This window comes from Falco punctatus (assembly GCF_963210335.1).
Source record: "Falco punctatus genome assembly, chromosome: 4".
Lineage (NCBI taxonomy): Eukaryota > Metazoa > Chordata > Aves > Falconiformes > Falconidae > Falco > Falco punctatus.
In genome coordinates this window covers 53,124,823-53,269,001 of record NC_137583.1, presented here as the reverse complement: position 1 = coordinate 53,269,001, position 144,179 = coordinate 53,124,823, and positions in this window count along the sequence as shown.

Sequence of the window (144,179 nt, the reverse complement as noted above, 5' to 3'; positions counted from 1 at the left end):
TGTGTGCCAAAATCATGCAAGGGAACATTTTAGCAATTTAGCAGCATCACAACTAAACCCTAGTGCTATTAAACTACCGGTGGAGATGCCCATCTGAGCTAAGGGCCAACGTACTCTTCTAAATATTTAAATTCAAAGTGATTGCCAGCTGGAAGGGTAAATTTAATCACATATAAAGCTGTCTGGCTGAAAGCTGGAGATCCAGTGTGAGCAAACAAGTTCCTTCCAGCCCTGTCTCTGGCTCTGGGGAGGGACCGAGCCCTTCAAAGGACAGACGCTGTCTGGGGAGTGTTGTCCAGCATGGGTGGGATGAATCACTCCATAGAGTTGTCTGTGTCTCTTCAATGGTCTAGAGATGAGTCTCGCTTCCCAGCTGAGATTTAGCATCAACATCTGAGAGTGAAGCTGAGTGGGACTGTCCACATCTTCCTTCCATAAACACATCCTTAAATGTATCAACATGGCTCAGTTCAGGAGGGAATCTCATGATTTCCCTTATACCTTCACATCACCTGTAAAAGGACCACTAACAAAATGAAACATCTAGTTTTCATCTCTAACCCCAACACTTGCCCTAAGTAATGCATTTCACCAAAGTGATGCTCAAAGCAAAAAAAAAAAAAACATTAGAGTGGCATTGAAAGCTTTTCTAGAAATTAGACCAACTCATCTGATTCACAGCTGCTCTTTGCTGAGAAGAATTACTGTTCCATTGTACATTGTAAGGGCGATTTTACTCTTGAAGTGTATTAGATATATTTTAAAAGTAAGGAAACTGAAAAATTAAAGAAATTTTCAGGAAATCAAGTTCTTTTTCATAATTCATTGTTTAGAAGAGCCTTTTTTCCCCCCTTTAAGCTGCATAGCAGTAATTTAAAGTACCAAACATTGCCATCATTCAGTTATTTTGTTATTAGAATGTACACATATAAATGGGGAAGGCTTTGTAGGTGAGACATCAAGGTGAGATCTTGTACTACAGATTTGAGTAGAGTTATGAACTCTGAGGAAAACAGGCTCTTTTTTTAATTAAGGCCAGGAGAGATTTCAGAAAGTATTTCCAAGTACTTGTTCTTAGCAAATTTTAAGTTGAAAAAAAATCCCCTTGAAATAAGTCCTTTCAAGTCTCTCACTCTGATTTTGTAATTTCATTATTACTAATTTTACATCCAGTGTCATATCCATGTAATAGTACCATTATGCTATAATGTGTCAGAGAATGTAGACATAAAATATTTTTCTTGATTGAAACAAGGTGTTTTTGTTTTAAAAAAAATATTTAGTGCTGGCAGTGTCAAAATGTGACAATTCTGCATTAATGAAATGAAATATTTATATGGTTCTGAACAGCATTTCTCCTAAATTAATATTGTTTTCATATGACACCTTGAATTTTTATGTTCATCACTGGTTTAAAACAGCTCCTGGGACTTAGGTGACACTTGTCTCCCCTGATGAGGACATCTGCTTTCTGGAGACTTGGTCTGTGTAGTCAATAAATTCCCCAGCTGAATTCAGCTAATCTTAAAGAAAATCATTCTAACATGTCAAGCAAATCTATTCTAAAACTACCTGTTACTATCCATTGGTAATTTTTATTATTGATAGATAAATATTGAAATCAGATGCATCCAGAACAATCTACTGCAGGTAAACGTACATTCATTTTTATTTTTACCTGTCTTGCTTTTGTCATTGTGTCTTTAAAGATGCCTTGCCTTTGTCATATCTTCTGGAGTATTAGATGCTACTGAGTTGAAACTCAGTGATCACTATTTACTCACTGAGTATAAGCTTTTCTTAAACCATATCCCACCAAGCCAATTTTGATGAACTCACCAGCAAAGAAACACGTTCATAGACATGATATTTCTCTCTAGGATAGAAGCAATCTTGTTTTCCCTTCACAGAGGTTTAAGCAAACTCATTTTGCCGTGATCGGAGCAGACTAAAAGCATGTAAGGGGACAATTAAAGAGCAACTGTTGACCGGCTGTAAAGCCAGGAGCTGCCAGAATTTAACTGCATTTGATTTTGTGCCCATAGCACAATTTTTCTACGTAGACAGGCCTACGCTCATCTTGTGGAAGACTCATTTTCTTCCTTGACTTCCCCACTGCGCACAGCATAACATAGTCATGACGGGTCTGATTCACATGCACTGAAATCTTCCTATGGATTTCAACAGGCTGTTGACCCAGCCTGAAATGGCTCCCATATGTGATGGGAACCAGAGCTGAACACAGCTCTCCTCCGTTGCAGCTCTGTACCTTGCCCAAGACCTCCCTTCCTTTCCTATTGTCTGAAGAAGGGTTTCAAACAATCATTTGAAGAGTCTCCTCAGACCACTGGAAACAATAAATAATAATAATATAAAAAGCTCCTTGTGAAACAGGCCTCCCAGCTGAACTCTGAGAGATGGCCTGAAATGCAGGAGTTTCCTACGCGATACAGGAGATTTGGCAGCAGGAGTGGAATTATATCTCATTCCAGACAGTGAAAATAACCAAAACCATGAGGTTTTTCATGGAACAAATGGAAACCATGTGACCCGTCACAATGGAAAAAGTGTAGCAGCTTTCAGCTCCCTAAGCCCTGACACTTCTTTTTGATTTAACCACAATAATCTAAGTGGAAAATGAATAAATGTCAAGGGTTGGTTTTTTGGGTTTTTTTTTTTTTTTTTTTTTTTTCAATAAATCTGTGCACGAGTGAGAATAGGAACCAGAATAAAAGCTTTTAATGGCATAAAGTTTGTATGTTTGGATCCCTGACAACATTTTCTTTCACTTATTTTTTGTTATTATTGTTAGGCCTAGTTGTACAATTTCAAAAAACAAAATGTTGTAAGACAGGAAACCTGCTAGCAGTTGCTAAGCCTAGAGTGAAAGCTCAATTCATAACAAGACGACCTGAATCAATATACGTCTATCTATTTTAATGAGTTGAAAAAATATTTTATGAGATTTGCCCAGTGCTGGCTTGTGCAAGATTTTTGCATGTTGAAATGAAGTTGGTTGAGCACAAAATCTCAAACATATGCTAGCACCAGAAATTAAATGGGCAAAGTCTGTATGTCATACCTGTCTTTTGGGGGGAAATTAATGTCATACTGTCCAGAGTCAGCAGTAATGTGTGCAGCGTTATATACAGCTAACAGTCTAAGTGTGCAAGCAGGGGCTCAAGTACCCAGCTGTAACAGATTGCCTTCACTGTCCTTTATGTTTCCACTTGAAACGTAAAGAAAAAAAACCAAAACAACCTTATCATGAGTATTCACACCTGAGATGATCTCAGCCTGAAGCAATGAGGTAGTTGCTGACTGGGTGAATGTACTCCCCAGGGCTCAGAATGAGACCAACTTACCTAGCATCACATAACTGGAGAAAAAGACGACAGCATTGGATTCTTCATCTGATGCCACGACAAAGTTCATGTGATTAGTCCACAAATAAATCTGTCATGTTATGTACCTGACTGAATCAAAGCCTCAAGGAGGAATTAGATCACTTCACCTGATAATGATGCTGAAGGAATGATATCTTTTAGATAACCTCTCCTTAGACAAGAAAAAGTAATTTTTGCAACAGTGACACAGCAAGCATTAATGAAAATTTGTGACTTTGTAATTATATGGGAAAGAGACCTTTCTCTGAGGGTCTGTTCCTAGAGAGAAGGTACTGTCTGACATATATTTCTAGGGAAGGATAATACTCAGATAATGTAATAAAACTTATTTATCACTACATATCTTGCCTTGCTTATGACATGAACCTATCAAAGCTATAAAAACACTATGGTTATATTTATTTTACCTGCCAATGCTAGCTTATTAATTAAATCTGTTTGGCTTTGCTGAGCTGTGAATAGCCCTCCAAAGACTTATATTTGCTTTCTTCTGATGGCATATGCAAGATAACCCCACATGGACAAGTTTAAAGCCACATAAATTAAAAAGCTGTAACAGACACAGCCTCCTTGAGGTGGAGGAGAAAGCTCTGAAGTTCACCATACTCCAGCCTCTGTTCCCTGCCAAACAGTAAGCTGCCTTTACTGGAAAGGATCCCTGCCAGGTTCCTGCTGGCAGGGTTGCTGCTAAAAATGCTGCAGCCCAGGGTCTCTGTCACACGGATTGTATCCAGTATTTTCAGTCAGTATCTCATAGTACAAAGCCATGCTGGTGCCACCTGTCCTGACCTTTCTGGTGTCTTCTACAGGTGGATAGTCAATTCAAGGCAACCCATTGCTGATGGGGGAAACGTGAAGCTCAGAGGGTCCAGGTGAAACTGATGCATAGAAGCAACAGTGACCAGAAACAGGAAGGCAGATGATCAGCTGAAGCCTGATAAATGTAGGATCTAATGCTTTGCTGGTCATTTTTATAATTATTCAGTCACCTCATTTGACTAGCTACTGACTCATACCACTGTCCCTTCTCCATTGCTGTTTTACATGGTCGTTCTTTGATTTTTTTTTGAGCTTTTCATTCCTGGACTATCAACTTTTTCCCTTGCTTCATCTGCTACAGTCTTGTAATATTACCTGCTGACTAGTGAATTAAGGATGTCTGGTCCAGCATTTTTCAGGAAGACTGCTATGGTGTCCTGCCCTCCTAAGAATAGTCCAAACGGTTTTGCTGAGTACCTGTAACTAGAAAAGAAACAGGCCCTTGCGGTAAAATTATTTCACTGAAAGCAGAGCAGTGTAGTACTTTGATAATAACCTCTTGGTCAATATATGACCAAACATTAGCACCCAACTATGGCACCACATCATGTCATGAGTCTTTCAGGAACTGTAATGATGTGATTAACTTTAGCAGAGAGAAATCCTGCTTTCTTTAACCATCAACCTGCCATGAAGGGAGTTTTAGGTGCTAGATGAGGATGAACTTAAGGGAAAAACTTTAGGTTTGCATAAAGAAGAGGTGCTGGTGGGGTTCTTCCTTTACTCAGACTGGGAAAAGCTGGGAAGACAAAGAATCCTCCACAAGAGAAAGGAATTTTAGACAAAATATTTTCCCTATCACCTGGAGGACAATAAAACATCTGGAAAGAGTTACCAGCCAATTTGTGCAGGAACCCAACACAGGAATGAGATTTGGAGACCAGTCAAGGGCTCTGGGAAGTGATGGAGGAGTGATGAATAGGTAAATCAAGGTGAGATAAGTGACAAGGAGAAGCATACGAGGCAGAAAGCACATTGCCTCATTCTCCTCCCTATATGTCAGTGGTGGATTGGAATGACTTTTTCCCTCATCTTCCTTTGCCAGGTCCTGAGGATATGTTCAGTGTTAAAGGCCAACAGCATTCCCTTCAGGGGATGTTGCTGTAGGGTATAAAAGCAATTTATAGCCTTTATCAGTTTGCAGACACTCTAACATTTTGCTGTGGAGGTGAGGATCCCTGCATAGCACATTTACACCAAATGACAGCAGGCTTGGTCTCCTCTTCTGGCTATGTGCCACAGGTTCCTCAGCAGCACTCCGTAGACCTTCCTCAACCTTCCAGGAGTCTGAAGGTCAGAGGCTGGAAAAACGGTATACACACACTAGAGAGAGTAGAGCTGGGAAACACCTTTTACATACATACTTGCATGTTCTAAGATCTTAGCCAACAGAAATAAAATTGATGTAAACCAGGAGAGCTTCCTTGGCTTTGCAGACTGGGGTGAGGTGGGGGGTTGCAGTCTACGGCACCTGAGATCCACGTTCTGAAATGTCAGTGGAATAATTCTCACTTAACAAGCAGAAGATTTCTCTTAGATGATTTCCATAAAATACTCCCTTTTACATAAATTGGAGACAGACTTAGACAATTTAGAGGGGGGCTAGAGAGGAACTAGCTTCTCATCACTGCCTGTCAATGCAACCTATTCTCTAACAACCATGATCAGTCTAATTATCAGCCCTGGGATTTGCTCTTCAAATGCTTTACTATTGAAACTGATGGTTCTTGGAAGAAGGAAGACTTTGCCTTAACAAAGAGATATCGAGATTTTGTTCCAGATGCCAAGGTTTGTCATAACTCCTAACAGTTAGTAGCGGAGCAAAAAAGCTTTGACTCCTGGCCCTCATTTATGTCCTGAGCCATGATTTTTGACCCTGATGGGTGTTCTTAAAGAAATGAGTGCATTTCCTATGGTCACAGCCACTACCTTTTTGGAACTTTTGTTGTGCAGTCCAAATCCCAGTTGTAAATTCAAGAGAGTTCTTGCAAATCTATGGCATGTACCAGCCACTACAGTGCATATAGTTGGGGCTGGGTCACTTCATGGAGCTCCAAAGCAGCAAAAGTAGCTTTTTTGTTTGATTGCTCATCTTACTTCAAAGGCAACCAAATGGCTCGTAAGTACTTATGTCAGAGGTGAAGTCTGGTTGTTGAGTATTGGGCAAACCAAGATTTTCTCTGTCCCTCAAACAGCACTTTCAAAACATGTAACATCTGGATAGTCCAATAGGTAGAGGGGAAGCTCCAGCTCCTTGTAAGTTAAGACAGAGCTGTATATCCTAACTTCGCTCATTGTGAAACGTTAGGAGAGAAAGCAAGTAGCAAGCTGCTCTCCCTGAAGAGAGACACGCAGCAGCCAAATAAAAGATCAACCTTTAAAGTGTCACAAATAAATACAATGTATTCAATAGCCTGTCTTCTGCTTATACCAGGTCCAGCTTTCTGCCACATTTTCACGGAAGTCAATGGGAAAGAAAACATCCATTGACTGGACTAGCAAGACCAAATGTCACCTTCATTTCTAAATGCTTAATTATTGCCATTGTGTCAAGTGAAGCTTTATCTCTGCCATGCTACTCTCCATATAAATTGCACTTCATTCACATTCAGATTAGGAAGAATTCAGCATGAACTTCTAATATAGATCCAGTGCTTGAGTGGGGGACAAAGATTTATGTAGAATTCACTGGCCTAAATTGCTTCCTAAGTGTCCTCAGGATTGTCCGACTGGATCAGACCCAGACCATTTGGCCAATACTTGTACCCAACCTGGGTGCTACTGGATTTAGAGGAAAGCTCAAGCCTAAATTTTTTGGTAGGTATATGTGATAACTCTCCCTCTGTGACTATTTTATGAAAAACACTTATTTGTCAGAACACTTGTTAGAAATTTTCCTCATTTTAACTCAGGTTGTAACAATTCATTCTTTCTAATTTAAGGAAGTTCTTAGATGAATATATGTGGAATTCATCAAGACGACAGTCATCGGGTGGACAGGCAAAAGTGACCTAAACCACTGTCCATGAAAATCTTATCCTTATGACTAATAGAAGCTGGCTTTATGTTCTCAAATGTCTTCACCAGGCTTGGATCAGAAGCTTTCTCCTGGAGAGCATATTGCAGCCTGCTCCCAGAAATCGTGACTCAGGAAAAATGTCCCTCTTTCTATCCAGTACCTGTTTGTGGCCACAGCCACCACAGGCGCAGAGGCTCACGTGGCCCTGATGCAGAATGGGTGCGTTTCCCAGGGCCATTAACATGCTGCTGGCTTGTGGAGAAGTGACACAAAGTGTAAACAGCAGCCTCCATCACGGCAAAATGAAAAACGAATGTGTTGCCCAGCGCACCCTTCACTTCAAAGAGCCAAGACCTGAAGAATACCAGACTCCAGGACAGCCTGCTTTCAACTCCAGCATAAAAACATAATTAGCACGTTAAACTGTTACATAAACATGTTTGCATTGTTATTTACTGAGTATCACAGGAATGCTTTGTAACACTTAATCAACTCAAGAGAGTGAGGAGAGGGAGGAAATGGCTTTGCAGGGAATAATGAAAGACAAAGATTCCAGATCAAACTTCTTGGAGCTTGGGGGGGGGGGGGGGGGGGGGCACGGAACACACACAGATGGACACGGGACACAGGGATGGGACACGGGGGACAAGGGATGGGACATGGGACACAACAACCAAAAAAACCCCAGAGACAACAATCAAAAATATCCCTCCAAAAACCCATAGAAAAAAAAATGCAACCCCCAAAACAAGTGTCTAGAAATGAAATTTGACAACCTTCTAATTCATGTATATCATTTGTTTGGAATTACTTCTACATTTTAGTTATTATATTTTAATTATTATTTGAAGGAAGGGATTACCAAGCTCTTGTTTTCAGGTCATAAATGTGAATCATGAAGGGGTCTGGCTTTTCAGGCAGAAAGCGTATCATATGGATGTCTGAAAAGAAATTTCTTTGTCAGGACTATTTGTTGGAAGGCTGTAAAATTCCTGACAGTAAAGACCATATAAAATCATGGTTTATCTCAGTGAGAAAGAGTATTTGGGCATGATCCTGAAAGCAAGGCAAAAAAAAAGGAGTATTATTTTGCAAAAGGAGATTTGTTTACAAAATTATGGGCAGATGACAGGCAAGAGCCTTGAATAACATGTCAACCAAAGCCTACAAGGGCTGTTTTCATTTAGAGGAAGAAAATTACTAAACCAAGGCTTTTTTTCAATCAAATTTAATGAAAACTATTTTAAACACCCATTTTAGATCAAGGTGAAATTTTAAAGATGGTTGCCTCCACAATACCCTATTGCCGAGAACTAAGGTGAGGCGAGATTATTCCCAACTGTGACATCTCCAAGATCTTCCTATCATCTCCCCAAGGCCATTCCACAATTTCTGTCCTCAGCAGTTGTTCCTGGAAGCACAAAGGGACACTCTAGAGCTTGAAGGAAATGATCTTAGAAATTATCTTTTTTTCTGGTTCACTTGTGGAAGACAGTGGTGGCAATATGTCTCCACTTCCTGTCAGGACCACTTCTCCCCCATTGCAGTACAGCACAAAGCATTCAAAGGGTCAGGGAGGTGAGACGATTTGAGCAAAGGAGATCATTTTGGTAGGTAGATCTTTTTGTGAGAAGCACTTTACCCTTGTCAACCTGCCTCGGATCTCTCTCTTAACCTACTTGGTGTCTTTCAACACATCGTGGAGCAGATTTGCCTTACCATGGCATTATATTGGTAGGGTGGCTGATCTCCTGGTGAGATACTAAACTGCAGTACAAGAAATACAGAAACTCAAACCTGAGATTAGTGTGGGCCTTTCATATTGTTTCTGCCACTGGAAACACCAGAGAGATTCACTTAGGAATTCTGCACCAGCCTAGAAAGGAGGTGGAGAAAAATTTCTACCTCTGGTTTGACTTGAAGACCTGGGACTGTGTCAGAGGTGGGCTGGCTCAGCATATAGCCCTGCAGGTAGGATCTAGCCATCCACCCTCATGCAGGATTATGGAAGGTTGTCTTTGCTGCAATTTCCCATGTGTTTCAGAGACACTGACAGTGCAGACTGCACTGCATCATGAAGACTACAGTAAACCTGTCCTAAAAACTATCTTTTGCCTAAGAAGAGAGTCAACTTGGCCACAGTAAGGTCAGAGACCACCCTTTGGAACTTACGAGAATCACATGCCCAAACAGAGAAGGTACGTTGACGTATCCTGTCTGAGAGTCATTGGGAAGGAGGATTCCCAAGTTCTGCTTCTAGTACGCCTAATGGACCATCTGAATATGAGGAAGAGCTTTACTTTGAGGGTGATGGAGCCCTGACACAGGCTTCCCAGAAAGGCTGCAGGGTCTACTTCTCTGGAGACATCAAAATTCTACCAGGATGCAGCTCTGTGCAGCCTGCTCAAGGAGACCTGCTTTAGCAGGGGGTTGGACTAGGTGATCCCCAGAAGTACCTTCCAACCCCTGCCATGCTCTGATTCTATGATTCTGTGAATTGTGGTGAAAAAATAACTTGATCGTTCAAATCTGTGTATGGTCGGTCTTCTATTCCAGGCACAGAGATTAATTTTTCTATGAAAGGTACACAAATCAAAAGTTGAAAATAGATTCCTATGTGACTAGAAAGAAAATTCACATGCTCTTTTCAGAGCACACATGGCAAGAACATACCAAAGTCCTGTCATACAATGAGCGTGTACAAGCTACTTCCAACTGAACATATCCCAAGATCTTAAGAAGCTGACAAAGTCTATGAACAGATTCTTACCTGGGCTTTTTGGACTGACACCTCTGGCGGAAATACACTTAGCTCTCACAGCTTGACTGATGTGTATTCCACAGATAGCTCAGGTCTGGGGGGTTGCCTGTTGCCGTGGGCAGAGCTGAGCTTTTAAGCTCGGAGTCTGGTCACCCCATTCCCCTCTGTGGGAACTGTCCTGCTCTGCCTTTGCTCTCACCCTCAGATTAAGAGCCAGTAGGTATGAAGACTTGTTCTCCTTCCACCCATTTGCTGCTGGTCACCCAGGTGACCATTCATCCTTCTGTCCACACACCTGATAGTGATCTAATTTTGCAGCGGTTACAATAACACAACATCCTCCAAATACACACATATGTACATGCACGCATGCACGGATGCCTTTGAAGTCCTCTAGGCTTGACACAGAGCATGAGGCTGATTTCTTCTGTGTGTTTTGGTTTGGGTTTGCTGCTACTATTTTGTTTAAACATACCTTTTCTGGGGACTATGTTCTTTGTTAGTCCCGTGGGGAGGGGCATTTGTTTTTTTATTCCTTCCCCAGCATTTTTTTTTCTCCAGACACTCCCCTGATATGACATTTGCACATGACCAAAGCAGAAATAAATGATTAACATTTTTTTTCCCTCCCCCCCTCCCCTTTCTTGGAGCTGGATGAAGGCAAGGCTGTAAGAACACAGCATGCTTTCCTACAGCAATCATGCAAAAGCCATTACAGAGTTGCCCTTAACTTGTACCATATTCCCAGTCAGCCCTAATAAAGAAGACATACGAAATACGTACGTGCCACCAGATTCCTGTATGGAATCAATCCCTTCTGTGTTGCTAAAACAGTAAAGGAGATTTGTTGTTGAAGGAATGTGCATTTTGAAAAAAAGGCCCCTAGATACACCAGGGGCCTAATACCTGCAAAGAGACAAACTTAGACTAGTCAAAAGCTTGGCTTTTCAGAAGCGCTGCCCTGATTTTATAGAGTTGTTGGTCATTACAGTAGTATATGAAGATCTCAGCAAACTACAAGCTTGAAAATGGTATGTGCTTTAAATAAATATTCATGAAAGATATTCTTGACATGGAAACCTTGTAGCCTGGGTGGACAAGCTGCCCAAAGGAGGAAGTAAACTCAGGTTCAAGGTGAGGAGCGGGGGTACTGTGAAATGAAAGGTAGAACTAATTTCAACTCACTTTATCTGCACAAAAGTTATATGCCAAATTTATCTGTGTAGCTGCCCCTTAAAATCATTGTAGAATAATAAATACATCTCAGGATAGGCAATAACCCCCCTCTCTCTTTGCTTTCAAAGTCAAGCAGGATAATTGAAGTTCAAATAGCTGAAATCCGGTGAAAACAATTGCATACTTATAGATATCTCTGATGTTCTATAGGCCATGCAACAGAGCCAAGGTCTATTCCTAGGCTTTTTGAGATCCTGCTCAATATCATAATCACAATGTCATCTTCTCTCAGTATCTCTGGAAATCTTCATGTTAATATTCAACAAAAATCAATACTATTATGTTAAATCCTAAACCTCTATCTATAGTCAAATTAAGAAGTTTGTCCTTGCTGACTTACCAAGGATTTAATTTACCTGTATAATTTGTATCTTGTCAGAATATATTTCCATGAAATTTATGAGGGTTTTCTCAGAACTACAGCGGTCTTCCCTCAGGTTTGCTTTTCCTTGTTTGGTTTTTATTTTTCTTTTTTTTTCATTTAGGGAATGACTTTCTGATATTTAGTGGTGGTATATCATAGAATTATAGAATGGTTTGGGTTGGAAGGGACCTTTAAAGGCCATCCAGTCCAACCCTCTTGCAGTGAGCAAGGACATCTTCAGCTAGATCAGGTTGCTCAGAGCCCCATCCAACCTGACCTTGAATACTTCCAGGGATGGGGCATCTACCACCACTCTGGGCAACCTCTTCCTATGTCTTACTACCCTGATTGTAAAAAAACTTCTTCCTTATAGCTCATCTGAATGTACCCTTTTTTAGTTTAAAACCATTTCCCCTTGTCTTATTGCTACAGGTCTTGGTAAAGTCCATCTTCTTTATAAGCCCTCTTTAATTATTGAAAGTTCACAATAAAAAAACCCAACTCTCTCAGTCTCTCCTCACAGGAGAGGTGCTCCAGCCCTGTGATCACCTATGTAGCCCTCCTCTGCCCCCACTCCAACAGCTCCGTGTCCTTCTGATGCTGACACAGAGCTGGATGATCTGTGGGGAGGGTCTCATGAGAGCAGAGCAGAGGGGGACAATCCCCTCCTATGGCCTGCTGGCCATGCTTCTTGTGATGCAGCCCAAGATGTGGATGACTTTCTGGGCTGCAAGTGCACACTGCTGGCTCATGTGCAGCTTCTCATCCAGCAGCACCCTGAAGTCCTTCCCATAGTCCACAGTATAAACTGAGAAAAGTCAAACTATTTGACTCTCAGCAGTGGCTATTTACATCACCTGAAAGCATACTACAAAAGTCACAGACAGCTATAACTGACTAACTTAATGGGATGTTTCTGTGGAAGGAGCTACTGGCAGGGAAGGAGAAGTCATGGGATGTCACAGCACTCTCCAAACTATCAAACTGCAACAAGGTCATTTACCATCTCATACCAACACACTTTTCATACAGTCCCTCTGCTGCCTTCTCCTCATCCCAGGCATGTGTTCTCTCTTGCTTCTTCCTCAGCTGCTCTCTTCATTGGCTCTCAACCCCTTAACTTAACCAGCCACACTTGCACCTTATCTACATCGGCCAACCAGCCACCCCTGAAGCCAACCCATAGTTGTATATTATCAATGTTAATTAACCCAGCTTCATTCCTCTACAACGGGATGCCTCAGAATTACAAGTGGTTGTGTGACTCTACAAGAAACGTTTTAGGAAGAACATCCCAGATATGCACCACAGGATGCATCTGACACATTAGATCATGTGGGAAAGTGAGTCGTTAGTTGTGACATTTAGATTTGGAAAAGTAAGAAAGATCCAGCATTGACTAACTGTCAACAGAATACTTAGTAACCATTGCTATTAAGTCAACCCTGCTCCCCCATCCCAGAGTAAGAGGCTATCTGAAATAGGTACAGGGGGGAAAAAAAAAGGCTGCAATGAGGTATGGGACCGTAAGGTTATTTTCATTTTCCTTTCTAAGCTAACTGGCAAAACGTTTTCCTAAGTTCTGTCAATCACATCTTTCTGGTTAGCTACATATCCGGTGGTCTCTGAGATGAGCAGTAACGGAAATTCCCAGTTGGATTTAAGAGTTTCCAATTGGAACTTTGAGTTGGAATGGACCGTTTCTTTTGCATTTTTGGGGAGGTAAAGACAGGTGTTTTATATAAACTTTTGTTTTCCAGAAACATTAGTAGTATCATTGACATGTTGGTTGAAGATTGTTGAAAAAACTGAAGAGCATAGGCCATGGTGGACAGCACAGACCTCAATTCTTATATAACCTGCATTTGGTTATACAGCCACATACATTTGTAAATTCTTGTCGGTTAGAATTCTCATCTTCCCAAAACTACAGAAAGAAGGATATACACAAAATTCCTTCATGAAGAAACCTTCTTTGGTCTGGAGCTCCTTTTTTTTTTAGGGTAAACAACTGTCTTTGCCAGTCTGGCTCTCCTGATTAGTCTGGTTCAGCTGTAAACAATTCCAGCCATGTGATGGAGAGACTAAATGCACAAAGCATAAAGTCACTTGTGGACTAAAACTGAGTGACATTCCCTTCCAATTAGTGGCCTAGGAGAATGATGCTCCTAGTTAATAATGATACAAAGGATTTTCAGTTCCATTCTCACACACTGTAGTGATGAGGAACAAAGAAAAGTGGATGGCACATCTTATATGAGAACAGTATTTTTCTGAAGTAAAATGGGTTTCAGATTTTCTCTGGAAAGTGTCACAGAATATCTATCTATCTATGTAGATATAGATATAAATATAAATGGTTGAAATTAAAGCTTTAAAATCCTGAAGGCAGATACGGTGAGATTTTCTTATTCACTGTGCTATGCTTCTGCCTTTCTGTTCTGCAGAGCTTCATTCTCATCAACATCTGGTAACAACATTGTTCCTGGAAGCCAGGCTTGTGCATATTCTTCCTTCTAGTTCAAACATTCTGGCTTTTGATATTAAAATTAACCCCAAATTTGTTCATATGTTCCTAAAGGGAAAATATCTCTTAATCAGCCGGGCAAATTGCTTTCATGTAATCACAATTAATTGTTCTTGGAATGTTTTTCAAATAAATAGTTTATTCAAAAGAAAAGGCAAATAGAATCAGGAAGAGGGGGAAAGCTAGAGGACAGGGATGGAAAATGGCTCTTTGTAGAAGTGAGTTATTTTTGTCAAGACCTGAAGCCACAAAAGCATGGCTAACGCGTGAGTTTTGATAGCTAGGGTAAAGAACAAAGTCACTGAAGACGATATGGGAGCAGACTCAGCGGTAGATTTTAGCCCATTGCTGGGGAGCATGAGGGACTGTGCATGTATGGATGATGCTAGGAAAGCTCAGCTGAGCTAGATTTGAGACTTTCAATGGGTGTCGGGGCTGGGTAGAGCACTTCATCCCACATTAATAATGAAAGGATGAACAAGGAAAAATTTTGCCTGTTTCTGTGTGGAATGGGTGATTTAGTGGCAGCTAACTTTAGACACAGATAAAGCTGTTATACTCATCTTCCTTGCCTTATTCTTCCAACAGGTCTCCCAGGTCTCTATGACTAGTGGTGGGATTCAGGGAGGAGAGCTACCCAGCAGTGGATCAAGCTAAAGTCAAGGATTACTTGGAGGAACTTCCTATACAAGTCCATAGGCTGTGTCATAGGGTACTGAGAGAACTTCCGTCCTTGAATGCATGTTAATATCTCTGAAAGGTTATGGAGAACCCCTTGGAGGTGAGGTCCCTGACACCTGGAGAAAGACAAATGTTGCACCTATCTTCCAACCAGGGCAAAAGGATGATCTGAGGAACTCCAGGCCACTTAGTCTCACTTTGGTCCCAGGAAAAATCATGGAGCAAGTCTTCTTGTAAGATCTCTGGGCTCATTGGGAACAGTCAGAATAGATTTACCAGAGGTAAATCATGACCAGCCTCATTGCCTTCTAAGATTAAATGACTGGATTTCTGGATAAGAGGAGTGCAAGCGGTGACATTTATTTCAGCTTTAGCAAGGCTTTCAATATGGTACCCCACAAGAAAGAAGCTAGATCCATGTTCTCCAGAGTGGTGCATGACTGGAGGATGAGAAGCAACAGGGTAAGCTGAAAGAAGAGCTGTTCAGACTGGAGCAACCTCTACAGATAAGGAGAAACTTCTTCCCAATGACAGCAGCCAAGTAGGAGTGGGTTGCCCAGACAGTGTCCATCCTTAGAGGTTTTTAAGACCTGTATAGAGGAAAATAAAGCCCTGAGCAACTTGGTCTGACAGCATTGCAGACCCAGTTGGGCAGGAGGTAGGACTAGATACCTCCTGAGGTCCATTCCAACCTGTACCATCCTATGATACTATGTGGCCATGAATTGGAATTATTCTGGTAGAACTATGTTTCATTGGAAAATATCAGTCCGTTAAATCTGCAAGCAAAGCAAGCATGAAGCAAGCAAATAAGAAAAGGTCTCTGGTGAACAGAAACCTGCTTTTTCCTACCCGTAGCAAATTCTTGTTGTAGGAAAAAGTAGCAGGTTTGCATTCGTTATTACTTTGGAGATTCATTATGAACTTGGTAAGTCCCTCAGAAATGCAAGTCCTGTTGTGTTAGGTTTTGTACCACTGTAAATTTTATGTCTGACAGTTCTTGTTTTCTAATTCTACAGGAACAACAGAAGATGATGCAGAAGAGACAGATTTTTCCCGAGGCCGTGCAGTCAAGCAATATTAAAGATACTATCCCAAATGAGTTCATCCCACATCATTTTCAAAAAAAGCCTGTGATTAAATTTGTTGAAAGCATTATCCAGCCTACTCCCGACAAACACCTAAAGAGGTGGCCCCTTTAGGTTTGAAGTTGATGGAAACCTGTGGAAAGAGTAGGTTAGCCTTAGGACCTCAGTAGGATGGAGTTAAAGAACCCTTCCTCTGAAGGAACCTAACTGGCCTGCTTGAGCAAGGGTGGTTGTCCAGATGACCTCCAGAGGTCCCTTCCAACCTCAACCATTCTGTGATCCCATGATAACATGAAAGAGTTTAGCCCCTTGATTGCTTTTGTTACACAAAGTTGGTTTTGATTGTTCAGTAAATACAATCCAAACAGCTGTTTCTTGCTCTAGTAATGGTCACTGCACTTTGATCCTGGAACAAACCAGAAACCACAGAGAAGGGAAGAAAAACATTAAGTGTTCTGATTAAGATTTGGGACAAGGAAAGATTATTTTTTTTAATTGTTGTGGGTTTTGGTTTTGGGTTTTTTTTGTGTCCCCCCCCCCCCAAAGCATACATATTTTCTTAGTTCATGAGTCGTGGAACCTAGGCCTGAGATGCTCAGTTTGAGTATCTGTCATAGTGGGCAGCTCCTCCAGGGAGATATGGAGTTGTTTCTCCTGTGTGTGATCTAGATTTGCACAGGGGTGTATGGCATCTTGTCTGCAGAATGTTAAAGTACTGTTAACAGTCATATTCAGCCCCATCAGATCTCTTAGTGTTCGTACACATCATTGCAAATTTAAGTGTAGAGGAACATTTCCTTGGTTTGCAACCAATGCTCAGTAAACAAAGATAACTATGCACTGCACATATAAGCCACACACCTCCACAAACCACTGGGGATGCTGTCCATACCCTCACACCAGGCTCATGTTGCCCCTGCTAGCGGCAGCGTGCATCTTTCTCATCAGCTGCTAACCCATTGCAATCCAAATGTTCTTAAATATTTGACATAATGTGGATCATTGTGAATGGCGAGGATTTGAAGGTACTCACAGCTTTAGCTTGCTGGTCAGGAGGTGTCAGTTGCCTTTAGCAGGGGAAGGTGATACTAATGGTGACATTTGCTCCCAGGGCAGATGGATCTGGAAGGTGTGTGAACACGGTCCCAGTCTTTTGGTCTGACTGAGGTGTTCAGGACCACCAGCAGTTTGTTGGGAGAACAAAATTTTCTGCTGTACAGCAGAGTGAAAGAAGTTACTTGCACCATCTGAAAAAGGTCTTCAGCTGGACTGGAAGTCATAATCTGGGTTGGTGCTACAATCTGCTGAGTTTCACCCTGCATGATCTCACTGTATAAGCTGTGATTTATCTTCCAAAATTCATAGCTCCTCTACTGCCACATCATATTGCAGACATACCTAATTAGTTTGCTGCTGCTATTCAACTTTCAAGATTTCTTTTTTGGCATTGCAGAAGTGTGTTTTGGATGGGAACTGAGTGACATTTTTGATGAGCAATAAATCTGTTAAAATTCAGCATCTGAGACGCGTAGGAGGGGACAAAATGTATTTGTGAAATTAATTTCAAATTTGGCAAAATGTTTCAGACAAGAAAAGGAGAGACATTTCAAAACTGTTCACTTCCATATTTTGGGTAGAAAACATTTAGAGTTTTCATAGTGCCTGGCATCCAGTCTATAAAATGTCTTTAATCTTAGATGGGTAAAAATACTTAAAACTGCCTGTGTAAGCCACAAACAAATCTGAGTGTTTAGTTTTAAATGCTCCTACTTGAAAACCTGTAATAATTCTGCCTTGATTTTACCAAAACCCCCATGTTTTAACTTTTTGGGTACCCTATTTAGCTTCAGTTCTGATATTTTCTCCTTTGCAAGGACTGGTGGTCTAAAATAAATTCAATATTCTGTTTGTTTATTTGCATTCTTTCTTTTTTCTCTTTATTTATTTTTTTTTTTAATTTTCTTCCCCATCAGCTCTGTGGGGTGTTTCCCTCAACCTATGCCCTGTCCTGTAAGAGACCTCTATATTGATCCAGGCTTCCTTCTTTAGCTCACAGCTGTGCAGAACCCCCAGAACCCCCAGCCTGGCCCAGGTAGCAGCAGAGCTGTGTCAGCACAGGGATCTTTAGTCTCCTGAAAGGAGTAAGGTGTCATTTCTCGAGGTCACTCACTGCACCCTCACTACTCGCTGCAGCTTTGTCAGGCCTGCTGGGACCTATTTTTTTTTCTGTACAGCTTGGATCAACTTTTAAGAGTCAACCATGTCTATATTTAGGATGTTGTTAAATGAAATGGCTGGGAAAATCTAACAGCTCACCACCACTTCTCTCTTCTCTTCTTTTCCCACACACACCTTTTTCCTTCTCAGCCGTAAACTCTTCCTTCCTTTTTTTTCATGGGCTTAGACATTCAACTGACCCCTCCGCAAGCTAATACAGTTCACTGAAATATTTGAAAATCATCCTTCTTCTTCCTTCCTTTCCTTCCTTCCTTTCCTTCCTTTCCTTCCTTCCTTTCCTTCCTTCCTTTCCTTCCTTCCTTCCCTTCCTTCCTTTCCTTCCTTCCTTCCTTTCCTTCCTTCCTTCCTTTCCTTCCTTCCTTCCTTCCTTTCCTTCCTTCCTTCCCTTCCTTCCTTTCCTTCCTTCCTTCCTTTCCTTCCTTCCTTTCCTTCCTTCCTTTCCTTCCTTCCTTTCCTTCCTTCCTTTCCTTCCTTCCTTTCCTTCCTTCCTTCCTTTCTTTCCTTCCTTCCTTCCTTTCCTTCCTTCCTTCCTTTCCTTCCTTCCTTTCCTTCCTTCCTTTCCTTCCTTCCTTCCTTTCCTTCCTTCCTTCCTTCCTTTCCTTCCTTCCTTCCTTTCCTTCCTTTCCTTCCTTCCTTCCCGCCTGCCTCCCTTTCCCTTTTCCCTTTTCCCCTTTTTCCCTTTTTCCTTGTTGAGTCAGATGTTGGCCCCCTCTTAATCTGCTTGCTGAGGGTTTAAATCAGTGACAAAGTTAGCATAAAGGAGGCATGAGTCCAAATGGCCAGGGTGGCGAAGTTGTAGGAGGAATGAGGGAGACAGGAATGGCAGGAAGGGTTGGGTCACAATGAGCTGTTAGGAAATATCAATAGCTGTGTCTAACTCATTCTTAACTGTCATTAGGGTTCAGAGTTAGCATCTCATTAACAAATCTATATATATCATCTCATCAAGGGGCCCACTACACTATGTCTGTTGTGTTTTCAGCCTTACATTACACATTTTTATCTCCACCCCACTCTACTAATGGCTTTCTCTTGGAGCTAAAAAGACAAGAGGTTAGTGTTCTACTTTACTAGTTGAAGAACTTAGAAATGAATAGAGTCAATAAACTTTTTTACATCTTTCTAAAACATGTCTTAAATAGTATTTTTTGAGGTGAAAATGTGCGGTACACCACTTAGTGCCACTGTAAGAAGGCATAAAGAGTTTACTGGCATGTCTTCATGAATGACTAATGCCACCAGACAGAATTCATCCACATAATGATGAAATTATCTGTATCACCCTGTCTTGTTGCTGTTGCATCAGCATTCGTTAAAAGAATGAGTCATAGGATTTAGGATCCACAAGCCAGCTCTTCTTTATTCTGTGAAGTCGTCTCTATTGCTGTTAATGTCCTATGTGCCTCCATACATGCTGAGCTCCAGGCTGATCAAGGAATGTAAGAGTCCCTGTGTCTCCTTACAGCATTATATACCAGTTTAGACCCATAGGGGTTAATGCTGCATTTTTTGCAGACTGTAGTACCCAGACAGGCTGCTGATAGAAGGAGATTTGTTTAAAATGAACAGTTGGAGAATTCAAGACCTGATGCCCTAAGTCTACAGTCTGGACAATGACCACTTTATGTACTTTGCAGGTCTCCTACAACCAGCTTCCATGTCCTGTTCCTTACCATCTCCTGTCTCTTCACTTGGGTATGTACCATCACTATTTATAAATTAATGTCTCAGCTTAATGAATATTCATTCAGTTCTGGGTCCCATGTGCTGGACATGGCTCAATATCCTATTTTGGGTTTTGCTGCAGCTGAGATTACAGAGGGAAGAAGGGTCATGCTGCCTTATGGCTTCTCCTGTTGAAAGGAAAGCCAGTGTCTCCAATTTGGCTTAGTGCTGTGACCTCCCTCTACCTGCTAATTGATCTATCAGGGCTGCAACACCCTCATCCTATGGCATCTCCACCCACTGGGAGAACAAGAAATGGAGTGGTTCACCAAGAGCCTCCCTGAGGGGAACATGGTTTCACACAAGCCTTAGTGCTGGGGCTGAGCAAATGCTCAGGACCACCCAGGCCAACAAGAGGGAGAGATCAAGGCAGCCAAAGAGAACAACCATAGCAGAAGCGGTGCTTAGTGGCTCTGTGGTAGGACTATCTCACTGAGGGCTGCAGATCAAGCCTATCATTGAAGTATTTGCACAATTTATACATGAGAAATAAAGCCCTCAGGCCTTGCATGTAAAATTATTCACACAAATCTCAATGGCCAGCCAGGTTGCTGCATTGGGATGCTGACTTCTGGTAGATAACAATCCTGGCTGGTGTACAGCCCTTGAGAGACACTAGAAGACCTGGCATGTACAACTGAAAAGGGAGACTACAATATATGGGCTGGATGTCTTACAGAATGGTCAGGGAGGGTCCCTCATCCCAATTACTCCTGCCCCTGTACAACACACACATCTTCTTGTCCTCTTTTGCAGTCTGTTTTACTACAGGTATTGTTAGTGTTACTTGAGCCAACCCATGAACAAGAGAACACCCCCCCCAGATATTGTCCAGAATATCCAGCGTCTCAGGCTGCCATTGTGTGGCATGAGCACTAAGGAAAGATTCTGAAAGCGAATGGGAAGAAAAAGGGATGAAGGGGCTATAATTTTTTCATTGAAAATTCCCACCCAGTATTCCCAAGATCAGATTGCCACTTTGATGATTGAAGAAGAGGACGCATCCAAAACCTCAGCTATCACCAGAGTCTTTAGCCTACCCACCCTCAAGATGTATTTTCTAGGGCAACATAGAAATGCTCAGCATGAAAAGGATGTGCTGGGGATTATGGCAAGAGGAGGCACTTCACAGAATCTAAGAATCTAAGACAGGGTCATAGACTGTCACTTAACTCCATTGCCTCAGTTTCCCCATTGGTGAAGTGGAGGCCATCATCCTTCAAAGCTCACTTTCCCAAAAGGGACTGGAAAGACTTAGGGCTGGTCTCTTCTGGGCCTAGAAAGGAGAAAGAGCTTTTAATATTCAGAGTGGGCAGCACCCAGGCAGCATCCTAGTGTGATGGACAGTGTGCATTTCCAGTCTCCCCCTCCACCTGGCCTAAGGAAGAGACACATCTCCTGTAGTTCCACCTGGGAAGACACAGCTCAGATTTCACTTGTGCCTGTAGATCAAGACACAGAATCATTGACTCACAGAATCATTTAGGTTGGAAAAGACCTTTAAGATCATCGAGTCCAACCATAAAGCCAGCACTGCCCAGTCCACCAAGTTTCTTCTTTGGTTAGTCTGTAGGATGGCTGATTACACAGAAAACACAAGCTTCTAGGAAGAAGACAACTAAAAAGGGTTTGAGACAGTTGAGATGAGATGAGCTACCTGCTGTGGCAGCTGAGAGAGTGTCTGTTATCTGCTGGAAAGCCAGCAGCAGGTGGGTTGAGAAGCGTCTGTTGAAGCCAGACAGCTCTCTGATTTAAAAATTAGATGAGGTATCCTGTAGGAATTTTGGTTCCTAAATATATTTGAAGCCAGTGCCTTTCTTCTAATAAACAAAAGTGATAAAGTTAAATCCTACGATACTGGGTAATCAATGATGAGACATCCCACAACAAGGTATTGAAAGCAACAGAGCACAGAGACAGTGAGATGGGCAGAGCTGAGGTTCATCACTTACTAAAGATTTCAGTTCACAGCTGCTGTGTAACTGCAGCTTTAGACACGTTTATTCCCTGCTTTCCACACAAAGTGGCAAAGATGAAGAAGCTGAGGAAGGGCCTAAAGGTGCCATGAAAGCTTAAGACAGAAAAGCCCTTAAAATCATTGCTTAATTAAGCTGCATGAAAGCTGCAAGAACCTAGTGAATCAGAATGAATGAATACTTGACTGCTTAACTTAGGTATGGGGTGACACAGGTACCTGAGGATTCTTCAGCTGAGACAGAAACCAAATCCACAGCACCCCAGAGACAGAGGAAATCTTTAACCTACTTTGCTTATCTTAATTGCTAGCACTTCTCTGATAGGAGGACTCAAGTCTCCCAAACTGCTTCTGAACTATTAAACCACGTTTTATTTTTTTTACTTTACCACCCCCAAACAGCCCCCTGCAAAAGATAGACAACAAAACCCCAAGGGAATGCTGAAAGCTAGACCTAGGGAGATAGGTGGAGATAGGTGGGGACAAGTGGGAAGTCACAACCTTTTCCAGTATCAGTAATTCCCACCCCACATGAGCAAGCCACCTGGAGGGAGTGTGGATATTTGGTGCTCTCTAGTGACTGCTCTACAAAGACGTTTGCCACCTATACAGATGCTAGTCATAACGGTTAAAGCCTTTGGTTTCATCAGGTTTATTTCAGCTGAAAGCCATGAGAAGCCCTCTGCTCAGTGCTTGTGACCAGCACACCCGTAGCTGATCAAGCAGGTCCTGATGATGTCAGTAAATTGAGCTTTCAATTTATTTATTGAGCTTTCAATTTATTTTGATTTTCTCCTCTCAAATATAGGTTCCAAGCTGCTCTTGCATAGCAAATAGGTTGTCTTGAGATCCAGCCATCTTATGGAGATCTCTCCTATTCTCTCACAAGGGTAGCATGACAATCTGCCATAAGCAGGCAAGAATCCATAACAAGCCACCATGGTTTTGTTTGGGGTGCGGGATTTTGGTTGGTTTTATTTTTTTACCACTTAGCTTTACTCTTTTGCAGTTCAAAAGCAGTCAGGAACATTTGTGTGAGATTTTGTAGCATGAGGAGACCATGATCAAGCAAAGAATATTTGAGCCTAAGGGCTTGCCCCATGGGAAAGTGATCTAAACTGCTCCAGGAGCTGAAGGTACTCTGCTGTGAGTATTGGTGGTGAGTCATTCCCTAGAGAGTTTTATGGTTTTCTGGAATATACGAGGTGTCTATTGCAGTCGATGGAAATGTCTAGTTCAGAGCAGGACTGGTAGGCAATGTAGCCAAAACAATGATGGAAGATGGTTTTAGTGAAAGAAAAGAGGCTGAGAGTAGGAAAAAACCCCCACAAATCCAACAAAACCAACCAGTAAATGCAGTTGGGGTTTCCCAGGGCCAAAGAGTGGATGAGCTCACCTTGTCTGTCTTCACTTATTCTCTTCTATCCCTCCCAGCTTTTTAGTTCTGCAGTAATTTCATCCAAACCTGACAGATGGGTAGAGGTCAGAAAGACACATTTCATAAGCAGAGGCCAAGACTGCAATCCCGTGAGGCAAGCGAGAGGCCAGACAGGAGCGCTGCTGCTGTGGAAGCCCTAACCTGCAGGGAGGGACCCGTGCTCGGAGGATGGCATCTGACTCAAACTCGCAAGAAACGAGGACTCATAATTTCTACCAGTCATGGAATAGTACATAGGAAGACCATTGCCTCCCCACGGTGAGTACACTAACAACCTACATGACTACCTTGATTTTTTTCTGCCCTGCCATTTCTCCTCTCGATTTACCTGCACTCCTAGTGACACACCGGTCTGATCCTGGGGGATGAGAGGAGTGCTCTGGTTCCAGTTGTGTTCTCTCAGTGGAGCTGACCTTGACTCAAGAAAAGTATTTCATCTTTGCCTGTGACAAAAGCACATGATTTTTTGCAGCTCTTCCCTGAAGAAAGGCATTTTTGTGGATTAAAAAGAGGCCTAAATGTAGGCACACTGCTTGATTGCATAAGCTTCATTTCCTTAGGGAAGCAGAGCAGAAGCCTCTCTCCTGACATGCTTTCTGTAAAATCTGGAGGGGAAAGGAAAGGGAGACCCACCTCCCACTTGGGTCAGATAGTGAGTCTCATTCATATTGGCACTTGCATTTAAATGCAGTCTTTCTCTTTTTTTCTCTTCCCCCCCCCACCTCTTTTATTTATTTATTTATTTTTTTTTTTTTTTTTTTTTTGCCAGATGTTAATTGCTTTAATGCAAGGGAAGAAACAAAACTTCAACAGTGAAGATCTGGCCTGAGTCCTCAGCTTGGAAGATTTATGGGAGATGTAGGTTTCAAATGTCTGAGCCTGGAAATATTCCTTCCTTTTTGGCCCCCTCCCTCTTTCCCATCACCCCCTCGCCCCTGGGTTGCATATGCTTGTGTGTGCATAAAAGAGCTTCTCACACATCTGTCTTTATTATTGATAGACATGCTGGCATCTGATAGCGTTTAGATTTATTGCTGTGCGAGCCATGGGCTTTTTAAAGTGCTAATATTTTACCATCTTTCATGCTGAAAGAATGCCAACTGCTAAGAGGCCCAGTAGCCTTCAGGATAAACCTCTGGCTACTCACCTCTGCAGCCTGAGACGGCAGCTCCTTGGAGACCATCCTTCTTGCCTGAGCTGCCAAGAAATGAATCTGGGGTCTCTCAATCTTTAAGCATCAGCAGTCTTCAGAGTACACTGGAACTTTGCTGAGCTTGTGTACTTTTTTTTTTTTTTTTTCCCCTCCCTTCCTCTTTCTTTCTCTTTTCCCCTGTGATCCACATGGTTCTTTGTTTTGTTTTGTTTTCTTTCTTTCTTTTTTTTTTTTAATTTACAAGTTTAAAATGGGCTAGGTTCCCCCTCCACCCAGATATTTTATCCTCCTCCTTTCCATGTCCACAATGGCAAGTTATTGTTGCTGGCTTAGAGCTGAATTTTCTCCCTGTATCACTGAAAAAAACCCCTCCAAATACTAATAAAATTAGGAAACCACACATGACTCCAGACCAAACTTTCCACTGGTGTAAATCAGCATCGTGCCATTGAAATCAATGTCAGTAAAGGCACTTGGCCCTGTAACCAGGAGAAAAAAGGGGCAGTTGCAACAAAAATGTTAACTTGCAGCCCTGGGATCTCTCTCGATCAGCTGTTTGTTAGCTTGGGAAGCACCATCAGAGGTTAGTTTCTAGCTTTTTCATCAGGGTGCAAAAGACATGTGTTTGCTTGCCTCTTATTTCCAGCCACCCCCAAGCAGCAGTTTCTCTGCTTTGGAAAACACCAGCGAGCGAACATATTCCCCTGTGAAAGCAGGATACCAATTATGCTGGCGTCAGGCAGAGAAAGCATGAGACAAGTTTTATTTGCAAACCATCACAGAGTACAAACTCACCTATTGTAGCAAAATAAAAAAGGTTTCTGATAACAGGGATAGTCAGAGCAGTCTTTTTTTAAGTGCATATATAAAAACATATGTGTGTGTGTATATATATATATTTATATAAACATAATGATTGTCTTAGGAACCCAGTTTCCTAGTTACAAACCTGCACATCCACATCCGAAACAAATAGTAGATTAATCTCCTATTACTTGCCAAGCAAGCCTTGCCCAGAAGAATTGTGCTATATATTGCATCTTTGGAAAACATATCAACCTGTAGAAAGAGCAAAGGCTATTTGTCAGAGCTCCTGAGCCGCCTGGTTTCTAAGCACAGCCTTATGGAGCGGGGCAGCATCAGGTCTAGCAGAATGCTGATATTCAAAAGGTTTTGGGGTGGCTTGGAACATTTCCATGTGCTCAATTCCTCATCCCAGAAGGTCTCCAAATACAGCCAGACCTCTCTGGTCTGGAGGAGCTGAGGCAGGAAACCTCAGAAGATCAGGCTCCCTCAGCTTCTTGCACTTCCTATGCATGGCATATAAATACCATATGGACAGGGTCTTTTGATATTTCTTGCCTTCATTGCAATATCAGGAAGAGATGTTACTGCTCTGCATGGAGATGGGGTCTCATGGTCTGTTCTGTTAAGGCTTTTACTGTTGTCATGTGACAAAGTTCAGCAGTCTGCACTGGGGAAAGTCACTTGTAGTTTATGTGTGTCTGTGGGCAGGAAAAGCAATCATTTCAACTAGTTGTATGAGTGATGTGATTGATATTGCAATGCTTCATGTGTTCTACAGACCTTTAAGCATTTCACACCTTCCTTATGTCACACCTCTTGAGAGGTGACCCCATGTCATAACTTTGGGGGAGGCAGAGGGATGCTTCACTTTCCACTTTCTACACATAATTTGGCAGATCTTGTTGGGACAGCAGAGCCACAGTCTTCTGCTGTTCCCAGTGTGATGAGGGCTGTGTTTTAATATATAGCCTTGACGATATATGTAGGTATATACACATGGAGGGTAGAGAAAGGCAGCACGATGTTCAGACCCCTGTCTTTACTCTGGATGCAGCTGGGAAGATGCATGTCTTCTCCCTTGTGAGTGGTTGACCTTTCCTGTTCTGCTAAAGGTTCACTGCATCTTCTGTGCATGCAACACAGGGACCACGAGTTCAAACAGGCACTGTGCAGGGATCCAAAGTCACAAGCCAAGGACCTGTGTTTCCAGAGTGAGTGCCCTGAGACTTCAGCCACCCTGCTGAAGGTAAGTGCTGGTGCTCATACATCCTGTGTGACCAGTTTGATGCTTTTGCAGTTATCTTCTCCTCTCAGTCTGCTCTGGCACAATGCCTGCTTCTGCTAGCACCCCAGAGGTGTCCATGCAGAGGTGAGAATGGGTAAGACAGCAGCTTCTTCAGGTACCACTTCAGCCACTCTTAAAAGAAGGAGAACCTACTTTATGCAACACTGGTGGCTTCCGGCAGGAGACAGGAGGAGTCTGTGAGCTCAGTTCAGCCAATATGGTTCTTCACATAATAGCTCAAACAGTGCTTTTCTGGGGATGGAGGAGTAAGGATGTCTGACAGGAACCAACAACTCTGAGCCTGAGCAGGGGTGGGGTGGGTCTGTTGAGAAGCTCAGCTCTGGGCTGTGGTGGCAGCTGGGAGGCCATGCCCCATTTCAGTGCACTGAAGACTTGCTGGGAGTATGAGACTGCAAGACATTAGCTAACCTTCTTCAAATGCAAAGGCAGAAGGCGGCACACACAGATCTAACCACAACACCATTACACTACATGGGTCCCCGTAAGCATCCTTTCTGGTTATCTCGCTCTCAGGAATCCAGAGTAACGAAGCCCAGATCATGCTCTGAGGTTTCTGCGCTCTGTGGTCATTGCTGGTTCTCTGGATGTATACAGGGTTCAGGGTGTGGATGCTGGCCACTTTACTTCATGCTATATTTACTAATAAGATAAACAATAAATACCCACCCAGCAAATCCTGAATAAAGTATTTCAAATAAGTGGATGGCAGAGACTGTGAATTAAGCCAGACAATATAAATTAAATTCTTGAGCTTGGAAGAGCTGATTTAAAGTCTTCTACTGGTTACAATTTTTGCTCTGTCAGCTTCTCTGGCCCTGAATTTTGTCACGGAATGACTCTATTGCTTTAGGCTCCAAAACAAGGCAAACAATTGTGAAGGAAAGGAAAGCTCAGCTGCCTTCCTGACCCACAGTCACTTCTGCTCAGCAAATACAGGCAATTTCAAGTTTGCAGCTTCAGCTGTGTGAGAAAGAGTGTCCCTGACTTAACTCATTGCTCTTTCTGGGTCACATCCAAAGCACACGGAAATTGAAAGGTCTTTTCCTGCTGACTTCAATGGCCCTTGGAACATACCTAGCGTGTCCCCATACTAAAAGTCATTGCACTTGAAGGGTGATTGGGCTGCTGCTGGGCTGCTCTTAATGTACAGGCAGTCTCTGCTCGCTCACAGGCCCTGAAGTTGCTGATGTTGTCATTGTTCACGGAGTCAGAGCCCTCCTCATGCCTTCTCCAGTGCCCCAGCAGACATTGGTTTCAGCAGTGGCTGAGGAGGTTTGAGGGAAGACGCTGTCCAGGGAGGGGTGGCAGGGTTTTGGGCAGCTGCAGGAGGCAGGGAAGTGAGGCTTTCAGGGATGCTGGGGACTGGCAGTGGTCCAGGGGTAAATGACACCTGGGTCCTGGGTAGGGATAAAAGTTAGAAAAGACCAAGCCACCATCCTTTCTCAGTAGCAACAATAGAGACCTATGCTGGAAAGAGGTGTGAGAGGATGTCTCAGCTAAAATTCACCATCTTTTCCCCTTTGGCATAAGCAAAGGAGGCAGTTTGTCACCCCTCAGACACTGATCCTTTCCCTGTGCCTTCAGATAGTTCTTTATTTGTTGAAGGCTGTGACACTCTCCTTTTATTTATAATTCTGTGGAGTCCAAATGGGACTTCAGCTGCCCCCGAGTCTTGCCCTTGCACACAGACTTTGCGTCAACATCATTTTCTGCTCTTCACCAGCCACAGCTCTCGGTTCACACTGTCAGTTAGATCCACCTTGAGGTGTTTTGAATCACCACACAGAACAGAGGAGATCCGTGAGTGATAGAACTAATCAAAAGGGAGATGCTGATGGGGCAAGTTGGTGGCACAAACTGATCCTTAATGTGTATTTCTGATAATTTGAAGTAACAAAGGCAACACTCTCTTGTGTTCAGTAATGAAAAACATTTGTACCACCTTTTAGAGTTGAGTGCAAAGCCCAAGAAAGTGTAGGAGAGCCACCTGGACAGTGTTCCCACATCCTTAGGGCTGCAAACCTAATCTGTTGCTTTAAGGAGCTGACCTCCACCTTCTTTCACCCTTTCACAAGGGCACTAGCCAACCGCTGGGAAATAAAATTTCTACGGACTTGTGTGAAGAATTCTGGAATAAGCCTTTCCTCACTTTTTATCTTTTTAGGTTTCAACAAATGTTTCACCTTTGTGTTTGGAAACATGCTTTGGTGAATAAGGGGTCTGTTTCTGGAATCAGGGTTGGTTATGTCCCTGGCAAACTTTCTTTCATGGCACTTTTTTGGGGCCACCAAAGATGAGTAGCTTTTGTGGAAGCAAACACATAATTTATGGCTATAATTAATGAAAAACAATTTTCACAATCTCAAGCACATTTCTCCAAGACTGGGTGATGTTTTCCATGAGGAGCCAAGCTGCTTCATCTACAGAGGAGATCAGCTGTATGGATTTTGTACATATGAATAGTATGCTGACCCCAGCAGCAATCTTTAGAAAAAACCCAAACAACCAAAAACCAACCAACCAAACAAAAAAACCCCAAAAAAACAACGCACCAAAAAACCAAACAAACAGAATTTGGATTAGAGAGGAACTGTAAGGTAGGAATACAGTGAGTTTCCTACTGACCACCTAGGAAAAACAGTCAGATCGTTTGAAGAAATCATTCCTTGTGTGAGGTTATTTAGAAAAACCAGCGGGTATTTTAGCCACTTTAACTCAATGGACTGATTTTTCTTAGGGAGATCACTGAGTCTCATTTCTTCCTTGCCTGCTGCTTCATCCCACACAGGGATGAGAGGCTTATGGTCCTGGCAAAGAAGAATTTATCAGCTAGATTTGAACCAAATTGAAAATAAGTAGTTTGAAGATAGTATGACAACACTGTTGCTTTGGGAAGCAATGCAGTTAATGCCTCTGCTCTGCCAACAGGGTTTCAGTGGCACTGCATGATTTGGTAACTCCGACAAGGACAAAGAAGCTGTCAAGGGGCACTTGCTGCTAGCAGTTATGTAGAAATAGCTTTGATGACAGCTCTTGTAAGTTTATTCAAACTTCTGGGACCATGGAGGGCACACAAATGGGATAAAACCACACATCTTACAAGGCCTGGACTCACAAAGGCATGTTGGGGTCTGAACTGTGCTGGATTCAACGGCAAGAATAGGTGGGACAAAGCTTGCCTATTTCTAGTTGTATGAAAGGAAGATCATAAAATGCAAGACTGCATTTACAACCAGTGAGGAAAATTAATTTGAGCTTTTTTAGATGCCAACCTTGGAGTGTAATGAATTATTGTATTGATGTCCCTGCCCGTGGTGGGGGGTTGGAACCAGATGACCTTTCAGGTCCTTCCAACCCAAACCATTCTATGACTGAGTTTTGAAGTGATTAGAGGACAGTCTAGGGTGTTACCCAAGCTTTAAGATCGCACTTTAAAATTACTTGAAATCTATTATTCCTGAGACATCTAAATGTCTTTTTTGTAACAGTCATCTAGTCCTCATAATTCACACATCAATCACTACCTCCTCATCATCTGGAATCTACTGTCCCGAGTGCATTTTTGACAGTCATTAATTATTATTTTGTTCTAGGGTCTGAATTAATACATTGTGGGTAAAAAAGCAATTTTATCTCACAGTATTTCCGAGGGCTGCATTGTGCACGTAGCCTGAGGAGCAGTACATCTATCTGTTCCAGCTGAGATAGGGTGGTGGGAGGGATGGGCTCTTTTCTTCTTCCAAGGCAGCACCTCTTTTGCCTCTACAGTAAGGGAAGCTGGCTCCAATCCTAGTGACGCCAGTGAATTATCACCCATCAGGAAACAGGTATCTGTGCTCCAGTCAAAGTTCCTTCAAAAAAGATTAGACTCAGCAGTGTGAGGCTGTGGAAGGCGGAGCAGGACGGAGAGCTGTCAGACCATCTGAAGCAGGATCCATCCACTGATGCTCAGCAAAGCGAAGGAACCATGAATCCCTCTAAACCGTAAGTTTGCTCTGAGTCTGGGATCCTGACCATGCTCGTAAACACAGACCTGCCACTTAGTGACATGTAACTACCACGCTGACTCAAATGGCATGTTTATGAGAGCAAACCCAGCAAGTACAGGAAACAATAAAACCTTTTGCCAGCATTGTATTCTGGCTCTGACTCCGTAAATGACCACAGTGCCTGACAAGATCAACCTTGGCGGCATTTTAATGACCCAGCATGTATTGTTCTGCAAGCTATGGATCTCTCCCTCAGCTGAAAAAAAAAAAAAATAATCATGTACCTGTATTTTATTTCTGTTTCCCTCCCCCTTACTGCTTCCTTCTCCCTCCCTTCCCATATAGGCAAATTCCCACAAGCGCAGAGCCAAGTCCAACAGCTGTTGTGGCTAACGCTGCCGAGAGCCCTGTGGTTATGGGGCTGGGCTAGCAGTGACCAGACTTGTTCAAATTCCAGCTGCGCCACAGCTTTCCTGGGCAACCTGGAACAAGGCCCCTAACCTGTCTTTGTGAGCGTAAGGCTATTTCCAGGTTTCTCCAAAAAGCTGAGAAGATTCAGTCCTGAATGAACGTGAGGACACTTACGAAGACAGATGAAATCATGTTTCTATTTAAAAATAATCTTGAGGGTTTTTTTTAACTGCGTTGCTCCTGACCAGCTTTCAGGAGCACGGTACTCTTTTTCTTACAAGTTAAGGTTTTTGGACAATAGTTCCTTTTGTAGATCACACCAATTTTCAATAGTTTAAATGTTCAGCTAAGTTTGTAACCCAGTCATGAAGAGAGAAGAACACAGTTTTAGAAAGGAAGTTTCACATAGGGATGAGGAGGTACTTTCCTAACCCATCTGCCATCACTAGGTCTCTCCGGCAGTGTGTGATTCCTGCTGATGCTGGGGACGATCCCACTGTGCTGGTTGCTGTATGAAACAGAGTAAACGAAATCCTCCATCGCAGAACATTTCAGAAAGAAAATCAAGCATGGGATCTTCTCATTCTGTCCCTTCTGGTTTAAACAGAAGTATTTATATTTAGGGCAAGAGTAAGCTTTAACTTCAGCTGTGCTAAACTACTCCGACTCTGGTTACAAGCAAAACAACATTACTCATTTACACCAGATGAGGGGCTGGCCCAGATGTCCACAAGGAACCACTGGAAGCCAAAACAGCCATGCAGCTCCCCAAATCAAATACATAGTTAAGTGGTTACTTATTAAATCTGATTGCAAACTATTCGGCTGGTGTGAAATTTATCTGATGTTACTTCTGCTTGTAAACGTGGGAGCTGAACAGTGCAGCTACCATACATAGGTGGGATTTGCTTTGCAGATTAAGATGCCAAGACTTATATGCATATATCCCTGCTTCCATGTGAGCAGGCATCCAGGCTCCCGGGATAATTAGTGGCATTGATGAGGTCTGTTTGGTGGAGTTGAAAATCAGCACAGCGGAGCAAAGGTAGGTGCCTGCAGCAGGGTGAGATGAACCCCTCTGTGCAATTTGGTAGGGGTGAGAGGCATTTTATTCCACATTTAATACAATTTGAGGCACAACAGGATATCTGACATCCATGGGCGGAGGGCAAGTATGACACAGGGTGGAGAGGAGACCTGTCTGTCGTGGCACGAGACAGGATCCCCTCAGCCACCTTGAGTGGCAGCAGGCACCTTAGTCTGAGAAATTGAATCACAACCTTAAATTTCTGAGAAAGGGAGCAAGGCTGTCCTCTGATCAGGGCTATCTTAAATTTCAGCAGCCGGACGTGCATGAAGCACAAAATATAAAGTGCTAACTCCTTTCTTTACAAGCAACTTTTTTGATGCTTTATACTGGCCTGAAAAAGAAATTTCTATCTAGTGTGAATTTCAGAGACGATGCCAACTAACTCCTTCACATGGCAGAGTTTATTTCATTTATGCTTTTAATTTTGTGCGGAAAAAAAAGTACAAATACATCCTCAAAATAATGGGAAATTGTATGAAAACAGACCACAGATCCTCAAGAGACAGCTTACAATTATATGGGACATGACAGAATTTAAAAAACAACACACAGAGCATGTAGAACAAACAAGAAAAAAACTGTCCCTCAGGTCTTACAGATTCAGAGGGGCCATAAATAAAAAGATAATGATATTTAGGTAAGGGGCGGGGGGAGGTAACACATAGGCTGCCACTACTACTAATTTTCAGGCTTAATGTTTTGTGACTGGTATAACATTGTATTTGGATGCCTTTACCTGTAAAGAAGAAAAATCAAAGGACAACAAAACCACCCTTTGCCATATAGTAGTGTGTGTGTGAAACTGAACTTCAGTGATCTTTAAAGTGCAGCATTTTACCTTTGTTCCCCAGGTGCTAAAAACCCCCAGTGAAACACAGATCTACTAGGAAATAAACTGGCTTTTGAGAAGTAGAGGATCCTCTTGTTTCTGACCTGATAGCAGGAAAAAGCTCTGTTTTGAAACCACAGCAATGAGATCCATCTGTGAACATTGGCTTTCCTTTAGCTACAGTGGGAAGAGTCTGGGTTATTAAACTTAATTCCTGCCTACGTAGGAGTAAATGGTTGCAATTTATACTTCCCTATCCTCAATAATTTTGGGGGTGTTAGTCTCCTTCCCCTATCAGGAAAATATCAGGATCCCATTTTTGTCTTGTCCATGAAACATCCCAAACACACATTAACTTTGATACCCTGCCATTGCAAAATATCCTTAAATTTTCTGTATTAGCTCATAAACTGAACATGCCTTCAGTTTGAGTGCAACTTTCTTTGTAAGGAAAGCAAGAAGATAAACCAGTGGATGGGTAAAACTGATGCTCTGATGGACACCACATGAAAGTCACAAGGGTGCCCAGAGCTGTGGGTGAGTGCAAACAGGGGTGCAGAGAGGGTGGAGTGGGAAGTATGGAGTTGCAGTATGGTCTAAACCCTCCCATTCTTGGTGGGCTAGGCACACCGTATACTTGGCTGCATTTAGTGAATCCTCCAGAAAGTGGAACCGTATGCAAAAATCCACAGGGGAGACCCAAGTCAGAGGCTAGCATCACTCAATCAGTGGAGATACTTAAACCAGAGTAACAGAATCCTTACAGCCCAAGCTAAAGCAAAACCTTCTGGCAACGGCAGTTGTAGGAGACCTTTGTCTTCTGTACGTCCACAGAATTTTGCAATTTCGGAACTAATACTGCCTCCCTTTAGTGTGTTGGACATACTGATTGCACTGAAGAATGAAATTCAGCATTCAAAGCCTCTGAAATCAGCCATGTGTTGACAGGAGTTGTGAGTATGTTGGAGGAGAGGATAAAATTCAATAGGATCTTAAAAAACTGGAGAAACTCTGGGGGAAAGCTTGGACGCAATTCAATGACAAATGGAGTTCTATACTGTTCAGGACATTTTCATTGCATCTAACTTCAGGCATCTGAAAATTAGGTGTCCGGTTTAGCCATCAGCTAGGACTGTCTGGACATGGGGTGGACGCTTTCACTTGATGATACATCCCACTTATTTTTGGATGACAGGAAACTGGAGATTCTGATCTTTTTTCCATTATCCACTGAACCATTCTAGCTGATAAGTTTAAACAGAAAACTTTCTGATGGTTAAGATTACAGGGATAATTATGAGGCAGGGATAATTAACTGCCTAGGTTGAGACGCTGAGCGAAGATTAGATGATACGTGTTCTTCAGAGACAGAGCCGAGTAGATCGTATGTTGCTCATTTGCTGGTTATGATGCCCTGTTACAACATTTAACAACATGCTGTCACTGGCAGCCAGGAACCAGCCTTTTTAAGGCCTCATCTGGAGGTAAGTATTCCAACTGAGATATCGCACTGCAGGAGCAACGTGGACCCAATCCTTCCTTTGCCTGGAAAGGACCATCGTCCTCTTTGCTGTATTTAACCAAAGCAGACCAGGTCCCTTCCTATATACCATGGGGCAAAAGGCACAAAAAGGTCTGTATACATGCAGCTGAAGTCTCTCTTCCCTGGACGTGATGGGTTATCCTGCCTATAGGGAATTACAGTATGGATGGCACCATGCAAGCTTGAACCAGTGCTCTGGTCGTCTTAGTTCACTTAGCCTAAAGTGCTCTAACCACCAAAATACAGGCTGTAGCAAATTGTGAAAAGCCATGTCAATCCTTCTGGTTTTAACCAGAAGGTCAGGTCAAACTGACATTCAAGGATGGGTCAGGATGCAGGGGCAGCTGAATGGAAAGCATAACTCAGCAGCACAGCCTTTTCAGGTCTCCTTCAAAAAAGGGAGGTCTTAGTTTCAGATCTTATTCCATGGGCTTCTTACACCTCTTTTGTGAAGGTTCCTCAGCAGGTCTGGTCCAAACTGACCTGCCCAGCAGCCCCAAAAACATATCTAGAAAATCACGGGCTTAAATATGAATGAAATGCCCTCCTGCTTCTTCATGAACTCCTGAAGGAAACACAAAAAATTACATAGCAAGATACTTAATGTGTAGACATCTCAAAGAAGAGGTGACTCCTTCTGTGAAGCGTTAGAGACAGGGAACATTTCTAATTAAGCATACTTTTAACACCAAAGACAGCGTGGTTACTGCCTTGATGGGTTTCCCACGAGCTACTGTATTGCACATAATAATGAAAAAAGCAGCTCAGAAAAGAAACCTGATAGCAGCAACCTCAGTTAAAATCAATAAAGGTTTTTAAGAGCGCTCACTGCCTGTGTATCTGGTGCAGGACACATTTGTTTTTAGCCATCCGAAAAGTATTAACTTCTTCTCCCCTGTAAAATATTTAATTCCACTTCATAATGACAGGCAAACCATTATGTAGCAGAAGTGAAAATCCATAAGGTTTGTGTTTAATAAAAAGCCATTTATTCTCTCCAGCTGACCTTTTTAAAAGCATGGCACTTCCCAGAGAAGGGGAAGCAGGGGTTTGGGAACAGGTAATATTAATAAAAAGTGTAATGCAAAATGCAGTCTCTAAGAGGCTAAACCTTTCTATCAGGTTTGGTGCCTTTAGTAACCTGGCAGCTTCTAATTAAATTTTTCTCAGGCAGATAATACAATTGAAAAATGACATAGTAAAGTGGCTATCATTATCATTATCATTGTTATTTGAACATTTTCAAGTGATACTCTAAAACAGTTTACAGAGCGGAGTGTCAAAACACTATGCTCCAGCAAATGATTTGCTGGACCAGAACCTTTATTTCTTCCAGCAAAGATTTTACTGGTTGGATTTTAATACCCAAACATTTGGAAAAATGTCTTTAGAGGATTAGGTGGCTGGAGCTGCTTAAAAGCTGTTATGCAAGCTGGGAAAGCCATTGCTTAAAGGGCAAAATTCAACAACACACTGTGTCATTTGGGCAGATTATTTCCAGGCAAAAAGTGATAACTTGAGCTGGCATTTATGATAGTGGATTCTGTGATATTGTCCCTCAGGGCTTTATCCAATATTAAAAGCCAAAGGGAAGAGATTTCCCACCCTTTCCCTTGGGAAATTCCCAGTCATCTGGTAGCTGTGATTTTCAGGAAATACATCCTAATCATCAGCCTTACTTTTCCTTCTGTCATTTTTCATCTCCCCACACCTAGTTCTGCTTCAAACAGTATTTCTTTTTCTGTGTCTATCTAGTATGTGTGTATACTGTATTTTCCAAGTTTAATCTGCAATTAACTCTCATAAACTTATGAAAACACAAATGATATTAATATTTTTCATTAAATTTTAGTTCCTGGATTCATGTGATTTTGTAAAAAATATGTTTGGGATTCATTTGTTGCAAGAAAGGCTTGAAAATGCTTCCTGTGAAATATTGCAAATCAGAAGGAAAATAAAATAATCCCAATAATATTGCTAAACTAATTAGAAGCCAGAAATTTCTGGGATACTGCATCAAGACTTGTGACAACGTGAGGGCAGTGACCTTGTACTCGCTGCCTACTTTGAGCTGGCACACATCATGTAAAGTTAAATCTCTTCCTTGAGCTGCTCCTGGCTGGAGGTGATCACTGAAGTCAATAGGGTTGTATCTACAATGCACTCTTCACAGATGTCTTAGGTAAAACAGATGATCCCTAAAGACCTTTTTCAGCCTTTCTGCCCATTACTTTATCAGTCCATAAATACAAATAAACTGTGGAAAACCTTCTTTACAGTAGTATCTACACTTCACATGACTAATGTTGATGGTCTTGATGAATTGGGTTCTTCAGTGCTGGAGTCACCTGAGATACCCTTCTTCCTCTACCCCTTCTTGCATATATCAAGTTAATTTAAATGTTCATTTGAGCCCATTTGTTCACTATTTTGTCTCCTCCAGAATTTCAAGTCTTTCTCTATGTATGAAATGCCTGCAAGTACTGCTGTGGTATGGGATCATTTACCCACAGAAGGTATATCTTTGCAGCATGACACAGCACTGGATAGAAATATCAAAGCTAAAATGGTAGCAAATCAACTACCTGTGTCCCAAAAGTTTTATAATTGGACAAAAATGAGACTATTCAGAGCTAGCTAAAATACTTTCCTACTGCTGTGACCTCTGGTACAAGCACAAGGAGAAAGCAAGGTCTAGATGACCTCGAGGAGATTTCCCCCTCTATCTTTGCCAGCTCCAGTTTCAAAAGACATGGTGAGATGTGGAGTTACCATAATCCCCTGGGAGTCCCACATGATAGAGACATTTCACGGTTTTGTGGGAATGGGAAAAAAATGAAAATGTCCAGGACTATACAGCCCTTTTGGAAAGATACAAAATTCCCTGGCTCACAGTCAGAGCCTGAGATAAGCCATAAGGCTTTATTTAGCTCTGGCTGTGCCTGTATTAGCAACAGCCGCACTTGCCAAGACGCAAGTAGTCTATGTTGAAGCACCTCAAAGCATGGCCAAGGCATGCAGCAGAGAGCAGATACGAGTACAGACCTCTTGCTTTGTGTCTTGGGTTTGGCTGGGAAGGAGTAAATTTTCTTGCTATTCCGGCATGCGGAATTTGCACAGTTCTGTGTTTTGGATTTTGGATGAGAATAATGTGGATAGCACACTGATGGTTTAGCTGCTGCTGAGCAGCGCTTACACTAAGTCAAGGACTTTTCAGCTTCTCACGGCCTGCCAGCGAGCAGGCTGGGGGGCACAAGGAGCTGGGATGGGACGCAGCTGGGACAGCTGACCCCAGTTGGCCAAAGGGATGTTCCATAACATATGATGCCCCATGCTGAACTATAAAACTGGGGGGAGCTGGCCAGGGAGAGCCCACTGCTGGGGGGCTGGCCAGGCATTGGTCAGCAGGTGGTCAGAAATTGCATTGTGCATCCCTTGGTTTGCATGCTCTGTTACCATTGTTAGCATTTTCCCTTCCTTTTCTAGTCCTATCAAACTGTTTTTTTACCTCAACCCATGAGTTTTACCTTTCTTCTAATTCTCCCCATCCCACTGAGGGGGGAGTGAGTGAATGCTGTGGTGTTTAGCTGCCTGCCAGCTTAAACCATGGCATTTATTTTTTTTTGTTTTGTTTTGTTTTTTTTTTACAAACAAATATAGAAAACCATCTTCCTATCACAAACATGTTAGCCCAGTTTCATCTCCCTTAATTAACACACTGAAGCCAATGGTCTGATGGAACTCATGTCCATCAACATGTTTGATTGACAGGAGGACACGACTTATTTTGACACACCTCAGGAGAGGACGAAGCACACTTTGGAAGGGCTGATTTCTCCACTGTTTGCACAGGGACCACGAGTGACTAACCCGTGACCTTACTGGCCATCTGCTAGAGGATTTGCACCGTTGGCGTGTGGGGGTCCCCTGCCTTCCCAGGCTGTGTGGGAGGGTATGTACCTGTGGCATAGGGGTAACAAACATCAGCCTGGCCCAGCTCCCGGCTCAGTGTGAGCCACGGTCACTTCACGCCTGCCCCTGCTCAGTCACACCAGTCCTGGCCTCAGACCACTTCCCACGCTCCCCAGGTGGCATCTTCCCCTGCTCCCACCTTCTGCCTGCTGCCTTTTTGCCCACATCAGGCCCAGCTCTGCCATTTTCAGCTGCCTCATATTATGCCCCAGCATCCTCTTGAAGATTGCCCTTCCCATTTTTTCTTTTTCTTATTATTGCAGACTTTTTCTTTTTTCCCTTCACCTCCTGTTATTCTATGGATCTCTCTAGTTTGAGAGGATATGATGTCATCGTAGGTATTTATATTTGTTCTCTGAGTTGAAATTCATAAGCAGATATCCTGAAGTAATGCTGTCTGTGGTTACAGCAGGACAGGAGCAAGAGAGGTGCTTTGCTGAAGATGTTAAGTTGTATACCAAAAAAAAAAATATCCTAAAAAAAATATTTAAGGACAGAAGACTGTAACTGCCTCCTCCTGTCTGTTGCTATACATTCTGCCATTAACTATGTCCACCTCCTCAGTTAAGTGGTAGATTTCTTTTTAGTTTATTTTCACACCCCCTCTGAAAGCTCTCTAAGCTCACCAGCTTGTGAAAGTCCCTCCAGAACTTCAGTTGCAAAGATCTTTATTTGGTGAGGGCTTCTCCTTGACAGCTGCTTTTTGAAATGTGTCCTCCAGCAAGTTATGTGCTTTATACAGAGTTCACTCTTCTGATATTCCTGTGGGTTAAAATGCAAGTAAAAATACACTAGAAAATGGGTCTCAAGGGACTCTCAAGAAGCCATTTACTTTGTCTCCTGAGAAGGGAACAGTTAAGTTAGCACTTGTCATCAATAAATTTCTGCAAACCTACTACTGACTATCTGCTCTACTGTTTCATTATTTTTATGATTTAAAAAATTCCATTAGCAAAATCAAACCCCACCCCCAATCTCTAAATTTACTTTCTCTGACTGAAGTTGAAGACCAAGGTCTCTTATCCTGTCCTTACTGGGGAGGGAGCTTCATTTGTTTTCTTTATGTGCTACTGTCTCCAGATTAGAAAAGAGGTATCATGTTTCCCTTCTGTTTATTTTTCCCTGGACTTAGAAAAAAAATAAATACAAAATCTGGTCACTGGAAAGGAAAGGTATCAATCCCAGGGGGAAAAACACTTGTACTTTCCCTCTTATTGAAAAACCATTTCTCAAATAATAAACAGACTGTGAAGCACTAAGTCAAAGGTCTCTGTCATCAAACTTGAAATTTCCTCATTGAATGAAACTGATTTTTGTTGATCTGAGGCTGTGTCCCTAAAAACATATTCACCAACATCAGGCACACTCTTACCCTCCGTTTCTTCTGGTTGAGTTTTACCAGTTGTTCCTTTCTTTTCCTGGAGCTGATATTACAGGGGTTCCCCACAGGCTGCTCACGTTCCTGCCCCCACTGCTGCTCAACATGCCCCCCCAAAAAGCAGCAACCTTCGAGGTTTCCCAGGGCTGAACATCAGCCTGCTTTCAGCACTGCTGGTGCACGCGTCGGCACAGTGCTTGTTGAGAAAATACTCAACACGCTGCTTTTGCAAAGTGAACACTGAAAAACTATTTCAAAGTAACGGCATGCGGAATTTATGGTTTTGGCATGAAAAGGAAAAGTAACAAATAATCTTGAAAATGTTTGACGTTTTAAGCTGTGTTACAATAAATTTATCAGAAGTGCATAAAAAGATCATATTGAGATGAAGCAGAGTTAGAATTCATGTGCATGTTAGATTTTTTGTAATAATTTATTCCTGTGTAAGAGAACCTGATTGCACCAAACCCTGTCTGTTGGTTGGGTTTTTTTAACAAAAAACATTCTGATGCAAGGACTCTGAAAAATCATTTTTTACTCTCATAAGTCCCCAGCATTACTTGACCCTTATATAATTCCCTTTTTCTTTCTGCTCTCCCTTGTTCAAAATTAGCAGCTTTTAAAGTCTTTCACCCACATTCACATGCTTATGCTTGGCTGTCAGGAAACTGATCTTTTTATACGCCAGTGGTATGTTGTCCACGTACCAGGTATCCTATCCTCACTTGTCCAAATGGCTGTCTCCTCATTGCCCTTCTGTCCTTGGACCTTTGCTTGACATTCCCATGCAAAGGGATTTGGCCTCCTTCCACTTGTTTTCACATGCTTTATTGGGTCACTACACTTTCTTATCCTATTTTCTCCTTCCTCCTCTTATAATATTAGGAATGTGCCTACTCTGAAATATATATTTATCAAGTCTAGATTAAAGGTGACCTTTGAAAATTGAAAGATTCATTCCATCGAATTTGTTCTACTCATGGATCATATAGATCATCAGCATAGCCAGCTGAAGTGTATTAAACCTGAATAAGAACATACCAGTTTGCACAAAGGCCAGGCTAAGAATAGATCCTGAGTCTGACCCCATCAAGAATAGTTAAAAGGATTTAATTTTTTATGCTTCACATGGGGTAAGATTAGTTTCATCTAAACCCAGAGGTTAGCTCATAGGTAAAAAAGGCTGAATTTGGGGATTTGCATGTAGGTACCCTGAGGGATTTCATCTGGCCTTCAGCTGCGGCTCCAGCTGTCAGAGTTCTCCCAAAAGTCTTTTGGGCATCTCTGATACGCTCAGGCTTTTCAACTGGCACTACAGACCTATAACCACCCATCTGAGTCCAGCCTTAGCTTATATTTAAGCTCCAAGGAAGTCATGGCTTTGACTTAACAGCCCAAACGTAGGTGACTAGTGCCATCACAAGTGTGAAAGGTGTCCTGTCAGGTCTTTAGGTATGGCTCCAGAAAGGCACACATTTCAGCCTGAAATAAAATTCTGTATTTCAGCTAGAAAGTATATTTTCTGGCTTGCTCTGACTGAGCTCCCCTGCGATGTGTGTGGCAAGCTGGTGGTGTTTAGTTCTCTTGCGATGAAGTGATGTGCCCCTTAAGGCTGCAGTCAATCTTGCTGATATAAATGTGTCTTAAGTTTGATAAAGCATCCTGTATGGGTGCTTGTCCCAAAGCTTCAAACAGTGTATTAGACAGATCTCTCAGGCCAAAGCTTCTCAGAAACATTTTCTACTATAGGCACCATGTAAAAAGCAGATGATGAAGGGAGGCAAAGATCAGTGTTAATGGTGCAATCATTGGTGAACTGACCTCAAAAAGATACAGGCTTGACACTGATGATAAAATAGAGCCCTAAACTATGGAGAAAAATTATGGCCACAAACTTAAACTCTCTTTTTATTTTTTTAACTTTCAATAAACTGACCATTTTTGTGAAATTATATGGTTTTATTTTTAAATGCTGAGACAAATAAAGGTAGGCTAGATTTCTGTTCCTGGTATCTCAGCAACAGAATGCCTGGGAAATGCAATTCATTTACACCATTCCCATGCCTTGAGAGGTAATGTGAGGAAAAGAAAGGTTATTATTATAGTTAGACAGGATTATCTAAGATGACACAAAAAGGACCCTTAATTATGGGTCACTTTAGTCAAATCATCATTTCCAGTCATTAAAAAATTGAAGGAGAGGACAAAGTACAAAACTTAGTCCCAAGGATTCAGATATCAGCAATTTCTTCATACTGGAGGGAGCAGGAGCAGCTAAGGTGCTGAAACATCATCCTTACAGTCATAGGAAAAGCAGATGATTTTGTGAAGATTTGCATCAGATGAGCTCGACAGATTTCCCAACACGGAAGTTTACCTAAGAAATAACATGCCATCTATCTTTCTTAATTATAAATGTGCAGGAAGGAGCCCACAAATACCACCCTTCTCTTTTGGCGGAGCCCTGTGGCTCTCTTGCCGAGTGTGGCTACTGTGCTCTGGCATGGAGACTAAAAGGTGAGGAATTGCTGGGGAAATGGGTGTTTCTGGCAGCTGTGAGGAGGTGGCTGAAGGAATTTGTTTTTACAGGGACTCACAAGGAACTTTAATGTGTGAGCTACTTCTCCCAGGGATGTAATGGGAATTTGTGGCAATAAAATGTGGCCTCAGGAGGGCTATTCAGATTTTATTAGCTTTTGTGGAAAGATTAAAAATTCATCTAAAGACCATCCCACTATTGCTTTTTAATCATCCTACCCCCCGGGCTGCTTGGCCAGCATTCCTGAGAAGAATGCTGTAGTGCGGGCAGGTGATGCTTTCAGACTTTCCATGGGTCACAATGATTCTGTCTCTCCTCCTCCTTCCCTCCCCTCTATCCCAATCACCTTTCCTCCCTCCTAACACACAAACACATGCACACACAGAGCTCTTGGTTGTGCACAGGACTTTCTGTGCTAATAAGACTGCTCACCTGTCTTTTAAAGGTCCTGAACCAGAAGCAGGCAATGTCAGGGTTAAAATACAACCAAGAACACATCTAAAACCCCCTATTTACTCTAGGAAGAAATTAGTTGCTTAAACACATTTTACTCCACTCAGACTCCATCTGTCACTGATGACAGACCTTCTCTTTTTCCAAACCAGCCCCTTCTATCAAAGTCTTACAGAAAAAAGTCAGAGGTTCTTTGGCTGTCTGCTTAGCCTTAGTGAAAGGCACATTAGCAATGCGGAGGCTTCTTCCCATGTCACGTCAGTATGTTTTCTGCTTCAGTGCATGGCAGACAGCTACTAATTCAAGCATTTCATGTCTGTGTGGGTACGCGCTACTTTCTTGCTTGGCAGAAGCCAAATGGACCCCTGTGATGTGGGAATAGGATGCCAACTCCTTGGCTCATGTTACTGGCACCAGTACTTGCCTATGGCACAGAGAGGGAGAGCTGCTGTTGTGTTTCTGCAAAATGAGGATGTTTTGGCTAAAACCAAAAGGGTAAGTGATGCTTAACTGCACAGGCTCAACAGCCTTCTAAAGACACCTGCTCACCAGTGCATTCCATCAAAGAGCAGCTCGTTTTGATAGAAGGCTGCTGTTGTGTCTTCCTACAGGCTGGAGTTTCATCAGTTCTCATAAGGTTAGTAATTTGTTTTGTCAAGGCTGGGAAGCCTCCAAAGAAAATGAGTGACATGCAGGATGCAGTCGTGGCAGCTCTGGGATTTTAGTTTTCTGCCCGAGTCTATAGGAAAGCAATATTCTAGAAAAACTTCTCTGCTGAGGCATAAAGCCAAATCGCCATGTGGCTGTGCATGTAGAAGGTTCATTGGATCTTTTCCTCTTGACCGTTAAGTGATCTGATGGTAGGAACAGCATTCAGCCTCTGACATCTGTGTTCATACCAGACAAGGGACCCTGAGTGATTTGTTGGACTGGGAGCTCAGAAAGGAGAGCAGAGAAAGATCTCAGTGTTTGTACGGGGCCTACAGAAATAAACTCCTTTTGACTAGGGTTATACAGCAAAACAAAATGAAGAAAATTAAATAAGGCATTTTATTTAGAGGTCTGATGTGACTTATGAGAACCTAAACTGGTGTTGCCTAGCTTGAAGCATTTCACAGTTTGAAAATAAACATAAAATTCTACAAATCCCCCTGCTAAATGGCAAGTGGAATACATCTCTGGCTTGCTTTCAGCAGCATTAAGGGGCGGGGGGTGGTTGGGGTGGGAGGGGGGAGCGGGGGAGCATAAACTTTGTCTTTATTTGCTTTGGCAAGTCGCCTGTAATGTTACTGACGTGCTGTTGCAGAATGGATTTGTTCCAGCTCACGTTTCAGGTGTGGAGGAGCCAGTTCCCTTGGTAAGTTCCCCAAATGACAAGCTCCGGTCACTCCATCCATGGCTCTGGGGAAACAGCTAGGTTGACATGACCTCAGCAAGGTCTCAAGGTGGCCACTTCCACAGTCTCCCAGCTAGAAAGTTTTTCAAGGCCTCCACACCAGATCACCATGTGGGGTCCTTTTGATGTCTGCTATGCCCAAGTGTCCATCTGAACTCCTTCAGCCCTTGTCAGCGAAGGAGGAGAATGAACCGTTTCTCAGACCGTACCAGAGTTGCTACCTGAAACAGGCCAGTTCTGATGTATCTGTAAGTATCTGACAACAGCAGCCATCAGACCTTTCTTTCTCCAACCCAGACATTTTAGGTACCGCTGCTCTCACCACCCTGTAGCAAACGGCAGGGTAGGAGCCCAAGGCAGTTACCTAACGGTGTTACGTTTAGGCACCATAGGGTACCCAAATAAACCTCCTGCCATCATTCCAAAAGGCAACAGGTTTCCCTGTGTCACATTTAGCCTCATGTGGGTGTCTTGGGGTTGAGTCTGCTCCAGCCTGGACACTGAAGCCTGGGCACTAGAGCTCCATGGACTCTAGCTGACAGTCAGTGGGCAAGGAGATGCCTACGTGTTGAAGCTGAATTTAGGAGACTCAGTCTGTGAGCTGAACACTGTCCCTAAAGTTGCATGAGATAAATGCTCTCTCCTTGGACAAAAGGGCTGAGCCATATCTCATCTAACAGTAGACATGTTCATTTTAGACACCCACATCTCAAGCTGTTAGCCCAGGCTTTGAGCTAATGGAAGATTACACTTTTTCAAAGGATTTTAAGAGCTCAATTTAGTTGCACACCTACGGGCATCTTGAGTCAACTGAGATGCTTGAGGGCATCTGATACATCTACACAAGTCTGCCAGATGCAACATAACAACTGCAAGAGACTTGTGTCTTGCTGGAGCTGCAGCTGGAGATAAAGTAAAATTATTTCAGACATCTCAAATTCCATTAGACACTTAGACAGCTGAACTAGCCCCTCGATGCCTTTGAGGGAGGAAGATGAACTGCTCTCTAAAGGCACGATTCACCTGCATAAATGTTGGCATCTAGTCCTATTGGAGACCACCTGGGGTTTTAAGGCATCTGCGCAGGTAGGACACAGGACACACAGGAGAGCTGGTCCTTCTCTGGAACAAGCGGCCAGTGGCTGAGGCTGGGGGTAGCCAAAGCGCAGCAGACAGCTGTGTTTGCCCAACTGCAGCCCACCAGAAGTGCCTGTTTGTAAGGAGAGCCTTGGGTGACCAGCACCAGTGCTGATTCACGTTTGCTCAAGTGAATCACAGCCCTGATTTTTCCAGGTTCCAGGAGGTGAGCTCTCCCTGCCCTTCCATGAAATTCAGCAGCTCTCACCCATCTTTTCCCCACCCCTGTGACCCACATGCTTCCCAGAACAGACACCAGCCCCCCACCATCCCTGAGCTAGTCCTTCATGAAGCTTAGGGCCATACCTCTGACACCTGGGGAACCACTGCTTGAAAGGAACATTAAACCTTTGCAGACAAAGCAATGCACTGACTGATGTCTCCTCTGGATAGCCCAGGAAAGGTGAAGACTTCATTCCTGTGCAGTGCATGGTGGAGACCAACCAGGCTGATGTCTCCACTTGCCTCCTGCTGAAGGAGCTGCCTGCTTCTTCCCTCTGGCTGGGCTGGGACTGATTCAGAGCAGTCATACTAGCTGGCAGAGGTTTTGCTGACCGCAGAAGCTGTCTCACTTTCATTCCGGAAAGCTTGTTATTCTTTGCCCAGTCCTGTCTGGGATGGATTCCCTCACTTTCACTTGTCTGTCTCTTCTAAGGTGCATTTGCAGCTCAGGAATAAGGTGAGGGCAAAGGGAGGGAGCAGAGGCACAAGCATATTAAATTAGGTAAGATACAGATAACTCCCAAAGGGCTGATGGGTCAGTGAAAAAAGACTTCAGCTTTGGGAGTAGGATTTTATTTTTCCCCTTGTGGTTTTGGCTGCGAAGCGAAGTGGAGTTGGAGATGGAAGTTGGCTTTTAGCATTGGTATGCTTTGTAATTCACTACCAGATGGCAGAAGGGGACATTTTTTTTCTTTTTTCCCCCTCCTTCTTCTTTTTGATTTTTTTTTTCCCTACAGGGGCAAATGGTATTGGTTTAAGCCTCCTGCAAAGCCCTGGGATCTCCCTCCCTGTTTTGATTAGTGTGTCCCCCCTCCCCCACCCCCCACCTATCTTGCTCTGCATAATTATGTAGAACCACATCCATTTTTAGCTGTGCTGCACATTCCCTTTGCTTCCAGTTATGCATTTTGGTGGCATCTATGACAACCCAAATATGTAACATTGATAAGACTTTTTTGCATTTGAAAACCTGGATCTCCTGGTACACTGCGCTTTAGTTGTCATCATACTTTATTTGATCTTCAGAATTTGCTTCTGCAGATACTTTTAAATGGAGCTGGTCAAAGGTCCACAATTACGATACCTTGAAGTTCTGGGTCTTCATTGGGTGGGTTTGTAAATATTTCTAATAATCAGTTGAACCTGGAAATGTATTTGCATGAAGAATCATGTAAGAAATTACTAATGGAGATTTGTAATTTGCTATCTGAAGAACCTGTAATTATTTCTATTTCCTTCTTGGGAAAAAATAAAGATTAGTCATAGATACACAGGGAGAGGGATCAACCACCAGAACAGGCTGTTACCAGAAGTGTATGTTTTCCCTCTCTTTGTGGCTTTTGTTGAAAATATATGATTTGTTTAAGTTATTAGGCTTAAAGCAAGGTAACAAGTGAAATCCCAAAGACTCTATTACACAAGGTGTAAGGTTGTACACAGTAAGAATTACTTCTTGGCCTGAAAATCTTTAAAAACATTTAAATACTGTTTTGACCTAAATGAAATTTGTTTCTTTATATAACGACCTTCCATCCAGGACACAAAATGCATGTCTTCTGTAAATTCTTGATCAGAAAAGTCCTGAAGCCTGCTGTGTTGACCTTAGCAGACACCTCATCTGCGAATTGTTTTTCCAGCAGACAGAAGAAACTTTTTTCCTGTTTGTCTTCATCAGGAACAGAAACCTTCAGAGGCCTATGAGTTAGTTACATAATCCTAGCTATTTTTCTAGCTATAGCAAAACAGAATGAAGATTTCAAAATGTGGCTCATGACTCCAGCCTTCCCTCAGGAAGGCCTGGCACATGCAGGTATCCATATATGCCTGTTTCTTACACAGGATGACAAATAACTGCCTTAAACTAGAGGGTGGACTTCCACAAGCTATGATTTAGAGAAACTAACCCAACACTCGGTACCCAGTAGGCCCAGTTCTAGGAGGGGTATCAAGGTAGTTACCTGCCAGCATGGCAGCTCCCATAGCCAGGAGTGAACCAGAAAGTGATGCAGCTACTATTTCCATCTGCTGGCACCTGAGCTGACAGACAGAATGACCTCTAGAGCATCATTTACCTGTCAGGTACAGCCTTCGGGACACACTCAAACCAAGGCTCAAAGTCCTGATTTGGAATCCATAGTGGGAGGCTGTATATCTTATAGGACCTTCCTACTGAGGCCACCAGATGACTGGGTTTATAGATCCCTCCATGCCAGTCTGCCACATCCTGACCTATTCTAGCCTACCATTATGAAGTGTAGCACAAGTCACGGTGGTCCCTATTATGAAATATGGAAGTGCTCTGCTGAACTGCAATTTTGTTAGCAAGTCATTGAACACATGGTCGTGAAGGTGCAGCTGTTCCTGGTATAGAAATAAACCCAGAATCTGGATAGAGCCCATCAGTATATGTGACTGCAGGAAAATAAGACAGGAAGAATACCGAGAACTGCAAATTCTCAAGTCAAATGGGGATGGCATTTGACTTGAAAATGATGTACTTAAATTTAGACATCTAAATGTAGGAGTGTAAATGTACCACTGGTGTTTAACCTCCTACCAACAGTCAAAGAAGAAGCAGTCCGTCTTATCAACAGGAGACTCAATTCAGCTGCCCACAGGTAAGCACCTAGTGTTACACGAGACACCCAAGTGTATTCAAGACATCCATCTGTGGGTAGCAGATGGGAAATAGGATTTATGGGAAGCCCTCCGCCTCTTGGAGTAGCAGCTATAGGCTAAGTGGGGCAACCGTGACCCTTGTTAATAGCATGAGGCTCCAATATCAGGGCAACTGAATTGTTTCCAGAGTCCAAAAGGTAATTCAGTTCACCTTGAAGTAAACACCTGAGGTACAGTGCAAGTTCCTGAGTACAGGTTTCTAGTGCATTTGAGACATCCTAGGGCAGCAGAGGCATCTTTCTGGCCAGGCAGCCATTACCACAGAACTTGTAGAAAATGTGTTTCTCTCCAAAATGATAAATAGAAACCAAGCAAGATACTCAAACTCATGGATGGGTGTATAGCACTGAAAACCTATACTGAAGGAAATTAATGACGTCCAAAAGACTGTTCCTAAAGCAGACATGGGTCTGCTTTAATTTTAATGACCATTCAGGCATGTAACTTGGTGACTGACTTGATTTTCTCACTATTTTCAGATGTTAATCTTGGGGAATAAACTCTCATGGGCTAAGAAGAGGGGAGAGCCAGCAGACCTAAGAGCACCTCTCCACCTTGGAACCATCTTAGCTGGATCTGCAGGTGCCACCACCTGATGTCACTCTGTGGACATGTCACAGGCCAGGGGGCGTAGGAAACCCATCTGCAAAGCAGAAGTCAGAGGGTGCATGCATCATTTAGTTGGCTGACGGCAGCTGGAGCTGCATGGATGTACATTGGCCTCTGGTAGAGTTGTTCTCCATCAGCAAGGGTGTGCAGCTGACTTTGTACAAGTGCCTGGCTTTGTACACAGGGAGAACGTGAGAGATTACGTCTTCCCCCTACCCCTCTCACGGCTATTGAATATGCCATTTCAGAACTCCTTTGGCCTTTTGTTGTCTTGATTGAAGGTACGAGAGCGGTGAAAGAGGATTGTTCGGGGTTGCACAGTGGAACAGATTCATTGTGCCTTGCTCACAGATATGCAGTGCTGCCCAGAGATGGAATGATAAGGCATGGACCACACAGAAGAACTTGCATTTTCTGTTTTGTTTGTATTATTACAGTATATTCCAATTAATAGGTCCCCTAGTAAATGTCACCCTCCCTCACCTGGCAAGATTTCCTGGGAACAGACTCAGTATGAGTCATTTCATTGCCTTGAAACAATGAATAAAGAATAAACAGCACATCTAATCCACAGAAAGGGCATGTTAAAGGGGATGGCTTAACAGGCTAAGCAACAGATTTAAGATGTGTAGACTCACTGGAACCATAGCACTGAATTCATGTAGTGTCATTAGTTCTGTTCAACGTTTCCCCACCACCACCTTTTTTTTTTCCCCTTCTCTTTTCTTTCTTCTAAGGGTTAAACCAAAGGAATATCAGCATGCTGTAATACACTGAAGTATTTTGGCCTGCTTTACAATCCTAATTCCTGATTGCTCCGGATGAATCTTGAAAAGCACCAAACATATTTCATATAAGAGGGAATTTACCCTGTTGTCCTTGGACATACTTTTCTTCCTTCCTATTGTTATGGTCAGGACAGCCTGGATTTCAACACCAGTTGATATGACCTTTGGGTGTGTAATTTGCCGAGTGCTTTGGGATCACAAGGGATGAAGGGCTCCTTTTAAACGCAAACTTTTTATTATTAGCTCCTGTGAATAGACTGCAGGCAACAGGTGTGAATTGATGCATGCTTAGCTAAGACTTCCTGCTGTGCTTGCCTTGGCCATCCCTGCCTGGCCTCCAAGCATTGTCACTGCTTCCAAAGCTCAGGCTTACCTCCACAAATACTTCCATCCTTCCTACAATGGCTATTTTTAAAGGCATTACTAAAATGGAATGACACCCTAAGGATTCCCCGTAGCCCCTAGGGATCAGCAGATACAAAGAGGAAATCATACTTCAGGGCTTTTCAACCTGGCGTTTGTGGATTCCTGATGTCCCACTGACGACCCAGAAGGGATCTATGCAGTATAACTCAAGCCCACAGTCAATAAGCAGGTGTCTTCATCTGCAGCAGAAAATGTTTAAGCATCCAAAATAATGCAAAAAAACCCACCTCACAAACAGTAAAGACAAAACTGAAAACTACTGTCTGGGTGAGGACTTTAAGCAATAAAAACAAATCCAAAGGGTACCAGCCATCCACTGTAAATTCAGTCTTCCACCTTGCTGCAAATGTCCTGTGACCTTAAGCAACATTCCTATTCTTTGCCTATTAATAACATTTTACCTGTTCTTTGTCCATGGGGATGAGAGTTCAGTTCTTACTCTGTATGTAGTATGGTGCCATTATTAATTGATTGATTAATAGTGGGTGATAAGACCTACTTATTAGTAGGTCTGGGGAAGTTCTATTCTAGTTTGGTATTGGGTTTGTTTTTTTTTTTGTTGTTTTTTTTTTTTTTTCTTTTAAGTAGTTGGAAACCTCCTTTGAAACTCCATTGCTACCTCCTGCCCTCTGCTGCTGGTAATTACAGTGTGATAGCATCAGAGTTAAATGGCATAGGTGGGCAGGCACGGAGAAACAATCCCAGGACCAGTGACTGTGGAGAGCTGACCTGGGAGAGGTGGCAAGTCATTCCCAGTCATTACTCCATGGGAGCCAAGGGATGAGAAAAAAATGGAGTCTTGCAGGCTGAGCCAAGTAGGAGCTGAAACCGTTTGGTGGAGGCAGGTATTTCCCTTGGGGCAAAGCCACTTGTTCTGGAAGAATGGGCAAAGTGCTGTTTCTGGCTACCTAAAGGCATCACTAGGTGCCAGAGCTTGTCTTTGCTAGTAACTACAAGTTATTTTCCACTTATCCAAAAATCCTCTCTTAGCTTTTCTGAGAGATATATGATTAGCCTTGCTCAGGATCTCTCCTGCTTCCCCCATCACATCCCACACCTGGGTTTCTGTAGTTCTTAGTCCTTGTTATTTAATGCGGGCGCATGAGAAAAAAATAGAGGATATTTCTGACCAGAATTAAAGCTGACGTAAATAACCAGTGATAGGGCATATATACTAGTGTTTGCTGAGGATTTACATACCCTTCAGAATGAGGATGGGTGAACATGACAAGCATCAGCAGTCAAATCTTTTTTTCTTTTTTCTTTTTTTTTTTTTTTTTTTTTTTTTCGTGCCTAAACACATCCTGGAGTAACATGGGATTGGTCAAAATCAGTGTCCTAGTGCTGGTAAATCAAGGATGGAATAATTCTTCTGATCAGATGATAATTCATTCTCCTGCCAACACTTTCAGAAAAAAACTTGAATTTTTCTCTAAAAGGTTTGCTATGACTGCATCCCATTATTCCCAGCTTTGCCACCACACCACCACAGAGAACTGTACCCTGGGTATCCCATCCACAGGTACAAAATTGCCCCTTCATACCAGGTTAGCAGTCTAAAAAAAAAAATAATTCTAGTTATTAATACATCCACTACTTGATCCTTACTTATAGCTAGGTTGCAATAAAACCCTTCACATGATCAATGAGAGAGGAAAAAATAATTAACTATTTTAGATCAAGTCACTGCCAGAGAAACAGGGGGAGTAAAGAGCCAGAAAGCAAACGGAACAGAAAGAGGTACAGAAAATTATCAGTTTGGGCAGAAGAGTAAGGAACAAATAATATATGAAGGAACTGGGGAAATTACAAGGAAAAAAGCTACTTGAACTCAGAAGTACATCAGTGAAGACTCAGGTTTATTATTGTTATAAAATCCCAATAATGACAGCACAAAAAAAGAATAAGAGAATAATGCAAGTCCATGATGATGGAACATGTTAAATTTTAATAAGACACATTAAATAAAAAAGTTTAATGGGCAAGGCTACAATTACAGTGAACACGCGACTGTTCTACAACAAGACCTAAAGCCCATTGAAATGAGTGGAAAGACTCCCACTGTTTTCAGATGACTGTGGAACAAGCTTGTGCTTCTTTAAATAATAAACACAAGAGCAATTAGCCAGGGCCTTAAATGGAGGTCCTTTAGTGCTGAGGTCCTGCTTTCCAGCTGACAAATAGCCACCTTTTCAGTGGTTTACTGGATTTCAGGTTAAGTGCTACTGGGTGTTTACTTCTTGATTTGAAAGGTTATTAACCACCAGTGCTACTTAACACTCATTCGTTCTGAGGAAATTGCAAGAAAAAAGCCTAGAAACTGAAATGAGATAGCTAGAGAGGTGAAACTTCAGGGACTGGCTCACAGATGCAGCAAGCAAAGGTCTTCTCCTGCCTGCAACATATCCAGACATGACCTTTCCCTCAGAGAGAAAATGTGCTGACTGTGGTCGTCATGCACAGGAAAAATAAACTACTCTTGTTTCCATAAATATAAAAAATAATAGGCAGGATGCAACCAAATGTTCCAGCCTTCAAAGATGTGCATGATAGGCTGAAATTTATAGATGCAATTTTTTCTTAAGATCAAGTTTTGCCCTGGATACTTAGCTGGAGGTTGGTTTTAGGATGTGTTTGTGTTTGCTCCTCTGAAATTGCAAAAGCACGATGAGTAATAGCAGACGGTCAGCACAGGTTGCTTTCTTCAAAGGCTCCAGTGGGTAATGGAAGCAGTTGATGTGGGAAGAGCTGTATGTGTTCTCTGATATGACTGGGTTTGCACTCCTACAGAAGCCATCAGGATTTGGACTTGTGTGATATTTCCAGGTACAGTGGAGAAATGGGAAATTACATCTTCCCTTTATGGGACCGTTCTCTTTTGCTATGAAAAATTCTGAAGTGATGGGGACTTGCTGGGATAAATTAACAGTTCGGAAACTGTTGAGGTAACAGGGCAAAGGTTAGATTTCACAATGATGAAGATATAGCTCTGTTTTACCCAGATGCATCTTGGAGTGCTTTGTTGATATAATCTGTGACTGAGAAAAAGAGATGAGGGGTTCTGAAGGTTTCAACCTGATTAATTTGGGCTAGTTGGACCGTAGGCAAGGAGCGAAACCAAGAACAGCTCACAGATACAAGCTGAAATTTATGCTGAGTCCCCGACTTATTTGGTACAATCACGCATCTTGTCCTCCAGATGTCATGTTGTACGGATACAGTGTTAGAAGTGCTGAAGACAGGCTTTCCTTGGGGATACGGCTTTGTGTGCCTCCGTTGAAATGGCCAGGCATCTCAGACCCTGGTTTAGCAATTCATCTGCAGATGTCTCCGTGTTCCTTTGACTCCAAAGGGACTGAAACAAATATTCACAGAGTTTTCCTAGACCTAAGTGTATCCCAAATGATAAACTAAACCCATCCATTGGGAGAAGTAGCGTTACCAGGAAACAGGTGGACTCATCCAGGTCTATATTTCTTTTTTTTTTTTTTTTTTTTTTTTTTTTTTTTTTTTAATGTTGAATATTGTCACCAAGGAGACAGGATTTGCTATCTGTTTAACTACAGCTTTCCTTACAGCACTGCTCAGGGTAATGAAGCACACAGTATAAGGATTACCCAAGAGCATCGTATGAGACTAATTCAGAAAGAAGCAAAAAACCTCGTTCAGTCAAAAGCACCACGTCCTCTGGAGAACTTAAGTGAAGACCTAGCCTCAAAACTGATTTGTTTGACATAATGCAGTGGCTGGAAAGGATGTAAAGATAATCACCGCTCATTTATTCAGTGGTGTCCTGAGAGACTCAGTTACAGCGCAGGGCAGGGCAGGAGCCACACTGAAGCCCCAGTGAGAAGGGAAGAGCTGGTTTCTGTACATTCACAAGTCCTTTGCGTCCATGAACTGCCAGATTCCAGGGACAGGGGCTTGATCCTGCCAGATACTCACCCATGTACTGGCTCTGAGATACAGAGTGTCACTTTGGTGAGTGCTGATTTCACAGGTCTTTTTGAGATAACGCTTTTGGGGAGCGACAGAAGTTTTACATGAGGTCTCAGTTTTTCCCTCCATGTGTTTCCACTTTACAGAGCTACATTATCTGATGGGAAAAAAGAGAAATCTTAATGCGATTTTATTTATCTCTCACAGTTAATGGCTTCTCTGGTGGTTTAAACATCTGATTTTTTAAGAATTTGCTTCTTATTTGTAGTGCTAGTTTAGAAAAAAGATGCTAATTTTATTTTCCATTTAAATTTTGAAAATTGTCCTGATTTCTAACAATATCAGGATCACCCGTATACTCAGTCTTAACTTAGGAAACAGCCTTATTTGTAAGTTAAACAGCAGTGACTACGTTCTGGGCTTTGCCAGCTTTGCTGGCAGCTGAGTGGGCTGTTTTTGCATTCTGGCCATTTTATTAGCTACAGCTGAAGTCATACAATGTCTTCATGGATCAGCCTTTCTGACTGAGGGCCACTGGATTGCAGCCATCTCATCAAGTGGTAATCATTCAAAAAAATAAACATGTAAACATGAGTTAGTCACCAAAGGTTTGTGCTGTAGCCAGTGGAAAAAATAGGCATTTCCAGACAGCAATTCCTTTGACAAATTTTAGCTACTTATTTTAGTATGAGGTGAAATAGACCCTTTAGTTGAACATGTCTGGGCATCCAACACCCTAAGAAGAGCAGCAGCAATAATGTTGATACTTGGGAGTTCCTGAAAAAAATATTTTCTCATGCACAGAAAACTTCACATTTGCTCTGTTTTTAGTCGGTGCACAGCGAGAAGCAGAAATCACCTGGAGCTACTGGAAGGCAGATGGTTGGAGGTACAGTACATCCAGCTTACAACCTGTTGGTGGCGCCTGTGTCTGAGCCCCTTGCATGACATCAGCACTGCTCATTAACCTGGGGAGGGGATTTTGTGAGGACTTTACTTGTAAGCAAGTTTAGGAAAACTGGTAATGTTTTTAGAAGTGCTCAGACCTGCCCAAATTTGAGTCCTACTGAAAAGGTTTCCTCTTAGATTGATGTGGATAGGAAAAATCTAACAGTAATGCCTGGATTTACTTGTGGACACATAGGTTGGCTGGTTTTGCACTTTGCCTGGCTGCTAGATGCCATTTTGGAAAGATGAATATCACAGATGACGGGTGTTTTTTTATAGTTTGTCTAAACTGAAATAAAAATGACCCACTCACACCCAGACGGTGAGCTTTGGGTACAGATCTGTAAATTTACATGTCTACTGTGTAGATGTCTATAGGTGAGCTAGGGTACATTCCTTTGACTGATTTAATGAATTCATTCCACCTGATGTGCTATAAAGCATCTTGGTTGGCCCCCATATACCCTTTGAGAAAGACACAGTCTCTTTTAGATCCTGTCTCATATCTGCCAGCCCCATGCAGATGTTGTGGATGTCTTAGGTCATCTCAGCTGGCAGTAGATGCCCCTGGTTAAATCAGTGAATCACATTCCTGTATTTGGTCAGTTGAACAGCTCTTTGGATCATACTGGCTTTACTGACTGGTCTCCACTGATTTATAGTGAGAGCTTAGATACCTCCATTTACATAGCTGTGAGCTGGATCTTACCATGGATCCATCTGAAACCCCCATTCTGCTCCATGCTCACTAATCATCTACTTACGTTTTACTCCTGACTATATTTCAAGCTGAGCACGCTGTGTAGGTGGACGTGTGTTCCCAACTGAAGCTCAAAATATAACTGCAAGTCATGACATCACATGTAGGAAACAGCTAACAGATGTCATAAGTGTAACCAAACAATCTATGATACTAACATTAGATTTCCCAGAAAACTTTAAGGATTCATATATTTTAGTCAAGACTGGCCCTGGATTCTCTATTCTTACGTTACACATAGCACAGGTTGGGGAAAAAAGATATAAATCTCCTTCTTCATTCCAAATAGGAGTTCAAGAACTTGTTTGCTTAAGAAATTTTTTTCAAGAAAAGGATACAATCTTGAGATGAAAGCACCAGAAAAATAATACTTACTCTTCTCCTGGAAGTTTATTATTATAGCAAAGGACCCTAACGTAAACAAAGCAAAGAAAACCCAAACAAACAAGAAAACCTCAGAGAATCCAAAATATTTTTGTTGAAAGTGACTAGACGGAAGTCATCTACTTCAACCACCTGCTCAAAGCAGGTCCAGTTGAGCTGAAGGTGTTTGGGGGTGATTTTTAATTTAAATTGTATGGTTGCAACATTGTTCTTCTTTTGGCAGGGGGAGGATCCTGGAAATGAAGAGGGGTTTAGCACTCAGTATTTTCTTTCCATGAAAGCCATCCTATATTTTTATGAAGTCCTATATTTTTATACAGGAAAGATACCTATATAAGGCTGTTGGATAATCTGTAGAGGTACAAAGCCTGAAAATATAAATGGAAATAATATATTTTGTCCAATATCACAAACTGAATTGTTATTTTATTCATAATAATCATAACATTAATAACAAATCATAAATACCTTAGTCATGCATATAAGTCTTTCATCTTTGAGAACTGAAAAAGGAAAAATGTTATTTGGAATAAAGTCATAATAAAATATATTATTAATAGGAAATGTTATATGGATTTACAGTATCATTGACATTTACTACTGTTAATATGAGGAAAATGTCAGCTGTGTATGGTTTATCATGCATGTGTGTACCTCAGAGGCTTGGCCTCAAATCTTCCTCTGTAGAAGTGACATTTGCATATGTAACTTTTACAGCATTCCTCTTTGGTAGAACTATTGAATTTCTGACACATGCACAGCATCTGGAGTCCCGTAGGAGATCAATCTCCACCTAGTAAGACAGAAATTATAGTTTAAGACTAGAGGTTTGAAAAGAAGGCAACGCTGCAGATGCTGACCCAAGGAACGGAGAAGGTTTCGGAGGCTTGGATCGCTTTGCTAAGCATAGATGCTTAATGACATTTCAGGTTTCCTAGGCTATTCAAGGCATACACACAGGGTTGGAGACAATGCACAGGATATGTAGGAGAACCATGCTCTTCCGAACAAGTGGACCAGCAGGAGCATCCTGTGACTTCTCAAATATCACAAGACACCTATGTTTAGGAAATCAAGCTGAGTCCTTTGTGGTTTGCTCATGGTGAGGCAGGAAATTGGTGTCAAAATCAAGCTAGGACTCTGATTTCCTGAGCCTGCACCTGTTCATCCTCACCATAAAAGCATCCTTTTCTTTTAAAGAGCAAATAACTTGTGAAGGGTATGATTACACTGAGACCAAAAGAGGCAATGGAAAAGCCTTGCAAAATTAAAAATAAAGAAGGAATAGAAATGGATTTGTCAGACCTTAAGATACATAGTCAGAGCGATCTTTAAGAATCAATACTTTAAAATGCAGGCAGGTCACCCTGATGCACCCGGTCAGCTTTAGAGATATTGCTGAAAATTCAGATAAAAGTGCCTGCACAAACTGTGTCTAAAATTAGATGAAGGTCAATTTGAGGCACAAGCTTCCTATGGATATCGTAAGAGTGAGCAGGGCAAAGACAATGAACATGCTGGTCTGGTCTTCAGACCACTCCTAGACCCCCAGGCAGATACAGACAAACTGATTCAGGTCTCTAATGACTACAGCTGACACAACTACAACACATATAGATGTCTGGATTTAAATATTTAGAGGCATCTTCAATCTCAAAATGATTTTTTCTCTTGCAGTCAGATTTCCTTTGCCTTTATTGTCATGTTTTATTCATACTGTAAAGTTTGAAATCTAATGAAGATAACAAAAAATTATGCTGCGTGCTTTAGGTACTATCCTTTGCCCTCTCTGTGTGTTGTACTGTTAGCACGGGAATCCAAGGGCAGAGTCCTCTTGGCTTCACAAGCAACAGGAGTCAGGCTGGCTGGCTCCAAACCTACCAAGCTTGTAAGCCATCCAATTTAATATTTTTTTTTTTAAATAAAAAGAAGAGAGGATCTCTGAAACATCGATAGACATCAATGCATTCCCAGTATGTGAAATATACTTAGAATGAAATTTAATTTATTGCACCTCTATTTCAATACAGTAGTTTTACACATTGACTTCTTTTAATTTTAGATACTCTAAAATAAAATGCATGCATTCAGAAACAGCTAACAAACAGAACAAGAGACAAATGTTGCAGCCAAACTCAATACCTTTCCTTTTTTTCCCAGCAAAACAAAACGGTGTACAGCAGAATTACAAATTAACCTTGGGCTGGGGTATAAGCATCAGGAAGATGATGTTACGTTTGAGAGTTTTTATATGAGAGAAGAAGGGAGAAAACTCACTAAAATATATTAGTGAAATACACATAAAATAGAGTTTATTTCTTGCTTCCATAATGAACAGATTCATATTTGGTGGTTGAAATCCTGCCAAACAGTGATAAAGGAAGTCATTATGTTGTTGTTGAAAATCACCCCAAGATTTCACTCCTTTAGAATTAAGACTTGATTTTGAGTAAAAGTCAGGTTCAAATAGTTTTGAATATTTTTTTCTGTCTTTGAAAAAAGTTTGATTATTTTTTAAACACATCGGTTTCCATTGATTGAAATCTAGAGTTTTGAATTTGAATCAATTATCAAAATATATTTTCAAAATTAAATTTAATTATTGCCAAAAAGGACACAATTGAAACAAATTCTATCCAGATTGTTGGGGGGGGGGGGGGAAGTTTCACCTACTTACCTGACTTTTCTCCCCTACATTTTTGCTTTTGGAGTATGTCTTTATTCTAGATTCTTTACATCAATGAAGGATAGAAAAAGCAATCCCAGATCTGTAGACTCTGAAGAGGTGGTTAAGCCATTTCCACTCAAACCTAATTGCTTTGCTTAAGCTGTGAAAACTAAAAAAAGGTCTGAGCACATAGATAGCTTCTTTATGAAAATTTGCTGCTTCTACGCGTCTCTCATATCAGTTCTTTAAAATCTTACAGCATTTTGGATAATTTTGATCTATGCCTATTAGAACAAAGGGTTCATGCAGTTTGTGATGAGGGTAGTATGACTGACAAGGAAACAGTTATTACTCGTGGCTTAACCTCTGCATTTGGAGGTACAAACCCATGAGTGACCTAGGACAGCCGATGGATGGTAACTCCTCAAACCGTGGCACCCCAGCCCTCCCCGCCGGCGAGAGTGGCAGCCGTGGGCTTTAGGGGTAACGCTACATCTGATATCCACAAAGTGGCCTTTTAAAGAGTGGAGGAAGCAAAGGTCACCAGGAAAGGACAAGGAAGGATTTCAGTTCAGCAGGAGATGGGTGATCCTCTGTATTAGAAGGCAAGACTGTGGGTTACATGGAGAGATGAGCTTACAGTTGTGGATTTTGACCAAGCTCTGGATTTTGATGTGTCGGAGTTACACAACAGGCTTTAAATAACAATAATGTAGGAGTTAGATAGAGCTCTTGTTGCTTGGGTAGAACAAAGAATACAGTACCGAGAGCTGCAGAGCTTTGCTGGTGCCTTTTTGTTTTGGGGTGGAGGGCAGAGATTTACCATAGGTAATTTAGGCTAGGTCATGCTGCTTTTGGATAGAAGGGAGTTTAAATTTCTGGACACGAGACAGACTATTCCATCCGGGTTTAGAAACCTGTCTCTTGCCTGACTTGTTTATCACTATCAGTGATATTTGTATCTGAGCTTCAGGTGGTGTAGGGACAGGTGCAGGCAGTGCAGGAGGACAGGTCCCAGCTGCGGGCACTCGGTACTGGATTCACCCAGTGGTCAGTGGTCGGGCCATAGCTGTGCCATTTGCTTATACATGACCTGGGGGTTTAGCACAAGCCAAAGGGGTTGGCTCTTTCTCAGTTTTGTAGGTTTTTCATTTCTGCTGAGCACTTCAGTTTGGTCTACTAAACTTCTGGGGTAATCATTTGAAAGGCTTGAAACCTACCCAGCAGCAGCTGTAAACTCTTTCCAAGGAAATTCAAGTCCAGTCTCCCTACAGATTCCAATCTCTCACAGCTGGAGTGCTTTACTTTTCCTTTATCCCTAGCAGAGAAGCAAATTAGATGCTTTTTTGTTTCCTCCTTCCTCTGTGAACTACCCTCCTCAGGCTAGATGATGCCTGAGGGGGAGAGGATGAGGACAGAGGTACCACTCCCTAAGGAGTCCTGGGAGATATTACAATGCAGAAACATCTTCCTGAGATTCCATTCCCTGCTTGCTTCCTCTTATTTTGAAGAGTATGGGGATTTCTAAGTAATTTGACACATTTCTGTGCTAGCTGTACTTCTCAACAACCTGCACTAAGTAGTGAACTGCTGGGTAACTCCGAGGCTAAGGCTGGCCTGCGCCGTATGCACAGCCTGCAAATGGCAGGGACTTCTGCTCTCTGAAAACCTGCACTTCAAGAAGAAAAGACAAGATGCTAGAGAAAAAAGAATATTTTTTCAGCATTAAGTAAACATTCGCCTCTGCCTTGCGAATGGTCTCTTCATTCTGAGTAGGACTTTTCACGCCATGAGTCCCTGCTTTCTTTTTTCCCTACCAAAGACATAGCTTCCACACCACAGTCTGCCTTCGTTATATCACCTGAAACAGGAATGTGGTGGATCATTTTTTCCTTCCATTGTTAGGGCTGTCCTTACAGTAACCTGCCTGCGCACAGAAATTATCAATCTGTGTCTAGATTCAGTGGACATCGTAGAAGTTCCTGAAGGATGCATTTCAAACCTGGCTCATGAACAACAGGTAGACCATGAAGCCGAGGAACTGTTTGTTCATCATCAGAGAAACACCAAGGTATAATATATATATATTTTCATTTCCACAATACATTTAGAATATTAATAACATTGCAATGCTTCAGAAAAATTGAATGATAGAGCAGGAAAGCACATTAATTGCTCCCCAGTGAATGTAATTTAGAATCCCATGTTCTGTCCCAGGCCCACAAACCTTTGCAGATATCTTCCTCACGGACATCTGCTACATCTGCTTTGTCTCTAGGCTGACCCAGGCAGAAATTAATTGACAGAACCAGACTAGAAACAGGCATAAATTGGTATGGTATTTTCATCTCAGAGGACCTGCAAAGGTTAGTGTTGCCTGAGGATCCAGTTCAAAACATCCATTTCACCTCCTGTCTTTTAAACTGGAATTAGCAAGTGTGAAAATGAATCGGAAAGCCCCACACCCCAAAAGTGCATTTGGCTTTGCCTGAAATACTTATTGTGAGTTACGAGTTGGTTTGCTCCCTCCCTCCCCATGTTTGCAAAAGAAACTCAATACCTGTCATGGCAAGACATTTTGGGCTTGTGTTTTTCCATGTCAAGTCCCCTTCAGCCAAGCAAATACAATAATAATACAAGTGTCACGCATCATGAATTCACACTTCTCGGGCCAATAGGTGAGGACTTAGCACTGCAGTCTTGAAGCAAAGGAGAGGGGATACAACTGTAGTTCAAGATCCTTTCAAGACATGTCTTTTCTCAGCTGTAGCTGAACTTTTTCATATTGCTTTAACAGAATTTGTGTCACTTTCTGGCAGGGCAGCGCTGTTAAGAAGAACCCAAAACCAAAAAGACAAAAAAACCCAACAACAAAAAACCACTTCATAGCTTAAAAATAGGCAAAATGTTTGTTTTGCCTCTATTGACCACCCAATGTAAACGTAACAAATCAAGTGATTAAATCATTCTTAAAGTATTTCCCTAAAATAGATTTGCGTGAACATGTTGAAAGCTGGGGACCATGTTAATCACAGTAATCTATAACACTTCATGCTTGTGTAGCGTGAGGATGCCAAAATGCTTTCCGAGCATTAATTAATTGAGTTTCACATTACACTGTGTGAGCATGAGGATTATCCTTGCTGGATAGCTGGAGGGACATGGCTGAATGGTTGGCTCAAGGCAACCTCACCCAGCCAGTCAATGCCAAAACGGGGAGCTGAATCCAGATAAGCCAAGTGCAGGAATCTGGAGGTCTTTTGCTGAAGGCAAGAAGGCTCTTGGGTATTTCTCAGTGGGTGAGCCCAGTTTCAGAGGTTACATTGGTCAGGAATAATTCCTTTGACACCAGTGTGGTTGCTGCACGGTGATACCTTTGTGTAGGATCAGGATATACTTAGGCAGCAATACTTTGAAGGCAGCTACATGCCAAGCAACAGCCAAGGAAATAAGGCCTGTTGGCATGGGATAAACTGAAACAAGTCACTTGAAGCATGGCAGTGAAAGCTGCCCAACCCTAACCTCCTAACTATATGTCTCTGCCTTGCTTTCCAGAAATGTGATAAAAGGTAACTCCTATATATTCAGCAACTAAGTTCTCTATCAGGGAGTCATCAGGTGGAGGAATGGTGCTTGCAGAGAGTTTCACTTTTGCAGAAATTTTACAGAAACCCTCAATTTTGTGGCTGAGAGGTGGCAATGATATCTGCATGTGTAAAATAAAAGATTCCCAAAGAATCTGTGAATTTTAAAGAAGATTTGTACATACAGTTAGGGGACCATGTGTGTTAAAGGAATGTTCAGCTGATCTTTTTTTTCCCCTGTATGCCTTTTTCCAATCAGACCTGCTGTATTTTGGTGTTGTATCAGTTGCCTTAGATAGTGGGGGACTGAGCTCAACATGTACTTTCTACCCCAGAGCTTTAAGTATGACACATATCCCTGTCACTTCCTAGACCCCTATCCAGACACAATGGCAACCATCCTCCTTGGTCTATTTTTCTGACACAATCACAATCCTCATCTTTTCCTTCCCTCTGACCTCATTCCTTACCATGTCACCATTTGATTGCCCCACACACATACCTTTTGACGGTGGGAGGACAGATGTCTTTTTTTTTTTTTTCCGCCCCTTTTTCTCCACCAAGGCCAGCTCTAGGATTGTGTCAACTAATACCTGGCATTTGCCTCCTTCTTCCCTTTCTGAACTCCTAACCCTGGCCGTGATGCCAGGCAGGAAAGGTTTCTGTGGGCAACTTGGATAACTCTGTACACGTGCAATCTGTTTTTCAGGAAGTCACTTCCCCTCCTGCCAGCACTGAGTCATCGGCAATGAGCAATCATGCAGCCGTGCCAGGAAGAAATGCCCGAGCCCTGGAGGGGGAGAGGTTTCTAGTTCAGTGAACCCAGTGACCATATCTGGGAAAATCATCAGGGCAGCTAAATGTAACAGGAGGACCCATCAATACCCACAGACAGCGTGACCGCTGCCAGCCAGGAAGGTTTAGCTGGTTTCATGTATTTCCAAACCTAGTTATCACACAAGGGTTCATAGCCTAACGATGAGTCTGACCTGTCTTTGGACAGCAAATCTTTCCTCACCATTCTTGAGTCCTTGTCATACAGATATATCTTATCATTGGATTAAAAAAAGCATTTACACCTGTTTGCTGACAGCAACTAATCCTGCAAATAATTACTAATGCGTGTCCTCTCTAGGAAGGGAAAAAGAACATTTTCACTCTGCACACAGAAAGAAACCCCATCACCTATTTTTTGTGTCTTCTGAGATTGTTCCCTTGAATACATTTGCCTCATCGTTATGCAGACCTGGCTCTGTTGATCTTGTTAGTATGGCTGTGGCACAAAAGAAAAATAATGCGGTGGTGAATGATCCCTGTAAATACCTCATTTTACTCAATTTAGGACAGCATTGCCACACTGTCCACAAACAGTGCTACTTTCTCCCTCATATCTCTCCCATCACAGTCCTGCTTTATTTATTTATTGAGATCACTGCACGGACAGTGAGTCAGAGTGGGGAGCTAGTCCAAATGAAAGCTAACTCTGTCAAGAAAGAAGAAATTAATTTTCAGATAGATAGATGTCCTGCTTCCTCATGGCAGATCTGCACAAGAGGTAATGTGAGGAGCAGGTACATTGCTGGAATGAGCAGCCAGGATCTTGGAAGGAGTGGTGGGAACAAGTCATTTCAAAGAAGGTTGGATTTCAGTTGGTGTAAATAAATGAAAATGTAAAATGCTGGGCAGTTAGAGCAATACTCGGCTAGATCCTGTGTCTCCTCCACAGTCAGGTCTGTACCTCACACGTATGCAATAGCTCTTCCTGCTCCTCCACACTACTTGCCACATGCAGTCATCACATTTTAGACTCCTTTTCCTACGCTTTTAAGTGCTCAGTGCAGGAAGAGAGCTGTCCCCAGGACTGCGGGGCTGCTCACCACAGAATATCCATGTACTGCAGTGGGCCTGTGGGGTGTATTGGTATGGTTATAGAGGGAGAAAATTCACCAGAGCAAGTTTTCTTTAGCAACTAGACATGGACAGCAGGAATGTTTGAAAGACACCTTAGAAGCAACCTCAAAAGGTGCCATGTCAAATAGAAACATCTGGTAGAAAATGTAGTTCAAGCCTCATGCAAGTGCTTGATTTAATAAGTGGCAAAGATTTGGCATCAGGTGGATTATCAAGCCAACAGACATAAAGAGCTTTGAATCATGGCTGCGTATGTTGCAGATACCATTTTGGGATTATTGCTTACTGTTGAATTGCCAGTGCTTACTCCAAAGGAGTGTGAACACCTCCTGACAGCCAGACTGCCACTGCTATCCTTGGAAGACAATGTGAGGAGACAGTGAGACCAAGAGAGGCTAGATTTCCCTTTGACAATTAACCTGGTAGTTTCTTCTACCTGCTTCCTATTTTCTATCCATGGTACGTCTCTGGCCACATCCATCCTGCCACAAGGGCATCTCCTTTGTCCTTACACCATTCCTCTGGATGATACTGTTAACACTTGGGTTGTTCAGCCTGGTTAAGAGAAGGCTCTGGGGAGACTTTACTGTAGCCTTTCAATGTATAAAGGGGGTTTATAATAAAGGTGGAGAAATACTTTTTACCAAGGTCTGTAGTAACAAGACAAGGGGCAATATTTGCAAACTGAGAGAAAGTAGGTTTACATTGGAAATAAGGGAGGATTTTTTTACGGTGAGGGTGGTGAGACACTAGGAAAGGTTGAGCAGAGGAGCTGTGGATGCCCCATCACAAGTGTTCAAGGTCAAGCGTCAGCCAAGAGGACAGGACTTCGAGCATCCTCAACTAGTGAAAGATGTCCCTGCCCATGGCAGGGGGGTTGGACTAGATGAGCTCCCCTTCAATCCAAACCATCCTATCATCCTATGAAATACATCTTCATACCAGCCAGGGACATGGCAATGGGCTGTGTAACCAGAGAGGGTGAGGCGGGCTTTGTTGAGGGAGGGGGGGAGAGGTTAGTTGCATTTCTGTGTCAGATGATGGCGTAGTTTGATACATGATTTAAAGCATATTTCATGAGAAGTCTGTGGATGGTCAGGAAGGAGAAATCAGCCTTTTCCTGGCTGCTCTTCTGCAGAACCTTATGGGAGAAGGATGAAATTATTTCTTTCCTGAAAATACCTGAGCTGGCTCAGTTGGGAAAAGCTTCTGGAGAGCAGGGAGCAAACAGAGAGGGAGAGAGGCATCTGGCTAGGAGCCCAGGGCACGACGATAGGCTGGGACGTTTCCTGAGGCGAGCTGGAGGCTTGCCTTTGGCAGAGAGCAAACCCACAATGAAGCCTCAGAAGTGATGGAAAAAAGGGACTTTCTTTGGGATTCAGAGAGGATGGAGTTCATGCAGGAAGTGACAGGAGGTGGTGGGAAAGCAGGGCAGCGGCAAAAGGACCTCCCACAAATCTCTGAAAGGCACAGTGGGGAGGACTCGTTTGCAAATCTTTTCATTTAATGTCTCATGCCAGTCTGAATTTCACTGTTTAATGAGTTACATTGATGACATGTATTAGGAACCTAGCTGTTGAGATTGGAACTCTTGTCTTTTGACATGCTTTATTCAAAAAAGGCATGGTCTGATCTGTCTCCAGACTGACTAACCTGGGAGTCCACCACAGCACTCATAACCCAAAGCACCAGGCACTTGCCAGGAATTGCGAAATCTGCCCTCTGCTTGCCCCCCACCTCCCCTTCTCTTGGTTTTGTGAAAGGACATGAAGATAATGTTTCTACAGTCTGTGGGAAGAGGATGATATGAAACCTTACGGCCTTCCAGGGCATCACCCTAAAGCTGCACTATTGGAGAAAAGACAGGCAGAGAAGAATGAATTGGACAAGGTCTAGAAGTATGCTCACTTGTTGCTGCTTTCTAATTTTTTAATTTTTAGAAATGGGAGAGCTAAAGTCAGCCCATAGTGTCATCTCTTGGATCCCAATCTGAAGCATTTAATTTGCACCTAGCACACAAAAAGTATCTGGGCACTTCAGTCTGGCCAGCAGCTAAACTCCTGGAGAGGTGCACATGTTCTTCTGGGAAGGATAAGGATAGAAGGGGAGGACCATCAGCTTCTCCGTGAGTTCCTTGGTGCTCTTAAAGATCAAACTTAATAGGTCCCACGAATCCAGTTTAGAGATGGATATAATTATTTCACGCCAATCAGCTAGCTACCTCAACTATCAGCATTGAGGCAGACTCTTTTTGTAGATCTAGTGCTAAAAGCACCGAACCTACGGCCTTCCTAAGGGTCTCATTAGGAATTTTGTTTACTGGTTCATCTTCTTTTGACTTCCAATTGCTTCCAGTTATGTTTTCACACCACCAAAAGAGCCCCCAGACTTGTTCAGTCTTTTCAACAAAGGCCTTGAAGAAGATAGGGGCCTGGGGTTTTTTTTGCAGCAGGAGCTAACGCCCGTGCTGCACACTAAACCACATGTGTGTCCAGGAGCCCTCTGCAGCCATACATGACCAGAAGAAAACTGATTTCTTGCTGAGCACCACCCTTCCTGTTGACACCAGAGACATCACTCCCAGTGGATGTTCACAGCTTACATTCCAAGCAGCCGTGTCTCCCCTCTGGACAGGTCAGATCCCATCCTTTCCTCAGGTGACAGCCCAAAAGAGCGCTGCTGCTTGGCTGAAGTGGTGGGAATCCTCTGTGTGGTCTCTGTAGATCCCCTTCCCCACGCAGAGGTGTTCAGTTGTACTTCGGGCCTAGGTCGGCCACACAAATTGGGGCAGGGCTCCCTCCTCCTCAGCCACTAAACGGATCCATAAAATGGCCTGTTGACTCTGGTTTTCTGGGCGCCCTAAGTCAGGAAAAGGACCACCAACAATTTGCAGCAAATGATGTAGAGTGTACGTTCAAGGAATGGACTATTTTGCAGCAGCATGTAAGCTCTTAATGTCCTTGGGAAAAGCCAACGTAAAGCATTTTTATTGCAATAATAAAACTTGAAACTTGCATGTGGTGGAAGAAGGAAGCAGAAAAAGGAGTCTGTGGCAAGTGCTCCTGTGATACTGCTACCACAGGCTACGTAGGGGAGAAATATCAGAGGTGAGAGACATATGTCCCAAAAGTGCCTGCTTGGGAATAACCTTCTAGGAGTTCTTGGGAATCTAGGAAATTCATCGAAACTCATATCATTCTTTTCTTGGAAAACGCCATCTTCTCAAAAATCCTTTTCTTCATCCTTAATCAGGGGATAAAAGTAAACATTTGCAAAAAAACCCCAAAAAACTTATGAGGCAAAAAGTTCAGCAACTTGTTTTGGAAAATCATTTTCTCATCTTGAAACGTCTTCTTTATTCTGTCTGTTTAACCTTTTTATATTGATTTACATTGGTTCATGTTGCCTCGGGTGTCATGCACAAATGCCTTGCTACTACAAATGGACGTCATAACATGGCCATCTAGTTTTTAGAATAGCCATATAATTTGGTTTACATTTAGAGTAATTAAGGACAGCTGCTTCTTAGTACTAATGCAAACATCCTTTCTGCTCCCACCCCCGGGTAAATTTCCTCTGTTCATCTTATTCTGACAATTGTCAGAATAATATTTTGACAATTCACTTTTTTACCTATGTAAGTTCCCTAAAAAATCTAAAAAGAGAACTGAATATCATTCCTCAACTTGACTTCAGGCTATGGGGATGGGAGCGTGGTGTAAGGAAGAGTGGCTGCTTCTGGGCTGGTGTTGAGACTTTATTCATGCAGTGAAGTCACCATAACAAAAGAGAACAATAGAAGGAGGCAGGAGGGGAAAATATTAATCTTACACAGGACATTAAGCATATTATGGGAGTTCTCCTGGCTAAGAGGTGATGTGTATTAGTGCAGGCAACGCTAGGTGCTAAAGCAGCTACGCTCCCTCTGCTGGACTTGGAACTAATTCACTGAGAAGTCTTTTGGGACTCTATGCAAAGCCTTGAAAAGTGCCATAAAAATATACTGTGCTTGGGGTGTGCAGTAGTGTTTGTACCACAGGGAATGTGGTTGGGAACTCTCCATGGACCCCAGTGTTGGTGTTTGATGGGGGCAGAGACAGGTGACTGAGCGTACCACATCCACCCAGATTTCCTGCATCCTTTTGCCAGAACATTTTAGCGTTCAAACACCAGACCCACAAATTTGCCAACTCATGCAAAGGCAAGTCTTCTGTTACCACCTTCTCCCACTCATGACTCATCACCCCATTTTTCAGACACGCGCATTGCAGCCAAGCTGGACTGCAATACTTTTCCTTGGTGTTGGGGTCCTTAATATGGGGCTGACCTGTAGACATCTATTTCCATCATATGTTGACAGAAACTCTGCCATAGCCTGACACACTGCAAGGGTTGCAAGAAAAGGCATGAGCCTGTTTCAGGTTTGTCTGGGGGGTGGGGTGAGTAGGGATGTTTTTGGTCTTTTTTTGGTTCAGCTTCTTTTTTTCTAGAGTTGAACTTCATAAGCTGGCAAGAGCTCACATAGACACACACATTCATACAATTCTTCCTGTCTTGATGGGGACTTTTGGGATGGCAGAACTCACGAGCTATTTCAGCTGAGGATAATGTAGCTTGCTCTTAAAGCCCCATTGTTAAAAATAAGCTGCCTTCCATGTGGTTCTCCTACATAGGGAAACCAAATCCTTTTGTTGGTCAGCTGGAAATCTGCTCAGCCGCCTGAGATCCATTGTGGATGGGAGTGTTTACAATGCTTGGTGTAAGTATCTCCACTCAAATGTCAGCCAGGGGCCCTGTTAAGTCGACAGGAGCTTTTCCCATTGACTCCAGTGTCCTCTGAATGAGCCTGAAGGTGGTGGATGTTTCAATACTTCATTGTGTGGAAGCCTGATTTTGTAGTTAAGGCACTGGTGTGGATACAGGAGAACTGTGCTGGGTCCCTAACTTGTGCAATTAAGGCAGAGACATGGTAAGGAAAACATCTGATTTTCATAATTTTAACAATTCATTGGCGAGTCCAAAAAAATACTAGATTAAAAAAATAAATAATTATTAGTTATTTTGATGACTCAGAAAATAAAAATATATGTTTTGCTTAATTCAGAGTAATTCATCATTTTTATATTGAAGAATTCTGTTCTGCCTTCTCAAGGGAGCAAAGCTTCTGTGGGTACCCTGTGTCTATGTGTCCTTCCATCTTAAAATTCAATCTCAGACAATCTAAGAGAAGGCAAAAACGGTGCTGAGAGCTACAGCAGATTAGCATTTTAACATTAAGAACTGTTTTATTCATGAACAACACCTCCCCCCCCCTCCCATATTTTGGGACACTGAAGTACACTGTAGGATTCTTTTCAATTCCCTGAGTTTTGAAAGACCCAGGTGTTTAGTGCCAGGGTTTCTCCTAAGTGACACATTTCCATTTCTTGAAATGTAAAATGCTTTCTCCTGATGGCATTTCCAGTATTTTTTTAAATGCTTGTACATCATTTCATACAACCCAGGGTGATTTTCCTAGCAGTGGAAGTACAGAAAGGCTGTATGTCTGCTTGGTATGTGACTTTGGTGTGTCAGACGATGTAAGCTTTGGCTGGAGCTTTTCCTGTGGTTGGGACATTTTCAGTGACTCTCCATGTGTAATCCTTTTGTATAATGTTTAAAGCCATTTCTTACTGAGTATTCATGCTGAGCCTCATACAGTGGGCTCCCAACGCCTCTTCAGCCCTATGGATGTTATCCTAACACACAGAAGGGTCATCACAGCTCATGATGTCCTTTGTGTTTTTTTCCCCTCTATTTTATTTTTCTTTAACCTGTCTGTAAAGCAGGGGCTCTGCAAATCTAAACTTAGAAAGAAAAACATACATGCTCTGGCAAAATAGAACAAATGTAATCGTGATGGGAGGACCCCAGCGGCTCAGACCATAAAACATTTCAGAGTTCAGGAGTTTAGTCCTACAAATGAACACACGCTTTACTGAGCAATAAAAGTGAAACAAAACTAACAAACAAGCAAAACTTCCACTTTAGCATCTGGGGTGGTAACAGATCCCTTGAATCAGCTGCGCAGTCCTTGTATCTGAACCTTTCTTGGTTCAAGGCAGGGAACAACCTGCCCGTAGCTTCTTCTGGGCTTGGGTGGACCTAGGAATCTTCTCCAGACCCTCCAGGTCTCGTTCTTCATCTCCATCCCCTGGTGCAATTCAGGGAACGACACTCTGGAGGACCCAGGGATTTAATTGCACCAGATCCAGGCTACATCAACACAGAGGCAATACACTTTGTGATTCCCACACAAAGGACTGTACATGAAATTAAGTGTCTCTGAAGCATTGTTTTCTCCAATGTAATCTTTGGGGAAGGGCTGGACTTCCCAAACCAACACAGTACAGCTGGAGCAATTATATCATTTTAATTCAGTAAAGCAATGTTTATGGAGTTCATACAGACTCAAAGACATCCTCTGCCTAAAAAACCCAACCCACCAGAAACAAACATCTTCAGAATTCCCACTTAAATGTGTGTTTAGAATATAAGATTTGCATTTCAAATAAGCTTAAGTTACACTATATTTGGTGTTTCCAAAGTTTATATGAATAAAAATATAAAATCTAATGAAGTATATGTTTTTCTTCAACTCAGCACCTCTATAAAATGTGATTTTTACTTAATATTTTAATGTGAGTTCAAAATAAACCATTTTTTTACATAATGCAAAATGAAAAGTATTTCAGTTTTTCCTAAAGAAAAAGTTTTTCCTCACAAGAAAGTAAATCTTCTTTGAACTTTATTTTTCCTAGGCATATACACAAATAAATCATCCCAGCTGCAATTAGATGGGCTGTTGTATGACTTTAAAGTCTCAATTTCCATTCACATGACATACCATTTTAACTATTCTTGTCAGATAGCAGCAGAAATGGCATGTAGTACTTGTCATACTCACACTCAGGGTGCATTAAGAGCTTTGAAAAAGAAAAGTATTTTTTTTTCACCTGCTATCTCTGGTTTAAGTAATACACTGTCTGGAGGACCTAGGCTGACCTCCAGCTGCTGCTCCAGGAGGGCACGAGTCTCCCATAGGTTCTGTGCCCCATCTGCCATCTCCACATCTCTCTCCTGAACACCCCTGGTAGCTCATGTGTCACTAGGTACCACATCTGAGGTATCTCAATGCCTTTCCATTGCACTACTGTTACAGGAACAGGGCTCCCAAGCACTTTCTTTCTTACTTTAAATGACCTTAAATATTTGCTTTAGTTAGGAATTGGAGCATAATTTCCCCACAAAACCTCATTAAATTGTCAATGATATTTCCCATTCTCCCTCTCTCAAATCTGATTTCCTGTATCTTATAGTATATAAAACAATAGAGTATAACACATATATATAGTATATAACATAATAGAAAAAAAAAAATATGGGTTTTTTTCAGCTAGGAAAATGCGCTGGTCTGCGTAAAAATGCACATCCCATGCAAACGTCTACAGCAGCAGAATCCCACTAAAAACAAAACAGGAAAGAACCAAAACAAAACAGACAAGGGAATTACATCCTACAATAATCCTACAACACCCTAGTTTGACTGTGACTTCAGTTTGGGAATTAATTACTTTGCATAGCCCCAAGTACCTGTATATCATACCACCACCCAAATGGAATAGCAGACTCAGAAACTGCAGCATAACTAGAGTCACTGCTGATGAAAAAGGATTGTAACACAGACAGGGCTGGAGCATTTGAGTGCCTGGTAGAAGCCAGGGACTGACCCAATTCTGTGAACATACATGTGTTTCTGTACGTGTGTTTGCGAGCAGGTATCCAACCTTTCCACCTGAGCGGGGCTTTTGTGACCAAAACAGCATTCCAGTAGCAAACACCCAGTACTCTCACTGGAACCACATCCTTACCGCGCTCAGTGGTGGCCAGAGGCATGCTGTCTGCCAGCCAGAAGTGTTTCTGTGGTGCACCTTATGGAACAATCAGCTGTTCCCTCCTGGGGAAACTCAGGACAGGGGAAGCCACCAAAACACCTGTCCTGGCAGAGAGCTGAATGAAATCCTTTCCCCTGCAGCCAGAGGAAGGAGGAAGAGTGGACTGAAAGGTCTCCTTACTCTGGAGGTGAGCAGATTCCCAGTGCAAGGTATTTCACCTGGAGTGCTCAGCCTAAGTTGGGAGTGATTGAAAGCTGATGTCATTGGTGAGGTTCTGGGGGGCTTTTCCAAACGGCCTGAAGGATGCAATCCTAAGTCCCACTGGAAAACAGTAACAGCAGGACTACAATAAAGTTGTTCAGTCCAGATGTTGAATTAAAAAAAAAAAAAACCACCAAAAAGTCCCCCCAAAAAGTCACATTGAAAATTTTTTTTTTTTTGTCCCAGATATGAAAAATCAAAGCATTTTTATACCAGCACCACCTTTTATTATTATTATTATTATTATTATTATTATTATTGCTGTTGTTATTACTATTATTATTGTTGTTGTTGTTGTTATAATGAATTATTATTATTTATATTGTTGTTGTTGTTGTTGCTTTCTGAGGAACTACTTCATGTTTCGTGGGAGCACTGCTATAGAATCAAATCATCAGCCATGTACCTTCTGCACAAACAGCAAGGAGGGGCAGAGCTTCCCTTTCCTAAGGATTACAATGCTCACTGCAGCCATGGGAGACCCCAGCTTAGTCATCATTTCTGCCAAATTAGGTTAGGTCCTTCCTGCTCTAAATGATAACAGAGTACCATCACTCCTGCGACAGAAGAATGCCACAGCACCATGTCCAGTAAGCTCCAACCTCTTCCCACTGCAAGCTCATATCTAGGTTATGACTCCACTTTCAGGTCACAGCCCAAGTAGGGTCATGGACCCAGCTTTGGAAGCCGTGGGTCAAGCCGATTCCAGAAGTCTGGGCACTTAATCTTTTTGGAACCATTTGGGTTTGCATAATATGCTTAAAATCCTTTGAAGTGGGCAGAGGGTGACTGGTTTTCCCACAGGTGAGGTTTTACTAAGGATTACCCAAATCAAGTCAAAGCCAGGGACAGGCTGAAGAGGTTCTACTCTCAAAGGAGCCTCCTAACTATAGTGTGCTAAAGGGTTTTTTTTTAAGAGTTGTATCACAAGCTCTGTTTTCCACTGTGTCTCTATCCCTAAAATCTGAAGAAATAAGGGAGGAAGAGAAATATAAAGAGTTAAGGACAGTACTTACCCTAGAAAGAGGTGGGTGACTGGTAGTTTTTCACTTCACACACTTTCAAATAATTTATATAAAGTGCCAGAGGGACAGGGGCATTGAGCTATGGAGATGTAGGAGTATGGGACTATGGATCCATCTGGACACCACTGTCTGTCTTTGCATCAAGGGTGTGGTGACACAGGAAGTTTCCACGAAGTGAATAATTGATGAAACATATGTAAATCACACCTTCATCAGGTCAAAGAATTCAAGGATATCTGCACCACAGCCTGCAGAAATTAGTTGACATGTTTATACATAAGGAGTAGCTAAATTAGTGAACTGTCTTCCTTGATTCCCTGTAAGTCATTAACCTGGGCTGCATGAAGGAAATCAACCTTTCAGTCATTTTTCTCAGTAGTTTAGAGTTCTCATAAATTGTTTCACATACAGTTCCTATGCTGGAAGAACTTTCTTACGCAATTATTTTTTTCCTCTAAAAAACAATATCCTTCTCCTTTTCTCAGCATATATTAGGCAGGCTTGTAATACTACTGGCAAGTTTCCAAGTGTTTAATTTGGAACATGATACCTTTCATTAAAAAAAAGAAAAAGAAAAAAAAAGTCTAGCTGAAAGATCAGAAGCATTTACGTTGGAGCTGCAGTGAGTTGCTCAAGGGAGAGTTGAACTCTGGTGAACAAGGCCCGGAGGGCTGGCTGGGAAAAGGTTTAATTCATTCTTGTTCGCCTTTTAGTTTTGGGGTAAAATTGCAAGGCTGAAGTGGAGAAGCCATTGAACAGCTGTTTGCTGGAGGATGTCTGCAGTTCATGCCACCCCAGGACCTATGGATAATGATGCTGTGACTGTTTTCTATGGGCCACCATATGGGAAGGGGGCATGAAGGCTGAGACAGCAACCAAAAAAGAGTAAAGAGACTTCAGACCACAGATTTGGGCATCTGTTGGCTCTTGGGAGTAACTCCTACCCTCTGAAGAGTTGCCATCATAGCATAATTACCAGCTGAGCAAATGGATCTGCTGTGTGGGGCAAACCGGATACATAAATAAGTTTGTGTAATTCCATCTATTTTCTATGATAGTGAAAGGAACTTTTTTTATTAAACATTTCCCCTCAATTTCTTGTTTCCCTGAAAGGAAAATCCTTAGGTCTGCATTTTTATTTACAGATTTCCCTCTTTCTCACCAACCTTCCGAGTTCTGTTTCACTGGAAATCCTTGTTTCAGGAATTCTTACTCCTCTTGGGTTCATGCGATTCATTGTGCCTGTGCAGTCAGAGTTTGTACACAGAAATACGACGTCTCTGTCATAACAAGTAATGTGTTGGGGGTGAATAATAGGACAACGACCTAGGAGTTCTTGCTCTTCCTTTCATAGTTGGTGATGGGAAAGCCATGGTGTCAGACCAACCTGCAGCCTTCCCAATAGGTTTTCTTGGAAGCCCTGGGTGAACTCTGGCTTGTGATATTCCCCCTTGTATGTGCTATCAACTCTCCACTTTCATAAATTGCTTTTTATGATTTTTTTTGTTTGTTTTTTGGCCAGGCAAACAGCTTGTTGGGGGGAAGGCTGATCCCAAAACTGAGTCCTCAGTGAAGGAGAGAGTGGAGTAGAACTGATGAACAGGAAGACCTTGCATGAATATTAGATTACAGTGAGGAGCTCTTGCTAACTACACATGTATTAACACAAATTAGACAATGCGAAAAACATTTTTCATTTGCAACCTTCACCCCCCCTATTCAGGGAGATAAAGCATTTTGCAGTAAATGCTAATTGTACTTTAAAACAGTTTGCTGATCCTGCAGACATTATCAAAACCCGTTTACTTAGTTAAGCACCTGTACAGAAAAAAAAAATTGTACACCCACACTGCAGTCTGGGTAAAGGAAGCCAGAGTCTTTCCTTCCTGTCATGACCGATGGACTTAAGTATGAGATTTTTCAGCATCTGGAGTTCAGCACTAGGTACAATGGTATTAAATAAAAAACAACAATTAAAAATAATGGGCTGAGGTTCCTGTTCCTGAAATGAGTTTGCCTTATGGTCAGTGGAGATCTAGTTAGTGGAGTGGGGGGGCAATTAATTGCATGGTAAACTGGATATCTAAAATATATCTGAGTTACTTCCTACAGGTGCCCCTTTCTCTGCAGCAATCCTAAGTGGAAGTCTCAGGACATTTGTTCAGTTGAAAAACTCTGCAACGTCAACACCTGAGGTTAGGTGAGATAAAATCCATCCCCAGTGACTTCTCTGAGCTTTCAGACAGGCCATCACCCCGGTGCACACAGTAATGTCTTGTCCATGTTTTGCCAAATTAAGGAATCAAATAGAGTCACTCATGGGATTTAGTTTTTATTTTAGACCCAGGAATAGTGATTTATTCTCCTTAGCGGGCCTTGTTCATTAACTTCTTAGATTTCCTATATGCCTGGACCTTTCCTGGTAATATGGTCATGTGAAATTCCTGGCAATCACTACCATTACGACACATCTTGCTCTGTCCCAGGGGACCAAAACATCCTGTTTAGCTGTTGAGCTGTTACTGCAACACCTCTGAAGGAACTTTAGACCAGGGTGAAGTGATTTCAATACAGCCTAAGAAATTTATCCTGCTCTCTCTGTTTAAGCTGATCTATTCTATAGATGAACAAGATGCAGCTCCTACAAATATTTTGTCCCCAAGTATCTTTGTGTTTCATGAGGTCCCAGAAGTGTTCCATAATGCACCAACCTCTCTTCATTCAGCAGAAGTCTCTGGTCACTCATCTAGGTCTCTGGTCACTCATCCCCTGGATACATGTGTTATGAGACAGTTTCTGGTATAGGCACACAGTGTTCGGGTTTTTTTAAGAGCTCAGCTTCTTTCATTATGTGAAGACAAAGAGGTTGAGATCCATCTCACCTCATTTATAGACACCTGCAATACAGAACTCACCAGCTGACCTAGTGACCACAGGCTCTCTTGAGAAGTAATAAGACAAATGGTCATCTTGGGGTCTGTTTAATGGGAGATACCTACGTCAGGAGGACATAATATGAGCATGACTTTCATTTCATTAGGGGCATGATTCAATTGCCTACACATGGCCTTTTGCCCTGCCCTTGAACATCCTTCCTTCTAGTTGCCATTCTAGGAACCTGAAGGTCTCCTCTGTCCTACCCACCAGCTTCTTTTTCATGTCTTGGACAACCTAGAGCATCTCAAATAGGCATAGAGATTCCTGGGTGTGAGCAGCTGCTTTTTTAACCCACATTTCTACTCAGATACAGATGTCTTCAATTACCCAAATGTATATGTGCCTGACTGAATGGGGAAGAATGTTTCAAAAAGTTGTTCATTTTTTACAGTAAAGAAATGGGAAGAAACAGGTACATTGGTTGGCATCAGCACAGAGCTCCTATCTAATGGTAGTTTGGTCTATCATGATGCTCATATGACAAGTGACCAGATAACAAGTTCCTATGCCTAACCTAATTTCAGAATTACTCCTCTTTCTAGTCCCTGATATTGCTGTCTTAATTTTCTTTTATCAATGTGTTCTACAGGGATCCAGTCTGTGCTCTCAGGTGTTGAAAAAAATAGTCACAGAAAGTCACATTTCTAAGGTATTGTGTCTTTCCCACCCCTCCAGCATGACCATACCCTGATCTCTCTTTAGCTTGCCCAGAAGCGCTCCTTTTTACCAAATATTCTTATTGACCATGCCTGTAAAGCTGTTCAACACAGGAGGAAACAATTTTAAGGCAATGGATTTTCAGTTATTGATAATTGTTATCTGTGCCCTCTAATGTAATTATGAAACTGCAAGAGCGTTGGATGTATTAGAAGAAAAATGACATTGCTTTTCCACTTATGAATGAAACTTTGGGTAAAATTTACCTCACTGATTAACACATTTATTATTCAGTGTTTAGTTTTCTGTGCCTGAATGAGAGCTGAAGGATCTAAGGTCAGTGGAGATCTAGCCAATAAAATAAGGTACCTATACTTGGTCGGTTGAATGACTCTTTAGAGTCTAGGACTTGATACAGCTGCTTTAAAATAAGCATTTCATGCCTTTATAGCTATGGCTTCCTCACAATACGGATATCCTAATCCGGATGGGAATGGGTCTCCTTTACACCCTATTTCTTATTTCAGGTGAAATGCCTTTAGATGCCTATGTTAAGGCAACGAAATTAGGTCCTAGATCTCCTAAATCTCTCAGATAAAAAACTGGATCTAGACACTAAATATAGGTGTCTAGGTCTGTGAGATGGAAACTACCCTGAGCATTGAACACAAACTATCTGAGATCAGTACTTAGACTTTCCATGCTTTAGGAGTGGCTCTAGGAGAGCTTTTCTTTATTGGTGTGCTCTGACTATCTCTTGCTCTCCACATCGGTGCATTTCTTCAGGCTTTTGCAGCCAGTGTCTATGCTTGCTTCATATTTCTTAGATAAGCTATGGCATTTTCCATCTTTTGCAGCACATTTTCCATTTCATCTTTCTTGTTAGACAATAACATCTAATAAAAAAAAAAAAACTTTTAAAAAGCTCACTGTTGTGATTTATTCCTATGTTAAAATGCTATGAAGGTCAAGTCCTAGCAAACTCAAGTCTGATAGCCATGGCTCGCACCAGGCACTGGACCTGCAGCTGATCTACTCTGCAGTCCTTAGAGCTTCAGCCTCCAGCTGACCTTCCCATTGCCTGAGGGGTCTCGGGCTCTTTAGCATCAACAGATTCCATTGCTGGGATTGAGCACTTTCACTGCTTATGTCAAATCATCACTCCTTTCCTAGGTCTTGCAGTATATTTCCCTCCCACCCACCCCACCCTTCACCCCCCCCCCAAAAAAAAACCCAACCAAAAAAACAACCCACCCACCCCCAAACTTTGGACCCTAAGGCAATTAAGTCTCTCAATATATGTATTTGTTTCCCTGTCCCCTCCCAAAATATGAAATTAATTTTCCCAACAAGCCAGAAACACTTATGGACCTTCTGTATACCACTATTATTATTATTTTTTTAGATCTGTATAAAGCACCCATTGTAAAAACATCTGTGTCACTATACACAGATGAACAATAATTAGAATAATCATAGCTTGGTCATATGGAGGTTTAAGCCATTATTACACACACAAGAACCAGAGGGAAAAATACCCAGGCCAAAATAAACAAATAAATAAAAATGCAGAGTTAATGAGGCAGGGAAAGCTGACACTGTGAAGGAGAGAAAAAGCTGCCTGGGAAGATTTCCACCACGTACCTGTAAGGGTCACATATTACCATAGGATCTCACAGTCAAATCTGTCATAAATTTACCTTACCATAGAGTGCAGGTCAAAGAAGCTGTCATCAGTCACCATTTTTGAAGGCAAGAATTGGTTTGGTGGGGTGTAGGGGCTACATTTGAACTACAGGCATATGGTTCATTTGTAAAGATGGTAGCATTGTTTGAAGTCCAAAAGCAATGCACAATTCAGAACACATGCTATTCAGGGGTGGCAGACTCTATCTATTCCTCCTTTAAAGGTAATAGAGACAAGTAGCCATGGAGCTGATGAAGAGGTAGGAGTCTCTCCTTTTTCCTGAAATATCCTACCCTGCACGCCTTCCACTAGCTGTATCCATTTCGGAACAAGGCTGCAGTCCATGGGACCCTTCTGCTCTGACTGTGCTGAAGCTACCCTGTAGGGGACCTGGCCAGAACTGTTTATGGTGGTATCAGATTGCCCTACTACAGTAAAAAATGTGTGAGATGCCTTATTATTGCCTCCCAGTGGGATGCAGACAATAAGTTGTGAGGGAGAGGGTGATGTAAAGGAATAGCAGCCACTTATGCCTGCGCTCACCCATCCCCAGGTAGCCATAGGATGTCTTACTGAGAAAGGAATGGCCTCCAATCTGATGTTAAATCCACTAATATCTTGGTAGGATAGAAATAATAAAAATAAAAATTTAAACGTTCATCTTTATTGTTTGATTGAAATGATATGGGAAGTATATGTGAGATACACGCCTACATCTATACCTGTGTCTACACCCATATGTGTATCTGTGTCCTTATGCTGTGGGTCAAGGGCTGGGGGGAAGTGCATAGGGATGTCTGGGGTGAGAATTTGAAATGTAAACCCACCTTTGCATAGATTCTGGAGTATGGATGGAAGCAGGGAACCAGGGGAAGGAAAGCCCTGGAGCCACCGGGCCCCCTTTTGTACTGCAGAGTGGTCACACAAGGGCAGTGGGTTGGCTGAGATGGAAATGCTGTGCTGTGGGAAATCACGTAAACGTATTTATGTAACACATGGTTACTCACCACGTCCAGGAACAGGAGCCACTTACTGTTCATATTTCAGGTACAATTTGTGCTGGCTGTCCTGGCTCTTGATAACCTGGGATGGCAAAGGGAACTGATTTACTCACCATCTGGGGCAACAAAGTGCCCGACCTCAGCTAGAAAATGAAAAGCACAAGAAGTCTGTTGGTGCTGTGAAGGTCCATGTGAGTGTTTCTGCCTGTGCTGATATGTGTGCATGTGTACAGGTAGATTTTGCATGTTTGCTCACTGAAAATACATACTCAGGTTTGCCACTGTGCAAAGCAGGGGCCACAGAGCTCATCTCTGCTGGGCTACCAGCTTTGAAAATCTCTTAACAATCAAGAAATCTTGTACTGAAACATTTTTGCCCTTTTTTTAAATTAAAGATTTCTTTTTTAAAAATTAAAAATAGTTTATTTTTATTTCTCTGGTGAAAAATCCTTGTCTTCAGTGGAAGACTTACACATATCTGTGGATAGTATGAAAGGAAGCTTTTCTCTGAGTATTCTTTGCTCCTTCACACCAAGAACCTGTCTATTCTAGTTATCCCTCTCTGAATCCCATCTTTCTTCCTCTGTTTCAGGGTTCCCAGAGGGTGTGGATTAAATGAGATCTTGTTTGCAGGTATGGGCAGAAAAAGGTAGTTAAGCACCGTGGTTAAATACATTTTCCTTTTTAGTAGAGGAGGTCTGTGAGGCTTCATCAGCAAAGCGGATGCGTTATGCTATGGTTTGGATGGAGAAACATAATCACGTATGCCATGATTAACAATGTGGAAGTCCTAAGACCAGAAAATTGCAATGTTCAGGACAGGCGACACAACCCCAATATGTGCAAGTCAGATCTTGTGAAAAACTCTTAGAAGAAGTTGTCAGATTTGTCCTTTTATCTGCAGTTTCAAGCTATTCAGGTCTTTAATTCCCACTGATGTCAGTATTTGTGTGAATCAACACTACAACGGAGTAATACCTAAAAAAAAAAATGCATAAAGACATCTGAACATAATTATACTTATGTTAAAGTAATAATGTCTACCTATTTATAGAATCTGACTGCTGCTGTTTACAATAAATGGTCACAAAGCTCTCAATTTAGTCACAGCTAGAAATCCATTTCTCTATGCCTCAGAAGAAAGAACCGTTGAGTTTTTCCTACAGCTGAGGTTCCTCTACCTGAGTAAGAGGCTTCTCAGTACTAGAAAAAGACAAGAAAAACCTTACAGGTGCTACCACCAGTCCTTGCTAAAAGGAAATAAAACTGGGGATTTCTAGGGAGTGGGAATGTAGGCAAAGCTAACCAGCAGCAGTTCCATGCAGCCTCCCGTTTGGAAGATGTCTAGCAGCAGCAAACAGAAGGTGGTGGGAGGTGGAAGAGATGAGAACATAATTTCCCCATGTACTTCATCCTGTCTTCTTTCATCTAAGTTAAAGAGACATCAAATGTACAGAGGCAAGACACTTCTTATAATCTGGAACTGTCTCCACCGAGGAACATGATTTTTCTGTACTTTTTTACATTGCAGTGCTATTTATAATCAAGCAAAATGGGTTCCAAGCGCTGTTATCTGAACATATCTACCCTAGAGTAAACAAGGTGTGATCCCACATGGCATCCTCTGCTTCAAAGTAATTGGTACAGTTTTGCCATGAGATAAATGTGGCCAGCACAATGCAGGCTATTGCTGAGTTGTGAGCCACTGCACGTTGTAGGGGGTTAAGCCTGCACAGAGAAATAGACCATGGAGCAGCCAAACTCACGTTCACGGTTAGCTTGCTCAGTAACTTCATTGCGTATCTTTCACCTAAGACACATCAAATTCACACGGATTTAATGAGGCAATCAGGCCCATGAGATTCACTTCACAGACATGTTATAACATTTTCCAAAGCGGGAGGGGAAACATGTAATTACTTCAATAGAACTATTTCAGATTCAATAAGCAAAATGCTGACAATTACTTAACCACAGAATCTGGAGAAGTTAACAAAAAAGACACTAGCAATTATTTAATCATAATGTCTGGAGGAGCTACTTATTAGGATATCAACAATTATTTAACCACATCATCTGGAGAAGCCAGTAAATTTGAGCTCTTTTGAGTATAGAAATGCAGTTTCTAGAGATTTGGTGAAAAAAAGGACAGGAACAGTTATTTAGCCACAGTGTCTGGAACACAACTAGCAAATTAGGTGCAGGATTTGGAGAAGCAAGCAAGAAATACCATCCCCCACATCCCCCTGGAGCATGTGTGCCCTTTAAAGCAGAACCAAACCTGAGCAGAGAACTCTGTTCCCCACAAAGTTACTGGCAGAATTTTTCCCTGTCTGCAAAAAGTGGGGATTTTGGTTGAGGCACATGTAAGATAACCAAATGAACACGGGGTTTAGGATATTTCAAGTATCATAAGGTCCTAGGTAAGTCTCTGGAAATTATTTTTTCTGTTGTCATATCTGTCCTTTGGGTACAAAAGTACAGGAAGGTTACTGTGGTTGCTTTAACGATGTAGTTGCTAACCTGGGACTTCAAAGACACAAGGTCAATACCCTGCTCTGTGAGGTTGTTTTGGGGTCATCGTGGCAAAATCACACAGTCTTCGTTCTACTTCGTTCTGCTGAAGAATGATGACAGCACTGTCCTGCCTTGCAGATCAAGATAATAAAGGGCACGAGAGATGTGAAGTGCACTGCAATGGAAATCTGAGAGAGATCCAAGACAGTTTGATTGGAAGATGGCAGCTGACCAAGATAAAATGGCTCCCAAAACAGAATTAAAATTGCATCAGCAATACTCTGGGCTGAATAGTATAAAAAACTGCCAAAAAAATTTAAAAGATTTCCACTAGGATCTTCTCTTTATTTCAGTGGAAGGAGGTCTTCAGTTTATATGGCTTCTGTATCAGAGCCAGGCTTAAATCCCCAGCAAAAGGGTGCAAATATGAGCAGATGAGCACCCTAAGTCAGATGTGCTGACTTGCACTTATTAAATATGAAGAGTTCTGTATATTGTGTGGTTAAAAAAATGACAGAGTACTCAGAGTGTGCATGAAATATCCCGGTTCCCTTTGAGAGTTGCTGGGAAATGAAGGCAAATGGTTTAAAGCAAGAGAGATTTAACTCATAAATGCTTAATTCACCAAAATACATTTCAGGTTGCACCTATATTTGTCCAAATCTCCTTATGGGAAAAGTTTCCATGTGGAAAGATCCACAAGGCATTTCCATGTCTGGTATGGGATACACGTGCCACAGCCCATGTCCTGGCAGCACCCATTAGCTCGGCAACCTTCTCATCCAAAAGCTGCGGTGAAATTTGCAGTAGTGGTGTCCCTTACCTCAGCCACAGGTACTGATCCATCGCATGTCTTTATAACAGATTGATTGCTGCAAAACCAGCTGCCAGGGAGACTGCTGATGTACTTTCTTGCACACCTTCCACCCCTGCTGCCCGCTTGCAGCGTGCTCAGGGCAATGGGCAACATGAGCGTGGAGGGATTCCTTCCTTCTCTGCCCATGGGGATATGAAACCCATAATCTTATATTATATATAAAAATATATATAAACCTCTATAATCTTAGCATCTTTTTTTTTTTTTTAACCACAAAAGATGACCTTTCTATTCCTTGAAATGAACAGGTAAGTTTAAAACGAACAAGGTAAAGTTCAGTATTTTCAACAAGAAAGGCTGACCATCTTACCCAACCTCAGGGACCTCCCGTAACAGAGACCTCCTGTGAAGTCATGCTCCAAGCCCATAGAGTTTCCACTTTCTTGAAGAAATTTTCAGCTTTTGCTCCATTTGCTGTAGGGAAGGAAGACATGCTCCTTGAAAGGCAGGAAGGGCTCGGCACATATGCCATGAGCTAGGAGACAGACAGCTCATTGCAAAATTATGTACTTATGTGTGTGAATAGGCCCTTACCTCCTTGAAGGACAGCATGTAAGTCTCTTTCCTCTGTATTGTCTCCTCTCTGCTGTTTTTATAACTCTTCTGATAATCTTACTCCAAGGCTACTTGCAGTCCTATTGACCTTCCCTGGCCAGAATTAGTACAAAAGTATGAATAGTGTCATGCTAATAGGAAATAGCAGTCTTGGAACCAGCCATGGTGGAAACTCAGCAGGACTTTCACTGAAGCAAAGAGGAGTTGTATAAAAAAAGACACTGTCTCCTTTGCATGCCAAAAGATCCTTCCCCTCTGGCTCCACCACCACCACTTTGGCAATGTACCAGCAAAGGAGCAGGATGAGCTCTGCAGACAGCACGGCTAATGCAAAAGGAGGCTGGGACTTGCTGTGTTACTGTTTGACTCTGTCCTGTGTGACCTTCTCCTTCCCGTCAGTCAGACGGTGGTCCTCTCTGGTCTGCAGCAGGCAAAGGCAGCATCCCCCAGTGATGAGCGCCGTGCTCTGTTCCCTCTCCTCTCTCTGCCACTTAGCACAAGGCTTCTCTGTCAGACAATATTGCTCCCAGATTAAAACAATATATGACAAAATGATACCCGCTGACTATTGACACTGGCAATTATGAAAGAATTAAATGGGCTGTGTGTTTTGGACCAGCTTCAAAGGCTTGTGGGATTCCCACACATGCTCAGAAAGCTGTGGGGTCCTTTTCAGTTCTCAGACATATGGCCACTTCCAAGCCTGCTATTTCCTATTAACATGAAACTATTATTACCCACTTACTAAAGGCTTCCTGTCACTATCCAGCCAGGAAAGAGAGCATCCAAGATAACAGCATCAGAAACCCCAAGAAAGGGGGCTGGCAGATGGGTCTGTTTCCTAAGGAGCTGTGTCCAGCAAGATTTATCTGCCTTTCCGTTCCCCTGCCAGTGGGTGTGGTTGAAAGGCTGATGTAATTCCTATCAGCGCTGGCTGTTGAGCAAAGCATCTGTCATAACAAGTGTGTGAACTTCTTGCACCGGCCCAAGGTATTGCACATGCCATGGGAAAAGTTCTGCTCATTAACAGGCAAGTCCTAAACCTGCCACAGCCCTCAGACTCCCTCTTGGCTCTTGCTGAGCAAATTATTTTGCAGTGCTAACCCTGAGTGCACGTAGACCACTGCACTGGTGTTGGCAGAGTAAAAAGCTGTTACAAACTGTCTTTCTAGTAAGTTTTTGAGACGCGAAGGGCTATAGAGGTATCCTTGTATGACTCCAGTCACTTCAGCAGTTTAATATCTCAGGGACATTTTAAAAAACAGTGTAAAAGGTGAGAAAAATATTATTCCCTCTTTTAACAGAGGCTAACCTGAAGCCTGGATTTTCTGCTGTATGCAGATACTTAAGTCTCATGACATTGGTGTGTGAAGCCTGTTAAGGATGATGATCTCAATGAGGTGACTTTGAAGCTGACAGCCCTTTGCATTTCTATGCTTTTGTACAGAAGCTAGCAGATCTTAGCTGTTTTAATGCCTTTCCAATTAAGAGAGGGGATCTAGATGCCTGCTTTTAGAAAACCTGGTCCTTAAGGATTTACCTAAGAACATGGTGAAACCACGTAAGAAAAGCAGGTCTTGAAGATGAGCCTCCAACTTTTTCCACAGGGGAGCTTCATGCCTTGAAATAGATGGATGCAATCACCCTTGACAAAAAAAGAGAGAACAAAAAAGAAGGGGGGGGAGAGAAAAAAATTAAGAAAAAGTAAAAGTAAAAGTATTTTTTTGTTCCTAAAGGGCTTTTGGCTCCAGGGATAGCCAAGGCAGAGCTGCACAGCAGGGGTGCTGATGTGAGCTTGGAGGAGGACCTGCCATGGTGTTGATTCAGGCCCCTCGTTATGGTTTCAGTGGTCTACACTGAGCTTTTCTGCCCAAGGGCTGCTTGCGGCCAGGCTCCCCAGAGCACACTGTCCCAGCCCCTCCTGAACTGCCCAGGGTGGGCTGATCACCCCCAGTGCTCCCCCCTGGGAACCAGGCAGCATCGAGCCAGGATACATGGCTTTGGCCTCAGTGACTCCAGGCACATCCCTTCCCCGAGGACGAGAGCCTCCCTCGAGCAGCAGGCTCGGACCGTAAGGCAAACACAGTGGCTCAGCTGCCGCCAGCCCTTCTGTTATTCTGTGCTTCTATTCTCGGTCTCGTCCCCCCCCACGCAGAGTGCGGGGATTAACCTGGATGTTGTCCATGGAGCTTCAAAGCATCGTGTTTACCAAGCCTCTCTCAGGTCACAGTGCCTTGGTGGTACAAATGCAAATAAAATACAGCCTGGTGATGTGGGGAGCAAGAGGGGAGACAGAAACGTCATCGTGGTAGTGCCTGTACAGAGGGTTAAAGCACTGGGCAAACGGATCTGTTTTAATATCCCAGCCTCCAGGCAGACACAGAGCCTGTTCCTGAGGTTAACCAGCCATGCACAGCGTAACCCTGTTATTACCGCCTCTATTACAGGAAGGCACTGGGGCTAGGTGAAATCAAGCTTGCTCAAGGCACGAGCAGGATATGTATGTAGCTGGAGATGGTCTTCTCAGCATTCTTATTTCATCCCCAGCATCCCAGGAAAACTGGCAGAGAAAGGAGGAGGAGTTGAACCCAGCTGAACCAAGATCATTTGAGAAGGAGTAACTCGCATTTCCAGAGCTTGTACCCACAGCAATACCTAGCACGTCAGGGCACAAAATCTTCTCGAAAGAGCTTTTGGGAATCAGGCCACAGCCCACCCCACCTTGAACAGCAGTTCTCTGGGACCTTTACCAGCACTGCTACTACTCCACGTATCTCACCCTTTGAGCAGATTTTAGTTAAAAGGCAGGAACTGATTTGGGTGGAAGAGCTGTCTTGCCATGTATTTGACAGTTATCTCTCATTTGAGTGGCTCTTGTCTTTGGTCTATGTGACACATACCAAAGCCTCATTCTTCCTGGGTGGGCTTGAATCTTAAAGTGATACGTTTCCAAAGGGGATTTTAGCTACATGATGGCTGAAATCCAACAGACGTTGCTTTGAAATTATACCCATTTGTATATATACCATACTGTTCTTGCAAACAATATATATCTCTCCACATGCAGAACAAATCATCCAAAATGATACAATATTGCCATAAACACTGTTATTATAATAATAAAAAAATAAATAATCAAGTTTCTCTAGAAGCAAAAATGGTTGGATGTTTTCTGTAGGTATCCTATAAAAAATCCAGCTGGAAAAAAAAACCCCAAATTTTAAAAATATGAAATATTCATTGGTTTAACCCACAATAACTTGAGGGGAAATCATGAATAATAGCACTCATATCCAGGTCAAAAAAGAATTTACTTTTACATGGCAACATCTAAGCAGTAAATATGAATTGCAATTACTACTTTTAGTAAAATACTGCCTGGTGAACCTCATTGTCCCAGACATCACTAGTAATTTATTAACAAGAACTTGCCACTCTCTTCCACTGCTCCTGTTCATCTTCACATAACAAAAATCTCTGTGTAGTGAAAACACTTTTAAATCTTTTAACAGGATCACAATATGAACAAGTCTTTCAGCTTGGCAGGGGTTGCTGGAGATCACCCTGTCCAATCTCACCATGCAAAGCAGGCTGCCCAGCACGGAGTCCAGCGGAGTTTTAAATATCTGCAAGGATGGAGACTCCACAGCCTCTCTGGGCAACCTCTGTTCAACAAGAATAACAGTGAAATTTTTTTTTTCTTGTGTTCAAATATAATTTTGTGCATTTAAACATTTAAAATGGTTTCATTCTCTTGTGTATGTAGTAAGTTATGTGGAGGTTAGTTTTTTTCTTGGCAGGTGGATCCTGCATTTGAATTTGTGCTTGCTGGTAAGGAAGTGGTGAGATATCGTGATGGACAACCATTCCTGCCTCAAGATTCTCTGTATGAAGAAGGCTGAGGGAGAAGGTGCTGAACTGATTCCTGCTAAATTTTATGGAAATATTTCAAAGAGGTCTGGAGAAAATTCTCCATCTTTAAGTGTTTTTGCATGTTTTTACTTGGAGACAAGTATATTGCTCACTCTAGGCAATGAAATCATAATGTTCCATTAGCCATCTGATAAATGCTGTTAACGATACTCCTAGAACTCCACCCACTCCTTTATTTAATATAAACACTACAATAATTCAGATTGTGTTTTTTGCCTTATAAAGGAACAAAAGTCTGGAAGAGAACTCCTCAGCCCTTGAGACTGTTATAGACAGGGACATGTTACTAGCTCATTCATAAGCCAATTCAGTGTGGCCTTAATATCCCAAAGGATTTTCCCCGCACTGATATCAGAGGAGACCTCTCCCTGACTCTCAGCTCTTGGTGGCTGTGTTGGTGCCACTGCTCTCCCTTGGGCCGTGTTTGCCTCCTGTGCACATCAATTACAGCCCCTCTGAGCCTGCCATCTGTTGAGTTGTATAAACCAACCCAGCCCAACTTCTTTGTTGTAGCCACTTAACTCACCAGGGCATGCACTCACTTTGCTTATTCCCTCACCTCCCTAGACACAATCCACTGGGTCACATTGTGCTCCCAGCTCAAAAGGAGGAGATAATCTCATCTTCTCTTTGGGTTTGGAAGAAGAGCTTTTATGCCTGAAAGGTGATATTTCCCCCTACCCCCCCACCCCCACCCTTTAGCAATTAATCTAACAAAAGGTGTTACATCATGTCATGCTTAGCTTCATTGTCTAAAATTCCTCCATGTCAAATGAAAAGAAGCAACCGTGTGTGAAGCATAATTTGTTCCTACACACTGGAGACAGCTGAGATTAATGCACCTTCAGAATAGTCTCTGTCTCTCTATTATGATCATAAAAAGAGTCAATGAAGATCTAGTTAAAGAAGCCTAAAGCAAGATTCAGCTTCCCTTCAGAGGATGCCCAGATGTGGTCAGGTGAATGGCTCTCCGAAGTCCTCTGACTAGAACACCACTGTCTTGCCATGGGAGCTTGGCCATTCATGTCACATGGAGACCTGAAGACACCTTCAATGATGTCTGAGGTGCTGCGGGCAAGATTCATATGTTCATATGTGGATCATAGATAGGGCACAGGACCTGTGGGAGACCAGTACCAATCAGGACTGGAAGCTGAGCCAGAAGAGATACACTCCATTAAGCTACTATATGTATATTAATCCAAATGATGAATCCCACACTTATGGTGCAACATTTTGTTTGTTTCCTTAAAACAAGCCTAAAAATTGCACTGATTGAAGAAATGTACCATAGCTGGTGCTGCAGGTAATATGGTATTTTCAATTAAATGGATATATGCAAAGTGTAAAGAAAGATGTTTAAGTGTTCATGTGCGTGAGAGTGTGTAATGATCTACTCCACCTCTCTGTATTCTACTTTTTCATCACATAATACCTTTTGTGTCCTCGATCTCTGCCTTCAGTGGCACCCACCTATCCCAATGGGACCTGTCAAACGCTCTATATGACACTTGGACACAGGTGATTAGCCATTGAGGGAAGTAAAACTTTTTGTATTTTTTGTGAAAAGGTGACTTTTTATTCTCACCATGTTTTTCTTCCCTCTTTTTATTCATCTGTTCTTGTACAGATGTAAAATGCAGCTCTTCTGCCGAAATTAGACCGAGTATGAGAACCCACAAACCCAATTATCTGGAAATGGCCCAAGCCCGTTCCAGTCTATTACAATCTATTGGGAGACAAGTGCTGGCAACTTTCTTCCAGATACATCATCAAATTCATGGCCATCAGAGGCCTTTCTTGAAGCAAAAGGGGAGGGGGTGAAAATTATAGACCCAGACAAGACATAAATAATACAACTATGGCAGAAAACAAACCACCATTTGTTGTTAGTTATGGTCTTTCAGCTTGAAAGTGACAAAAAAACAAACAAAAGAAATTTGTTATGTACATTGAGGTTGGGGGGGTGTAGGAGCCATGCAGCTCTTGAGAACATTCAAGGAAATGGGCTTTTGCCAAGTGTACTACTGCCATAAATCTGTATTTCTGCCTGCTGTTTGCTTATTATATCAGAGATTTTGTCAATGGAGTGGGGAAATTCAGGGAGATGAGCAAGAGAAGATGAAACAGAAAATATGTAACAAAAGCAACCTTTCTTTCTCTTTCCTTAAAATTAATGAAGGCTGAAACCATCCCCAAACTGAAAGGGTGGGACCCAAATGGAAGCCAACAGACTCCTGCTCCCCAGACAAGGTGCTGGGAAAGTGATATCCAGCAGCCATAGGGTCGGGGTTCCCAAAGTAGCTGGCGAGCGAAATGCCTTTCACCTAACTCCAGCCACCCACAAGTGAAACCTCTCCAAAAGGTAGTCCCCAGCCACCTCCAGGAGACACTTCATTACTTATGTAAATATCTCAAAACCTCCTAGGTTGCTCTTTGGAGGTGCTTGTGCCTTGGAAAAAGGGAAGTCTCTGCTCCTAGCTAGGACTAGGTATATACAAGTTAGGTGATCCAGGTTGGGCAAGGAAAATGTCAGCTTGAGTGATGGGCAACACTTCCATGGGTGCTTTTGAAAGGAACCTGACAAAAGCAGAGCTGGGCTTTGCTCTCCTTGGTCAAATGATGCATCACCACGTGCGGAGACTCTCATTAATCCAGAGGAATGCCTCATGTTTTGAGCAGTCTCCTCGAGCCCAGTGAGATTGCTGCTTTACAGCAGTAAGCTGCCTTTGGACTGAAACACGAGTGTTTATTTCCTCGGGGTAAGATTGGTCTGTATCAAAGTTCCTATACCTACCCCTTGACTTGCCAAAAGCAGCTATATAGCTACTTTTATAGCTCTGCACCCGCTGGGGACAGCTGAATGGCAGCACAGCTAGTGTACCTTAGTTCAGCTTCGGTGCCTACGAATGAGTGAGTTGGCCACGTCTGCTGCTGTCAGCAGAGACTGAGGGTGAGACCCTGGGTGCCAGTAGCTACCTCAAATATCATGAGATCCACCTTTGGGCAACTGAGTCACACCCCTAATCAATAAAGCTGATGTATCTCAAGGAGCAATTCATCTCCTCACCACCTACACTGGTCAGATGAATCACCTTCCCAACTCCATGGGCTGCATTAATGAGGGGTTGATTGAGCCCCCCATACACAGATGTTTCATGGTATTTGAGACTCCTTGTGGTCTCTGAGGCTTGCTCACAGGACTGACAGGTATGACACAGGGCCTGCAAGGCAGCTTTACCATTCTGGAGGAACACCTACAGGTCATTTGGGTTTCAATGTCATGAAGGGTTTCAAATGGCATTAGATGCCTGTTGGTGAGCCACTTGTTAGATGTATAGATCTCCATTTGTTATAATGGGACTGAGACACCTATGGCTTACAAAGATGAGTGTACTGCAGAGCGAAGATTTCTGCACTGCAGGGTAAGATGCAGGAGCCCAGCCATAAGTATCTGATGCCATTTTATATGCCCTTAGCTTTTCTGAATGTCCTCATGTGTAGACATGAGACAGAGTCTACAGAAGATTCATGTTGTTTTGCAGCAGGAGACTCTACAGTGACCAAACGACACTAAAGAAATATGATTAGGCGAATGTAATACACCCATAAGTGTATTCATCTAGAGATGAATTACAGCTTAAGAGTCTAGGCTTTAAGCCAAACCAACTTCCCTGTACAATTTAAAGTAACTGTGTTTCAACAATTCAAATTCTCAAAAAAAAAAAAAAAAAAAAAAAAAAAAAGGTCTGAGGAACAGGGAAACAGGGAGATAACTGTCAGTCCTTCCAATTACTGTGCAAAGAAAAGAAACCCCACATTAAACCAGTGACTTAACTTACATTTGGGTTCAGGAATAATGAAATAAAGAATTAAAGATTGGGAAGGGGGTCCGTGGAAGTGTCTCCTCTGTAAGAGCTCTGGCTGAAGGCACAGAAGTTCCGGGGTGCTGCAAGGAGAGAGTATTTGCCAAGTTTGTGAGGCCACTGCTCAGAAAATTACATCATACTGATCTTGCCTTTGAATTGTGCTGAGGAAGAGAGGTGCATCATAAATACAAATCGTGTATCATTGCAGGACATCTGTGACCTGAAGTGCAACAAAATGTGAAGGAAACAAGTTGACAAAAATGTTTTCTCCACATTTTGGAAACGTGAAACAGGTTTGGTTTAGTTCAGCCCTAAGAATGGAGACAGGGCTCTTCTTTTTTCTGACCGAGTTTGATGAGGTTTCATGGCCTAATTACAAGGAAACGCTCTACAACAGAAGGAAGTAAGTGAGAGTAGAAGAAAATTCATCTGCTTCAAGATATATTCACTCCAAAATGGAGCAATGAAGTTAAGAGCTGACCATGTGTCACCAAACAACACCCTGTGCATTCGGAGCGAAGTTGAGCATGACCGCGCTTACGTGCTTGGCAAAACATCGGAATTTTAGCCTCGTGTAACTAAGACCAGAGCCAACTATGTTTTCCCTCAGGAATCTAGTCTAGAAAAGTCTTGGGAAACTCAGGACTGATTCAAATTAGTTGCAGGTCACAGCGGATAAAGAAAAACAAAAAGTGACGCTCTGGATGGGGAAGGGAGGTGCTCGATGCAAACAGCCACATGCAGCACAGTGGGATTCTACTGGAGGGCCGGACCGGCATCCCCTGTAAGAGACCTGCTGTTCTCTGGGTAAGTAGGGATGACTGGAAATCCTTATGGAAATGTTGATTTAGGGCGATGACAAGACCTCAGAGAAGAAAACTTTTAAGAGCAGTTCAAGTCATGAGTCTGGTCAGATGAAGAAAGAGCCACTGAGCAGGGAAGTTGATGAAGGCATCATCCTGGAGGTGGAAGATGAAACCTGTACGAGTGTTACTACACCCCAGAGAGTTCTGCACATTTAGCTGCTGATTACAACAGTGTGTATCAAGGATCACGTTTCTCACTACATGCTCATTAACTTTAGTCACTCCAATGGGGCACTTCACCTGGGTGGAGCGGTAGGTTACTCAGGATCATGGCTGCTTTCCTTTCCCGATCAATGCAAAGGTGATGTAGCCCACCAGTGCACCTGGCTCCCTGATCTGCAAAATGCTTTTGAAATCCCACAGAGCAAAATGAGCTGTGGAAGTGTCAATCATCTGCACTGAGCGTAAAAGCAAGCAAGTATGATGTTGGGACTTTTCAGAACCTCGCTCACAGCTGAAGCCTGGTGCCTGCAGCTATTTGAATGGAAAACCAAACAATTTGTCCTGCTTTTATGTAGGAGTAGAAGTGACATTAGCTGACTTTGGCCAATTCACACACTCCTTTTTACATGCTTTCCTTGGCCCTTCATACACAATATTAGCAGTCAGTTTCCTGTACTGATTCTTCGAGTCAAGTGGCTAGAAATGATTAGCACCAAATGACTATTCAAACGTCAGTGAATCAGCAGCTTTCTTATGGGACTAATATCCTGCAGCACTAATACACTACTAAGTGAACAGTTTCTTTAAAAATAGTGCAAAATCTCTTTTGCCCCCTCCCCTTTTCTTTTAATAATATGGAGAGTTTCGAGCCTGTGTTCCCAAATCACACCCTGATGAAATGCCAAGGTCTGGTTTCACCATGCATATGATTCTCATTTAGGAGACACTTAGATGAATCAACGTCAAAGGCTCGTTTAAACAGAGCAATTCTGCAATGACCTAATAACTCATGCACAACAAGGTATTTCGTTCGCTAGTTCTAAACAAATTACTAATGTTAAATAAACATCTCCTTCTTGCTTAAACTAGTCAAAGGGAGAGGAAGCACCCAGCTGCTTTTAATAAAAATGTTGTGTAAAATGAGAGAGTCACAGATGGCAAGGTTTATTTTTTTGTTTTCTAAAGGGCAATTTTAATTTTGATTGAAGCCTGGTAATTTCTTTTCTTATTTGATTTCCCTAAAGGAATGTTCCAGCAAAATAGTTTCCCCAGCCTGGGTACGTAGGCAATGCTGAGCTGAAATTCTCCTCTGGAAGAGTTTTTCAGTCAGTCATATAATACGTGATCCAGTGCCCATCAAAGTCAATAGGATTCTCTCTACCGATTCCAATAGGCTTTGGATGAAGTCTGTGGGGTTTGAGCTGAAACCTTGTGAAGTCACAGAAAGATCCTCTCAACCTCAAGAGAAGGTGGTTGAGACCCCTGCATTCCGCCCTACTGGATAAGCAATGGACCTTTTCTGATAGAGGCTTCACTCAAAATAAAACTTTTGACTTAATGGGAAATTGTGTTTAGAAATTTTCAGCTTTTGAACTACATTAAAAAAAAAAAAAGGTATTGTTTTGGTGTGAAGTTCGGGGGGTGTGTGCAAAATTTATTACCCTTTTTTACCCTCTGATAACAAAAGAAGGAAGTAATGAAAGAAAACAGTGGGAAATATTAGATTTTTTTTAGTTCATTGTAAAAAAAATATAAAATCACTGAACCAAAATATTAAATTCCACACTGCCTTATTTTATTGAAGACTAATTTTCAGCAAGAGAGGAGAAGGAAGCATATCAAGGTGATAGAAAGCAAAGACTAGGATGATTTTTACTTTAGGCATCAGAGCTCTTTTCTGAAGGGTGAACTGCGAGCTAGCAAGGCTCTAGTGATGCTGTTTAAAATCTGTCTTGTTTTTTCTGAGTTACACCTTTACCCTGATAATTTACTGAGAAGTAGTATTAATAAAAGATAGTAGGGAATCAGATGTAGAGGATTGTAACTGCAATTATTGAAACATTTCAAATTAAAGTTGAAAATGTTACTGTAGGAAAATTCTTGGGGCAACAAATTGACTAAATTTTGTTTTGTTTGTTTGAAAAGGGGAAAAATACAATAATAAGTATTTTCATCTTTGGTCACACACATTTTTATGTTTCATACAATAAACAATAAACTGATCACTGGCAGTGTTTTTCAAGCTCATTGAATTATTAATTCAAAGCTGTTTCATATCCTAATAAACTTTTTTCATTCCCCCGAAATAATTTAAAGAGATATTTCTAACCTCCTTTTTAAGTGAACAAAACCTGAAATTGTTACTATAGAAATGAAATTGCATGATGCTTAGCACCACCAAGGTATGAACAGTGACTGGATATGAAATGTCACCCTGGGCTACAGAAAGGAGTTTCAGCCTTCCTACGCAGGTGCCTGGTCCTTTCAGGCTGCCAGGTCCCATGTAGGGAAGCACGTACAAACCAACCGCTCTGGTTCGTGCTGCTGACTTTAAAAGTGGTATTCCCACCCCCACACATCCCCACACCCCCTTCTTAGGTGACTGTACACATTTTAGCAGACCTTGCATCTCTTTGGCTTCATACAGACCTAGGTGTGACTTGAAGGAGGTGAGAGAGGGTCTGTCCTGAAGACCACTCTCCTGTTGGGTTGATTCATTCTCCTGGACTACTAGAAAGCACCAGCAGACTGGTAGAAGATAAATTGTGATCAGGAGGGACAATTGCATTAATCTCTTCTCCAGTCTGAGGGAATATGTTGGCTTTTTAACTAACTAAAGGAACAAAAGCTCATAGTTCTGCTTCAGGAAGAATAAATCCACCGCACTAGATCAGGTATAAGATGATTTCTCAGGTACAATACAAAGAAATGTGCGAAACAAACTCTGTCTTTTGAGAGAAATAAAGTTGGATGTTTAAAAATAAAACATCATTATTTCAAAGATCAACCTTTTCTTTTGCCTTCCCCCCCCCCCCCAGGTTTTATTTCAAGTGGTCAGCTAGAGACAAGTGGTGTTTAGAAAACTACTTACAGTTTCTCTGTGAGAAAAATGCAAGTGAAAAGCAAAGAAGAATATAAAAAATGAAGTTATTACACTGAAATGTAAAAGGATTTCATTTGATCTAAAAGAATTTTCCTTCAAGAATATGCTGTTTTGTTGCAAGAAGCCTTTACCTTGAGGTGGAGAGGGGCATGTGGATAAAAAGTAAAAAAAAGAAATAAAATGTTGATAGCGACATACTGAAATAGCATGAGTAATAAATACATATGCTTCTCTTGGCATATACAGTCTTGTTATTTTACAGCTTATTTAATGGTTCTGAAAGAGGTGGAGGGGGCCTGGCTCAGCTGGAGCCCAGATACATGGCATCAGGCAAAGAAATCCCACCCAGCAGCCAAGCATTGGTAGTTGAAAGAAAGATGTCACTGAAAGGTGGGTTCTTGTTAGGGTGTCAGTAAGCAGGGCACCCAGAAGACATGCCCACCCTTAAAGGTTCAGCCAGAAAAACCACACATCCTAAATTTCATTCCCATGAAGTCTCATCAAGATAGTTTGGAAGCCAATGTGAATAAAGCTGAGTCTGTCTCTCTCTCTTCCTGCTTTAGTAGTTTTCTGGGCTTTATTTTTTCTTTTGTTATTTGTGGGTTTTGGTAACCCAGGGAGGAGTGAGTGCAGGGGCAGGAGGGCACTTCCCCAGCTCTCCTCTTTGGATTGTGCAGAGGTGCCGCTCCCACTGGTACTCATCAGTGCAAGAGCATCACAGCTTGGCTCTGGCTCCAAGTGAAGCAAGATCCTGCTCTGTTGCCTGCAAAACATCTGCTGGGGTGGAAAGAAGGAACAACAAACACAGGAGAGAGGAGGGAGAAGGAGGATGGCCAGTTGGTAAGAAGCTACAGACCTTTCAAGGTCTGATCCAAAGCCCACACTGAGTCAGGGACTCTCACGACTGAGGTCAAAGAACCTTGGCTCAAACTCAAGAACGCTCTTTTAAGCTTTCCAAAGGTAGGATTTTCAGCCTGTGGCTTGCAAACTTGTGATGGGTTATGATCTGGAAAAGTCAATTAATAAATTGTAGTAAAAGCCTCAAAAAGAAGCTCAAGTTCACTAAAGGTCAGAAGAGGTTAACTCCACATGGAAACCCTTGAGAGACCTGTAACGCAGAACAGGCAGACCACCATCACAGAGCATTGCACTGTCTCTTCCCTGCATCACTCCTCTATTATCACTGGGAGCTTCCTTAAAATCTGCTACCTCAGAAGGCCAGCAGAAGAAACTAATAATGACTCTAATGACTCGTGAATGGGGGGGGGGGCAGGCTGGGGGCGGGGGGGGGGGGGGGCACGGGCGTGGAAATCATACCCAGATATTTGGATACAATTTGTTTTCTTGGGTCTTCATTCAACCAGAAACTACACTAACACAACTGCAAATTTTACCTATGCAAGGAAATATTGATGGAAAAAAAAAACCCAAACAATTAAGCAAGTGTGCAAAACCACAGAAGGATCCCAGAATATAGATCAGTTCCATTACATTGCTGTACTAGTTACTCAAGTTTTCTGTGGTCAGCTTATATATATAAGTATAAAGACACACAGAATATCAGCTCATGATCTAGGAACCAACAGTTGCAACCACACAGTTCTTCATGGGTGGATTCAAAGCTAGGCTCAAGGCCAAATTTGTTGGACTCCCTGTCCACATGAATGCTCTTGAGTTAAGCCTCAAGGTGACCAACGTGGGGCAGCTTTAGGGATCATCCAACGGTACTGTCTGAGCTTTTGTGCATGCTCCGGGTAATGTTCTGGGTGCATCCTCAGTGGCAGCCTCCATTCAGCCCATCTGCTCTTGCAATAGTGCCTGGCGAGAGGTGTAAGGGAAGCTGGGAGCTTTGGTCCTTCTTCAAAATATCAAGTCTTCTAGAGGGGATAGAGAGCCAATTTGTCTGGTCTATAATGCAGCAGCTCCGAGGAATGCTCTCAATTCCAGTCTGTTCTGAGAACTGCAGCATAGGAAAGTCCCATCTTTCTTTTTACAGTAGGTTTAAGATACGGATAATGACTTTAAATCCTTGCATCACTGAATGGTGTGGCTATTACACCAGAAAGGCACAATAAAATTCTTATTAACATGCCAAGAGGCATAGTACAGTAGTCCTGCAGCTGGGCCCACAGGTAATACCTTTGCTTGTCAGAACTGCGTGTACAGGTGAGGCAGCCTTGGAGCCAGTGTGGGTTCCCAGCACCATGACCCAGCCAGACCTGGCAGGGTCTAACTACCTGAAGTCCAATCTGTATCAGCAGTTCCACCAAGAAAATTTTCCCAGCATGGAAGTGCTTTCATTAGGGAAGTGACATTTTAAAGATCAGCTGTCAACTCCCACACCAAACAAGCTGCATTAGGAAAGGGGAATCTGGCTGTGGAAACAGCTCCTGTGCTAAAGCCTTGTCCTGGCGTTGTTATTCCAGAAGATCATCCACCTGCTTCAAAGCTGCTTTACAGAGTCTGTAGCAGAGGTTTGATGATGTGTGTCTGTCTTTAAAAAAAAAATAAAAAAAATCTCTGGTGTGCAGAAATGGTTTATAGTCAGACAAGCGTCTGCCTAGTGCAAGGAAGCCCTGAAGGAAGCCCCCCCGAGGCCCTTGAGCAATGCTACTGTTACCACCCACCGTGATCACCCCACGCAGTGCAGAGCAGGTTAGCTTTGGATGAACTTGGAGCTGAAGCAACTATACCGATGCCAATTCTCAGCTCACTCAGCCTGCATAGCCCTGACATTGTCTGGTAGAAACATACCTGGATGTATCTGCCAAAACTCTTTGGAAGGAATCTACTGGGGAAGTTACAAAGTGCTCAAATCCCATACATCTTTGCTCTTTTGGCTTTCTTATAGCTGTTGCCAGATGGCCAAAAAAAATGGGTTTGGGAATCAAAATCCCCTGTACAATTAAGAGTGCTGGTGAATGGCACAAAGCTGTTATAACAGAACTTCAGTATCACAAACATGTGATTGCACCAGGAATCTCCAGGCACCGATATGGACTGTGTCATGTCTATGCAATCTGCAATGCTTATGTACTCTTCTTCTTCTGAATCCTTCGATCAACTACTGTCAGGTTTGACAGAAGGCAGGGAGCTTTAAGGTTCCTACTGTTATGACATGGTTAGGAAAGGGAAAGAGAATTATATGAGTGCCTCACTGAAATAAAACGGGAACTTACCCCATATTAGGCACTGAGGGGTCTACAGAGGTAAGAGATAACACAAAATCCCTGATTTCAGGAGATTTCTTTTAAACCAAAGTCACACTTTAGTAGACATACAACTCCGGCCATGAGACCTGGTGATATAGGAAACAAAGCCTCATCTGTTTCATCACTCAGGACTTATTAACTCTCTGGCTAGCAATAGTAATCCTGCTTTTTCCTTTCCTCATTTCTCTGGACAAGTGTTGTTTGGCTCTGTATGTTTGTGTTTTATCACTCTCCCCTTTCCCATTTCCAGAGTATCTTTGAATACCAGGTCTTTGAACGGCACTTCATGAAGCAGTTGCCCATGGCCTTTGGATTTTCCTGCTCCAAATGAGTTGGAGCCAGCTTTATATTAGATCAAGGACCTTTTAGGATTCCCCCCAACTGCATTATACTTCTGGAAAGCTAGTTCTTTTCAGAAGCCCAAGGACTGTGACCACTCTGTGCTTCAAGTTTTCTTCAACAGTTTGGTGAAGAACCATGCTGGCTATGACCCAAACCAGGTTGCTGTGCTGGTGGACATTTGGTTGGAGCCAGTTCACTTAACCCTACCTTCACACTACGCTGAACCGAAGCACACCACCACCACCAATTCTCACATGACCAGGCCCACGACAGCCTCTTAGCTTGTTTTTATTACTGTTAAAAATTAAAATCAAATGAATGGCTTTTGAGAAGACACTTTCAGGAAAACATTTCCACTTTTAACTAGAAACAGGTTTTTCTGTTCTTAACAACAGATTGTGGTTTTCAAAAGCCAAAACTCTTTCAAAATTGAGATTTTTCTGCCTTTCTCTTTAATAAAATCAAAACAATTCCTAAAAAGAGAACCATGCCCAAATGGGACCAGCCCAGAGGTCTAGCTCCATGTTCCATGGCCAACAGTGGATACCCACTGAACCATGTAAGCAGTGAGGTTTGTGGTAATCTACCTGCTGAGGCAAGAAAGTCTCCCCGCTCCAGACCACTGCAAGTAGACTGCAGAGTGTTAGAAAATTGTCTGTAAGGAATTGTAAGCAGGAGCAGGCAAACTAGATGGGAGGTAGCCCCCTTATTTCCACATCTAGACCTCTACCTGCTGCAGTTAATCTAAGCTGAAGCAACGAGCATCGTGGGACTGAAATACCTTTCCTTCAGCCTTCCCATTGGCATTAGCTTTGGAAAACAGTCAGACCAACACGCAGGGAGGTAACATACCAGCAGTCATCCCTTATGCTAATAGGGGACTAAGTTTTCTCCAACCAGTCCAACCCACCATCAGCAACAGAAGATATATCTGCTTTCCAGTGCTTTTTGGCAATTCCCTCTTGAACCACAGTGGCTGGATAGATGGCTAAATGACTTACTCTTTATTCCTGAAAATAAAAAATAAATCTTCTATATGTGTGTATGCATGTAATCTTCATCTTATAACCCCGCGTGAAGGCTAGCTCTGTCAGGCTTGAAGCCTTTAAAAAATAATCTCTAGAGTCTGAAGCTACCCACTCTCTTCACTGAGAAGTTGCAGATAACAGCTCTGATCTCATAGTTTACCTTGACCGGATTACATGTGGTAGGAGGTCAACAGGAAGAAGCATACAAGCTCAGCAGCATGCTGTTCTGTGTGCCTGACATGAGGCTCTGGGTTAGTTCATGGGGCAGTGTCATTGCTGGGGGGGGGGGGGTGGGTGGGTGGTGGAACTGTGATCTCAGTCCCTTGCTAGTAATATCTGTTGAACATCATTGGATCTAAACATCACTGCTTAAAAAGGGCAGCACAGAGGGGAAACCCTTTGTTTCCCTTCCCAGCAACTCACATGCATTCTGCTTATCCCTTTTTCTCGAAATACCAAGAAATGAAGCCTGCATGGCCCACAGCCATGCAGTGCATTACTAATGCAAGGTCACCCCTAGGGTCCTTCATTTATGAAGTCCCTGATGGCCCTGCCCAGTCAAATATATTCCCCCATCATCTTACCACAGCTGTTGCAGCACAAATAAACCAATAGGCTGGAACAAGGCTTTACCATTGGTCAGATTCTACTGTCTGTGCTGTATCTCCTTCCTCCAAAAGTCAGACCACACTACTCCTCCCCCATCCAACCCCTCTCCCATGCTCCTCAGGGCTATTTAACCACTTAGCAGGGATGAGCTACAGCTGCCCATCATCCATGTCAATCAACCCACTGCCTCTGAGGCAAGGCCACAGCTGCATGTTATCAATGCTGATCAGCCCACTGCCTTCATTCCTCTACAGGCAGCCTCTTTTTCAAGCCATAAAAGATATCTTCCTTTGACTTATCTATGGGAAGAAGCTATTTGTGGGCAGTTGCTGGAGCCCGGTACATTATTTCTGGGTGAGGACAAGGTTTATGGATCCTTCTCCTGCTCCAAGGTATCCTGAGATGGAGCTTAGCCTGGGCAGGATCTGCTCCTTCTGATGAGGATGTGGAGGACATGGAGAAACACAATAGCAGACAAGTCACTACAGGGATGTTTTTAAAGTTATTCATCAGTGAAAGAGGCCATGATGCCTGTGTTTTGTTGGTAGGACCAAGAAAAAGGTTGAAATCAAAAGGCCTGTTTCCCCATGTGCTGTAGCTCTCTGTGCACTGAACTTCACCCAAAGTGCAGTGTAGGAGACCTGTGCCATCTGCCTCTCACAAGAGGGGAGCTTGTGTCAGCTGGAGATAAGTCCTTACCATATTTCAGTAACTACTAACACAACCCTACCTGCTTCTGCAAGTAACACAGACACTCAAACACAACATCTACTCTTGGAGCTCCTGAGCTTCCTAACCATGCCTGGCGTGTGGATTATGACAAAGCTCCCTCTATATCCCATTTTACACTGAATCACAGGTGGAAGAAAGCTCTAGATTTGATCTTTTCCCTCTCCCTTACTCAGTCTGAACAGCAAAAGACAAATATATATTCGTGTCAGGAGTGCAGGTGTAAGACAGCAACAGAGAGAAGCAAAACAGCAGTGACACACAGTTTGAAAATGCACTTTACAGGGCTGTTGCCCAGGTGCTTTCACTATCTTTTTTCTAGGATCCCTTCAGTATTTTCTGGCTGTAAAAAGGGGGCTTTGGCATGCTACCCCGAATTGCAGGTGATCCTGTAGCCCTGAAGAGCTTCTTTTCTGTTTTACCTGACTTCTGTTCCTGTGGAGTTAGGTATGACACACAGATGGAAATGCCCTCGATGGGTCTAGCTGGAGTCAGAATGCTAGACACTTAAAAGCAATTTCCCGTCCCTACTTCACACCTAATCAGCCCAGGGGCGTGTGTGAACTATGTAAATGTTGTTGATGGCACTTTGCTTTTCCAGCTGCAAACAGACTGGCTGCTACTGCTTGAGCTAAGAGCAATGTGGTGTGGTTGTTCCGATAGATCCCTTATCCTCGACCTGGGATGGACACCAGAGGGTATCTATATATATTCTTTTCCCCTCACCCTGACATGCCTTTAGTCAACTCTCCCAGGTCTTCTCCCGTGGTGATATATAGATCTTTGAAGGATAAAACCCTGGCTTTAAAGACACATTGCATAAGAGTTCACCTTAATATGTGTCTCTTCAGAGAATGGTCTTTTGCCTACTGGCAGGTGGGAGCTGTGACTTGGTTCTGTGCAAATTTGTTCTATACATTAATATGAATAATTTAAGGAAAAATAGGGTAGGGGAAGAAGGCTCAGGCTAAATCCATCTTAGGGAAAAAAAAATTGTGTGGGGAAGCAGAGAGGAAGAAAGGATTGTAATTTTGGGGTGTAATTCCATCACTGGCTTACCATTGCTTTGTTTTTTATTGAGATGGGTTTAGAGGATCAGCTTCTGGGAGTGCTTATCTCCTTCACAAGCTATTGAAGGAGGTTGTTTCTAACCTAAGTGCCTAAGGTAGGATGTTTCTGTGTCCTAAACATCACACAAAGTTAGGCTTATTTGAATAGCTGTCAAATAATAGATATGCTGATTGAGAAGATGCTTGAACTCTTGGTGTGGGACCTGTAAAAATACTGCTGGTGTTGGATTTTGGCATGTTTTGGTTGGCATTGGTGTTCTCCCCTACCATAGGCATATACAATCAGTCCCAGCAACTGAATGTTGAAAGTGCAATGACTAGAAAAAACAAACAGACAAAACATCCCCAGAAAGCAGAGTGCCAGTGCTGAGCAGCTGAAGTGTTTTGGTTACGGGGTGGTGTGGGACTGGAGTACAACTTTTCTGAGCTATCAATAAGATTGTGAAAGACTCCTTGAAACTTTGACGGAAGTTGCCCTAAAAGAGATATTCTCCAGCACATTTCTGCTCTCTGCTAGTCATTTAATAGCTTGGGATGATACCTGCTTTAGGCTTAATAATAGAGAGAAACCTGACCATTCAGTGGGGGACTTTTTAAAAAAATCTTAAGAAGTTTGTTGAAAAAAAGTAGTTATAACTACATGATTAATTTCAACTTGAACACCTTTTTGGTAAGTGAAGGTAGGTGAATCCCACCTGCAGAGTGTAATGTTTTGCTTCCAAACTGGACTTTGATTGCCTGTTCCTATAGGAAGCTTGTCAAGTACATCTATAAAAAGTCACTTTTGTCTCTGACCGCTTATAGGGATAACCAAAGTATTGAGGCTGGTCCTAGCTTAAATCTTTTACCTTGAGGCATTTTTTCCAGCTGTTGGGTCCCAGAATCCAATTGGTTTCCTAAATATTTCTCAAACCAGTTGATACTTTTCTGCACCCTTTTGCTGGCAGGTGGAGCTGAGCATCATTTTTCAAAGCTGTCCTCTGGCTCGTCTATTTGGAAAGAAATTGTTCCTCTATTGTAATACACAATCTTTCTTTCCTCTGTTGACTAATACTGCTGGGGCTAATGGTTTGTTGTTGTCTTTTTTCTTTTTCAGTGAATAAGCTTAAATAATACCATAGCACTGCTCCTTGTATTCTATTGCAATACTTCACGTTCAGAAATTTCACAGTAGCTGATGTGAATATCTCAAAGGCTGAAGAGCAGTTTTTATCTTGCCATTGAAATACACTAAACCAACGAAAGAGAGTTCTTCTAAATATTTATTGTAAAAGAAAATGTTCTATGTCTATTGCTACTTGCATTAACCTCAGATCTTCCAATCCCGACAGCATAGCTTCTCTGGTGATGAGTTAGAATCATAGAATCATGGGATTACGGATTGGGTTGGGTTGGAAGGGACTTTTAAAGGCCATCTAGTCCACACTCCTGCAATGAGCAGTGACATCTTCAGGTGTCCAGGTTGCTCAGAGCCCCATCCAACCTGACCTTGAACGTTTCCAGGGATGGGGCTTGCACCACCATTCTAGGCAACCCATGCCAGTATTTCACCACCCTTACTGTAAAAAAAAGTCCTTCCTTAAATCTAGTCTGAACCTACTGTCTTGTAGTTTAAAACCACCCCCTCTTGTCCTGTTGCTACAGGCCCTACTAAAAAGGTTGCCTCACCTTTCTTTTAAGCCCTCTTTAAGCACTGGGAGGCTGCATTAAGGTCTCCAGGAGCCTTCCCTTCTCTGGGCTGAACAGCCCCAGCTCTCCCAGCCCATCAGCACAGCAGAGGGGCTCCAGCCCTCTGTTCCCCCTCCCTTTCTCTAGGTGGCTGTTAGACTGGAACAGACCAACCAGTCCTGTCTCTGTTCCTCCTTCACCACTTCCTAACTCCCTTTTGGACTCTGAGGGGCAGAGAGCCAGTGCCTGGCTGCAGTACAGGCTCCTTACAGCTCTAAACTTCCTGCATGAACTACGGCAGCCCTCAGGCCGGTTTAGTTTGGCAGAACCACACTGGCCATACCAAGGGGTATATATATATATAAATATATATATATATATATATAAAAATAACAGCTTTGAACTATTTTCACACACAAAATACTTTGCCTTGTGGACGTGATGTTTATCAGCAGTCCCCCAAACCCTGGCTTGAAGGACTTTTCTACAGCTCTTTGATGACAAAGCAAATGAGGAGGATAGTGCTAGCCTGACACGTTGCTTTTCAACTTTTCCTGAACTGTCACTGGCTTACATGTGTTCATTTTTGGCAGGTATTCCTGGTCTGCATAGTGAATTTAAGCATATTGGCAACAGAAATGGCACAAGATCCCTCACTTCCTCAGAGGAGGCTTCGGGGACTCTGCAAGTCTGTCATCAGACATAGAGCCCATTCACCAAGGACTCTAACAGGTATCAAAGGAAGATGCTGCCTCCTGCAGTCACTCTCAGACCAATGTTCTTACTGATTTTAGTCTTCTTCATAGATTTGAAGATGGCCATTGACTCCCAGGGAACGGCCGGCCAGTGCTTGTTCTGCTCCAAAGGGACACAAACCCAGCAAACAGTGGCAGAAAATATCAAGTCACAGCCAGGACCTTGGGGAGATCACAGAGAGCAGGATGAGGATGGAAGTGCCTATTCCCAGCATGCAGCACCGAACTCCAGCATCACTAAGGTTGGAGAATGATCCAAGGAATGATAAGTGATTTTTAAGTGAGCTCTTACTTCTGTTTATGCAAATATTTAAGATGAACTAGTTACCTTTGGGAAAGAGAGTGCACATTTGATTTAGGGTTGTTTTGGGGTTTTTTTGTTCGTTTGGGTTTTGTTTGTTTGTTTGTTTGTTTTAAATATAAATGGAATCTATCCAATTCTTTCATAAGGTTTTGGGCTGTAAGATGGTTATTTGTATGCAACAGTACATATATTTAAATGTGCGTGGCTATGTAATAGATTTACAGATTCCAAGGTCCAGAAGACGCAGTATGACCTACTTTATTGATCTCCTGCTTCGCAGAGACCTTACACATTTGTTACACTGAACAATAGTTATAACTCTGGATTCTGGTGGGTATTTGAAGATGGCAAGATCTGTTTCATTCTAAATTGGAATAAGAAGATTATTTCTTTCTTTAACTAAATGGAAATGCATCTGTCAAAATGTTTTCCTTCAACATTTTTTAAGAAAAATGAAATATTTCAGCATTTCTTGAAACTGGATTGTTTCACTTGGATTCACTGATCTGACCGGAAGTATTTTATTTGACATCAGTTCAATACCTGCTTTTATTTTATTTTATTTTTTTTCACTGTGGCACATAGCCACTTGGAAGCTGTGGTCCCAAGCCTGCTGGTGTCCTTATCACCTTTGGTACAGGTTTTGTAGCTGGCTTGTCCTTCCTTAGTGTCCTTCCTATAATGCCATGGATGCACTGTACAATCTCCACCCTTGCACATTTTCAAAATGGAACAGTTTGCTCTAGCTTTACAGTTAGTCTTGAAAAGGAGTTAGCCTTTGAAAAGGTGGTTGGACAAGAGACCACCAGAGGTTCCTTCCAACATAAACTTTCCCATGATTCCACGACTAAAAGTCTGTTTAAGAGGACTGGAGCTGCTCCTTGTACAGATGGGGCAAGTCTGGCTTTCAGCCTTCAGTCCCATGTTTGACCTCTGCTGAGAGCTGTCACTGCACAGATCCTTCACTCGCTACGGTGGCACTTTCTAGTCATACTTGTTTAGTACCTGTACTTGAAGGCATCAGTCAGGCTTCAGCTATGAGCAAGTACTTGAGATATGTTGCAGATAACTCAGATTAGGTTGACACCAGATGGTTGCTCCTGTACGCAGGCTATGCATGCGAAGACCGATGGAGCCCCATTCTCTCCCAATTTCTTTTCTGTGCTTCTCTCCCTCTTTTTCCTGCTTTTCCCTGGGTCATTCAGACGTTGCAGTAGGGTCTTGGAAAAGAGTGATCCTGTAACTTCCCCTCCTGCTGATGCCAAGTTTGCACCAAGGACTCGTGCAAGAATGTGCCTAGAAGACGTTGAGCCTGAGCTTTCTCTCTGGAGAATTTCCCAATGTAATTCCATCTAACGGAAGAAAAGCTCCAGAAAAGTACTGTGTTTCTTATAAAACAGATGTTTTAATGCCTTGCCAATGCCTAATAAATGGCAATGTATTCACACTGTCAAGGTTGTAAACTTAATAAATTACATTTAATACTGATATAAATATAGAAAACCACTCTGAAAACAGACAAGAAAAGTAACAGTGTCTTATATAAGAGCTAAAATGCTGGTATGAGATTTCACCCAGGCACATGTGGGTGTATATCTGTATAGATCTGTATATACAGTGAATGTTACCAATTAGCTGAATGGTTCTGGGTTACTCAGTCAAGACTCGCCTGCAAAAAGAAAAAAAAAAGGGGGGGGGGGTGGGGGTGGGGAGTGGTGGTGGTGGTGCGGGAAGGAAAAAACAACCAGAATTTGTAATGTCAGTAGGATTGGATAATGCTTTGCAAATTGCCATTCAAAAGTCAAAGCTAAAGCCTTAGCACTGACTAATGGTTTCCACAATTCATCTAATTCTTTTCAGCTTCAGTGTCCTGACTTGTATTGCAGAAGTAAAATGAGGACTATAGGTATTTCAGATAATTCTGACAGCATCAAAAAGGTAACATTTACAGCTCTGAGGGATTCAGGACCAGCTGATTGCCTAAACACTTCCACCTCCTGGCTCCAGAGACTGAATTCTGACAACTGCTTCCCCATCACCCTGCAGCGTGTATACAAAACAGATAAAAATGACTGTCAAAACCAGCTACTATTCTGCCCAGCTGTTTACCCTTGTGCTGGGCACTCATTTTACATGGGCAGAGTCTCATAGTTGAAAAGTCTGTTCATGCCTCAGACCTTTCAGACTGGACCAAGTGAAGGAGGTGAATAGGTAGCAAATTTTTTTCATGCTGGCACATACTGGTTCTTGGTTATACCTGTGGGGTGCTTCTACCAATGTATTTACAATTGTGCTCTCCAGTGACTCCTGCAGTCTTAGTGAAATCTGTCTGTTATCTGTTTTAATTGCTTATAAATACCTGATGGGGAAGGAGAAAATAAGATGGACCCAGGGTATTCTTAGTGATTCCCAGAGACAGAGCAAGAGGTGACGGGCACAAACTGAAATTCAGGAAACTGTTGAAACAAAGGGAAACTTCTACTGTGGGAGTAGTTGAACACTGGACCAGATTTCCCAGAGAGGCTATGGAGTCTCCATCCCTGGAAATATTCAAAACCTGTCTGGACATGGCCCTGAACATCATTCTCCATCTGGGTTGGACTAGATGATCTCCAGAGACCCCTCCCAACCTCAGCAATTCTGTAATACTGCATTGAAGAACCCAGACCAATAAAGAAAAGGGCAGAGCCTGGCTCAGGCCCGCGTGGAAGATGTGATGCAAGCAGGAGAAAGAGCCAGAACACCAGGAGAAGAGTATAAGGGTCTCTATTTGGCAAACACGGACATGGCCATCATTGACAGTGACTGAGGGTCTCACAGTGTACAAGTCTGTGCTGTCTGAGTGTCTGACAGAGGAAGCTTGTGCATCATGCTGCATGGACCAGGCTCCACAGTGCAGCATCGTTCTTTGCAGCTGGGAGATGTTTATTTGCAGCACTGAAGTCTTCAGACCAAGGAAAACAATTAATTGAAAAAAGGAGGCAAAAGGTAAAGCAAATCAATGCACCTTATATCTCACCCTGAAGGTAAGAAGACAAGTCCTGGACAAAAGCCAAGGAGGAGGAAATTCCAAAGCGATAGGGAGGGGGAAGCCCTTGACAGAGAAAATGCTGAGTTACTGGTACTCACGGAGTCTCAGGACAAAGGGGAAGATCTATTTTCTACTCCCTTATACAGATGTTGCTGAGTTTCAGCATTTCAGTTTTGACTTGCATTGAAGCTGATTTTTTATGGCTTCACAGCTGTTAGGAGGTTTTAAACAACAGTAAAGTAGGTATAAAATATCCCCCATGCTGCAGCAGCAGATCTAGATATGCACTTTGCCAAGGTATCAACAACAGCATCAAATTATGCTCATAAATGTGAAAGATCTCATCCAACCCATGTTGAAATCAACAAAAAAATACTTTGTTGGACTCTGGAATGGTTCAGTTTGGCCTCAGAATGCCAGCTAAATAGCTCCAGCTTTCTCACTCTCTCCTCATAGAGGAGATGCTCCAATCCCTTAACTACCTTCATGGCCTCCACTGCACTGGCTCCACTGCTTCCATGCCACCCTCCTCCTGGGGAGTCCAGCACTGTTCTCAGTACCCCAGATGTGTCTCTTCATTTCTGGGTACAGGAAAAATACCACCTCCCTCAACCTGCTGGCAGCAGATTTGCTAATGCAGCTCGGTGCCTCCTCTGCCACAAGGACACATTTCTGGCTCATGTCAACTTTCTGTCTACCCTGCAATGTTCTAATCACCCTGACCCTGTCAAAAATTATGGCCTGATGAGTAGGTATATCAAGTCCCACTCTGTGGCTGGTCTTTGGGGAACAGGAGTCTACTCCTGCTCCAGCGACTTTACCTCAAAGACTAACATCTCTTAGTTTTCATTCAGGAGGTTATCCACTCCAGCTTTTTAGTCCCTGTGACCAACAGGAGCACAACTTCACTTCTCCCCAGCTGTTTGTGGGGTTTACACAGATGATTAGTCTTTGGTGAGGTCACTGTTCTCCGCAAGTCAGTTCAAAGGGCCCAGTTCTTTCCCTTGACTATAAATGATGCTTAGGGTAGTAGCTTGGATGAAGATACTCACATGAGATGCATCTGTTTACTCAAGGGAAGTCCAGCCATAAATTTCTGGGTCTCAGTCAAACAGGGATATTACCACTCATCTTAACTATCTTAAGTTCTCTGGGGCTTCTTGCAACGAATGTCTGCAGCACCTTGTGTGGCACATCTCTCATCCCAGTCTGTGGTGGTGCGTGACACTGTGTTGGCCTCCAGGCACTGCTGTGCAAGGTAGAGGATGAAATCACTTCCCACCAAGGCAAAAGAAGTAGAGATATAGGGGTGTCTCTGTTCAGGGAGCCATCTGTTTGCCATCTTCACATGAAAGCTGTGTAACCATGTAAACAGAGCTGGGATTTTTGCTTGATTGCAGCAATATGCCCATTTGTTGTTTTTCCTAACAACCTTCCAGTGATGGAGCAAAGAGATTAGGAAATGAGCTACATGAAAGAATTCTGAATGATATTCCCTATCAGATCTGGCTGTTCCTGAGGTATGTTAGAAATGAGCCTTTCAAGTAAGGGGAGGGTTATTCATCAGAGTCCTTTTAAACTTGGAATTCACAGGTCAAAATGAATGCGTGTCTCTCCCTCTTTCTCTTTCAGAAAAGTATCTGAATAAAAGGGGACATGTTGACCTTGGAAATTACCTCCTTCTGTTCCCAAAGGAGATGAGAGGCAGAAGGAAGGGGTTAGAAGTGCGAAGTGCTTTGGGGTTTGGACGCTGAACACTTCAGCCTTCTGTTGCAACACGTTTGCTAAACAACACAAGTGATGAAAAATAGTGTTCTTCTTTTCACAGCCCCTTTATCAGCCTTCACATCTGACAACAGGACCACGAATCATGACTAGCCATTAACAGGTCAATAGGAAAAAGGGTGACCTGATGACTCCCGTGGTACGGGAAGAAACCTTGCAAAGCATCTAAGTCTTGGCTTGGTGCTAACCACTGCAGACAACAGCATCTGTTCAAAAGGATCATGTCAAAAATAACCAACATTAAAAAAGGGCATTGGTTCTAAGCAAACTTAATTAACAGCAGGATATTTTGTTTCATTTTTTTGTTTGTTTCTTCTTTTTTTTTTTCCAACTGATTTATGATAAGCCTTTATTCAAATTCCAGAGAAGCCAAGAAAAGACAGACTTCTAGTAACTGGATATGCAGATACTTTGGCATGTCTGGCAAACCACACAGTGCCTACTGGGGCAAATATTGCCACAAGGAAACTGTTGACCAGACTTTGCAGATCTGAGCCAGCAATTCTGCCACTGGATGAGTCAGAGGCAAGGGAGCAGCTTTATTTTATTTTATATATTCTTAGATATTTCAAGTGTCATTCAACGAGGGCAAGTCTCCTGAGTGCTGCCATAGGCTCATGTGGATATCTCAGATATTCTGTCTGGAATGATCTGAAACACCCATGTCTAGGGTGCTTCCAACATGGTTTCTAGTAACACAGGTGTCTAGGTGTGAGCTTGGTGTGCTCAGTGGAACTGTCCACCCTCTGGTGCCTAGTGTCATCTGAAATACCCTAAGGCATCAGAAACATCCCCACTGGGCTCAACAATGGGACACAGGAGCTAAAGGAGACCTTCATATTTCTGGAGCAGCAGCTGGAGGTCATGAGGCGTGTCCTGGGCATTCAACCAGAGCTAGACACTTGTGTGTGCAGAACTGGATTGAGCCCAAGGTGTGAAGTCCTGTTACAGTCAAGAAAGAACCTCATCAATACATAAATTTAAGTGTCTTAATCTCTGAATCGAATCCAACATTTCTCGCTTTGGAATACCTAATGTAATAGGCATTACTTGTTTTAATTTGCATTATAAAGACAGGCAACTTGCCAGTGAAACTGAATTTCTGGCCCCACTAGGTAGTGTACTCCAGGATTTGAAAGAAAGCAATGTGTCCTTTATGCAAAAGTTTCAGTCTACAGCTGCTGCAATGCCAAGATACATGGACCAATGTACACGCAAGTACACTGCAAAGACAATCTTATATACCATCCTGGCCTCTTCTGACCCTAAGCTAGTATAGCCATACTCCTGTACAGCAAAGTACAGTTCTTCCCCCACCCGCTAAAAAATTTTAACTTGTTCAGAATTTGCTCAGCTAGAGCATGACTTCCTCAGTTTAGTTATCTAAAAGCTGGACACCTATTTTATGCATGTCTTCTGAATGCTGTCTAAAATCAGTGGAAAGGGACAGATCTCATCTACAGGAGATGAGTGACCCCACCCAACTTCCTCCTAAAGGACCTAATGTTCTTCCCTGGGGAAGAGGGGGAAGACTACCAGTTTGGATTTTCTACCTTACTGTAAGTTCTTGATTTTTTTCCACACCCTTAGGTGTCTAGTACCATGTGAGCTACCCAATTGCAAACCGGCTGGTGTCTACCTGCCACTGCAAAAGGATTGAGCCTGGGGTTATTTCAAGTTACTTGAAGGCCATCCATACAACTGGCAGATCCAGACATTTGGCTTCTAACCTTCAGATAGCTTGAGGTTGATGAATACATCCCTCATTAAAGATCACAGTAATGGTCATACTGCATGTCTAGCATTTTGGCAGTATAACATATGTTCTTTTTGTAAAAAAATGATGACAGGCTTACAGATATGGGCACTGGTACTATTTTTCTCCTGTCATTAAAATTCCTGTTGATTTTCAGCTGCCTGTGCTTCTAAAAAAAATTCTCAACCCTCATTGTCGGGTTATAACAGCACCTTGTTTACCACAAGGATGATGGCCAGGTCCAGGGCAGCTAGATGCTGAGATGTAGAAGGTGTTTGCCATGGGGCCAGTTTCGCAGGTAAAGTCACATGAATCATTAAGGCAAACAGCGAAATAAGAAATGTGAAATCCAAAGAAGTCAGGCTGATATATTTCAGTCTAACTTCAAAGCATGCTATGTGCTTGGTAAAGTGTGGAACTATCTGGAGGTATTTGATAATACAATCCAGAAAGCCAGCTGGGTGGAATTACCCCAGTTGTAAAATTAAGTGAAGAGGACAGTTCCCGAAGATTTCTCCCAGGACTTCTGTGAACAGTTTAGCTGTCAAAGTGAAGGAATTAAGTTAGCCAGATGATCACTAGCACAGAGGTAGAATAGGTGCCTACAAATATTTGCAGACAAAGGCAAGGAGTGATAGCAAAAAGAGCTAAATGCCAGAAGGGGAAGGTTAAAAAATGAGAGTGAGCTGAACATCCCAACACTGAAATCTTTTTGTTATGTGTAATCTATCAGTAGGCATTGCCACTTAGGGCATTAAAAACTGGACCAGCTTCTCAGGATACTTCCATATACCACTAAAAGTTCAGGCATTTAGAACTAGGTTTCTAACTTCAAAATGGAAACATTAAAATACTCTCATTTTATATTGTCAATATTTTAATGGATTTAATTCTCTATGCTCCTTTAAAAAGACTGGATTTTAAGTTGATGGAGAATGTCACTCATTCTGGTTCTTTCATCTCTAATGCTATGAAGGGCAGATGATCATCAAAAGTCAGATGATAATAGCAAATAAAGATTTTTTATGATAAAGGTATTAATTTAGAAATTCTATTTTTCTCTAAACAATCTAGTCTGAAAAAAAAAATTAACTGCATATAAAAATGGAAGTGAAAAAGCAGCAAAAGACTTAATAGAAAATATACTTTCCCAAAGAAATCTAGATGACCTTTTCCTGTTCCATGTCCTGGACTGGGTGTCCCCGTACTGTTTTCTAGTTACTTGGGGTGACGAAAACTAAAATTACATGTTGATTTTGATAACCCCTAACCCAGAAGACATTACCTAATCCATGACTATGAATGTGCTTCTGATCTAGGTAAATTATAGAAACTGAAATAAACATTTTGGAACTTTGAGGATTGTTGTGCTTTTTCAATCCCTCCAAGTCTCCTCTCTTAAAAAACCAAACATTAAAAAAACAAAAACAGAACCAAAAACAAATAAAAAGAACAAACCCCAAAAGCAGAAGCTCTGTGATGGTACAAAGGGAAAGGAGAACATGAGAGAAAAGAGAATAAAAAGAGACATTTGGAACAAAACTAGAAATTTAATTAGTATTTTTAATAAAAATAATTTTATTTTTTATATATATATATATATTTTATATATATAAAAGGTAAAAAAAAAACCAAACCAAACCCAAAACCTTCCCATTTTGATAAAACAGGCAGATAAAGAAAGGTCCTCATCACATCTGAATTATTTTCAGTGCCCTGCTGTAGGGAAATCAAATTAATGAGGAAATGAGGAAGTTTTCAAAGCTTCAAACCACAGTTAGTGAAGGGATCCACCTGATTATTTGTAGATGGCTACACCCAAGCTAATCGATTGGGTTACCATCCCTTGTAGCTGCGGGGAGAGGTAACGGGTTTAACACACGGTTTGCCTGCTGCGGATGTTCGGGATGGGACAAGTGAGTTAAAAAACCTCTGTGGGGTTCAAGGGACAGTCGAGGTGACACACTTGGCTCTAGGGGTTTTCACTGTGAAATCAGCCAGGCTGAATCCCATCTTTCATGCCTTCAGCACCTCGTGTGCTCCATCCTTCACAGACATTAAATAGAAGAAATCAGTTCACGAGAAGAGTCGCAGTGCTTGTGGTGTTGTCTTTCATGGAAAACCAGCAAGTACAGTAACTCCCATTGCAAAGTGACGGGAATTTTGTGTTGTCTTAGCAGTTTGCTTCGAATGAGCATGTAGCTAGCTCGTAACATCCACCTGAAATGTGTACAGATCTGCATGTATTCTTTAAGCTTCATAACTTAAATATATTTTTTATTGCAATTGAAAAGTGGAGAGCAGAGGAAAAGAAACGTAATGGTTGCAAATCCCCTCCCTTTTTTCCAGCTATCTATAAAAACCAGGAAACCTGCCTGAAAAGAGAGGCCGAGTTACACCGCCCAGCATGACTTGTAAAACTCATTCCACATCTCTTCCTACAAGGCTCCTTTCCAGACAATTGCAAGTGGACAGATTGATCGAGCTCCTCTTCCTCACGCCCTTTCCTACAAACAAATCCACCCCCGGGAACCCAGGGAGTTAACGAACCTCTGTAAAGAAAATGACTTGGAGAATTAACCCGTGGTCCTTAGGCCTTCGGTACTGGCAGGAGAACTGGAATCTTTTGATTGCACCACTATTAATCAATTTAACGGCAATACAGTCATGCGCCTGGCTATGAGGTCACCTTGGGTTACTAGTTGAAGCATGAAATGACCTCAGACCTTACTGAACCGCGCAGGGGATTTTGGATAGCAGGCTTACCCATTTTCAGTACATTTTGGAGAAGCCTGGGGAGGGGCAGGTGGGGGGAAATGTTTGCTGTGTGCTTTGTCTACTGGTTTTGCTCTTATCCTAATTCGGTTAAACACCTATTATGTAGCTAGGAAGTTTTCCCATACCCAGAAGAAAAATGACATTTTTTTATTATTATTTTTTTCCCTGGAAAACAGGGAAGGAATGGCTTGGAAAAGAGACTCCCAGCAGCATAAAACTTACCCCTTCCAATATCTCAACGGGTGTAACACTGCTTGCCGGTCTTATGAACTCAGAACTTTTGTGCTTAATTTTGGATGTTCATTTATATTGGGTCAGTTCATGCATAAATGCTGTGACAGAGCCCTGGCAAATTAGCTGATCTCCTGGATATTCTGCTGGATTAATTATAGTCTAAGATTGTTTTACTGGTTATAAATGCAATTTGGATTTCAATGCCGTAAATTTCTGGATGTTACCTTTCTTAGCTCATTCTTAAGAAATGCCTTAAAATAGTTATATGGGTCTTTGTTTTATTCCATAAATGTGCAAAGACCATTCAGAATAGTATATATTATTCTTTTAACCATATTAAGTTCTAACCTTACAGGTTTGTTCAGTTTGTTTTTGAAAGAAAAAAAAAAGAATCTAATTGAAATCTTTGTAAGTTTGTTTTTATTTTTTTATAAATATTTGAGGTAAAGTCTTTTATTAGAAAATGTTTTCTAATCCTTTACCACTTCCATAAAATAAAATTTCCCTATAAGAAGCTAGCAGGAAAGAAACATTAAAGACTCTCTTTCCAGACTTTAAAAAAATTGGGTAAGATCCTTACCTGAAAAATATAATCATAGTACTTATTTACAGCGTTGGAAAAAAGTGGACGTTATAGTCCATTTTTACTTTTCTCATTAGTTTTCCCTATAACTAACCACACAGAGAACCTAAAGAAATACCTCTCAATCTGTTTCAATTCAAGACAGATGATTTCAGGGGGAAAAAAAAGTTAAAAAAAAGAAAAAAAAAGATAAAAAAAGCATGAACTAATTTCTGCAATACTGACTCAATGTTTTCCATTTACAACTGAATAAAACTTAAACTAAGCTTTAACACTTTCTGCATCGTTTCATATTCCGTTTGTTTTATTTTCTGTTGTGAGCACATAAAGTATGCTGTGGTTTTCGAATCAAGGAAAGAAAGTAAATACTGTGTTTTCACATAGACAAGTCTTAGATTCCAGATCTTTATGTCAGTGTTTCTACTAATTTTGCTCGTGCCTTCTGGGGGCTCCTATAAGCCATACCAGGGCGCTTTGGGAATTGCCCATTGCACAGGGCAGCGCCTTCCCCTGCCGTACCAACGGGTGCAAGCAGGCAAAAACCAGCTGCATCAGTCAGAGCAGCCTGGGCCAGGACCCTCTCTCCAACACAGGATGCTAAAGTAAGTACAGAAGGAAGAAGTAGAAGAAATTCGGTATAGAGTTACTTTTCCCCACCACACCCTCCCAGCTTTCAGCAGTCGACTATAGACTTCCTTACAAAACGGTGCTGAAGTCTCTGCTGGATTTCTCCCCTGTGATGTGGCCGGGCCCTGCTTCAGTGCATTTCTCTTTTTCCCTTCAGAACATCTGGAAGTAACGAGTCGCTCTCCTTTTTCGGAGGAGCGTGAAAAAGGGCTGCCTTCTGCCTCCTGGTCACACTGGCCACACCACCCTGCTAGTGCTCATATGCCAAAAAGAAGTTCAGGATCTGCTTGATTTATGCCCCCGCCTGTAATCCTGATCCACCTCTGTTTCCTTGGCCTCGAATCAAAGTGTATTTCATTGGCATTTACACTGGGATTTTCAAGTGAGCTGAAAACTATCGACCTTTGATCTTAATAGACATATTTTAAAAAAAAAAAAAAAAAAAAAAAGACAGCTCCATATGCTCCATAAGTGACACAACTTTAGCAAAGAAGTGTGACCAAAATAAGCATTATTAGTTGAGTTTAAAAAACTTTTCTCAACCAGATCCAAGGGAAATTAAGAGATATTAATTTCACAAGGTAAGACTCCAGCCTGACTACAGAGTGCTTCCCAGGCCCCCTTCCACCATCAGCTCACAGGGATGCTGAACCAACATGTCAGTTCAGGCTAAACGCTGCCTGAAGCCACTCCTGCGTCTCACACTGAGCACAATGCTTTGCTGGAGCTACCACCTTCTCAGAAAGGATGTCCCCAGGGAAACACCCAGCACCCCCTCCTCAAACAGGAGGTTTCTTCCAGGGGAATCACATGGGATTCATCTGGTGAAACATGAGCATCTGCAATGAAGGTGTAGTTATACCTGAACATCTGCTTGATCTTTATACTTGGAGGATACTGAAGAACCCACTCAAGGCAATCTGGGGTACAATTCATCTCTTTACAAAAATTTTTACTTAAAGTTTATTCAGATCAGTAAGAGGGGCTGTTTTTCTCCAGTGCCTATGAGGGATCTCAGGTGTCCTAGCACTGCTATAAGTAGCCACCCTGAAAACATGAAAAGTAGGATTTTTGCGTGGATTACCACCCCAGCTGCTCATATTGGACCTACAAGTTTCCTCCCTCCTCTGTCCCTGTCTTTTCATCCACCTTTTAGCACTGGCATTTTCAGAGAGTAATGCTGGGTGATTTGTGCATGGAACTCAAGCAAAAGCAATCTCTCCTCTATCCCTTTTTTCCAGGCTTTTTCCAGCAAAGACATGGTAGGAGCATGGAAGAACCCAGAGCCACACACCATGAGACATATGACTGCTGCCCCATCATGAAAGCTGGGCAACTAATTCAGTTCCCTCTTTATAGCCCTCTTCCATTCTTGCTCCTCTGTGGAGCTCCTCATGAGTTTCTTCTCCAGAAGACTTGCTCAGAGATCTTCCTTTATTCCTTGAATATGGGAAAAAGAGTAATCTCAGGTACCGTCCTTTGGCAAACTTTCTGCTAAGCAGCTTTTAACCTTCAGGGGACGATCCTCAAGAAGTTTTGGTGCAAAGAGCAGTGGGGTGACACCAGAGGCAGCCTGGCCACATGGGCAGCATAACTCAGTGCTGTGACCTGAGATTTAAAGAGGCAACTTCCTAATGTCTGTGGCTTGATCAGTTTTTCAAAGAGCCGTACAGCTGGTTTGGTATGCAAAAGGGATGTCTGGCATTTATCTCACTACAAGCTTCAGGGGAAACAACAATCTTATTCAAACCATCCTGGAGAAATGTGCTGCAACATCATACACTAATATTTCATGTAGTAAAACTACTGTAACTAGAGACTGAATTTGCTATCGGTTGGTGGCTTCTAACCAATTTTTTTTTCCATATTTTTAATCAAAAGACCTAGATGTACTACTCCATATTAAAGTCTATCCCCTGTGGATATTTCCTTGATTAAGCAAAGACCTTTTTAGATCAGAACTTGGCAAAAGAAAAATCATCCGAAACTATCTATCACAGAAAGCTTAACAGGTTAGAAAAATGTTTGGACAAAGGGAGAAGGCAAAAATAATAAATTGCATCTGGGTTGATAACCTTCTTGCCAACATCTTCAGCCAGCTGGAATCGGAAATGGCAATGATATGAAGCTCTGTATACACAGCAGTTACTAAAACTTGAAGCAAAAACAATGGACAGTAAACACTGAAAATATGACTTTGTGATCAGTGTACTTATTTCTTCTAGAGATCAGAGTGTAAGAAGTGCCTGTAAAATACATATTTGCAACTTTTTCCTGTAGGAAAAACTAATACTGTTGCCCATGACGTGTGAAACAGTGCCACGTTAGGTCATGGGTAAAGGGTGACGCTGAAGATGGCAGGTCATACAGTGGAAACCTTCATGGTGGCAGGTTACAGCTGCCAAACATCTCCTAGTAGGGCCCTTTCTGCTGGGTAAAGCTCCTGTAGCAGGGCTTAGGGGTGCTGCTCAGAGCTGCCATCTCCCCTCTCATCTTCCAGGAATGGGGGTAGGTAAGTCAGAAGTAAATTGTGTGAGTCTCATACTCAGTGTAGGAGACCTGGCAGTGCCAAGCTACGCCAACAGTGGACATTGCACTGGTATGCTGTCATTTATGCTGCAGGTTGGTGACACTACAGTACAAACCAATGGCACCTTGATGTCAGGGGGACTTAAACATGTTTTCAGCTGCTGTGTGGCTTCATTTAAGTTTTAAGCCTAAACCCTTGTGAAGCCCTTTCACTGGGGCATGTTTATCTGCCAAAAACTAAAAATAAAATAATAAAAAAAAAAAGCCAAAACCCTAAAAAGGAATAAAACTAGTTAACAGCACAGGGGAATAACTTCCTAGAGGGTATCTCCTTTTCCCCTCACTAGCCATGGGAGAAACACTTTATTCTCTCCCATCTACTAACCCATTTATTGATCCATCTTCCCGTGCCTGTCATCCACCTGCCAGAGCAAAGCTGGAACCAGCTGGGCTCTGTCAAGTGTCCTGTGCCACTGCAGTTTCACACACATGCTTCAAGGCAAGCACATGCCTAAGTGTTTTCCCTGAACAGTGGCTGTGACCTCTGACACTTGATCTTACACTCTGGGCAATTGCAGCTGCCATTCACCTTGGAAATAGGAGATTTCTGACAGCTGTTAGGAAGATGCTGTTTTGTGCTGGAAAGCAGTCGCCGGCGAGCTCAGACCCCTGGGAGGTAGGACAGCCCACGGCTTAGGGAACCTGATCACAGGCAAAGCAATATCTGTTCAGAATGGACTTAAATTTAAGACCATGTTTTAACTGGTTAATTTGTTGAATGAGTTAGAAGTGTTTAACTCAAAAAGGAGGAAATAGCCCTGGTAACACACTGCCAGCTTATGGCTCTGTATGTATGTCCATGAAGATGTAACTAGCATCACTGTACAAGCTAACAGAAACTGCATCTCAGATCCCAGAGTGCGGTGAAAAGTTTGAGCACGAACTACCGCACGTGCTCAAATATTATTTCTTTTTTCTTCCTCCAACATAAATCTACTTACCTCCAGATGTGGAAAACCATTACTGCTACATGTAAAAGCAGGTGCACTGCAGTTTCCATAGGCAAGTATAAGTGTGCAAATATATGTTTGGCATGGCTGCTCTAAATGCTTTAAATTTTGAAACCAACTTACTCATGACACATTGCCACTACTGCCAGGAACAACTGACCTCTGAGATGAAAACTACTGGCCTAATTTTAAGGTCAATGCCTTTTCATTTAAAATCCCATTTTGTTTAATTGAAAACATGTCCCTTTTCAGTTAAATCAACTCTCCAAAAATGGGCAAACATACAAAAAGAAATAATAATAAATTATCATCATCACTATTATTATTTTGGTTTTCTGGGGGTAATTACATCATGCATGTTCTCATCATGATATCTGATCAAAAATGGCCTTGAGGTGACCAAGAATAATGTGGACTGTTTCTCTAACCCTGATTAGGAAGCCTGGAAGAGGGTGTGGATAAGGATTGCCTAAGCGGAAGGTATACACTGAAAGAGAAATAGAGATCATGTTCGTGTGGGCATTGTGTCCAGCAGGCCAAATTTGGGCTGCTAGAACAATTCCTGCAGTTCTGACTGGTTCTCTGGCACTTCTTTATTTATTTCCTTCGGCACAGGCCCACAAACGTATCTACTCCAGGACCTTAAGGTTTGCATGGCAAAGTGGAGACTGGTCCTATGCCCGGAGTGCACACGCTTATCCACACACGTGATGGACACAGCACGATGTCTTGTGATACCATCAAAATCACACTTTTTACACCACTGGCAATACTTGCACCTGAAGGTACATCCTTCCAGCTGCGTGGAGGGACAGGGGTGGAGGACTGCTGCATGTCTCTGGAAAAAGGTAGGACAGGCTACAGCTGGGTTTCATCTTCCCCAGCCAACGCTTCCATCTGATCTAGGCACCTCTAGCTCCCTCTATACTTCATGGAGATAGAAAACACTGTGAAATGAGTTTAAGTTGCAGAACATCTCATCTTAAAGACAATGTTCAGAAAAGATAAGCTGAATCACACCCAAAAGTGCCCACTTCTCCCCTTTGACTAGAAAGAGGCTGGGAAGATGGCTGTAGATGTCAATAAATACCATACAGCCATATGCCTGCCTTGGATCAGCTAGATCCCACTGCATCGAGCAGCACAACAGCTGTTACATCAGAAAACTACATGTCAGCAAGTTGTTTGTATAACTTCAAGACAGGGACTGCTGTAAGGGAGGCTTTGAAAGATCAGCCACACCTTGAAAGATGTTTGCAGGCAGCTCCTCCTGTATTATGGACAGCATGGCAGAAAGTGCATGTGTACACTAAAAAATACGGAAAGCAGTAAGTGGAAATGGGTACAGAAAGCACAAAGGAGCTCATGATGCTGAATTAAAGGTAATACCAAGACAGTGCAAACATGGATATAAAAACAAAATTATCAGTTTCTTTCCTAATTATACATGATGTTGATCATAACCGAACACCTCTAAAAAACAAGATCTATTAAAGTTAGCAGAGGAGCACGGGAATGGTGAAACAACTGGGTATTTAAAAAGACTCTTTTAGGAAGAACAGTGCATTCTTCCACATCTTCTGCCTGAGCCAGGGTTTAAAGAGAAAATATGTATTACTTTTTGTCTGGAGAACACACAGTACTTTACAAAACTTTGGCTTAATCTTTAGCTCCTCCAAGTCAGCATTGCTCCCCTCATAACAAGTGCTTGTAATGTTAATTGACACCAGCTGAAAAGCCAGTCCTTTGGGTATAGATCCTCTGGGATTCATTCTGCCTTTGTAGTTCGAAACCAAGCAGGTTAGAATGTGATGTTGATTTTTCCACAGAAAACCCTGATTTGGGGTAAAAGCTTATTCAACTGAAAAATGAAAGCTTTTGGCTAAAACCTGAAAATACACTTTTGGAAAATGTGCAGCTGTCTCTCATTGGACTGTAATACCAACATTTTCTGTGCCCACTCACTTCCCTGGACAGAAAAGATCTCATAGCCTCACCTCCTTGAGAACATCATGAGACCACTTGGCACTGCAGCATCATGGGAGATGTAGTCTAGCTGAAAAATTTGGCTCAGACCAGGGAAGGGGGACTTAAGGTACCAAAAATACAACTCCCACAAGGTCCTACTGTGCTTTGTCCTTGGCAACATTTGTGGTCTTTAGGTATTTCCCTTAACTGCAAATCTTGAAATATGCCATGGAAAGCAAACACTTTTTGGAAGGATGAAGAAGTTTTTTTGCCAAGAATCTTAATATTCTATCAGAAAGCAGTTTGAGTGGAAACATTTCCACCAAGCTCCACAGAGGCTTTTTGAAGAAGATACTGAGGACAGCATCGCTTAGCTGATGGTGAGTACTGAGCTGGCTTCCAAACCAGTAACTCTGATAAAAGCTCTTGTGACAGAACATGCCTCTGCTTCGCATAGCATAATTTAATGATTTATTATACTGCAGATCAGAAGCTGAAAACTGAATAGAGGTTTGTTTATTTTTTCTTCAGCATTTCTAGAGTCATACCTGCAAGAGAAGGACAACTTCTTCCAGTTTTATTGCTTTGTACACGTTAGGGCGTTGGATTGGATATTAGGAAAAAAATTTTCACTGAAGGGGTGGTCAGGCACTGGAACAGGCTGCCCAGGGAGGTGGTGGAGTCACCGTCCCTAGACGTATTTTAAAAAATATGTAGATGTAGTGCTTAGGGACATGGTTTAGTGATGGACTTGGCAGTCCTGGGTTAATGGTTAGACTGGATGATCTTAAAGGTCTTTTAGAACCTAAATGATTCTATGATTCTACATATTAATGATGAACAAACACGGTCAAACTGTCCTTCCCCCTGGGCTTGATCATGAAACAAAGGCAAAGGAAATCACTTGACTGGTAGGGCTGTTAAAAAAGCAGAACACCTCCAATGCCCTCCCTCACTCTGCTCAAACTTACGATTGACTTTGGGTGTTTCTCAGATTAAACTATCTTAGACCTCACAATCATCATGACTGAAGCAAGTGTATTGCTTTAGTGCATGCACACGCACACGCGCGCGCGCACACACACACCCCAAACTGTAGATCTATTTTGTTTATGGACCTCCTTGTCATTTCCTTAACATAAAGATATACTGATTACGGGAATATGACTGTGAAGCAACAGCACTGAAAGAACACCATTCCAATTGTTTTCCTCAGTAATGTTCTTTCAAAGTTGAAGATAAGAAATGAGATGCAGCATCATGATTTCCCTCTGACAGGAAGACAGCTGGCGACTGCTGGGAGGGGTGCTGGTACAGGACTGATGGCATACGAAGTAGGCGAGCCTCTTGTGAAAGAATGGGGCTCAAACACGCTTGCCTGTACTGCAATGCAGCAAATACTGTGCTGATCACAAATGAAGATGTCTTTGGGGTTTTTTGTCTGCAAGGACCAGGGTTTGAAGCATCACTCAGAAAATGGTGTTTCCACCTTGATGGTACCCTCTGAGACTATGTTACATGGTTCAGGTGCACAGATGCTTAGCTGGGACATAGATCCTCTCACTGCTTGGTCTTTCCATGTTCTTTGGTTGTTTTCTAGCCAAAATGAGATTACAATGTCATGACAGGACATGATGTTTGGCCATTAAGTGATCAAGAAGTCCCTCCTTAGAAACCGGTGCACTAAGACTCATGAATTTTGCCCAGGGCAATTGAATGACTCCATTTTCAGAGAGGACTTCTGTAATCCAGGTTCAAGTACGCCTATATTAATATCAACAGATGTTTATAGCACTTTCTCATAAAGACATCCACTGATGGAAACACTGCATCCTTCCCAGGAAACTCATTCTAATGTTTCCCACTCTTCAACAGCAGAAAGATTCCCTTGGTATCTCATGAGAGCAAAATATTCTCGAAGGGTCTGTGTCTGGAAGTGCTCTGTGAGGGGTGTGTGTGTTTCTTGGATGCTTACTCTGTTTAGGAGGTAGAGAGGAGTATTTTTATTACAGCTTTTAAGTATTCCCTTGCTTCTAGACCATACAGGATTCCTGGATATGCAACCTATCTTCCACTTACCCGAAAAGCCACCCACAAAACCAGTAGGCACTAATTAATTTCCACTTCTTGTAACAGTCAACTAACTTGATTAAGGGAGACCACACTTTAGCCAAGGCCCTCTCTGGTTGCCTTTTAGTCTGGCAGCAGTACAATTCCTGGGGAATCAAAGCACAGAAAGCAGCTGATATGGATGGGCTGTATCATTCCAGAACTGCTCGAAAGCTTGCTGAATAGAGGATAGACCGCAGCCATGAAGTTATAAAACAGAAGATAACTTCTTCCAGGAAATATCCCAAGACAGAACAAACTGATCAGTCAGCACTTTCACTATGATCTGAGGAAGAACAATTTGGTCTTTCCCAGTTTCCCTTCGATATTTGCAGAGATTATAAAGAGCCAACAAGCTTCAGGATAAGGGATGAGGTCATGAACATCCTGTAAAGCCTTCTCTTGCAGTAATATCAAAACCACTGCCAAGTAAGTTGACTTCTTGGAGATGCCCAGCACCTGCCTCCTGTAGGTTTCAGAAGAAGCCACGTGACCTCTGTCCATCAGGTCTCTGACAACAGCATCGCACCGCTGCCCCTGGTTGTCAGGATATGGTTCCCTTTCCCATGCCCAACTCGATTATTTTCCTCTGGCCTCTCATTTCCTGGATTGGAGGAGAAGACGTCAGATTTTTGGGTGGGGAAGGGAGTTCAAGTTAAGCTAACCTAATCTACAATATCAACCTTGTTCCATGGGTTCAAAGAGCATGTCAGGGAGTGTCTGGGACACAGTGATAGCTCCAGGACAGCCCCAGATGGGACGTGTACTGCTTACAAAGGTGAAATGCGTCCTGGCCTCAGCAGCACCTGTCACCATCCCATGGTAGGAAATAGAATTTCTGCTGGTGCAAGCAACCCAGCCTTTTCCATTTTTAATCCCTTGATGACAAATATATTTCTAGACTTCCAAATTGTGCCTGTCAGCTCTATTCATTACATTTCTAAGGTGTGTCTGAACAGTGGGACCATTATTCCACTTTTCCTTATTGCTGGGAAACTTCACTGTGGGACAAGGCAACATTTGGTTCTCCCTTCCCATGCACTCCATGTGCTGGCTACATTTAGGAGAGACTGGACACAGAGCACACAAGTTCCCAATTCCAGGCCAGAAATGCAAGCCCTCAATTTCTCGCACGTTAAGTATAGGAAAAAACTTCTGACTGGGCTGTGCTGTGGGCCTGAGGACTTTCTGCAGGGGAAGGTGAATTCATGCCAGTGATGGAATGCAGAAAGGACTGATAGGGCTTCCTGGAAATGGAAAGGAAAGTGTCTGGAATGACACTTTTGTGTCAAGGAATTTTTGTCTTGTGTAATCTGCCAGTGCTGCTGAGAGGCCTCCTGGGGTTTGTTCATGAGTAAATTCGAACACCGAGGAGGAAAGCATCACAATAAAGAGGTCTAAACTGGTCATAAGATAATGTAGGCTGCAAATAAGAAAAGCTTCCTAATAACAAGAGTGGGTTTCTGGAAGAACCTCCTTTTATAGTAAAGAATGGGGAAAAGGTGGATGATGTGTTGCATTAACAGACATCCAAGTATTTCCATTTTAATTCTGTGGTCTTATCAGGAGAACCTCCAGCTCCCCTTCATATGACAACTTCAGAGTGCTCAATCTGGGGGCATTCTATGCAGCTATGAACTGTATCAAGCAACTTAATCTTTCAATTCCTCTCTGCATTTATCAAGTTTCATTTAAGACCACAAAGAACTCTTGTCCCCTCTGTTACCATCGGGAAATCTTTCCAAAACATTGCTCTTCTCATGTATTTAAATCTCTTCCTCGTTTCTGACTTAAAATTGTTACATTCTATGAATTTCTTTGTACATTTGTACCACAAGCATCTTTTAGTATATGCAGATTTCTGCCTTCCTAATGTTTACCAGGATAGGTATTGTAGTTTCCTCATCAGTAACAGGCTCTTATTTTTCCTTGTCAGTCTTATAGCCTTCGTTGCATTTATTGCAGTCTGAATGGAATCTTTTTGAACAGACACAATCAGAATTATATCCTTTGCTTTAAAGAATAAGAATTTTGTACAATTTTATCTATGCCTGACACATTGCTCTTAAATGTGCCCTGCTGTTGTATGATCCAGCCTTATAAATGATTTTTTCTTTTTCTTGCCTGTGTTCGTTGCATCTGTTCTGCAACTGACAGCTACATCCATATTCTTATCCTTGTCTGGAGCTGCCAATGACTGAGCTACAACCCTGCTGCAGTGTGATCTGATCTGATGATAGAAATACGAGGGCACCAGCTTTCCTTAGTGCTTCCCATTCATCCCAAAACCAAACCTTTTTAGTATGTCACACAAAGCTCACCAGTTGGTTGCTTCTTATTTGAAAATAATGCTGTCTGGGTTCTTCCTGTGCTCACCAATTTTGATGTGTCCACAGTTCACCCATAAATATGATCCCTTTTTCAGTCTTCCTGGTGCATGTGATGACCCTGCAGTGGTCCTCAGCCACAGAGCTCCCTTGATTCCACAGTGCTCCTGGGGACTAATTCTTCATGGCTTGCTGAAAGAAAGCAATTCAGTACACAGGAAAAAAGTTAACTGCTTTGCTGAGCATGCAACTCAGGCTGATGAGAACTATGAGGAGGATCAAGAACTGGGAGAAGCAAGGATACTTTTACTTACAGGTGTTGTGATTAGGTAAATGCTGGAAAAAGAAAAGTAAAACAGAGCAGTCCTTCATAATTAACTACCAAAGAAAACAACCACTTGGCCAAAGGGCCTGTTATTTCCACATTTAGCCTTAATAAGGCACGTGGACATATACATGTCATCAAGAAACTCTGAATTTTGTGACTATAATATTTATATATTTCTGTCAGTGGCACAAACAAAATATGAAAAAATAATAATTCAGCACCTTGTCAAAACCAAAAGCTGTTATACCTGGAGTAGTTTAATAGATATCTAATATTAGAGCTTATAGAGTTTCTAAAACATACTGCTTTTGGTTATTTTCTTTTGGGAATAACACAGGTATAGTCAATCTACTGGATAACGTAACTCAACATCCATCTGGCAATAATAACTCCCTGCAGGGGAAATCAAGTGTAGCAAAGGCATAACAGCACTTTGTCTTTGCTCTCCTTTGTGGACATGTTCTGATGTACCTTCAGTGAGAAGCATGTTCTGTACAAGAAGGGCAGATATTCCGTATGGAGAAGATGAGAGCCTCTAGCAGGTCAGCCTGAGTTTCTTTCCCAAGCCAGCAGAACCCAACAGACCAACAAAGACACTAAGGTTTCACTGGAAACCGTATCAAGCACTGGAACAGGCTGCCCAGTGAATGGTGGGGCCACCATCCCTGGAGGGATTTCAAAGATGTGTAGACATGGCATGTAGGGACACGGGTTAGTGGTGGGCTTGGCAGTGCTGGGTTAATGGTTGGACTTAGTGATCTTAAAGGTCTTTTCCAACCTAAATGATTCTAAGGTTCTAAGTTTGTATAGATTTGTTTACAACTGTTAATATCCCATTTGCTGCCTAGTACTGTTTTCTGGTTTCCTTGTATTTTTAACGTTAAACGCGAGGAAACAGCAGACACAAGGATCTGCGATAAGGAGTCCTTGTGACAGACTCTTTCAAAGTAGTCTTTTCTGGGCTGGATTCATGTACCCTAATTTCAGACCTGTGATATTTGGATGTCTAAACCACAGCCAGTCATCCCATGCTTCTAATTTAAATTATTTGAGATAAAAAAGCACTTCCACAGAGCAACTTGCTCCATTTAAGGTGGAATTGCCCTCCTTTGTTTCCCTTCATTGATTTTACAAGAGGTTTGGGGTAGGTGGCCCAGACTTAGATGCCTCACTTTAAAACTCCTAATTTAGATCAATTTAATCCCCTGCCAGGAGAGGCAAGCCCTGAATTGCAGGCTCTATGGTGCTCTACGGTAGCAACCTCAAAGCCCCCTAATTGCACCAGGCACATGGGCTCACGGAGCGGGGAGGGGCTGTGGCAGGGGTCTCGCTGGGAGAGGGTGGGAGATGGGCATCCCCCACGCCAGCCTCCTGCTCAGCTCATTCACCTTGCAAAAACACAGCGTATTTTGTCCCACAAGGCATTGTTAGATCAAACTAATAGATTAAACCCCTCTGTGTTTGGCCACTGTGATTTCTCTGACTACAACGGAATTTTAAAAAGCAGGAGAGGGGAAAAAAAAAAAAAAGAATGAGAGAGGGGTTTGAGGAGAGTAGCTGCTCGTTTTTACTTCTGCTGAATTATGGCTCATTTCCTTTGAAGTTCTGCTGACTTGGTACCACGGCTTGTTGCAGGGATTTAGTCTGCCTTCCCCTCACCTGCTGTGGAGGTGCACATCGCTCTGCCTCTCTTCTTCCCAGCCCCACGCCAAACACCCCAACCGCTTCCTCTGCCACTCGCCCTGCCTCATGCAGGAGTCGACAGCAGTTCCAGCCTCTCGCCAAGAAGTGACTCTGGACTTGGTTTATATAAAAATAAAATAAAACAAAATAAAAGCGGGGGCGGGGGGGGGGGGGGGGGGGGGGGGGGATGGGGAGGGAAGGTGCGTTCTCTGCTGTATGGGAAACAGACCTTTGCACAGGTTTCCAGGAAAGACAGTCAGGGAACACTTTGCCATTTGAACTGACAGCTCTATAGCAGAGATACTGCAATAACATACAGTGATAAACTGCTCACGATTTTATAGGCCTTTAGGTACGAAAAATAAGCAGAAACAAAACAAAAACCCCAACAACTCTCCACTAGCCAATATTACAGCTGCTGGACTTGGGTTTAGCTAGAGACCACAGCTATGCAGGCTCAGCTGTATAGCTGGGCTTATTTCTGAACTGAAGGAGAAATGTGACCACCTTTAACCTTTCCTCTGTGACTGCTCCTGAAATTAGGTTCCATACCACCAGAACTCTGGATGTGATTTGCAAGCAAAGCAAAAATTCCATCTGATCACTAGCAGGCAGATGCCGAATACAGCGGGCGTTTCTTGAAAGTGATCCGGCTTACCTCTGTGAGCCAGTGAGAAGACTAACTGGATGTTGAGGAGGACACTTACAATAACTGCCAATTGGTATTTTCGCTATTTTTAGCTGCTAGGTACTCTGTGGAAAAAGGAGGAAAAGGGAGGAAAAGGAAAGAAAGATAGACTTGTGGAAAAGGCTTTAAACCATGCAAAGTCAACACCGGCCCAAGCAGCAGAAGAACAGAGGCAGCCAGGGACACAGGACACATTTTATTCACTTATTACATCCACTTTCTTTTTCCCCTTGTTGGTGCAAAGGTGCCAGTTTGCCACAGCTGAATCCAAAGCCCTTTTCAGACTCACAGACAACCATATTGAAGGAAGGTACTGAACACAGATACAGTGATCACAGAGACTGAAACTCTCGTGTCCCACTTACTTTACCCTGCCAAGGAAAAGTCTGTATATGAGACTTTAAGCTAGATGAAGGCTAAATTCTGAGGACTGAGGTGGATTCAAGGATTTGGGTTGTTTCTCTAGATCTGCCATGTATTTGCTGGGTGTCTGAGCTTTTCCTGTTTGTTCTTCCAAGACTTCAGAGTTGTTGTTTCCCTGCCATGAAAAATCCAGTGTACATGGGGAAAATGAAATAAAAATCAAGGACTAAAAGATGCTACTGAATTCTTTCTTCCAACAACATGCTGCCAGTGGGGTGGTATAATGGTATTACAACAGTTGCTGGTCCTACTCAAGGGTATCAATGCAAATTCATGTTCTGGACTTATCCATTTTATCTGCATGGTAAGAAAAAGTAAGCTTCCTCTTTGGTGGGTACCATTTTTTTAACTTATTCAGCAGGGATACTGCTGCAACTGAAGAGTCAAGCCTGAATTTTCCAATGAATCTATAAGGGTCTTTTAAAGTTTAGCTCATGAAGACTCTGATCATGTTCCTGGTATGTTGAAGTTTGTCCTAATATTTCAATGTGGTACAAGTCTGACCAGCTCAGCATTTAAATGAATCCTGTGCTCAAGGAAGGGAAATCTGGGTAAGAGAAAATGGAATAGTTAAATGTAATCATTTGAATCTAGCTCATACTTTTGTCCTTATGCATTGCTGCCTTGAAGTCTTGAAATGCAACCGCTGACACAGCCTTCCTGTGTATGGCATCTGCTCCCCAAATTTAAGCTGATAGGATGGTCACAAAGGGGTAAATTTGATTTCCAGATCCGGACAAATTTTTTTCCCAGGTCCATCTTTTCTAGCTCCAAGCATTTAACTAAAACAGTTCTCACCTTTGCTTTTTTCCGCTGTTAGTCAGAAAGGAGCAATGCCAGGTATCTCACGCGTAGAGCTGTCTTTCTGCTTCTGAGAGCAAAACTCTCGTGGGCTTAACCCAGATGTCCGTGGTTCTGTCTGAGATGCAAGCCAGTCACTGGTACTCACTGTACAGCTGATGGACGCTTCTTAATTGAGATATTTCTAAATCGAGGCACATCCTCACCATGACTTGCCTCTATGTTCAAAGCCATTTTGGTCATCATTATTTGGGGGAATGGGAGGAATGTCTTTGGGAGCAGGGAAAAAAATTCTCCAGGAGGAAGTTGCTCCCCTAGTCAGAACTGGAAGGCACTTGGTGCAGGTATGTTTCCCAGAAAGGTGGGTCCACCAGGCTTTTCACACCCTATCTGACTCCCTGGCAACTCACAGCTCCAGGCTGAGGGATGTCTTGGTGTCCACTATAATTTTCATTTTAAGATTGTAGTGAGAGCTGAAGCAGTGTGTCTTACTAAAACAACTACCCATGATATTTGGGTGAAATATAGCATTGTGCAAGGAGTAGGAGGTCCAATTAAATGATCTTATTCAATTTAGGCCTTAAAATCTGAGCAATTTGTCTTAACATCTTCATTATGTCTTTGTATCTTTCCATCAGGTAATGATTCCACAGAAGAGTTGTGTACTGCTGCCCTAGATGGTTTGATCCAAGAGCTAGAAAGAAGCTTAAAAAAAATATGTTAATTCTTGACTCAATTACCTTCTTTACTAACCTTATGCAGATTAGTTCATTTGACTGTGGTTTAGTTCCTGCTCTGATGACTGAATAGGGCAGTTCTTTCTTCACTGCAGAGAGTTTCTCAGGATGGGGATGGCCTGTTGCGAATTACAAAACTTGTACAGAACTTAGCACAATAAAAAGCTAATCTTGTGCGTAGGAGAGCTTCAACAACAATTATAATTACAATGTGCAAACAGCTTCTTGGGAGGCTGCAATGCTAGACAGTTGGCTGCAGGCATTTATCTTACACTTGCCTCTTGGGATGGAAAATGGGTTGGAGAGTTCAACTCGTGCTCATCTTGACTTACCACTGATTGATTCAGCTAACCTAAAGCATATGATAGGAAACTAATGATCATCTTCCAGGCTCAGGGATTGCTTAAGTGTTTCTGAATGTGTTTATGATGGGAGGTTGCACGCTAGTAAGATTTATTAGGCCTGGCAGCCTATGCGCATGTTTGTTACATGATTAATACAGTTAAGAGTTCCGAATCAACAACCACCAAATATTGTTTCAGAACTTGCCAAGGAAAATCTGCAACTCCAACCCATCCAGAGAACAGTAGCAGCTTTTATACTACTGTATTTCAGCATTAGCGAGTTGCCTTGCAGTGCTAGTCATGGTGGCGTGGGCTTGGGGGGGAAACCCGAAATAGTCTTGGATTAAAAAAAAGCAAGCTGCATTATAGATAAAGATTTGGGAGGGTGTGTGGAGCAAGACGGATGAACAGAACTGAGCCATTCAGACTGTGCTTGATTTAAAGTCCCAGTGGTGCCAGTGCAACTTCTTCTGTTTTCCATCCTCATTCAGAGATGGAACACATTAACTGAGCCAAATTTGTGACAAATTTTATTTTCCTTTTTCTTTTATCTTCCTTTTTCTTTTACCACCTATAGAAAATGTTGGCAAACCTCAGGTACATTTTGTTCAGTTTAGCTGTGGAGCAGCCTTTTCTAGCCCTGCAGATCGCTCCCCCCCCCCCCCCCCCCCCTCGCCCCCAAATTAGCAGAGGGCTACCAAACCTCAGGGTTAGAACACGGTTAGGGGTGATCTTTCTGTAACTCCTAGATGCAAGCAGCAAGACTTTCCAAAACCTCTCAGGGCTACAAGAAACCACAACACAGTATTGGGACAGCAAAGTAAATATTGGTTCCCTACCTGTTTCCATGAATCAGCTAAAAAGACCATCCTATGTATGTCAGACTGTTCTGTAGAATAATTTTTTTCAGCACTTTCATAGGTTAACAGCATTCAAAGCCAGGAAGGGCTATTATGATACGCTAAACTGACCTGACCTCCATCATTACCTGGACCACTGAATTTTACCTAATAGATTCTGAATATAACCTACAAAACTGCTATTGAACTATAATATGTCTTACATGATCAGATTTGAAAATGAAGGATGTGTCACAGCTCTGTGAAAACTCCTCCCACAATAAATCACTGATTTCTTAGAACCTCCAGACTTCAAATTCTGGTATTTTGGTGTTATCGTCTCTGATGGATTAAAGAGTCTTCTGATGCAAGCAACGTGTATGCTATAGAAGGAATCTGTGAAGATTTCTCTTCTATCTCGGGAGCAAACAAATACTGATTTTCCCTCATCTGCTAGTAACTTAGGTCCTACAGCAGACATGATAAATACCACTTGCATAGATCTTGCAATTACATCACTACTGCTAGTAGAAAGCAACTTCAACTGTTCACACTGAGGATGCACCTCTCAATTGCATCATAGAGGAGAGTCTTGTCCTTATGTATAGAACTGTGTGTCATTTTCCAGCCCAGACACAGCATCTGGCTCCCTTTGAAGGTCTGCAGCTCAATACAGCCTGTTCCACATGGCAACCGAAACAACAGCCCCATCTTCCTTTCAAGTATAACTCCCTGCTGACCTCCTCAAAGGGCAGCATCACAGGGTGGGGATATTGATGGGAAGCAGATCCTCTTGTTTGCACCATGATCACAACACAGCGGCTCCGCAGAAGCATAGTGTTCTTGACTCCTTGTCCCCCAGGGTCTGAATTAAGGGAGGATCTTGACTGGCAGCTGCAGTAGTGACACTCCTGCTTATTGCACCAATCCAGAACCTTTCATTGTCTTTACCTGGTGGTATCTGTTTGTTTGGTATTGCTTGAGTTGTGTATTATTTTTTGCAGAGGCCATATATACACATTCAGCCTTTAAACAGCATCTTTTCCAGCAAATCAGAGCACATGGGTAAGCCTCATGGACCATTTTTCTGTTTATCTTTGCTTGACTTTCCTATAATTTTCCAGAACCGAGTCATTTACCTGTGTCCTGGAGGCTTACAGCATCGGAGTGTAGAAAAGACTCATAATTTTTCCTTATCTTTTTTCCCAGGTTCGTGAGAGGCTGAAGCCAAGTAAGACTGACAGGCAGGTAGCATGGACAGCTGGAGAGTCTGGGCATCAGAGAAAGTGCAATAGCCTCAAAATGGTTGAAACAAACTGAACAGCAGCAGCAAAACTATAAATCTCAAGACAAATACACTAAGAAAATGTAAAAGAAACAGGTATTTTCCTGTTGGCTTTGGGAGAAAAGCAAAAAAAAAGAGTCAAAGACAAATTTTGGCTTTGAGCCCACGTTGGGCACAACCCATCCAAGACCAGACAGTGAAGCAATAGCAGAGCCCCTGTTGCACCCTCTGGATACCAGGTCTCGCTGCTGAGTGATTATCCCCCTCACTCCCAGTATCCGTATAAGTAAGCCTGTTCTAAAGCTGCCATCGTAACACAGGGCTCAGTAAGAGCTCCAGGAGACATTGCTGCTGCTAAAGCTAATCAGGATCAGAGGTGTGGATGGGCAGAGGGGACGTCAGCTGCAGCCAGCCAGCTGACACGGCATGGGCAGCCTGGCTTCACATTCCAGGATTATTGTCCCCATCCCTCTCCTGTGGTTACCAGGCGTTATTAGAAATATCTGGGGGGGACACAGACTCGGGGGGGGGTGAGGTTGTATGAAACAACACATATTCCTGCCTGAAAGTTTTGTAAAGTGGCATGGGCTTCCTATTTCTTTTGACCACCACATCCAGCTGCAAAAGGAGCAGAAAAGCCACATGAACTACATTACCAAGCCAAAACAGCACTCTTGCCTTTTTTTTTTTTTTTCTTTTTTTTCTTCCCCTTTTGGAAATTATTTATGGGTATATTGGACACATCAGTTCATGTCCCTAGAGCAGAGCAAACCATGTAACAAAAGTAGCCCATTCTCAAGTGGAAAGAGGCACTCCAGAGTCACAGTGACGTGCCAGCAGCCCCCTCCAATCTGCATCATCCCTGCCTGGCTGTGGGATGTATCCCAGGCTGGGAGGAAAGGTTAGAGCTGGGTAACCACAAGGGTAAAACACAAGGTGTGCTCCTGCCACAGCCACACTGACAAGGCTTTGGCATATTTGGTACAGTGTAGTCCTGCCTTTCTCAGCTGTAGAAAACACCACAAACCTGCTCAGGATTTCATTGATGTCAACGTAAAAATTAATAATTCATGAAACTTCCACCTGTTTAAACGCACATGCCTGCCCACTTCCCCTCCCAAATAGGGATATCTGTAACCTTACCAATTAATCTGTGTGTTTGTGTGTGTCCATGTGGCAAAATATGTGGGGGTTTTGGAATGTTGGGGACTTTTTGAAATATTTGTCAGTAGGATGTTGTGGTTTGGATAACGTGTATCGCGGTGGCTCTAGAGACAGGAGCCAGAGTTTCACTCTGGGCTCTGGCTACCGCCGGCTCCATTCCTTCAGTTTTGCTGAACACCAGTGCCTGAAGCCTCCAACTGGGTGTTTTGCCAGCCATGAAATCTTCCCAGTGGCTGTAGGAGGTGGAATGCCTTGAGCCCCCCCCAAAAAGAGTTAGCATTTGTATCCAAGCTGAGAAAAAGGTGTGGGGGGGGGTGGGGTGTTGCGTCTAGCAGATAACATAGCAAGGTGACTGGCAATTCTGTCATTTGGTGATTACGAAGTCCTTAGTCTCGCTCCTTGAATGCTGGGCTGCAATGATCCCCCATGAATCATCTGGTGGTCACCGATTTTGTGGTCCTGTCAGGTGGCACTGTAAGAGGAGTCTGTCCTACTGTGGTGAGAGTTGGGATAGTGTGCCCAAAACTTGGAGCTGGACATGGTGGCCCCAGCATGCCCTGGATTACTGAGATGGTAGCAGAGAGGTGAAACGAGGGAAGGTGCCTGTGACCCATCTACAGAGGGGTCTGCTAGGTTTTGATAATTGCTTAGCTTTTTTAATTTTTTTTTCCCCCAGGAAAAAGAAAGAGTAAAAATGGCAAAAGAAACCTGCAGAGTTGCACCATGGGATGCAGCACCAGCCTGCGTCTTACTCAAGTCTTTGAAATGAATTACTCCTCTACACCAGGACAAAGAAACCCTGTACCAGACTCTTGCCTCCCAAGTAGAGGCTGCAGCTGCCATGTGGGTTTTCTGAACAGCCTCCTTCAAGCACACTGACCTGGAAGGTGGCCTCCCTGCGTAGCTCTATCCTCTGCCTTGCTCTGTGACCCCTCTGTGCCAGCTGGATGCAACTGATGGCTCACAGTGGCTCACGTGTAAGGCTGTTATGGAGGAGGAGAATTAAGGAGTATGTATGTGTAACTGTATAGGGAACATAGGGCCAAAGTCCTGTGTATGAATTTCAAGCTCAATATATGAACTGTAGTGATGTGCTCTGAGACCTGGAAGAAGAAGATGAAGAGGGTCTCCCCTGGTCTTGGTGTTTGCACAGCACCTACTATAAGCCAGGTCCTAATCCACATCCAGACCTTCTAGATACTCTAGCAATACAAATCCTCCTCTTTCCTACCACAGCTTTTTCTTCCACTGTGGAAATGGATGGTGCTGGTATTACTGGAAAAACATGCAACAAATTTCAGAACTTGAAGGATACAATTCATTTTTCCTGGTGTGTTCTGCCCTCATGTTAGGAAGTCAGGCACTTCCACAAGGCAGCTGAAATTCTTCTAAGATGGTATGTCACGTGGCTGGGATTTGTCTCCCATGGGACATGTCTGCCTGGTTAGCTGTAAGTGACTGACTCAAACCAGAAGGCTCAGCTGTTGATTGTCTACTGGTGATGGATGTAGGTGCAAATGCAGAGCAGGACAACCTTTTGCCATTAGAAAGTTTGGCAGGTGGTTCTGCTGATAGGAAGCAGCATGTTGAGAAACAAGAAACAAAATGATTTCTGGAGAAAATTTGTTTGTTTGTGGGGTTTTATTTGTTTTGTTTGTTTTTTTTTTTTAGCATTTATTTTTGGGGTTTTTTTTTCCTTTGCTCAGAAACTCTTTAGATTTACAGCGTTGAATCTGCTGTCTCTAACATCCTATTGATTTTCTCAGTAACTCAACATAGTCTTTATTTCTCTGTAGAGCAGTTAGCAAAAAGTAATTAAGCCATTAAGCACTTGGGGAAAAACAAGAAAAAAAACAATGCCAGAAAAACAAAAGAAAACAATTTTTTTGTGTGGTTGTTTGTTGGATTTTTTTTTTGTTTTTGGGGGTTTTTTTTGTTTGTTTTTTTTTAAATCTGTTTCATGCATTCCTGTCCAGCCCGATATCTACTCTGGCATCTGGTACAATTACACATGTGTTCCTGCCTGCGAGGGATGCGGACAGAGCCAGCGTTCGTGCTGTCAGCGCATGTACCTTTCTCATCACTCCTCCCAGACCAGAGCCCTCCTGCGTCCTAAACTCCAGAAAACAAATTGCTGTCGGGTCAGGCTGGCCTGACAGTTCCCATTATGTTGACTCATAAAAGTGAAGGACGGGTTTCATCACTGAGGGGAAAAAAAAAAAAAGAAAACCTGGAGATGAAAGGCCTTTTCTGCCCATTTCCATTGTTCCATGTGGGCTTGTAGAGGGATGTTGCACTGATGTACACGCTGTCCCAAATGTCCTCTCTGTCAGGTGTTGTAGGGCAATTACTATTATTTTCCTCAACTGGAAAATTCAGGAAGAAGTCAGCAATTAACAAAGTCTATCGTTTTGCTAAAAAGCAGGTCCACAAGGGTCACTGCAGAATTTTGCCAGCTTTCCAGATAAAACATCCACTTGGTTCCACAGTTTGAAGAGTGGGAAGAACTGATGCTGAAGACTCAGAATTATCTGAGTAAATGCTGTATTTTTTTACTTTTTTTTTCTTTCTTTTTTAAACAAAGTCTACAGAGGCTACTTGGACATTCTTGTCTTTACTAAATAGAATAAAGGTGGTGGAGTTTACTGCCTGGGGCCGGTGTGGGGTCCCCAGCACCGGGGGTTTCTGGCAGACACAATGTCATCTGTCAGGGAAGACAGAAGTATGAGAATGTATAGAAGGGTCCCCCTGAGATCCAGACCTGCATGTATGCCGTTGATATGTGTTTTCGAAATGGTTTTAAATCTCTCTGATAGTAGATAACATTAAAAACTGTGTGTTCAAGACCAGTGGTGATGCAGCTTTGCAATCTTCTCACATGCAGACTATAAACTTAACAAAGTTATAAGTTTGGCTTCTTTATTCATTTTTTTTTCTCTGTAGCCTGCCCCTTTTCTCCATGGAAAACAAATTTGTCTCTGATAGGTGTTTTCTGAACTAAAATCAATGAGTATTGGATCGAACCCATAACATTCCCCCCCACTTTCTGTCCTGTCTATCTGTCTCTTTTCCCCTCAGAGGCCACCCCACAACCTGCTATGTGTCACCACTGGGAAACTGCCCATCCCTTCTCTGATGTCTCACCTTACTTTTTCTTCTGTTTACCTTCTTTTTATGTTTTTCACAGTTTTATGCTTTTCATGTTTCTTCAGCTAATGAGAAAGCAAGCCAAAACCTTTTCATTTACCATCATGGTGATTTTCTAATTACTTTAGTATTTCTCATTTATTCATACTATATATTCCTTCGAGTTTTGTGTATATATATATTTTTACTTATTTTGCTGATTCATAAAATGGGCTTTTCATCTATGCCTCAAGATGGCTGCAAAATGACCAGAATTATACCAAATCTCAGCCTACTAGGAGAAAACAAAAATTAAATTTTACTTTGTATAACATTCTAACAAAATAGCTAAATACAAAATTATACAAGTTATGTGACTCGAGCTTTCAAAGACAGAAAAAAAGTCTGTAGCAATTATAACAGATTTTTATACTGGGAATTAGATAACAAAACTACAATTTTAAAATTATTATTATTATTATTATTTAAAGCAGACTTTTCAAGCTAGTTAATTACTTTGGTTTGTCTAACACTTACTGGCAACAATCCATTCAAGGTGCTTCTTGCAGCTGCACATTTCACTGGATGCTCCTAACTGTTAATCAGCTACTACCTAAAATAACCCATTTGCTGCAGCGTTAAAACTCATTAGCAATTTATGAAATAGACTTGCCAGCAGATAATATAGTTTAGTAGGAAAATGATCTGAGAGACCATCGCTGGGAGTTTTTACTGACTGGCTGAAGTTTAGAAGCAACACGACTTTGGAAGTTGAACACTTGGCTTGAAAAAGGTCACTTTTCAATGAAGATTTTGGATCAGAGAGAGATCAAATTCAGTTTTGGAAGAACTGTCTCAAATTACCTTTACTTAACTTTTAAATGTTTAAGAGTTAGGTACCAATTACAGAAAAATTATTTCAAGACATTCCTGTATTAACTACAGAGATTCAGGTACTGGCAGCTGGTGATTTTATTCTAGATGTTTGAGAGGATCTTCTCCAGGTGTAGGCAGATGTTCCTGGGAAGTGCTCTTCCCTTTCTTCACTATTGGGGGAACCTGGAGAAGTCATTAGGTGGGACATCTGCCACCCAAGTGTGGCTGAAGTAGTTTTCTCAGCTTCAGACATCTGTTGACATCTGAAAGTCTACATCTAATTTGGATACATATTAGAAACACAGTTGAAAGTTCAGAAGACTTTTCCGGAACAAAACCTACCTCAAGAGCCCCCATTTATACAAACCCTCGTTCTGACCTTGAAAAATAGAATTGGGCCCCTGGAGACCTCCCAGCAAGCTGCAGTTTCAGCTGGGAACCATACTGTAATGAAACTACTATGGGAATTATCAGCTAAATTACTTTAGCACCCTTAGGGCTTAAAATTAGTTCATTAAAAATGGATTTTTTCATGTGTACTTTCCCCTGTGCTTTAAATGTTCTGGACTCTCATCGTCTGTGACCCGTAAGTCTCACCTTAGATCACTTGTATGGAACAGTTGCTCTTTCAGTAATTACCACACAGTTAACATCATCTTTGGGAAATGCCCTGGTAGTGTTTGGGATAGTTAAATCCATCATCACCATTCTTTGGTTAACTCTCATACTGCGGCTCTGGAAATTGGAATAACACCAAAATGAAGTGACGGGGGAGCTGTACAGATGTCTCGTTAGCTGATGACTTGCTCATCTACAGGCCAACACAAGGGATGCTAGCGGAGCTCCATCCCACTCGTACTAAAACACAAGGCTGATGTTTCCTGACACCAGCCTTGTCGCTGTGAGAATATCTGAGACCATAATTCCCAAGCCACTGCTCTCCTCCTCCCACAGCTAACAACAGTTTGGCTGACAGGGGGAGGCCTGGAAAGGAGGTGAACCTGGCCACAGGAAGGGCCACCTTTGCCACCAACTGCAAAAGTACCTTGGTGACCAGGCCAGCTGGAGATGTCCATCCTGGAGCTATCTAAATCTAGCTGCAGTAGATCCTACCATCATGTTACTTCTTGTCTTCTTTAACCACAGGCTTTCCACATGTTCTCCTGGATTAGAACCTGGATGGCACTATAGGGAAAAGCCATCTTTGTCATTCATTCAAAGCTGAGAACCTGAATGTTAGAGGTAGTATTAATTATAGCTGCTTGAGGGAAATAAACAATAAATAAATAAATAAAAAGACAACAACAACCAAGCAAACAAACAAGCAAAATTTATTAATTACTTAATACCTGCTACCCAGAGAAGAGACATAAAGCTCCACTCCTGTTTTCTGCCAGAGTGGACCGTGATTCCTACGCACCCAGAGAACTGGAAAGCAATAAGTTAAATATATACTTTTTCATTACATTTGTGATGTTGGCACTTTAGGCAAAAGATTAAACAACAAGGTTCTGTCTTCAGGGAGTCCTAGGTATCTGGCTCAAGGAGGCCAAGTGGCTGGATCTAAACATAGTACTTTCCAGACATCCATATATATCCTTAAAACCATAAGGAGTCATAAAAAAAAAAAAAAAAGAAAAAAAGTATCATTACTTTTTTTGGGTGATGAGCAGGTCTGTAAGAGGAAAAACCTGTTTATCATTCATTTCCCAGACAATAATGGTCTCCTTGTGAAAAAATCAGCCTCTGGAGTAATGCTAATAGCTCTGTACTACTTAGTTCAGGGAAAATGGTAGAATATTGGTTCCTAATTACAGCTGCTCTACGATCTTCCAGGCTGAAATGGGAGGTTGCTCTGGCTCTTTCTTCCAGGATTGCCTTGACATTGAGACAATTCCCTGTTTCAGCCTGCTTCTTGGTACATGGAAACATTTGTTCATTCATCTTTTTTTACTTGACTGCATTATGGTTGTGATCCATATGGTTACACCCCTTTAATATCATCCACATTATACATTTATTCTACACACACTTATTTTTTCCAGCATGTAAGTTGTAAAGTGAGATGCAACAACTCAAATGTCATTAAAACAGTACAAAAATTATTCTGAAACCAAATTGTTCAAGTTGCAAATACTGGATTTAAATCAGCTTTGGGGAAATGATGCATCATCATGCAAATCAAACTGAAATGTGATTTCCACTGGTCCTCTATTCTCTAATGTTGTGGAAACTGCATTTCACTTATTGATTGATTGGGGCTGTAACCTGACTCACATTGTTCCATTCAGGCAGGGTATTTGTGCTGTTGGATCTAGGTATGCAGGAACTCTTTGGGGTAAAAGCAGGAAAGTGTTTCCTTCTTGTGTATCATATCAGATTCTAGTTCTGTAGCAATACTCTGATATCACATCTTTTCTCTCACAGCAGTTGATGACACTTTAAAGTGTCCCAATGGCAGCCATGACAAATGAGTGGAGGAAAATGGTTTGAGTTAAAAGCTTGGATAACTTTGAAGGGGGGAATAAAAATTGCTAAAGCTGGAAATTGCTAATTTTGGATACCTATTTATCTCAGGAGGCTCTGAAAATCTTTCTGTATGAAGTGGGTGTTGGTTTATAAAGGTGGCTTGCAGTTTGGTAATCTCTAATTCAAGAATACATGAACCATAAAGCAAAAATGAAGTTAATGTGAAGCAGTAAGAGATAGAAAGAGAGAGTCATCATAGACATTATCATCAAGGATAATCACACTGGCTTCCCTTCACTGTGGTGACCTTGCTGCTGTCATCAGAGGAGTCTTCAGCGGCATGCTGAGTAGACATTTAAAATACATAACCAGATTTATGCACTCAGTATGACTGTTTCCTACTGGTTTAAGATAGCATGCCCTCCACTTACACCTGTGATGAGATGCAGGTGCCACTGGGAAGGTGCAGTGTTGCTCAGCTCTGTTGTGCTGGGTGGTGCACAGACATGGTGAAACACAAATATGTCCTGGCATAAGGACTCTAAAACCTATTTCTTTAAAGTGAGCAATCCCAGCATACCTAGCATTAAAAAAAAAAGTGGTGAAATGCTTGATTTCTGAATTGTTTCCTTTGTAAGGATGACTAGGATTCTGTGTTACCAGAAATAGTGAATTGATTTCACTTATAACCATCTGACAATTTGTTGCTGGGGAAAACTGCTTAATTTTTATTTTTTAATATATCTCTTACTGAGTATATTTCTACAGATTTCAGACAAGTGAAATAGATAGTTATGATCAAAAACAGGCAAAAAGGTGTTAAAAATATCTGTTTATATTCAAATAACACATGCATGGATAAAAGTATGGATAACTGTACTTTAGATTTTTCTATAAGAAATACTTAAATAATCCCATTGACACTCTTCTCCCTACTGCCTGTATTTCTTCTGAATCTTTCAGAATCCTCCTTTCCACAAAGCAAGAAAAGAAATAATATGTAAGGGCTTGTATAAAGTCCCATAAGTACACCCAGCAATAGCAAAGGTTACAGATGCAGTTTCCTGAATCCCAAAATCAGACTTATCTCACCTACCTTCAGGCATGGGATTCAGCTTGCATGTTCCGACACCTGAAAGTAGGTGATGAAACTGAAGTGCCTACATGTAAACTGGGCGTCTAACCTCTTGGAACACTTTATAATCATTTCACCTCACAGAGCTGTTTATTTGTCTAAACACAGGCATCTAGAACAGCTTGAAAAGCCCTTGGAAAGCCTAAATCTCTTGAGGGTGGCAGAGATGAACATGACCTACAGGGCAGCAGCATCGAGGGTCAGGAATGCTAATTCAAATGGTGCCAAACATCTTTGTTTGGGCATAATTAAGCCTTTTGCCAATACATTCAATAGTACCTCATTAGGAATTTATCATAATCTAAAGTGGACATCTCCATTTGAGTTGCACGTAGACACCTACACCTCCATTTAATTGCCCATCCATCGGTCCATGAGCCACGTTACATGGCTCACTTTTTCATTATATACACACTAAAATTACAATCTTCTTGATGTCTTTGAACTGCAGACAGGAGTTTAAACAAAAATAATAACAACAAAAAAAGGCAAATGAGGAAAATTAGAGGATATTTCAATATAATCTTTCAAAGTAATAAAACTAGTTTGAAAATCCATTTTCTACAGGTAAATAGTCTTAAATAACAAAGGGAAAAAAAGCAGTAATTCAACTTTTCTTTCAGCAATTTTTAAACCATACAACTTTTTGGAAATTCTGTGTCTTACATTTCTGACTTTACATAAAAGTACCTAATATGAGAAAAGCAAAAAAACAATTATAAGATTAAGATTTTTCTTCTTTTTCGGTGAGGAAAAGTTACTCAGTTCTTATCTGTAAATGGTACTCCTGACAACTTATCTTTTGGAATGTAACCACTGAAAAATTTATTAAGAGTTGGAAAGAAGGGGGCAGTCCAACTAACCTTTTTATTGATATTATTTAGTTCTTCATTTAAGATATGGCTAGGAAATCTTGACAAAGCTCTACTCCTACCTCACCTCGTACATACTTGTGTCTCCATTCAAAATTAAACAGGACTTTCTTGATGGCTCCAAAATGTCCTGTTCTCATCCATGTTCTGGACTTCACGGGGTTTAGCTGACTCTTCTTAAACCATAGGAAATGACCCAGTGCCATTTATCACAGATATCTTCTGGGCACGATGTTCAAGTAGAAGTTATCACAAGGTCGAAGGGTATCTGAAGCCAGGATATTATTCCAGAAGCTGTGGCAGTTTTCAATGCAACAAACAGTTAGATACTGGATTTCTAAAGAGCCTGGTGTAAATGCTTTCCCTATTTGAAGCTTCCAGATGATTCTCTCTTAAACTCAGGAATTCAGCTCAGGTGTTTGAATAAGAAGTGTGGTTATCCAAGGTCATCTATGAATTTCTTTTCTATGGACTTCTAAAGGCATCTAAAATTGGGAGGGATGAGTCTGGATCACTGCCAGTAGAAACTACATCAAAGCAGCACTTCCAAAAAACCTGTGATCCGTTCTGGTGGAAAGCATAAATCCTGTGGGGATGCAACTGGTGGGAAATGATGGAAATTTCCATGGTGCTTGCAAGATGCATCCAAGATTGTGCTGCCTCTGTGCGTGGTGTTGGATGAAGACACAATGGGATGCAATCTGAGCTCTGCAAAGGCCGTATAGATACAGTGGGAAAGCAAAAGGCAGGAATCCAGAGTTACCTGAGGTCGCACAATGAAGCAGCAGGAGAGTGAAGAAATAGGGCTCACACGACTGAAATCCCAGCATACTGCTGTATCCATTAGCCTAGATTGATTTCCCTTCTGGTTTGGGGTTTAGAAATTAAAATGGCCTTGACTATTTATCCTTCTCCTGAGCCATCCATTCACCAACTGCTTCCTTCTTGTTTGAACCATTCTCTTTCTCCTTTGCCATCCAGCCACCTTCCCCTTCAAGTCCCCTGAGAAAGGGGCCTGAAGATTAATGGAAAACCAAGACTTCATAAACTGTTCTCCTGACAGTGGATTTAATCCAGACTCTGAATGGCACCCAAAAGTGTATTTTGGGGTGTTATTATAAGTGATACACTCCACAGAGAGCTCATTTATTCTTAAACAAGTATGGAAGACATGTTAAGCAAGATGTTTTGGGTTGTGGGTTTTTTTTTTTTCCCCTTTCACCTGACACTACAGCATCAGGACACAAAGCTGCAGTTTGACTGAAAATAATGAAGTGAGATGTTCCATAAAGTTATTTCCAGCTGATGGACTACATGCTACATAAATATACAGGAGACTCCCAGAGGAAACCAGTAGGTCACTCAAGCTTGCATCAGTTTTGGTCCAGCAGTGTATGGGAGATCCATACCTCTCTTGCAAGGGGAGCAGTTTCTGTACAAGACATACAGATGTTAAACTTTTATATCTATATTTATTTTATATCCTTCACTTGCTACCAGGATAATATCTACTGCTAAATTGAAGCAAGCATCAGCCGAGGTAATTATTTCAGCCCATGAGGATTCAGTTGTGGGGTCAGGTGAGAGCACG